We start from the raw sequence: 144,179 nt of genomic DNA on the forward strand, positions 1-144,179 counted from the left end.
GGTCCACTCCTTAGTGACAGCTCCTTCTGGGTCACACGTCATCCCACCACGCTGATCCCACACAGCAGTAACAGTCCCACTACAGACAACAACAGTTCACAACAGTTCTCAATTAGATCCATCTATGTCTGCTTTACTCACAGCAGACATACTCCCAATAAGCACACCGTGTTCACTGCCAGCTAACATAATCCCTGTGGATCCATTGATTAAAGACCAGTGGAGGCTGCTGAGGGGAGAACGGCTCATAATAATGTCTGGAACGGAGCGAATGGCATGGAAACCACAGAAACCATGGAAACCACATGTTTGATGTATTTGATACCATTCCACCGATTCCCCTCCAGTCATTACCACGAGCCCGTCCTCCTCAATTAAGGTGCCACCAACCTCCTGTGTTAAAGATCCCTTTCATGTGATCTACGCCTCACCCTAACCAGTAGTAATCCACTGATCCCAATTTAATGCTTCCTCATGCAGAGGTTCGGTTTGCTCCTAGCAGAACTTGGCTAGGCCGTCTGTGCTCGCATACTCCCGAAACACCTTCGCTTTAAAAACAAGAACAAATATTACTATTACTACTAGTAATATTAATATTACTATTGTTAGACACTCTTGAGCCACCGTAGCAACAACATAGCCAGAAACCACTTCCTCAAAATAGTCCAAGATAATCTAAGATAAATCAAGACATCTGTCATTCATTTTGACATTTTTAGTCGAGCAAATTTTAAATCTAGCTAAGATGTTTGGTGCAGTATTTCTCAAGTGCAAAAAAAAAAAAAAAAAAGCATTACAATTAATCGTCTCTCGTCGAATGACAACAAACACTTCATGTTCCCACTCCTACTAGGAATAGTAGTGTTGACCAATCATCGTCGATGGGACGTAGACATCGGCTACTGAACTTCGACTTGTCTCAAAAAAACAGTGTTGTGTGCAAGAACAGCCGGGGGGGTGGACGAACAACAACGTCACAAACTGTTAATATATGCGTGAACTGTTTCGACTGGGAAGCATGCGTCAGCTTTATCTGAACTAGGAACCTAGCTCAGCTCAATTCATTCATTAGTACAACTAAATTGGGCCTTCGAGTCAGATACTGTACATACTGTTCTTAGTGCCCCTATTTCTGTTAACTTTATTGTTTGAAAATTCGCTTCAATCTTTAACCATTTACCATGTGTTTACCTGAGTGGGTGTGTGACGGTGCCCCGTCCTACTGCGGTGATGCTGGCCAGTGTAACAGCGCTGAGTTGGTCACTGAACACATTAGTATAGAACCCTCCACAGGACAGACCAGAGTGGCTCTGACACACAGCTACAAAACCAGACGGGTAGCTGGGAAGGGTCAAGGTCAAGGCGACGGCTAGGTTAACCCATTTAGATTTAGATATTAGAGATTTAAACATCATTGTTGAGTTTAATTTTAGGAAGATGTTCCCTGCCCATTACCCTGATTCCTTGCCTTCACAGATCTCAGACAACTGGTTTTTAGTTTCTCTCATATAGCTTTCCCATACCTAGTGCTGTCAGATCTGTGAAGATTAGTGAATGAGGTCAGTAGCGAAGTAACATCCTGGAATTAAACGGCTTTAGTTGGAAACGTGAGAAAGGATACTATAGGAAGGAGGAACCATCATTGATCCTGTAGTGTAGTTTCTGCCGCGGTGAATCCTGGTCCTCCTGGTTTACCTCTGGTATCTGAGGGTAAGGCCAGGTCTTGCCTCCTCCTCCGCTTCCTCCTCCTGTCTTCTTCTGGTGTTTAAATTGTGGCTTGGCATCCCCATAGTGACGGAGGATGGGTGGTTTGTTCAGCCCACTCTCTGCCTGCTCCGTTGTCTGTTTTCTAAATGAAGTCATAGTGTAATCATACACATGGACAAATTGGCACACTCAAAGTCATTGAAAAAGCTATTAGGGTGACATGGGGATATGTTGTGTTGCAGGAAAAGCTGTGGAAATATAATACAATATTGTAGGTACCAGCAGGGAAGTGAACCCAGGTCGCTGGCATGAATGTCAAACATGCATCGCACCAATGCGATTAACCTGTTTTGGTGGGGATTATAACATGGCTAATAACATAGTGAGGATTTCTACAACATAATAGAGTAGAATAGAAGTTCTTACATAGGTATCCTAGCCAGTTGCAGCCTCTCTACCACCCAATGACACAGCTTAGTCCACTGAGGTTCCTCATGGGTTGGTTCCTTAGGCTGGACGATCCAACCTGCATGTACCATACAATACAACTTTATTGTCCATATGCTACAGCGAATAATGGATATTTTTGTTCTGAACACCCCCCCACCACACAGTGAATAGAAGCACAGTGTCAAGCCGTGGTGCAGTCAGCGGCCCCTGAATGGAGAGCATGTTGTGAGGTTAAGTGCATTGCTCAAGGGCACAATGTGGGTACACTAGATGTCCATCTACCACACACTAAGTCAAATGATATGATAACGTGTGCCACTTAGCAAATTGTTTTTCATCCAAAGTTACTTGCAGTACAGTGAGCACATACATTTATTTTATGAGTGTGTGTTCCCTGCGGGAATTGAACCCACGACCTTGGCTTTGGGTTCCAGCTGTGGCTCAGTTGCTAGAGCTGATAAAGCGAAGGCAGCACTACTACTGCTCTATACCATACAGTTTTTATCATTTATTTTTATTTTTTTAAACTAGGCAAGTCAGTTAATTAAGAACAAATTCTTATTTACAATGACGACCTACACCCCGGCCAAACCTGGACGACGCTGGGCCAATTGTGAGCCGCCAAATGGAACTCCCAATCACAATACCAGATTCGAACCAGGGTGTCTGTAGTGATGCCTCTAGCACTGAGATGCAGTGCCTTAGACCTTTCGTCACTTGGGAGCCCCTAATCAGGTATATCGTCTGCATAGAAATGTCTAGGAGTAACATAGTGTGTGTGGTAATGTCCTACCTTGCTCTTCATAGGTTTTTGAAGAGATGGAGAAACTTATAGTTGTGGTCACATGAGCTGGAAGGAAATTGTTGAAAAACAGCTTGATGGGAATGTCATCTTGGATACAAAAGACAATAGTTTACATGTATTTCCTGAACACTAGTTTACATGTATTTCCTCAACCCTAGCCTACATGTATTTCCTGAACACTAGTTTACATGTATTTCCTGAACACTAGACTTCATGCATTTCCTGAACACTAGACTTCATGTATTTCCTGAACACTAGTTTACATGTATTTCCTGAACACTAGACTTAATGCATTTCCTGAACACTAGTTTACATGTATTTCCTGAACACTAGACTTCATGTATTTCCTGAACACTAACCTACATATATTTCCTGAACACTAGTTTACATGTATTTCCTGAACACTAGACTTAATGCATTTCCTGAACACTAGTTTACATGTATTTCCTGAACACTAGACTTCATGTATTTCCTGAACACTAGACTTAATGCATTTCCTGAACACTAGTTTACATGTATTTCCTGAACACTAGACTTCATGTATTTCCTGAACACTAGACTTCATGTATTGTTAAATGGTCACTTATAGGACTAAGGAGGAGCTTCAAGAGAAGCATCCACCCATTGTCTCAGTAATACCCATAATACCCCAGATGAGTGTGAGTGAATTATTGAGCAGGGAAAGTCAAAAGGCAGGAACTGGTTTTAACTGATTCACTGACTAAGGCCTTTTATAAACACCTGTGGCCTGTAGACCAACAATCTCTCTTGTAAACCAACCTAGCCTCTCCCACAAGCAGGAATGTCTTAAAAGTTTGACAGCAATGACTTAATATAGGTGGTTTAATGTTTAAGACCAATTTCTTTACTTATCCCAGGTCTAAAGTGGCCGTGGTGAGTTTGGTTAATTAAAGTAGATGGCCTGGGGAATTGTACTGTGTAAATGTGAGACTTTTTTCAAAGTCATAATTTGACTTCCTATTAGAAAAGATGTCAACTAATGCAGTGGGTGAGTGCTGACCAGTTCATGTTGAGGGTTCACCTTTTTGTGCATGGGAAACTGACGATCTTTTGCGCAAATTGGAGTCTTGAGGCTGTCTCTCTGACCCATTTTCCACCTTGGACGGTTTCTGTTTTGTCTTTCTCTTTCCCGCCATCTGCCGAAGAGTCTCATCGAAATTCACGAAGCCCTTCGACTTGCGAGGTTTCCCTCCATCACCACCCCCGCTGCCGACACCCAACTTCCAAGATGGTTTGACATAAACTGCCCCTGCGGTCAAATCCTTCCATGAGTAATTCAGAACGTTCACGAGGCCGTGTGGAATACATCCCTCCTCACTCCCTTCATACTGCAAAAGCACACTCCCCAACTCGCTCAACAACTGAGGGGCCATATGCTTGTATGCATCCATCGGGTCCATGTCATCCAACCAGTCTGCTGGCACGGCCGCGGCCTCCGGATTCCTCTCATCACCACCCATGTCCATTGATCCGTTGATAGAGGGCCAGGTATCTGGTTTACCAGTGGTAGAGGCTTTATTTGGCACTTTGTGTGCGTTGTCTTCATTCTTTGCATCATATTTGTCATCGTTAACGCACTCACTGTGAGCGCATAGGCTATAAATTAGAATAGAAAGTATTGAAATAAAGATTTGTTTATTTATAAATAATAAGTCAAGCACACACAAAACAGACATATAATTCTGGCCTGGGCAACTCCAGTCCTCGGGGGTCTGATTGATGTCACACTTTTTCCCCAGCCCCAGCTAACACACCAGAATCCAATAATCAACTAATCATGATATTCAGTTCAAAATGCAAGTAGTTAAATCAGCTGTGTTTGCTAGGGATAGAGGGAAAAGTGGTACACCAATCAGGCCCCCGATGACTGGAATTTCCCAGTCCAGCACGGTCTAATGTATAACTTTAGACCGTCCCTTCACCCATACCGGGGCGCGAACCAGGGACCCTCTGCACTCATCAACAACAGTCACCCACGAAGCATCGTTACCCATCGCTCCACAAAAGCCGCGGCCCCTGCAGAGCAAAGGAGAACTACTACTTCAAGGTCTCAGAGCAAGTGACGTCACCGCGCAAACACCGTTAACTAAGCTAGCCGTTTCACATCCGTTACACTAACATGTATAAAGTCTATATGAGTTTAGCCTACCTTTTGACTGTTGCCAAGCGCACGCCCACATTTGCCAGATCAAAGCAATGCTCCAAGGGCATTCTGGGGCGCTTCCTATGTCCCCGTCCTGTTGGCTGAAGAAGTTGTGAAAATTATTATCCATTATCCCAGTTTCCTCTGTTGCATGATATAGTAATAATAAATAGTATATTTATTGGGTTACCTGATCAAAAAAATACAGAGGTCCGGGTCTAAAATCTGTCATCGTCATTTGCAAATCATTCCAGTCAGTTATACACTCCATAAAAGTGTTGATTAACTTCCCACATTATCTACATCTGGTGTTTAAAAACAAACATTTGAATCCCAGTAGAATCTCTAAGCTTGCACTGGGTGCCTGAATAATGTTCGACAATCCACCTCCGCGTTCATCTACTGTAAATGTAACCTTTATCCCTTTGAGTTTGCTGAAGCTTGTTGCTTGGATACACACACTGCGCCCGGCCCGTCTCCAAATGAGTTTACGCACCAGAAATGATCGACTCATGGCAACAATCTGAAAGCATAACACCGACAATACAAACCACGGCTTCTAAAAATAGATTGCGGCTTGAGCGCTTGATATTTTGCAAAAACGAGTAATGCGGCACAAGGTGGTCGCGGTCACCCAGTGCGCAGAGCAGGCGCAGTAACTTGAGATGAAAGGCTTGGGGACATAATTGGATGAGAATTGTTTACAGAGAAAGTGGTTATTCGATTCTGGCCTGCTTCCGTTATGGACCATTTGCTGAGTGAGGAGATCAGTAGTGTTCCCATGCCAGGCTATTGACTCATGATTTATATTTTATGTAGCCTTTTTAATGGCTGCTTTTCTTATTGTTTAAACATGTCTAATAATGTTATATTGAGCAACTAGTGTCACTGTGTCGATTTGTAAATGACAACGTGATTATCTATTTGACTTAGATTAGACATAATATTTCCTCTCCTACTATAACCTTGAAATAGGCCTATTATGATGGACGACAAACAGCCTCAATAAAAGTTAGTAGCATATACTCTCAAGAGTTTAAGCACTACGCTCCTATCTTGTCACTTGAGAAATGAAGATAGGACGGGCTTAGTTTTCTCTATTGAGGTCAAGCAGCTGCACAAAGTGCCTAATAGCTCATTATTGGCTCAGCTGCCTGTCTGCCTCGAGCACAGTTTCAGAATGTGGCCACTGGAGGCTCCCAGCAGTTTATGCGTCACTTCATTCCGAACGCCGATGATGGCGGAGCTCGAGATAGTGCAGCCTGAACCGGAGGCGCCCGAAGTTCTCAATGGGGACGCCGACGAAAACGAAGCGAAAGAGGACGCGGAGCCCTCGGAAACAGGGAAGAAAAAGAGAAGAAAAAAGAAGAAGAAGAAGACCGCTGTCCCAGGTAAGAAAGAATGCATGATAGTGAGAATACATTCCCGTTTTGGACATAGCGCATTATTGAGGGGTCCCCTGTTGTGCCACAGCGTAAAAAGACCGGTAAAAATGAGACGCGTGGGACTTTACTACCTGTCAGAAAGTGATAACGTTCTGCCGCAGCTGTCACGGCTGTCCCGCGCCTGGAAGTGAACGGGTACCGGTGCCGTTATGAGGGCTAAAGGGGAGAAGCACATCTGGAAACGGGACAATGCCTCTCTCGAGGCTTGAAATAGCTTCTTCTATTGGTTTAATGGAATGCTGTCAAATTCGAAAATTGAAGAATGTTGCAGCGATAAGATGACAGTCATATCACAGGACTTTTCAGCGCTTGTCTTCTTGCATGTTAAAAGAGGTCCACTAGGGAGAAAAGAAAACAAAGCTTTAGCACTAAATTCATTGCTGATAAAACTATGTGACATGCATAGGCTATACCTTATCTTGTAAAAACACATGTGAGTTTGAGATTATTTTCTGGTGTGTGTTAAACTATGTATCTATATAGTCCTGTTTCTGAAGGGCTATAGATGGCATGGCATAATGCTGCAGGGTACCTACATATGCCCTTGGGATATTGATTCCAGGTATAGATACAAATTATGCATTGCTCCTGCCAAGTTCTGTTCACATTAGATGCACTTTCTCAAAATGTATCAATTTACCCACTTTAAGTGTGTGTGTGTGTGTTGTGCACACACATGCGTTTGGGTATGTGTGTGTGTTGCATGTGTGTGTATTGCATGTGTGTGTGTGTTGCACGTGTGTGTGTGTGTTGCGTGTGTGTGTGTTGCATGTGTGTGTGTGTTGCACGTGTGTGTGTGTGTGTTTGATTGTGTGTGTGTATGACTTTGCAGCAGGGACAAATGAGTCTGAGGGGGATGGAGATACGGGAGGAGGTGTTGGTGATGTGACGAAACAGTTGGAGCAGCAAGCCCTGCCCGAGGACATAGATAAGGAGGATGATGGAGAGGAGGGTATGAGTCTATGACTTCATCATCATCGTTCACCATTGTCCTTCTCATACTCAAACTCAACATGTGACCTGTGACATGAGTTTGGTGTCATTTAGTGTGGTGCGTTCACCAACGAGCTACATCACCTGCTAGCATTCTAGTGGCCAACGTGACTGACTGAACCACTTCTCAGTTCCTCCTTCACTTTATCACCCTAATCGTTCTCGTACGGATCTCCAAGTCCCTATTTGGCCCTTAATAAACCTAAACAAATGTATAATTTGACCTGCGACGTGAGTTGGCGTCTGCTGCTGCCCATTACAGTAACTTCTTAAGTGTGAACAGTTAACTACAAGCGTACGTGAATTGTGACTGAACACGTTATGTCACGTTCGGTAAAAGAGAATCCAAAAATGTATGTTTTTTCGACAGATGGAGAAGAGGGTGAAAACTCCGCAGGGAAGAAGAAGAAGAAGAAGAAGAATAATAAGAAGGGAGGTGAGTTTGTTGTCGTAATCGTACTTGGCGTGGTTTCTCCCTCTGCATGGTTTGACTTCCTTTTGTTACCACTTCAGAACCTTCAATGGTTTTTACAGATGAAAAACGTGTGTGTATGTCTCGACTTGATTCGTTACTTTGCTTGAGAAGAGGTTTCCCCTACTAGACTTTTACTGCACCTGTATTAGTGATACGAGTGCATTCGGAAAAGTATTCAGACCTGTGAACTTTTTCCACATTTTGTTACATTACAGCCTTATTCTGAAATGCATGAAATATATATATTTTTAACCCCTCTCATCAATCTGCACACAATACCCCATAATGACAAATCAAAAACAGGGTTTTAGAAAACGTTGCAAATCTATTCAAAATATAAAACTGAAATATCACATTTACATAAGTATTTAGATCCGTGTTAAATATTAGGGTTAGTTATATACCTGGTGTTATACAGGTTAGGGTTAGTTATATACCTGGTGTTATACAGGTTAGGGTTAGTTATATACATGGTGTTATACTGGTTAGGGTTAGTTATATACCTGGTGTTATACAGGTTAGGGTTAGTTATATACATGGTGTTATACAGGTTAGGGTTAGTTATATACCTGGTGTTATACAGGTTAGGGTTAGTTATATACCTGGTGTTATACTGGTTAGGGTTAGTTATATACCTGGTGTTATACAGGTTAGGGTTAGTTATATACCTGGTGTTATACAGGTTAGGGTTAGTTATATACCTGGTGTTATACAGGTTAGGGTTAGTTATATACCTGGTGTTATACAGGTTAGGGTTAGTTATATACCTGGTGTTATACTGGTTAGGGTTAGTTATATACATGGTGTTATACTGGTTAGGGTTAGTTATATACCTGGTGTTATACAGGTTAGGGTTAGTTATATACATGGTGTTATACAGGTTAGGGTTAGTTATATACCTGGTGTTATACTGGTTAGGGTTAGTTATATACCTGGTGTTATACAGGTTAGGGTTAGTTATATACATGGTGTTATACAGGTTAGGGTTAGTTATATACCTGGTGTTATACAGGTTAGGGTTAGTTATATACCTGGTGTTATACAGGTTAGGGTTAGTTATATACCTGGTGTTATACAGGTTAGGGTTAGTTATATACCTGGTGTTATACAGGTTAGGGTTAGTTATATACCTGGTGTTATACAGGTTAGGGTTAGTTATATACCTGGTGTTATACAGGTTAGGGTTAGTTATATACCTGGTGTTATACTGGTTAGGGTTAGTTATATACCTGGTGTTATACAGGTTAGGGTTAGTTATATACCTGGTGTTATACAGGTTAGGGTTAGTTATATACATGGTGTTATACAGGTTAGGGTTAGTTATATACCTGGTGTTATACAGGTTAGGGTTAGTTATATACCTGGTGTTATACAGGTTAGGGTTAGTTATATACCTGGTGTTATACAGGTTAGGGTTAGTTATATACCTGGTGTTATACAGGTTAGGGTTAGTTATATACATGGTGTTATACAGGTTAGGGTTAGTTATATACCTGGTGTTATACAGGTTAGGGTTAGTTATATACCTGGTGTTATACAGGTTAGGGTTAGTTATATACCTGGTGTTATACAGGTTAGGGTTAGTTATATACCTGGTGTTATACAGGTTAGGGTTAGTTATATACCTGGTGTTATACAGGTTAGGGTTAGTTATATACCTGGTGTTATACAGGTTAGGGTTAGTTATATACCTGGTGTTATACAGGTTAGGGTTAGTTATATACATGGTGTTATACAGGTTAGGGTTAGTTATATACCTGGTGTTATACAGGTTAGGGTTAGTTATATACCTGGTGTTATACAGGTTAGGGTTAGTTATATACCTGGTGTTATACAGGTTAGGGTTAGTTATATACCTGGTGTTATACTGGTTAGGGTTAGTTATATACATGGTGTTATACTGGTTAGGGTTAGTTATATACCTGGTGTTATACAGGTTAGGGTTAGTTATATACATGGTGTTATACAGGTTAGGGTTAGTTATATACCTGGTGTTATACTGGTTAGGGTTAGTTATATACCTGGTGTTATACAGGTTAGGGTTAGTTATATACATGGTATTATACAGGTTAGGGTTAGTTATATACCTGGTGTTATACAGGTTAGGGTTAGTTATATACCTGGTGTTATACAGGTTAGGGTTAGTTATATACCTGGTGTTATACAGGTTAGGGTTAGTTATATACCTGGTGTTATACAGGTTAGGGTTAGTTATATACCTGGTGTTATACAGGTTAGGGTTAGTTATATACCTGGTGTTATACAGGTTAGGGTTAGTTATATACCTGGTGTTATACTGGTTAGGGTTAGTTATATACCTGGTGTTATACAGGTTAGGGTTAGTTATATACCTGGTGTTATACAGGTTAGGGTTAGTTATATACATGGTGTTATACAGGTTAGGGTTAGTTATATACCTGGTGTTATACAGGTTAGGGTTAGTTATATACCTGGTGTTATACAGGTTAGGGTTAGTTATATACCTGGTGTTATACAGGTTAGGGTTAGTTATATACCTGGTGTTATACAGGTTAGGGTTAGTTATATACATGGTGTTATACAGGTTAGGGTTAGTTATATACCTGGTGTTATACAGGTTAGGGTTAGTTATATACCTGGTGTTATACAGGTTAGGGTTAGTTATATACCTGGTGTTATACAGGTTAGGGTTAGTTATATACCTGGTGTTATACAGGTTAGGGTTAGTTATATACCTGGTGTTATACAGGTTAGGGTTAGTTATATACCTGGTGTTATACAGGTTAGGGTTAGTTATATACCTGGTGTTATACAGGTTAGGGTTAGTTATATACCTGGTGTTATACAGGTTAGGGTTAGTTATATACCTGGTGTTATACAGGTTAGGGTTAGTTATATACATGGTGTTATACAGGTTAGGGTTAGTTATATACATGGTGTTATACTGGTTAGGGTTAGTTATATACCTGGTGTTATACAGGTTAGGGTTAGTTATATACCTGGTGTTATACAGGTTAGGGTTAGTTATATACCTGGTGTTATACAGGTTAGGGTTAGTTATATACCTGGTGTTATACAGGTTAGGGTTAGTTATATACCTGGTGTTATACTGGTTAGGGTTAGTTATATACATGGTGTTATACAGGTTAGGGTTAGTTATATACATGGTGTTATACAGGTTAGGGTTAGTTATATACCTGGTGTTATACAGGTTAGGGTTAGTTATATACCTGGTGTTATACTGGTTAGGGTTAGTTATATACCTGGTGTTATACAGGTTAGGGTTAGTTATATACCTGGTGTTATACAGGTTAGGGTTAGTTATATACCTGGTGTTATACAGGTTAGGGTTAGTTATATACATGGTGTTATACAGGTTAGGGTTAGTTATATACCTGGTGTTATACAGGTTAGGGTTAGTTATATACCTGGTGTTATACAGGTTAGGGTTAGTTATATACATGGTGTTATACAGGTTAGGGTTAGTTATATACATGGTGTTATACAGGTTAGGGTTAGTTATATACATGGTGTTATACAGGTTAGGGTTAGTTATATACCTGGTGTTATACAGGTTAGGGTTAGTTATATACATGGTGTTATACAGGTTAGGGTTAGTTATATACATGGTGTTATACAGGTTAGGGTTAGTTATATACATGGTGTTATACAGGTTAGGGTTAGTTATATACATGGTGTTATACAGGTTAGGGTTAGTTATATACCTGGTGTTATACAGGTTAGGGTTAGTTATATACCTGGTGTTATACAGGTTAGGGTTAGTTATATACATGGTGTTATACAGGTTAGGGTTAGTTATATACATGGTGTTATACAGGTTAGGGTTAGTTATATACATGGTGTTATACAGGTTAGGGTTAGTTATATACATGGTGTTATACAGGTTAGGGTTAGTTATATACATGGTGTTATACAGGTTAGGGTTAGTTATATACATGGTGTTATACAGGTTAGGGTTAGTTATATACATGGTGTTATACAGGTTAGGGTTAGTTATATACCTGGTGTTATACAGGTTAGGGTTAGTTATATACATGGTGCTATACAGGTTAGGGTTAGTTATATACATGGTGTTATACAGGTTAGGGTAGTTATATACCTGGTGTTATACAGGTTAGGGTTAGTTATATACCTGGTGTTATACAGGTTAGGGTTAGTTATATACATGGTGTTATACAGGTTAGGGTTAGTTATATACCTGGTGTTATACAGGTTAGGGTTAGTTATATACATGGTGTTATACAGGTTAGGGTTAGTTATATACCTGGTGTTATACAGGTTAGGGTTAGTTATATACCTGGTGTTATACAGGTTAGGGTTAGTTATATACATGGTGTTATACAGGTTAGGGTTAGTTATATACATGGTGTTATACAGGTTAGGGTTAGTTATATACATGGTGTTATACAGGTTAGGGTTAGTTATATACCTGGTGTTATACAGGTTAGGGTTAGTTATATACATGGTGTTATACAGGTTAGGGGTAGTTATATACATGGTATTATACAGGTTAGGGTTAGTTATATACATGGTGTTATACAGGTTAGGGTTAGTTATATACATGGTGTTATACAGGTTAGGGTTAGTTATATACATGGTGTTATACAGGTTAGGGTTAGGGTTAGTTATATACATGGTGTTATACTGGTTAGGGTTAGGGTTAGTTATATACCTGGTGTTATACAGGTTAGGGTTAGTTATATACCTGGTGCTATACAGGTTAGGGTTAGTTATATACCTGGTGTTATACAGGTTAGGGTTAGTTATATACATGGTGCTATACAGGTTAGGGTTAGTTATATACATGGTGTTATACAGGTTAGGGTTAGTTATATACATGGTGTTATACTGGTTAGGGTTAGTTATATACATGGTGTTATACAGGTTAGGGTTAGTTATATACATGGTGTTATACAGGTTAGGGTTAGTTATATACATGGTGTTATACAGGTTAGGGTTAGTTATATACATGGTGTTATACAGGTTAGGGTTAGTTATATACCTGGTGTTATACAGGTTAGGGTTAGTTATATACATGGTGTTATACAGGTTAGGGTTAGTTATATACATGGTGTTATACTGGTTAGGGTTAGTTATATACATGGTGTTATACAGGTTAGGGTTAGTTATATACATGGTGTTATACAGGTTAGGGTTAGTTATATACCTGGTGTTATACAGGTTAGGGTTAGTTATATACATGGTGCTATACAGGTTAGGGTTAGTTATATACATGGTGTTATACAGGTTAGGGGTAGTTATATACATGGTGTTATACAGGTTAGGGTTAGTTATATACCTGGTGTTATACAGGTTAGGGTTAGTTATATACATGGTGTTATACAGGTTAGGGTTAGTTATATACATGGTGTTATACAGGTTAGGGTTAGTTATATACATGGTGTTATACTGGTTAGGGTTAGTTATATACATGGTGTTATACTGGTTAGGGTTAGGGTTAGTTATATACATGGTATTATACAGGTTAGGGTTAGTTATATACATGGTGTTATACAGGTTAGGGTTAGTTATATACATGGTGTTATACAGGTTAGGGTTAGTTATATACATGGTGTTATACTGGTTAGGGTTAGTTATATACATGGTGTTATACAGGTGTAGCAGGTGTCTAAGCCTATATTGCCGTACTATGTGTTGCAACCATATGGGACTATGTGTTGCTAATAGCAACAAAGCGTTGCACATCTGCAGACACTAACCTCTCTCCCATACACGCTGTACCATGTGTTGCGACCATATTGGACCATGTGTTGCTAATAGCAACAATGTGTTGCACATCTACAGACGCTAACCTCTCTCTTCCTCTCTCTTCTCATCCTCATCTCCCTCTCCCTCCCTCTCTCTATCTGACCCCTCTTTGCCCTCTTCCCCTTGTCCTCCTCTCTTCCGATCCTCCCCTCCCTCTCCCTCCCTCTCTCTATCTGGGGAACAGTGAAGGGGCAGACTGACCCTCCCACTGTCCCTATTTGTGAGCTGTATCCCAGTGCTGTCTTCCCAAAGGGAGAGGAATGTGAATATCCTCCATCTAAAGACGGGTATGTCACCTCTACCAAGTCCATTGGCCTTATGTAGTGTGGTGGCCATAGATCTAATGTAGTGTGGTGTCTATAGATCTAATGTAGTGTGGTGGCCATAGATCTAATGTAGTGTGGTGTCTATAGATCTAATGTAGTGGGGTGTCTATAGATCTAATGTAGTGTGGTGTCTATAGATCTAATGTAGTGGGGTGTCTATAGATCTAATGTAGTGTGGTGTTCATAGATCTAATGTAGTGTGGTGTGTATAGATCTAATGTAGTGTGGTGGCCATAGATCTAATGTAGTGTGGTGTTCATAGATCTAATGTAGTGTGGTGTTCATAGATCTAATGTAGTGTGGTGTCCATAGATCTAATGTAGTGTGGTGTTCATAGATCTAATGTAGTGTGGTGTGTATAGATCTAATGTAGTGTGGTGGCCATAGATCTAATGTAGTGTGGTGTCTATAGATCTAATGTAGTGTGGTGGCCATAGATCTAATGTAGTGTGGTGTCTATAGATCTAATGTAGTGTGGTGGCCATAGATCTAATGTAGTGGCGTCCATAGATCTAATGTAGTGTGGTGTGTATAGATCTAATGCAGTGTGGTGTATAGATCTAATGCAGTGTGGTGTATAGATCTAATGCAGTGTGATGTTCATAGATCTAATGCAGTGTGGTGTCCATAGATCTAATGCAGTGTGGTGTATAGATCTAATGCAGTGTGGTGTATAGATCTAATGCAGTGTGGTGTCCATAGATCTAATGCAGTGTGGTGTATAGATCTAATGCAGTGTGGTGTATAGATATAATGCAGTGTGGTGTATAGATCTAATGCAGTGTGATGTTCATAGATCTAATGCAGTGTGGTGTCCATAGATCTAATGCAGTGTGGTGTATAGATCTAATGCAGTGTGGTGTCCATAGATCTAATGCAGTGTGGTGTTCATAGATCTAATGCAGTGTGGTGTCCATAGATCTAATGCAGTGTGGTGTCTATAGATCTAATGCAGTGTGGCGTCCATAGATCTAATGCAGTGTGATGTTCATAGATCTAATGCAGTGTGGTGTCCATAGATCTAATGCAGTGTGATGTTCATAGATCTAATGCAGTGTGGTGTCCATAGATCTTATCAAGGTCACTGTGGTTTTACAGTCCATCATACTTCATACTCTAAAACATAATACAAATATTGGATGTGCCTCAGTCACCCAAGATAACACTATAAACTGTTATTCACCAGATAACACTATAAAATGTTATTCCCAACCAGGCTCTTTCTTGTTCACAATACCAGGTCTCTCTTGCCAAAGAGATTTAATCGCAATGAAACCAGGTTAAATCAAGGTTAAATTAAAAGATTTACAATAAGAGACACACACACATATACACATACATACACACACATACATACACACATGCACACATGTACACACACATACACACACACATTTCACACAGGCACACACATACACACACACACACACACACATACACACAAATGTACACACACATACACACACATGTACACACATACACATATACACACACACACACACGTACGCACACACACATATGCACACATGCACACATATACACTTATACACACACACGCATACACACATATACACATTTACACACACACACACACACACACACACACACACACACACACACACACACACACACACACACACACACACACACACACACACTATGTTAATCTATACCTGCATTATAAACTGCAGTGTTTGCTGCATCCTTTTCTGAAGGTGTTGTTTGACCACCCAATCCCATTAGAAGATAAAGAATGTGCTGTCTGTGGTGTGGATGTGTGTGTGTGTTGTGTGTGTGGTGTGTGTGTGCATGCTTGCTTGCCTGTGTGTGTTTGTGTGAGTGCATATTTGTATGTACATGCCTGCGTGTGTGTGTGTCTGCATGTGTGCCTGCATGTGCGTGTGTGTGCACGCGTGTGTGTGTGTGTGTGTGTCCCAGGCGCAGTGCAGCGTGGCGGACCACCCATGAGGAGAAGAGGGTCCTTGACAAGGCCAACGAGGAGATGTGGAGCGACTTCCGTCAGGCTGCCGAGGCCCACAGACAGGTCCGAAACTACATCAACACCTGGATCAAACCTGGGATGACCATGATCGACATCTGGTGAGGGTCATGTGGTTTACTATATCATACAGGCCCTTGGTACGAACTGGCCTGACAGTAGTGTACTGCGTTGGTGTTCACTTTAGTCTAAATAGTGTATTGATGTATTTGAGTAATTTGAGCGATTCTCAATTCTGCTCTTGTAGAGTAGCAGTATTGCAGGTTTTTGTTCCAGCTCAGCAGTAAAACACCTGATTCGGTTCATCAACTGATCTACTCCTTCATTAGCTGAGTCAGGTGGTTCACTGATGAGCTGGTGCTGTACCTTCCTCAGTAGCAGCCTCGAGGATCATCGAGTGAGTCTGCATTAACCTACATGGTTAACCTGTGTTGCTGAAGTGATCATGTCCCGAATGTGACAACTGTCCCTGTCATCTGTGGTCCCTGTCTGTCTGATCTGTCTCTGTCTGTCTGGTCTTTCCCTGTCTGTCTGGTCTTTCCCTGTCTGTCTGATCTGTCCCTGTCTGTCTGATCTGTCCCTGTCTCTGTCTGGTCTTTCCCTGTCTGTCTGATCTGTCCCTGTCTGTCTGATCTGTTCCTGTCTGTCTGATCTGTCCCTGTCTGTCTGATCTGTCCCTGTCTGTCTGATCTGTCCCTGTCTGTCTGATCTGTCCCTGTCTGTCTGATCTGTCCCTGTCTCTGTCTGGTCTTTCCCTGTCTGTCTGATCTGTCCCTGTCTGTCTGATCTGTTCCTGTCTGTCTGATCTGTCCCTGTCTGTCTGATCTGTCCCTGTCTGTCTGATCTGTCCCCTGTCTGTCTGATCTGTCCCTGTCCCTGTCTGTCTGGTCTTTCCCTGTCTGTCTGGTCTTTCCCTGTCTGTCTGATCTGTCCCTGTCTGTCTGATCTGTCCCTGTCTCTGTCTGGTCTTTCCCTGTCTGTCTGATCTGTCCCTGTCTCTGTCTGGTCTTTCCCTGTCTGTCTGATCTGTCCCCTGTCTGTCTGATCTGTCCCTGTCTGTCTGATCTGTCCCTGTCTCTGTCTGGTCTTTCCCTGTCTGTCTGATCTGTCCCTGTCTGTCTGATCTGTTCCTGTCTGTCTGATCTGTCCCTGTCTGTCTGATCTGTCCCTGTCTGTCTGATCTGTCCCTGTCTCTGTCTGGTCTTTCCCTGTCCGTCTGATCTGTCCCCTGTCTGTCTGATCTGTCCCTGTCTGTCTGATCTGTCCCTGTCTCTGTCTGGTCTTTCCCTGTCTGTCTGATCTGTCCCTGTCTGTCTGATCTGTTCCTGTCTGTCTGATCTGTCCCTGTCTGTCTGATCTGTCCCTGTCTGTCTGATCTGTCCCCTGTCTGTCTGATCTGTCCCTGTCTGTCCGATCTGTCCCTGTCTCTGTCTGGTCTGTCCCTGTCTCTGTCTGATCTGTCCCTGTCTCTGTCTGATCTGTCTGTCTGATATGTCCCTGTCTGTCTGATCGGTCCCTGTCTCTGTCTGGTCTGTCTCTGTCTGGTCTGTCCCTGTCTGTCTGATATGTCCCTGTCCCTGTCTGTCTGTCCCTGTCTGTCCCTTTCCGTCTGATCTGTCCCTGTCTGTCTGATCTGTCCCTGTCTGATCTGTCCCTGTCCCTGTCTGATCTGTTCCTGTCTGTCTGATCTGTCCCTGTCTGTCTGATCTGTCCCTGTCTGTCTGATCTGTCCCCTGTCTGTCTGATCTGTCCCTGTCCCTGTCTGTCTGGTCTTTCCCTGTCTGTCTGGTCTTTCCCTGTCTGTCTGATCTGTCCCTGTCTGTCTGATCTGTCCCTGTCTCTGTCTGGTCTTTCCCTGTCTGTCTGATCTGTTCCTGTCTGTCTGATCTGTCCCTGTCTGTCTGATCTGTCCCTGTCTGTCTGATCTGTCCCTCTCCCTGTCTGGTCTTTCCCTGTCTGTCTGATCTGTCCCATGTCTGTCTGATCTGTCCCTGTCTGTCTGATCTGTCCCTGTCTCTGTCTGGTCTTTCCCTGTCTGTCTGATCTGTCCCTGTCTGTCTGATCTGTTCCTGTCTGTCTGATCTGTCCCTGTCTGTCTGATCTGTCCCCTGTCTGTCTGATCTGTCCCCTGTCTGTCTGATCTGTCCCTGTCTGTCCGATCTGTCCCTGTCTCTGTCTGGTCTTTCCCTGTCTGTCTGATCTGTCCCTGTCTGTCTGATCTGTCCCTGTCTCTGTCTGGTCTGTCCCTGTCTCTGTCTGATCTGTCCCTGTCTCTGTCTGATCTGTCTGTCTGATATGTCCCTGTCTGTCTGATCGGTCCCTGTCTCTGTCTGGTCTGTCTCTGTCTGGTCTGTCCCTGTCTGCCTGGTCTGTCCCTGTCTGTCCCTGTCCGTCTGATCTGTCCCTGTCTGTCTGATCTGTCCCTGTCTGTCTGATCTGTCCCTGTCCCTGTCTGATCTGTCCCTGTCTGTCTGATATGTCCCTGTCTGCCTGGTCTGTCCCTGTTTGTCTGATCTGTCCCTGTCTGTCTGATCTGTCCCTGTCTGATCTGTCCCTGTCTGTCTGATATGTCCCTGTCTGCCTGGTCTGTCCCTGTTTGTCTGATCTGTCCCTGTCTGTCTGGTCTGTCCCTGTCTGTCTGATCTGTCCCTGTCTGTCTGATCTGTCCCTCGCTGTCTGATCTGTCCATGTCTGTCCCTGTCTGTCTGATCTGTCCCTGTCTGTCTGGTCTGTCCCTGTCTGTCTGATCTGTCCCTCTCTGTCTGATCTGTCCCTGTCTGTCTGGTCTGTCCCTGTCTGTCTGATCTGCCACTGTCTGCCTGATCTGTCCCTGTCTGTCTGATCTGTCCCTGTCTGTCTGGTCTGTCCCTCTGTCTGATCTGTCCCTGTCTGTCTGATCTGTCCCTGTCTCTGTCTGGTCTGTCCCTGTCTGTCTGATCTGTCCCTGTCTGTCTGATATGTCCCTGTCCCTGTCTGCCTGGTCTGTCCCTGTCTGTCCTTGTTCCTGTCTGTCCCTGTCTGTCCCTGTCTGCCTGGTCTGTCCCGGTCTGCGTCGTCTCTCCCTATCTGTCCCTGTTCCTGTCTACCTGGTCTGTCCCTGTTCCTGTCTGTCCCTGTCCCTGTCTACCTGGTCTGTCCCTGTCTGCCTGGTCTGTCCCTGTCCCTGTCTGTCCCTTTCTGTACCTGTCTGCCTGGTCTGTCCCTGTCTGTACCTGTCTGTCCCTGTCTGTACATGTCTGTCCCTGTCTGTACATGTCTGTACCTGTCTGTCCCTGTCTGTACATGTCTGTCCCTGTCCCTGTCTGCCTGGTCTGTCCCTGTCCCTGTATGTCAGTGAACGACTGGAGGACTGCAGTAGGAGGCTGATCAAAGAGAACGGTCTGAAGGCTGGCCTGGCATTCCCCACAGGCTGCTCAATCAACCATGTTGCTGCCCACTACACTCCTAATGCTGGTGACCCCACAGTCCTGCAGTACAACGACGTCTGCAAGATAGACTTCGGCACGCACATCAACGGTCAGTGAGTTCAGTTTCAGTTCAGTCTGTAGTTTTGTTTTGTGTTACTTCAATCAATCAATCAAATCACATTTATTTATATAAATAGACTGGCAGGCACATCAATGGTCAACACTGGCACTGAGTTCTGTCAATCAATCAAATATATTTAGAAATATATATATATATATTTTTTACATCAGCAGGGTTGTCACAAAGAGCTTTACAGTTACCTGGGCTAATGTCTGTATCTGGTGTCACAAAGGGCTTTACAGTTACCTGGGCTAATGTCTGTATCTGGTGTCACAGAGCTTTACAGTTACCTGGGCTAATGTCTGTATCTGGTGTCACAGAGCTTTACAGTTACCTGGGCTAATGTCTGTATCTGGTGTCACAGAGCTTTACAGTTACCTGGGCTAATGTCTGTATCTGGTGTCACAAAGGGCTTTACAGTTACCTGGGCTAATGTCTGTATCTGGTGTCACAAAGAGCTTTACAGTTACCTGGGCTAATGTCTGTATCTGGTGTCACAAAGAGCTTTACAGTTACCTGGGCTAATGTCTGTATCTGGTGTCACAATGAGCTTTACAGTTACCTGGGCTAATGTCTGTATCTGGTGTCACAAAGAGCTTTACAGTTACCTGGGCTAATGTCTGTATCTGGTGTCACAAAGAGCTTTACAGTTACCTGGGCTAATGTCTGTATCTGGTGTCACAAATAGCTTTACAGTTACCTGGGCTAATGTCTGTATCTGGTGTCACAATGAGCTTTACAGTTACCTGGGCTAATGTCTGTATCTGGTGTCACAAAGGGCTTTACAGTTACCTGGGCTAATGTCTGTATCTGGTGTCACAATGAGCTTTACAGTTACCTGGGCTAATGTCTGTATCTGGTGTCACAAAGGGCTTTACAGTTACCTGGGCTAATGTCTGTATCTGGTGTCACAGAGCTTTACAGTTACCTGGGCTAATGTCTGTATCTGGTGTCACAAAGGGCTTTACAGTTACCTGGGCTAATGTCTGTATCTGGTGTCACAGAGCTTTACAGTTACCTGGGCTAATGTCTGTATCTGGTGTCACAGAGCTTTACAGTTACCTGGGCTAATGTCTGTATCTGGTGTCACAGAGCTTTACAGTTACCTGGGCTAATGTCTGTATCTGGTGTCACAAAGGGCTTTACAGTTACCTGGGCTAATGTCTGTATCTGGTGTCACAGAGCTTTACAGTTACCTGGGCTAATGTCTGTATCTGGTGTCACAAAGGGCTTTACAGTTACCTGGGCTAATGTCTGTATCTGGTGTCACAATGAGCTTTACAGTTACCTGGGCTAATGTCTGTATCTGGTGTCACAAAGGGCTTTACAGTTACCTGGGCTAATGTCTGTATCTGGTGTCACAGAGCTTTACAGTTACCTGGGCTAATGTCTGTATCTGGTGTCACAAAGGGCTTTACAGTTACCTGGGCTAATGTCTGTATCTGGTGTCACAATGAGCTTTACAGTTACCTGGGTTAATGTCTGTATCTGGTGTCACAAAGGGCTTTACAGTTACCTGGGCTAATGTCTGTATCTGGTGTCACAGAGCTTTACAGTTACCTGGGCTAATGTCTGTATCTGGTGTCACAGAGCTTTACAGTTACCTGGGCTAATGTCTGTATCTGGTGTCACAGAGCTTTACAGTTACCTGGGCTAATGTCTGTATCTGGTGTCACAGAGCTTTACAGTTACCTGGGCTAATGTCTGTATCTGGTGTCACAAAGGGCTTTACAGTTACCTGGGCTAATGTCTGTATCTGGTGTCACAATGGGCTTTACAGTTACCTGGGCTAATGTCTGTATCTGGTGTCACAAAGGGCTTTACAGTTACCTGGGCTAATGTCTGTATCTGGTGTCACAGAGCTTTACAGTTACCTGGGCTAATGTCTGTATCTGGTGTCACAAAGGGCTTTACAGTTACCTGGGCTAATGTCTGTATCTGGTGTCACAGAGCTTTACAGTTACCTGGGCTAATGTCTGTATCTGGTGTCACAGAGCTTTACAGTTACCTGGGCTAATGTCTGTATCTGGTGGCACTTGCATTCTACAGCAGTAATAGTCAATCCGCAACACTGAAGGTTTTTGATCCAGCATTTTAATGCTGTTACACCTGACTCAACTAATCAACTGACCTTCAACCCCTTGATGAGCTGAATCAGGTGTTTAACTGCTGAACTGGGACAAAACCCTGCAGTAGTGCAGATCTACAAGGATCACTATTTTAAAAGTCTTCCTTTATCTTGAGGGACTTTATTTAGACATTACATATTAAAATAGAGCTGTAATGATCTGATATATTGTAATCACACTTCTGACCCATACTTTTGTAAATACCACCTAAAACAGGAAGGTGAGATCAAACTTTACGTCATGTCGTTGTACTTGGCTGATATTCATGTTGTCTGTGTTTCAGGTCGAATCATTGACTGTGCCTTTACCGTGACCTTCAACCCAAAGTACGACAGATTACTGGAGGCTGTGAGAGATGCTACCAACACAGGCATCAGGGTAAAACAACCCATTTATCCATCCATGCACTATGACTTTGGTTCCCATTGTTCAGTGGGTGAGACTAGAGCATGTAAAAAAAAAAAAGACCCTTCCTTTCAGCCAATCATCAGGTTTAAATGGACATTTTGACTATGGCCCCTCCCACTCCAGGTTAGAGTGGTTATAGTTGTTGACAGATGAAGAAGCAAGTTTGGCTTGTGACCAAGTTATCAGTGTGTTTTACTTCTATGATGTGTGTGTGTGTGTGTGTGTGTGTGTGTGTGTGTGTGTGTGTGTGTGTGTGTGTGTGTGTGTGTGTGTGTGTGTGTGTGGTGGTGACCAAGAGATAACACACCTCTGGATATGGATGCATCTGCCTGGTTCTTGCCGGGCCTTCTGTAGTGAGGTCAGACCAAAGTAGACCTGTAGTGGGGTCAGACCAAAGTAGACCTGTAGTGGGGTCAGACTAAAGTAGACCGTCTGTAGTGGGGTCTGACCAAAGTAGACCTGTAGTGGGGTCAGACCAAAGTAGACCGTCTGTAGTGGGGTCAGACCAAAGTAGACCTGTAGTGGGGTCAGACAAAAGTAGACCGTCTGTAGTGGGGTCAGACCAAAGTAGACCATCTGTAGTGGGGTCAGACCAAAGTAGACCGTCTGTAGTGGGGTCAGACCAAAGTAGACCGTCTGTAGTGGAGTCAGACCAAAGTTGACCTGTAGTGGGGTCAGACAAAAGTAGACCGTCTGTAGTGGGGTCAGACCAAAGTAGACCATCTGTAGTGGGGTCAGACCAAAGTAGACCGTCTGTAGTGGGGTCAGACCAAAGTAGACCTTTAGTGGGGTCAGACCAAAGTAGACCATCTGTAGTGGGGTCAGACCAAAGTAGACCTTCTGTAGTGGGGTCAGACAAAAGGAGACCATCTGTAGTGGGGTCAGACCAAAGTATACCTGTAGTGGGGTCAGACCAAAGTAGACCGTCTGTAGTGGGGTCAGACCAAAGTATACCTGTAGTGGGGTCAGACCAAAGTAGACCTACTGTAGTGGGGTCAGACCAAAGTAGACCGTCTGTAGTGGGGTCAGACCGAAGTAGACCATCTGTAGTGGGGTCAGACCAAAGTAGACCTGTAGTGGGATCAGACCAAAGTAGACCATCTGTAGTGGAATCAGACCAAAGTAGACCTGTAGTGGGGTCAGACCAAAGTAGACCATCTGTAGTGGGGTCAGACCAAAGTAGACCTTCTGCAGTGGGGTCAGACCAAAGTAGACCATCTGTAGTGGGGTCAGACCAAAGTAGACCTGTAGTGGGGTCAGACCAAAGTAGACCATCTGTAGTGGGGTCAGACTAAAGTAGACCTTCTGTAGTGGGGTCAGACCAAAGTAGACCATCTGTAGTGGGGTCAGACCAAAGTATACCTGTAGTGAGGTCAGACCAAAGTAGACCTCCTGTAGTGGGGTCAGACTAAAGTAGACCATCTGTAGTGGGGTCAGACCAGAGTAGACCATCTGTAGTGGGGTCAGACTAAAGTATACCTGTAGTGAGGTCAGACCAAAGTAGACCTCCTGTAGTGGGGTCAGACTAAAGTAGACCATCTGTAGTGGGGTCAGACCAAAGTAGACCATCTGTAGTGGGGTCAGACTAAAGTAGACCTGTAGTGGGGTCAGACCAAAGTAGACCTGTAGTGAGGTCAGACCAAAGTAGACCTCCTGAAGTGGGGTCAGACAAAAGTAGACCTGTAGTGGGGTCAGACCAAAGTAGACCATCTGTAGTGGGGTCAGACCAAAGTAGACCGTCTGTAGTGGGGTCAGACCAAAGTAGACCTTCTGTAGTGGGGTCAGACCAAAGTAGACCATCTGTAGTGGGGTCAGACCAAAGTAGACCGTCTGTAGTGGGGTCAGACCAAAGTAGACCGTCTGTAGTGGGGTCAGACCAAAGTTGACCTGTAGTGGGGTCAGACCAAAGTAGACCATCTGTAGTGGGGTCAGACCAAAGTAGACCATCTGTAGTGGGGTCAGACCAAAGTAGACCGTCTGTAGTGGGGTCAGACCAAAGTAGACCTTTAGTGGGGTCAGACCAAAGTAGACCATCTGTAGTGGGGTCAGACCAAAGTAGACCTTCTGTAGTGGGGTCAGCCAAAAGTAGACCATCTGTAGTGGGGTCAGACCAAAGTATACCTGTAGTGGGGTCAGACCAAAGTAGACCATCTGTAGTGGGGTCAGACTAAAGTAGATCTGTAGTGGGGTCAGACCAAAGTAGACCATCTGTAGTGGGGTCAGACTAAAGTAGACCTGTAGTGGGGTCAGACCAAAGTAGACCTGTAGTGGGGTCAGACCAAAGTAGACCATCTGTAGTGGGGTCAGACCAAAGTAGACCTGTAGTGGGGTCAGACCAAAGTAGACCATCTGTAGTGGGGTCAGACCAAAGTAGACCTGTAGTGGGGTCAGACCAAAGTAGACCTGTAGTGGGGTCAGACCAAAGTAGACCATCTGTAGTGGGGTCAGACCAAAGTAGACCTGTAGTGGGGTCAGACCAAAGTAGACCATCTGTAGTGGGGTCAGACCAAAGTAGACCTGTAGTGGGTTCAGACCAAAGTAGAGCCAGCAATAAGTCACATCTACAGCCAGCTGCTGAGACGACTCTAGCTAGCTGTTTTTACAGTGCACGCAACATCAGGGTTGTGTCTTTGAGTCCCGCATGGGCCACATAATACTGAATATATCTGTTAATGTTGACAGTTCTGTAATCCTCTTTGGATAAAAGCTTCTGCTAAATGACCATATTTTGGATGCTAGCTAACATCCTAAGAGGATATGTGATGTAACTCTCACTCACCACTCGTCTGATAATGAGCTCTGCAGAGATGGTTGGTTGATGTTTGCTTGTGTAACTGTCAACTCATGTCTATTTTGTGACCCCTGTGGAGAGAGCTTGTGTAACTGTCAACTGTTTTCTGTGCCAGTGTGCGGGGATAGATGTGCGTCTGTGTGACGTGGGTGAAACCATCCAGGAGGTCATGGAGTCTTATGAGGTGGAGATAGATGGGAAAACATACCAAGGTATCAGTCTCTCTCTCTATCTCTCTATGTATAATATATATATATATATATATTACTGTATGCATATACACATGCCTTGCAAAAGTATTCAACCCCCTTGGCATTTTTCCTATTTTGTTGCATTACAACCTGTAATTTAAATGTATTTTTATTTGGATTTCATGTGATGGACATACACAAAATATTCCAAATTGGTGAAGTGAAATTTAAAAAAATAACTTGTTAAAAAAGAAGAAAAAAGAAAAGAAAAGGCGTAAACTAGCAGAACCCATCGAACAGGAAGGAGCTGGAGCAATGTATGTAGACTTCTGACTTCAACTGTATATACACATAGATATATAACTGTGTATGTGTATATAGATATATAACTGTGTATGTGTATATAGATATATTACAGTATGTGTATATAGATATATTACAGTATGTGTATATAGATATATTACAGTATGTGTATATAGATATATTACAGTATGTGTATATAGATTTTGTGACCCCTGTGCTTTTACACCTGCAATGTTTGCTGTTTGGGGTTTTAGGCTGGGTTTCTGTACAGCACTTTGAGATATCAGCTGATGTACGAAGGGCTATATAAATAAATTTGATTTGATTTGATTTGATTTAGATATATTACAGTATGTGTATATAGATATATAACTGTGTATGTGTATATAGATATATTACAGTATGTGTATATAGATATATAACTGTGTATGTGTATATAGATATATTACTGTGTATGTGTATATAGATATATTACAGTATGTGTACATAGATATATAACTGTGTATGTGTATATAGATATATTACTGTGTATGTGTATATACATCTTAATCTCATATATATACTGTATATTAATATATACTGTATATAAATATATATATATACAGTGCCTTGCGAAAGTATTCGGCCCCCTTGAACTTTGCGACCTTTTGCCACATTTCAGGCTTCAAACAGAAAGATATAAAACTGTATTTTTTTGTGAAGAATCAACAACAAGTGGGACACAATCATGAAGTGGAACGACATTTATTGGATATTTCAAACTTTTTTAACAAATCAAAAACTGAAAAATTGGGCGTGCAAAATTATTCAGCCCCTTTACTATCAGTGCAGCAAACTCTCTCCAGAAGTTCAGTGAGGATCTCTGAATGATCCAATGTTGACCTAAATGACTAATGATGATAAATAAAATCCACCTGTGTGTAATCAAGTCTCCGTATAAATGCACCTGCACTGTGATAGTCTCAGAGGTCCGTTAAAAGCGCAGAGAGCATCATGAAGAACAAGGAACACACCAGGCAGGTCCGAGATACTGTTGTGAAGAAGTTTAAAGCCGGATTTGGATACAAAAAGATTTCCCAAGCTTTAAACATCCAACATTATGTTTGGCGTAAAAGCAACACAGCTCATCACCCTGAACACACAATCCCCACTGTCAAACATGGTGGTGGCAGCATCATGGTTTGGGCCTGCTTTTCTTCAGCAGGGACAGGGAAGATGGTTAAAATTGATGGGAAGATGGATGGAGCCAAATACAGGACCATTCTGGAAGAAAACCTGATGGAGTCTGCAAAAGACCTGAGACTGGGACGGAGATTTGTCTTCCAACAAGTCAATGATCCAAAACATAAAGCAAAATCTACAATGGAATGGTTCAAAAATAAACATATCCAGGTGTTGGAATGACCAAGTGTTTTGCAAGGAGGAATGGGAAAAAATTCAGTCTCTCGATGTGCAAAACTGATAGAGACATACCCCAAGCAACTTACAGCTGTAATCGCAGCAAAAGGTGGCGCTACAAAGTATTAACTTAAAGGGGCTGAATAATTTTGCACGCCCAATTTTTCAGTTTTTGATTTGTTAAAAAAGTTTGAAATATCCAATAAATGTCATTCCACTTCATGATTATGTCCCACTTGTTGTTGATTCTTCACAAAAAAATACAGTTTTATATCTTTATGTTTGAAGCCTGAAATGTGGCAAAAGGTCGCAAAGTTCAAGGGGGCCGAATACTTTCGCAAGGCACTGTATATATATATATATGAGATTACGATATATTATTGTGTGTGTATGTACAGTTGAAGTCAGAAGTTTACATACACTTAGTTTGGAGTCATTGAAGTGGTTTTTCAACCACTCCACAAATTTCTTGATAAAGAACTATAGTTTTGGAAAGTCGGTTAGGACATCTACTTTGTGCATGACACAAGTAATTTTTCCAACAACTGTTTACAGACAGATTATTTCACGTATAATTCACTGTATCACAATTCCAGTGGGTCAGAAGTTTACATACACTAAGTTGACTGTGCCTTTAAACAGCTTGGAAAATTCCAGAAAATTATGTAATGGCTTCTGATAGGCTAATTGACATCATTTGAGTCAATTGAAGGTGTACCTGTGGATGTATTTCAAGGCCTACCTTCAAACTCAGTGCCTCTTAGCTTGACATCATGGGAAAATTTAAAAAAATCTGCCAAGACCTCAGAAAAACAATTGTAGACCTCCACAAGTCTGGTTCATCCTTGGGAGCAATTTCCAAACGGCTGAAGGTACCACGTTCATCTGTACAAACAATAGTACACAAGTGTAAACACCATGGGACCATGCAGCCATCACACCGCTCAGGAAGGAGACGTGTTCTGTCTCCTAGAGATGAACGTACTTTGGTGCGAAAGTGCAAATCAATCCCAGAACAACAGCGAAGGACCTTGTGAAGATGCTGGAGGAAACAGTTACAAAAGTATCTATATTCACAGTAAAACGAGTCCTATATCGACATAACCTGAAAGGCCTCTCAGCAAGGAAGAAGCCACTGCTCCAAAACCGCCATAAAAAAGCCAGACTATGGTTTGCAACTGCACGTGGGGACAAAGATCATACTTTTTGGAGAAATGTCCTCTGGTCTGAAAGAAGAATAGAACCGTTTGGCCATAATGACCATCGTTATGTTTGGAGGGAAAAGGGGGAGGCTTGCAAGCCTAAGAACACCATCCCAACCGTGAAGCAAGGGGGTGGCAGCATCATGTTGTGAGGGTGCTTTGCTGTAGGAGGGACTGGTGCACTTCACAAAATAGATGGCATCATGAGGAGGGAAATTATGTGGATATATTGAAGCAATATCTCAAGATATCAGTCAGGAACCCAATCATACTTCCAAAGTTGTGGCAAATGGCTTAAGGACAACAAAGTCAATCCTATAGAACATTTGTGGGCAGAACTGAAAAGGCGTGTGCATGTAAGGAGACCTACAAACCTGACTCAGTTACACCAGCTCTGTCAGGAGGAATGGGCCAAAATTCACCCAACTTATTGTGGGAAGCTTGTGGAAGGATACCCGAAACGTTTGACCCAAGTTAAACAATTTAAAGGCAATGCTACCAAATACTAATTGAGTGTATGTAAACTTCTGACCCATTAGGAATGCGATGAAAGAAATAAAAGCTGAAATAAATCATTATCTCTACTATTATTCTGACATTTCACATTCTTAAAATAAACTAGTGACCCTAACTGACCTAAGACAGGGGATTTTTACTAGGATAAAATGTCAGGAATTGTGACAAACTGAGTTTAAATGTTTTTTGCCAAAGTTTGTATGTAAACTTCCGACTTCAACTGTGTATATATATATTTTTTCCTATGTAGTAAAGCCAATCAGGAACCTCAATGGCCACTCCATCGGCCAGTACAGGATACATGCAGGCAAGACTGTCCCCATCGTCAAGGGAGGAGAAGCTACCAGAATGGAGGTGGGTACTGACTGGTGACTGACTGGGTACTGTCTGGTGACTGGGTAATGTCTGGGTACTGACTGGTGACTGGGTACTAACTGGGTCCTGTCTGGTGACTGAGTACTGACTGGGTACTGTCTGGTGACTGGGTAGTGTCTGGTGACTGAGTACTGACTGGGTACTGTCTGGGTACTGACTGGTGACTGGGTACTGGGTACTGACTGGGACTGGGTACTGGGTACTGACTGGTGACTGGGTACTGACTGGTGACTGGGTACTGTCTGGTGACTGAGTACTGTCTGGTGACTGAGTACTGTCTGGTGACTGGGTAGTGTCTGGTGACTGAGTACTGACTGGTGACTGGGTACTGACTGGTGACTGGGTACTGTCTGGTGACTGAGTACTGTCTGGTGACTGGGTAGTGTCTGGTGACTGAGTACTGACTGGTGACTGGGTACTGACTGGTGACTGGGTACTGTCTGGTGACTGAGTACTGACTGGTGACTGGGTACTGACTGGTGACTGGGTACTGTCTGGTGACTGAGTACTGTCTGGTGACTGAGTACTGTCTGGTGACTGAGTACTGACTGGTGACTGGGTACTGTCTGGTGACTGGGTAGTGTCTGGTGACTGGGTACTGTCTGGTGACTGAGTACTGTCTGGTGACTGAGTACTGACTGGGTACTGTCTGGTGACTGAGTACTGACTGGGTACTGTCTGGTGACTGAGTACTGACTGGGTACTGTCTGGTGACTGACTGAGTATTGACTGGTGACTAACCGGGTACTGACCGGGTACTGTCTGGTGACTGAGTACTGACTGGGTATTGTCTGGGTACTGTCTGGCGACTGACATGGTACTGTCTGGTGACTGACAGGGTACTGTCTGGCGACTGACAGGGTACTGTCTGGTGACTGACAGGGTACTGTCTGGCGACTGACAGGGTACTGTCTGGGTACTGTCTGGCGACTGACAGGGTACTGTCTGGTGACTGACAGGGTACTGTCTGGCGACTGACAGGGTACTGTCTGGTGACTGACAGGGTACTGTCTGGGTACTGTCTGGCGACTGACAGGGTACTGTCTGGGTACTGTCTGGCGACTGACAGGGTACTGTCTGGGTACTGTCTGGCGACTGACAGGGTACTGTCTGGGTACTGACAGGGTACTGTCTGGTGACTGACAGGGTACTGTCTGGCGACTGACAGGGTACTGTCTGGGTACTGTCTGGCGACTGACAGGGTACTGTCTGGGTACTGTCTGGCGACTGACAGGGTACTGTCTGGGTACTGTCTGGTGACTGACAGGGTACTGTCTGGCGACTGACAGGGTACTGTCTGGCGACTGACAGGGTACTGTCTGGGTACTGTCTGGCGACTGACAGGGTACTGTCTGGGTACTGTCTGGCGACTGACAGGGTACTGTCTGGGTACTGTCTGGTGACTGACAGGGTACTGTCTGGTGACTGACAGGGTACTGTCTGGCGACTGACAGGGTACTGACAGGGTACTGTCTGGTGACTGAGTACTGACTGGGTACTGACTGGGTACTGTCTGGGTACTGACTGGGTACTGTCTGGCGACTGACCGGGTACTGTCTGGCGACTGACAGGGTACTGTCTGGTGACTGACAGGGTACTGTCTGGCGACTGACAGGGTACTGTCTGGCGACTGACAGGGTACTGTCTGGGTACTGTCTGGTGACTGACAGGGTACTGTCTGGCGACTGACAGGGTACTGTCTGGTGACTGGGTACTGACTGGGCACTGTCTGGGTACTGTCTGGTGACTGAGTACTGACTGGGTACTGACTGGGTACTGACTGGGTACTGTCTGGCGACTGACCGGGTACTGTCTGGTGACTGACAGGGTACTGTCTGGGTACTGTCTGGTGACTGACAGGGTACTGTCTGGCGACTGACAGGGTACTGTCTGGCGACTGACAGGGTACTGTCTGGGTACTGTCTGGCGACTGACAGGGTACTGTCTGGCGACTGACAAGGTACTGTCTGGGTACTGTCTGGCGACTGACAGGGTACTGTCTGGGTACTGTCTGGTGACTGACAGGGTACTGACAGGGTACTGACAGGGTACTGTCTGGTGACTGAGTACTGACTGGGTACTGACAGGGTACTGTCTGGCGACTGACAGGGTACTGACAGGGTACTGTCTGGTGACTGGGTACTGACTGGGTACTGACTGGGTACTGTCTGGCGACTGACCGGGTACTGTCTAGTGACGGACCGGGTACTGTCTAGCGACTGACTAGAGACTGACTGATGATTAGGGCTCCCGAGTGACACAGTGGTCTAAGACACTGCATCTCAATGTAAAGAGGCGTCACTGCAGTACTTGGTTCGAATCCAGGCTGTATCACATCCGGTCATGATTGGGAGTCCCATAGGGTGGCGCACAATATGCCCAGTGTCGTCCTGGTTTGGCCGGGGTCGTCCGTCATTGTAAATAAGAATTTGTTCTTAACTGACTAAATAAAGGTTAAAAAAAAGACTGAGTACTGACTGGTGGCGTCTTTTGCTCATTTGAACAGAGGCCTTTTCAGTACAATGTTGTTAAACTTCTTCTTCTTCTCTTCTTTTTTTCCATCATGTCCGCAACAACACACTCAAGGTACACATCTCCTCTCTTGCAGGTTCATTCTGTTCAAGTGAAATTATATATACAAATAATACAATCCTAGAGTAGCCTATAAATACAACCATTTAAAGGAAGTGTAATAGCGAGAACATCTCTATAGAGTTACAAGGTGTCGAGATCAGCTCAGATTAACATCTCACACGTATAAACATACACACACACGCGCACACACACACACACACACACACACACACACACACACACACACACACACACACACACACACACACACACACACACACACACACACACTCCAACACCTCCTTAGTCACCTCCTTCAGTTCTTTAATTACACCTTTAGTCACATTATTGCACCTTTAAAATCACATTATTACACTTGTAAGCACATTACCAGCCGGAAGCATCAAGTAGCAATTATATCTCTAAACACGTCGAGTTCTCACCACTCAAAGTCAATTAATGACCAGTTCACTCACTAAAGGAGATATCGCCTAGACACCTGCCACATATCTTTAGAGATACCTAGATACCTGCTACATATCTTTAGAGATACCTAGATACCTGCTACATATCTTTAGAGATACCTAGATACCTGCTACATATCTTTAGAGATACCTAGATACCTGCTACATATCTTTAGAGATACCTAGATACCTGCTACTTATCTTTAGAGATACCTAGATACCTGCTACATATCTTTAGAGATACCTAGATACCTGCTACATATCTTTAGAGATACCTAGATACCTGCTACATATCTTTAGAGATACCTAGATACCTGCTACATATCTTTAGAGATACCTAGATACCTGCTACATATCTTTAGAGATACCTAGATACCTGCTACATATCTTTAGAGATACCTAGATACCTGCTACATACCTAGATACCCGAGGATCTAAATATATTGCCCAGGTAAGGACCATATTGGTGAGGTCACAGAGGTCAATTAGCCTGGTACCAGATTTATCTGTGCTGTTTTGCCAACTCCTAAGGTGTGAGAATGACCACATTTGTTGGTAAGACAGCACAAACAGATCCGGGGTTTCAGGCTAAAGGTCCGTAGTTTATTAACCACCCACCCTGACACACACAGCTGCGATGCTTAACTCCGTTTGGACAGAATTGAACATTTTAATTGGCGGGCTGCTGAGTGGTACGTTTTGCTGATGTTTTGCTGATGTTTGAAGGGATGGATGAAGTTGCTGATGTTTTCAGCTAAGCCAAGAAGGGATGGATGGAGTTGCTGATGTTTGTCAGCTAAGCCAAGAAGGGATGGATGGAGTTGCTGATGTTTTCAGCTAAACCAGGAAGGGATGGATGGAGTTGCTGATGTTTTCAGCTAAGCCAGGAAGGGATGGATGGAGTTGCTGATGTTTGTCAGCTAAGCCAGGAAGGGATGGATGGAGTTGCTGATGTTTTCAGCTAAGCCAGGAAGGGATGGATGGAGTTGCTGATGTTTTCAGCTAAGCCAGGAAGGGATGGATGGAGTTGCTGATGTTTTCAGCTAAGCCAGGGAGGGATGGATGGAGTTGCTGATGTTTTCAGCTAAGCCAAGAAGGGATGGATGAAGTTGCTGATGTTTTCAGCTAAGCCAGGAAGGGATGGATGAAGTTGCTGATGTGCCAGGTTAGAAGGTTTTATATTTAGCTGGAGTGAGTGGTGTTGGGTTAGGGCCATTACCCTCTTTGTATGTGTGTGTGTGTGTGTGTGTGTGCAGGCTTGCTTGCCAGCATGTGTGTGTGTGATCTCTGTTCTGCCGGAGTGTCAGCAGGGCGTGCCGCGAGGCTGCTCTCACTGGGGTGGAGTGTCAGCAGGGCGTGCCGAGAGGCTGCTCTCACTGGGGTGGAGTGTCAGCAGGGCGTGCCGAGAGGCTGCTCTCACTGGGGTGGAGTGTCAGCAGGGCGTGCCGAGAGGCTGCTCTCACTGGGGTGGAGTGTCAGCAGGGCGTGCCGAGAGGCTGCTCTCACTGGGGTGGAGTGTCAGCAGGGCGTGCCGAGAGGCTGCTCTCACTGGGGTGGAGTGTCAGCAGGGCGTGCCGAGAGGCTGCTCTCACTGGGGTGGAGTGTCAGCAGGGCGTGCCGAGAGGCTGCTCTCACTGGGGTGGAGTGTCAGCAGGGCGTGCCGAGAGGCTGCTCTCACTGGGGTGGAGTGTCAGCAGGGCGTGCCGAGAGGCTGCTCTCACTGGGGTGGAGTGTCAGCAGGGCGTGCCGAGAGGCTGCTCTCACTGGGGTGGAGTGTCAGCAGGGCGTGCCGAGAGGCTGCTCTCACTGGGGTGGAGTGTCAGCAGGGCGTGCCGAGAGGCTGCTCTCACTGGGGTGGAGTGTCAGCAGGGCGTGCCGAGAGGCTGCTCTCACTGGGGTGGAGTGTCAGCAGGGGCGTGCCGAGAGGCTGCTCTCACTGGGGTGGAGTGTCAGCAGGGCGTGCCGAGAGGCTGCTCTCACTGGGGTGGAGTGTCAGCAGGGCGTGCCGAGAGGCTGCTCTCACTGGTGTGGAGTGTCAGCAGGGCGTGCCGAGAGGCTGCTTTCACTGGGGTGGAGTGTCAGCAGGGCGTGCCGAGAGGCTGCTCTCACTGGGGTGGAGTGTCAGCAGGGCGTGCCGAGAGGCTGCTCTCACTGGGGTGGAGTGTCAGCAGGGCGTGCCGAGAGGCTGCTCTCACTGGGGTGGAGTGTCAGCAGGGCGTGCCGAGAGGCTGCTCTCACTGGGGTGGAGTGTCTGCAGGGCGTGCCGAGAGGCTGCTTTCACTGAGGGATTATCTGAGCAGAGAGGAAGGGTGTCAGTGTTATCAGCTAATACCACAGGGTCTTGAATCACCACCACCTGATATGGTGCTTTTCCATTGAGACTTACCCCCACACCAGTGGGTCGGGTCGGACTTACCATTGCTTAATGGTACACTATAAGAACACTATAAGAGATGAAATAGTTCCTGTAATGAACACTATAAGAGATGAGTTACTGTATTGAACACTATAAGGGAGGAGTTACTGTATTGAACACTATAAGAGGTGAGAGTTACTGTAATGAACACTATAAGAGATGAGTTACTGTAATGAACACTATAAGAGACGAGTTACTGTATTGAACACTATAAGAGATGAAATAGTCACTGTAATGACATCAGCATTTATAGAATCCTCTGGAAAACCAATTGCTCATCTATGATGTTGATTCTTGTAAAAAGGAAAAAATATCATCTGGAAACATCTACATTCGTTACCAAAAGGATTTCAATGACAGAAAAAAATGCTGTGAGTTTCTCTCCCTTTTCCTTCTGCCAATAAAGGCTTTCAGTTTCAAGGACTTTGGTCTTATGTAAGTTGCAGATGGATTACGGTCAATCAGTTGTTTCTAGGATCTGCTGAGTTTTCGGTGTCCTCCTCTACCCTTCTGCTCTACAGGAAGGTGAGGTGTACGCAATCGAGACGTTTGGCAGCACTGGGAGGGGAGCTGTTCACGGTGACATGGACTGCTCGCATTACATGAAAAACTTCAACGTTGGACACGTGCCAATAAGGTCGGTCGCTCGGTTCGGTCGGCGCTCACTGAGTGCGAGCCTCACCTGATTTTAATGCTGAATGATAATACTGAACATCGATGCTAAGTAGAAATCTATACTGTAGATGTCATTCTGTTCACCATCGAGGACAATCGAGGGCGAATGACCCTGTTCAGTCTGATCCTTTCCAACGCGCTGATTCTTACTGTATACACCTGAACTGAATACTACTGTACTAATACAACAATGAACCTATAAACCACAGACACAAATTAGCCAGCTGGCTAAATCTGGCATTTTTACAGATATGTTGATCGATGTGGATTATCCTACTGCACTGCTCTCATAATCCTTATCACTCTCCCCTCCTCCCCTCTGTGTCCCCGCCTCCTCCCCTCTGTGTCCCCGCCTCCTCCCCTCTGTGTCCCCGCCTCCTCCCCTCTGTGTCCCCTCCTCCCTCTGTCTCCCCTCCTCCCCTCTGTCTCCCCTCCTCCCCTCTGTGTCCCCGCCTCCTCCCCTCTGTCTCCCCGCCTCCTCCCCTCTGTGTCCCCGCCTCCTCCCCTCTGTGTCCCCTCCTCCCCTCTGTCTCCCCCTCCTCCCCTCTGTGTCCCCCGCCTCCTCCCCTGTCTCCCCTCCTCCCCTCTGTGTCCCCGCCTCCTCCCCTCTGTGTCCCCTTCCTCCCCTCTGTGTCCCCCTCCTCCCCTCTGTCTCCCCCTCCCCCTGTCTCCCCCCTCCCCTCTGTCCCCGCCTCCTCCCCCTGTGTCCCCGCCTCCTCCCCTCTGTGTCCCCGCCTCCTCCCCTCTGTGTCCCCGCCTCCTCCCCTCTGTGTCCCCGCCTCCTCCCCTCTGTCTCCCCTCCTCCCTCTGTCTCTCCTCCTCCCCTCTGTGTCCCCGCCTCCTCCCCTCTGTGTCCCCCCGCCTCCCCCTGTCTCCCGCCTCCTCCCCTCTGTCTCTCCCCCCTCCTCCCCTCTGTGTCCCCGCCTCCTCCCCTCTGTTTCCCCGCCTCCTCCCCTCTGTCTCCCCGCCTCCTCCCCTCTGTTTCCCCGCCTCCTCCCATTGTGCTGTGTGTGTCCCTGTCGCAGGCTCCCCAGAGCTAAGCATCTGCTCAACGTGATCAACGACAACTTCGGGACGTTGGCGTTTTGCCGCCGCTGGTTGGACCGGCAGGGAGAGAGCAAGTACCTGATGGCCCTGAAGAACCTGTGTGACCTGGGCATCATAGACCCGTACCCTCCTCTCTGTGACACCAAGGGCTCCTACACTGCCCAATACGAACACACCATCCTTCTCAGGCCCACCTGTAAGGAAGTGGTGAGCAGGGGTGATGACTACTGAGTACGTTCCCGTGGGCCAGCTGTCCTCGAACCAGGAAGAACAGGAAGACAAAGAATGAGAGAAGATACAGTATATCACAAAAGTGAGTATACCCCTCACATTTTTGTAAATATTTGAGTATATCTTTTCATGTGACAACACTGAAGAAATGTCACTTTGCTACAATGTAAAGTAGTGAGTGTACAGCTTGTATAAAAGTGTAAATTTGCTGTCCCCTCCAAATAACTCAACACACAGCCATTAATGTCTAAACCGCTGGCAACAAAAGTGAGTACACCCCTAAGTGAAAATGTCCAAATTGGGCCCAATTAGCCATTTTCCCTCCCCGGTGTCATGTGACTCGTTAGTGTTACAAGGTCTCAGGTGTGAATGGGGAGCAGGTGTGTTAAATTTGGTGTCATCGCTCTCACACTCCCTCATACTGACTGGTCACTGGAAGTTCAACATGGCACCTCATGGCAAAGAACTCTCTGATGATCTGAAAAAAAGAATTGTTGATCTACATAAAGATAACCTGGGCTATAAGAAGATTGCCAAGACCCTGAAACTGAGCAGCAGCACGGTGGCCAAGACCATACAGCAGTTTAACTGGACAGGTTCCACTCAGAACAGGCCTCGCCATGGTCGACCAAAGAAGTTGAGTGCACATGCTCAGGGTCATATCCAGAGGTTGTCTTTGGGAAATAGACGTATGAGTGCTGCCAGCATTGCTGCAGAGGTTTAAGGGGTGGGGGGTCAGCCTGTCAGTGCTCAGACCATACGCCGTACACTGCATCAAATTGGTCTGCATGGCTGTCGTCCCAGAAGGAAGCCTCTTCTAAAGATGATGCACAAGAAAGCCCGCAAACAGTTTGCTGAAGACAAGCAGACTAAGGATATGGATTACCGGAACCATGTCCTGTGGTCTGATGAGACCAAGATAAACTTATTTGGTTCAGATGGTGTCAAGCGTGTGTGGCGGCAACCAGGTGAGGAGTACAAAGACAAGTGTGTCTTGTCTGGGGAGCTACAGTTCATTGAGGGAACCATGAATGCCAACATGTACTGTGACATACTGAAGCAGAGCATGATCCCCTCCCTTCGGAGACTGGGCCGCAGGGCAGTATTCCAACATGATAACGACCCCAAACACACCTCCAAGACGACCACTGCCTTGCTAAAGAAGCTGAGGGTAAAGGTGATGGACTGGCCAAGCATGTCTCCAGACCTAAACCCTATTGAGCATCTGTGGGGCATCCTCAAACGGAAGGTGGAGGAGTGCAAGGTCTCTAACATCCACCAGCTCCTTGATGTCATCATGGAGGAGTGGAAGAGGACTCCAGTGGCAACCTGTGAAGCTCTGGTGAACTCCGTGCCCAAGAGGGTTAAGGCAGTGCTGGAAATGATGGTGGCCACACAAAATATTGACACTTTGGGCCCAATTTTCACTTAGGGGTGTACTCACTTTTGTTGCCAGTGGTTTAGACATTAATGGCTGTGTGTTGAGTTATTTTGAGGGGACAGCAAATTTACACTGTTATACAAGCTGTACACTCACTACTTTACATTGTAGCAAAGTGTCATTTCTTCAATGTTGTCACATGAAAAGATAACCTCAAATATTGACAAAAATGTGAGGGGTGTACTCACTTTTGTGATATACTGTAAATCAGGGTCATGTTCATTGGATGCCATAACACGGATCTATTCACCACATGCAAATTCCACTCCGTTTATGTCCCTTTAATAACGTTTCTTATTGGACAAGTCTAGGTAGTCCTTCTGTGTTTCCGTGCGTTTTCTTTCGGTTTGGTGCCTAATGAACACGATCCCTGAAATATGTCCTCGACTGACGATAACATTTATGCAACGTTATTATTGTGATGTCATTTTAAGTTGCTTGAATCCTACCTTTCAAGTGTTTTAGCAAGAGACCGTTAATTATTACTTAACATGTGCATTAATATAAGTATTATTTCAAAGGATCAAGCCAATAAATAAGGGCATATAAAAAAGCAAGAAATATAATCGTCTTTTTCTTTATTGTACTTACCTGATTCCTGTATTGTTTATTTAGAATATTATGGAATATGACTGCCTGTGTTTTGGGTGGACACCTCCAATGTATTATTTCATTATTCAAAGCATATTCAATGCCTTGAAAATAACCTGTGATATGACTATAATAATGCTATGAAATTATTTATATTTCTATATGTTCTGTCCCTATTTATTTTGAGGTGATTTAAAAAAATGATATGTATATGTATTTTTTTAATAACAACTAATACTTACAGTTACGGTATGTAGCTACACAGGTGATATGATTGTAAACAAACCGGTAGCCTGACGAATATGTACAAGGTAAAAACGTTCCCTTTTCATTCGGTATGTAGCTACACAGGTGATATGAGGGTAGCCTTTTCAGTGGTTAGTGGTTGGAGGGGCGGCAGGGTAGCCTAGTGGTTAGAGTGGAGGGGCGGCAGGGTAGCCTAGTGGTTAGAGCGTTGGACTAGTTGCAAGTTCAAACTCCCGAGCTGACAAGGTACAAATCTGTCGTTCTGCCCCTGAACAGGCAGTTAACCCACTGTTCCTAGGCCGTCATTGAAAATAAGAATTTGTTCTTAACTGACTTGCCTACTTAAATAAAGGTTAAAAAAATATATTTAAAAATGTGTGACCTCATAGCTCTGCTCCATTCACCACTTGTAAACTCCTTTATTAAAGTCTTTCGGACAAGGGTGAAGCATTCGGATGACGTCACAGTGCAGGAATGCATCATGTCTCTTCAGCCCAGGCCAGCAGCTACTGACCTAGCTACTCCTTAGGCAGTGTTACACAGACAGCCCCAATATGCTAACTTTTTTTCAGAGCAAATCTGAAAAAAAACAAAAAACAATATTAGAATTGGTCTGCCTGTGTAAACGCAGCCTTAGAGACAGCAACACAGACATATTCTTAACCAGGGCTCTCTGGTCAAAAGTAGTGCACTATGTAGGGAATAGGGTGCCATTTGGGAAGCATGCTAGGTCTGGGTCAAATATGTACCGAGCCTCTCCAGATACAGATCTTACACAGTGACGTCAATTCATCCCTTCCTTTCTTAGCTAAGTAGCTCCATGTTTATTTTGGGATTCATGGATTGTTGGGTCGTTTACTAATGAGAGAAACACACATGGGGTTATTTTCCGTCTTCCCTAACAACAACAACCTGGTATAGAGTGGAATCGGCGCTGCAGTGAAGGATAAACTCATGTTTACATGGTGAAGGATAAACTCATGTTTACATGGTGAAGGATAAAGGTGAAGGATAAACTCATGTTTACATAGTGAAGGATAAACTCATGTTTACATGGTGAAGGATAAACTCATGTTTACATAGTGAAGGATAAACTCATGTTTACATAGTGAAGGATAAACTCATGTTTACATAGTGAAGGATAAACTCATGTTTACATGGTGAAGGATAAACCCATGTTTACATGGTGAAGGATAAACTCATGTTTACATGGTGAAGGATAAACTCATGTTTACATGGTGAAGGATAAACTCATGTTTACATGGTGAAGGATAAACTCATGTTTACATGGTGAAGGATAAACTCATGTTTACCAGGTGAAGGCATGTTTACATGGTGAAGGATAAACTCTGTTTCATGGTGAAAGATAAACCATGTTTCATGGTGAAGGATAAACCATGTTTACGTGAAGGATAAACTCATGTTTACATGGTGAAGGATAAACCACTGGTGTCATGTTTACCCCATAGGGCTCTGTTCTGAAGGATAAACTCCATAGTGAAGGATAAACTCCTATTCTCATGTTTACATGGTGAAGGATAAACTCATGTTTACATGGTGAAGTCACATGGTGGCTCATGTTTCATAACCTCACATGGTCTCACCACTGGTGTCAGGGCTCTGTTCTATCATTTGCTATACACCAAGTCACTTGGCTCTGTCATAACCTCACATGGTCTCTCCTATCATCTTCTCCTTTCTCCTTTCCCCTTCTGATGACCAGGTGGCGAATCGCATCTCTGCATGTCTGGCAGACATATCAGTGTGGATGACGGATCACCACCTCAAGCTGAACCTCGGCAAGACGGAGCTGCTCTTCCTCCCGGGGAAGGACTGCCCGTTCCATGATCTCGCCATCACGGTTGACAACTCCATTGTGTCCTCCTCCCAGAGCGCTAAGAACCTTGGCGTGATCCTGGACAACACCCTGTCGTTCTCAAATAACATCAAGGCGGTGGTCCGTTCCTGTAGGTTCATGCTCTACAACATCCGTAGAGTACGACCCTTCCTCACACAGGAAGCGGCGCAGGTCCTAATCCAGGCACTTGTCATCTCCCGTCTGGATTACTGCAACTCGCTGTTGGCTGGGCTCCCTGCCTGTGCCATTAAACCCCTACAACTCATCCAGAACGCCGCAGCCCGTCTGGTGTTCAACCTTCCCAAGTTCTCTCACGTCACCCCGCTCCTCCGCTCTCTCCACTGGCTTCCAGTTGAAGCTCGCATCCGCTACAAGACCATGGTGCTTGCCTACGGAGCTGTGAGGGGAACGGCACCTCAGTACCTCCAGGCTCTGATCAGGCCCTACACCCAAACAAGGGCACTGCGTTCATCCACCTCTGGCCTGCTCGCCTCCCTACCACTGAGGAAGTACAGTTCCCGCTCAGCCCAGTCAAAACTGTTCGCTGCTCTGGCCCCCCAATGGTGGAACAAACTCCCTCACGACGCCAGGACAGCGGAGTCAATCACCACCTTCCGGAGACACCTGAAACCCCACCTCTTTAAGGAATACCTAGGATAGGATAAAGTAATCCTTCTCACCCCCCTTAAAAGATTTAGATGCACTATTGTAAAGAGGCTGTTCCACTGGATGTCATAAGGTGAATGCACCAATTTGTAAGTCGCTCTGGATAAGAGCGTCTGCTAAATGACTTAAATGTTAAATGTACATGGTGAAGGATAAACTCATGTTTACATAGTGAAGGATAAACTCATGTTTACATGGTGAAGGATAAACCCATGTTTACATGGTGAAGGATAAACTCATGTTTACATAGTGAAGGATAAACTCATGTTTACATGGTGAAGGATAAACCCATGTTTACATGGTGAAGGATAAACCCATGTTTACATGGTGAAGGATAAACTCATGTTTACATAGTGAAGGATAAACTCATGTTTACATGGTGAAGGATAAACCCATGTTTACATGGTGAAGGATAAACCCATGTTTACATGGTGAAGGATAAACTCATTGTCCTGAGTGTCACAGCGGTCTAAAGCACTGCATCTCAGTGCAAGAGGTGTCACTATAGTCCCTGGTTCAAATCCAGGCTGAATCACATCTGGCTGTCATTAGGAGTACCATAGGGTGGTGCACTGTGTTGTCTGGGGTGGGCTGTCATTGGGAGTACCATAGGGTGGTGCACTGTGTTGTCTGGGGTGGGCTGTCATTGGGAGTACCATAGGGTGGTGGGCTGTCATTGGGAGTACCATAGGGTGTTGTCTGGGGTGGGCTGTCATTGGGAGTACCATAGGGTGGTGGGCTGTCATTGGGAGTACCATAGGGTGGTGGGCTGTCATTGGGAGTACCATAGGGTGGTGGGCTGTCATTGGGAGTACCATAGGGTGGTGGGCTGTCATTGGGAGTACCATAGGGTGTTGTCTGGGGTGGGCTGTCATTGGGAGTACCATAGGGTGTTGTCTGGGGTGGGCTGTCATTGGGAGTACCATAGGGTGTTGTCTGGGGTGGGCTGTCATTGGGAGTACCATAGGGTGGTGCACAGTGTTGTCTGGGGTGGGCTGTCATTAGGAGTAGCATAGGGTGGTGCACTGTGTTGTCTGGGGTGGGCTGTCATTAGGAGTACCATAGGGTGGTGCACTGTGTTATCTGGGGTGGGCTGTCATTAGGAGTACCATAGGGTGGTGCACTGTGTTGTCTGGGGTGGGCTGTCATTAGGAGTATCATAGGGTGGTGCACAGTGTTGTCTGGGGTGGGCTGTCATTGGGAGTACCATAGGGTGGTGCACAGGGTGGGCTGTCATTGGGAGTACCATAGGGTGGTGCACAGTGTTGTCTGGGGTGGGCTGTCATTGGGAGTACCATAGGGTGGTGCACAGTGTTGTCTGGGGTGGGCTGTCATTGGGAGTACCATAGGGTGGTGCACAGTCTTGTCTGGGGTGGGCTGTCATTGGGAGTACCATAGGGTGGTGGGATGTCATTGGGAGTACCATAGGGTGGTGGGATGTCATTGGGAGTACCATAGGGTGGTGGGCTGTCATTAGGAGTACCATAGGGTGGTGCACTGTGTTATCTGGGGTGGGCTGTCATTGGGAGTACCATAGGGTGGTGCACAGTGTTGTCTGGGATGGGCTGTCATTGGGAGTACCATAGGGTGTTGTCTGGGGTGGGCTGTCATTGTAAATAAGAATTGTTTTTTAACTGACTTGCCCATTTAAATAAATAAAAGTAAACTCAGTTCACCATTCTAAATCTGAGTACACGGACATCTCCTGACTTTGTCACATGATCTGTAGGATTAATTCCTGGAGAACCATGTGATTAGATCACACTTATGCCCAATAAAATGAAATAGAGTCCTATTTCCCCCTTATATGGGGTTACCCATCTGTTTAAGGTGTTCAGAGGTTTTACCACCACATCCCTGAGTGCAATAGAAGTGAGGACACCAAACCATGTGAGTAAGTAGACAACATCATCGTGTCATGTTTTGACATAAACCTGACAAAGAGTCATTGAAATCAGACTGAGAGTGAGGGAAGACGTGAAGTCAGTTCAATTCTAACTGAGAGCGTCTTCAGTGCTTTAGTCCCAGAGGGGTCCAGACAGACTTTCTGTTCTCTCTCTACTCTTCTTCCACTCCAGGAGATACTACTTGTTAAGGCCTGCTCCGTCCCTTCGAGCCAAGGACAGCGAGTTTGTGGACACACACACACACACACACACACACACACACACGATGATGCTTCTGCAGGTTTACTGCCAATAACTCCAGGAACTGAGGATACAAACATCAGGACTCCAAACATAAAACCTTGGATAGATCAGAAGGCTAATCATAGAAGATAGAGATCTCTGTCATTTGATAGACAGTATGATAAAACATTCATTAATAATATCCTTTTGGTTCTATATTTGTCTTGGTTTCAACTATAGTCTGAGACAAATCTAAAGTGGATTTAAACACCAGCCCATTGGCTCTTATGTCTTTGGGACTGGAACATCCAAGATCAGAATGAGAAGTCAGATCAATCAATCAATCAATCTTCCTCAGACAGTAAACCTTCACTCAGGATATCTGGTCTTCCCTTTGGAAACGTATCTTCCTCTTCCTGTAGAAAAGGAGACGAGAGTCTGTACTCTGTCTCTGTGCAGCTGCCTGTCATCATATTATATAATCCAATATATACCACTAAGCAGACTCACGCGTTTAACCAAAGTGACGTGCAATACAGTGAGTGCATACATTTTTTTGCATATGTTTTTGTTTATGATCCCTGCAGGAATTGAATCCACAACCTCAGTGTTGCCAGCGCCATGCTCTTTCCAACTGAGCCACACAGTGCCATTCAGCACAGAACACTATCCATCATGGTCCTGCCGTGGAGGTCATCGTTTCAGAAATGTGTTCCGTGGGTCTGTGGATGAAACAGGCAAATGAGGCCCTGAATGGCAAAAGAGTTCTGCTTTCCCCATATTGCCCAAGCTGTGGCTGTATCCCCATGTCCAGCCCACATTCGTCCAAAAATACACTCTCACACGTCTTTATATTCGGCTCATCGTCCTTCTCATGCAATCCACCAAAACATGGATAACTTTTAACTCTCCATCCCTCTCTTCATCTTGTTCCATGGCTCTAGTTTTTCTTCTGCAGACTAAAGACGTTTGCATTCTGCAGTCTCTCTGCTGCAGTCTTCCTTGAAGAGGAAGAGGAGGAGGAGGAGCTACAGTGTTTGTTGAGGAGGTGCAGGAGCTTGCGTCCCAGGCTGGGCCTCCAGGGTTTGACCAGGCTCTTGGTGTTCACCAGCAGACGACCCGTCCTCCGGTCCTCGTGGCCCCCCACCAGATACTCTGATCCTGGGGGAGTAGAATAGAGAGAGCAGGGTCAATTCCAGTTTATATTCAGTCCATTTACTTTTAATGGACACTGATAGAGTGGGGTATTAGCCAGGCTTTAAATACTGTTAAAAAAAATATAGAACGCTATAGTGAAACAGATATAGGTTGCAGTGAGGTATCTAATGTACAAGTGTCTAGTGTGAGGCCTATTTACCCATATATGGAGGTACCCATCTGCTTAAGGTAGTGTGAGGCCTATTTACCCATATATGGAGTCACCCATCTGCTTAAGGTAGCGTGAGGCCTATTTACCCATATATGGGCGACCCATCTGCTTAAGGTAGCGTGAGGCCTATTTACCCATATATGGAGTCACCCATCTGCTTAAGGTAGCGTGAGGCCTATTTACCCATATATGGAGGTACCCATCTGCTTAAGGTAGCGTGAGGCCTATTTACCCATATATGGAGGTACCCATCTGCTTAAGGTAGCGTGAGGCCTATTTACCCATATATGGAGTCACCCATCTGCTTAAGGTAGTGTGAGGCCTATTTACCCATATATGGAGTCACCCATCTGCTTAAGGTAGTGTGAGGCCTATTTACCCATATATGGAGTCACCCATCTGCTTAAGGTAGTGTGAGGCCTATTTACCCATATATGGGGTTACCCATCCATCTGCTTAAGGTAGTGTGAAGCCTATTTACCCATATATGGAGTTACCCATCTGCTTAAGGTGTTCAGAGTTTTCATACCTACCTACAAGGCAGGTATGCATCCAGAGACGTCAGAGAAAATAACTATTGGGGCAAGAAGCAGTCGAGGTCCAGTTGCCTGGCCAAACCGTAAGAGCTCACCTGGGTTAAGGAGGGGGCAGGTGCACCCTCGGGTGGTCCAGGATTCTGGGTAGAGGGTGATGTGACCTTTCTTGATGTTCACCTGGCTGCCGTGGTACAGGACCTTCTTTACCTTAACCTCCACCTCAGCATGGGAGCCCTGATCACGGGCCGCAATGATCCTCACCATCAGCACTGTGAACACACACACACACACACACACACACACACACACATCTGATCAATCAATCTCAATACTGTTGGCGTCAACCCCTTTTCAATTCTGCTGGCACCATCTACTACTGAAACATGCAGTGAGTTAGCATTTCCTGTTAGCATTTCCTGTTAGCATTTCCTCTTCAATTCTGTCTTATTATCAATTTTTTTTGTAAGATTTAATTTGATATTTTACGAACAATACAAAACATACACATACGAACGACAAAGTCATAGAAACATCAACTACATCAACCCTGCCCAGACCCACTAGCACACACTGTCATCTCCAGCGTCCACATCATTTTCCGCCACAAACTACAACACTTTGTATTTAAATAATACATCGTTAAGATTTTTCCATTGTGTTAACGATGGAGGATTGATTGATTTCCAAGTTTTTAGTATTTACGTTTTTTTCCCCCCCCAGATGATTGACAAGAGAATCGTCCAACCAATTGGGTCTCTCACTACACCCGGTTATAAGTACATTTATATTGTAATACTTCTGACAACTGACTCTCTAGCTCCACCCATAACTTTTGGACATTCTAGCATTCCCGGAAGGTATGAATTATTGAGTCATTGTTAGTTTTACACATGACTCTGCTGTTGTGCTGTAGAATTTGTGAATTTTGTCTCTTGGTATAGTCAATTCTATACATTAGTTTATACTGGATTAAGCCTACATTTTTGTTAACTGTCATTTTGTTAGATATGCTCCAACTTTCCTTCCGTCTTGAGTCAACATCAGTTCTTTTTAAGTCTTGGTTCTAATTGTTTATTTTAATTTTTCTAAGAGATTGTCAGTTGGATAGACTCTCTGCAAGGTGTTGTATAGCTTAGCTATCACAAGGTGTTGTATATCTTAGCTATCACAAGGTGTTGTGTTGTATATCTTACCTATCACAAGGTGTTGTATATCTTACCTATCACAAGGTGTTGTATATCTTACCTATCACAAGGTGTTGTATATCTTACCTGTCACAAGGTGTTGTATATCTTACCTATCACAAGGTGTTGTATATCTTACCTATCACAAGGTGTTGTATATCTTACCTATCACAAGGTGTTGTATATCTTACCTATCACAAGGTGTTGTATATCTTACCTATCACAAGGTGTTGTATATCTTACCTATCACAAGGTGTTGTATATCTTACCTATCACAAGGTGTTGTGTTGTATATCTTACCTATCACAAGGTGTTGTGTTGTATATCTTACCTATCACAAGGTGTTGTATATCTTACCTATCACAAGGTGTTGTATATCTTACCTATCACAAGGTGTTGTATATCTTACCTATCACAAGGTGTTGTATATCTTACCTATCACAAGGTGTTGTATATCTTACCTATCACAAGGTGTTGTATATCTTACCTATCACAAGGTGTTGTATATCTTACCTATCACAAGGTGTTGTATATCTTACCTGTCACAAGGTGTTGTATATCTTACCTATCACATGGTGTTGTATATCTTACCTATCACAAGGTGTTGTGTTGTATATCTTACCTATCACAAGGTGTTGTATATCTTACCTGTCACAAGGTGTTGTATATCTTACCTGTCACAAGGTGTTGTATATCTTACCTATCACAAGGTGTTGTATATCTTACCTATCACAAGGTGTTGTATATCTTACCTATCACAAGGTGTTGTATATCTTACCTATCACAAGGTGTTGTATATCTTACCTGTCACAAGGTGTTGTATATCTTACCTATCACAAGGTGTTGTATATCTTACCTATCACAAGGTGTTGTATATCTTACCTATCACAAGGTGTTGTATATCTTACCTATCACAAGGTGTTGTATATCTTACCTGTCACAAGGTGTTGTATATCTTACCTATCACAAGGTGTTGTATATCTTACCTATCACAAGGTGTTGTATATCTTACCTGTCACAAGGTGTTGTATATCTTACCTATCACAAGGTGTTGTATATCTTACCTATCACAAGGTGTTGTATATCTTACCTGTCACAAGGTGTTGTATATCTTACCTATCACAAGGTGTTGTATATCTTACCTATCACAAGGTGTTGTATATCTTACCTATCACAAGGTGTTGTATATCTTACCTATCACATGGATATCATTTTCTGACTCAAATAAGATTCTCTTAAGGTTTCTCTGATGTCCAAAAGACTTCAAATATAAATGTTGTGATATGTAACTTTTTCTACATTGGTCAGTCCAAAATGATTTTTAAATAATTCTGTCATGGAAATAAATGTATTTCCTGTTACCAAGTCAATTACGGTTTCTATGCCTTTAGTTTTCCATGAGGACTATTTTATCAGTGAATTCTGAAAAGCTATCTAAGGATTGTTTCATAAGGTTGTGCTTTATGAAGTGATATTGGTTGTTTTAGAATATGTTGAATTTTCTTAACGATGAAGTTGTTAATGTTTTTAGCTTTCTTTGTTCTTTGAAAACAGACACAAAATGATTCTGGGGATGAGCATGCACATCTTCAATATGTACCCATTGTTCCTCTTTAGTGCATTTAACTATCTGTCTGTAGTAAAAGCCTTGGGTGGCGAGTTGATCCAATTCCACGTCTGGATGATTTAAACCAACCATAGACTTAGGAAGATGTAAAACGTTCCTTTTTATTATATATTATATTTTATTTGGCCAAATAAAGTCTGTTGTGACCAAGTATACTTTTTTAAAGAATGTCTCTGGTGGGGTAATTGGTATTACCTAGAAAAAATATTCAAAAACTTTAGCAAACTTTAGCCATTCCAAACATTTATTCTCCCTGTAAGACTATTCAATTGAATTAGATCTGCTTTCATATTGTTGAGTAATGAAATAAAGTTATATCTATTATATATATATATATATATATTATCTTTATATATTTGTTGTTTGTTGTCACTTATTAAGCATCCTAAATATTTCATATTTTTTATGGTCCACTTAAAGGATTGTTGTAAATGGTGATTTTTTTTTTTTGCCCTCAATTGTGCATCTATAAACGCTGTTGTGGGGTGAACAGGCCGTGGCTGTTGCGCCTTTTTCACCACACTGTCTCTGTAGGGGGACAATATCGGATTGTCTGTGATGTGTACGCCGAGGGAACTTGAAGCGGTCCCGTTGATGTGTTTCCTGAAGTCCATGATCAGCTCCTTCATTTTGTTGACGTTGAGGGAGAAATTATTTCTCCCTCATCTCCTCCCTGTAGGCTGTCTCATCATTGTTGGTAATCAGGCTTACTACTGTTGTGTCGTCTGCAAACTAGATAATAGAGTTGGAGGAGTGCGTGGCCACGCAGTCATGGGTGAACAGGGAGTACAGGAGGGGGCTGAGCACGCACCCTTGTGGGGCCCCTGTGTTGAGGATCAGCAAATTGGAGGTGTTGTTTCCTACCTTCACCACCTGGGGGTGGCCCGTCAGGAAGTCCAGGACCCAGTTGCACAGGACGGGGGTCAGACCCAGTGCCCCGAGCTTAATGATTGAATATGTCGGTAAACACTCCAGCCAGCTGGTCTCCGCATGCTCTGAGGATGCAGCTAGGGAGGCCATCTGGGCCAGCAGCCTTGCGAGGGTTAACACACTTAAATGTCTTACGTCGGCCACAGAGAACAATAGCCCACAGTCCTTGGGAGTTGGCCGCGTCGGAGGCAGTGTGTTATTCTTAAAACGGCTGGTTTTCCTTTTCCGTGATCGTCTGTAGACCCTGCCACATATGTCTTGTGTCTGAGACGTTGAATTGCAACTCCACTTTTTCTCTGTACTGACATTTTGCCTGTTTCATTGCCTTACGGATGGAATATCTACACTGTTTGTATTCAACCATGTTCCCAGTCACCTTGCAACGGTTAAATGAGGTGGTTCTCGCTTTTAGTTTTGCATGAATGCTACCATCCACCCACGGTTTCTGGTTTGGGTAGATTTTAATAGTCACAGTGGGAACATCCCGTATACATTTCCTGATGACATCGTGTCCGTGTAAACATCAATGTTATTCTCAGAGGCTACCCGGGTACATATCCCAGTCCGCGTGATCTAAACAATCTTGAAGCATGCATTCCGATTGGTCAGACCAGCGTTGAATAGACCTTAGCACGGGTACTTCCTGTATGAGTTTCTGCCTATAGGAAGGGAGGAGAAAAATGGAGTCGTGATCTGATTTGCCGAAGGGCGGGGGAGGGCCTTGTAGGCATCCCGGAAGGGGGAGTAGCAATGGTCGAGCATTTTAGCAGCGTTGGTACTAGAGTCAATGTGTTGATAGTACTTCGGTAGCATTTTCCTCATATTTGCTTTGTTAACTTCATGACGCACCCTTCCCGTTAGCGGGATCATTTTCGTCAACATCCACTGAATTGCAGCGCACCAAATTCAACTTAAATTACAAAAAATATTTAATTTTCATGAAATCACAAGTGCAATATAGCAAAACATAGCTTAGCTTGTTGTTAATCCACCTGGCGTGTCAGATTTCACAAAAGCTTTTCGGCGAAAGCATACCAAGCGTTTATGTAAGGACATCTGATTAAGTCTATACAGTTCTTGTTCTGAGAAGTGAAGACAACTGTGAGAAATTGCCAAGAAACTACTCCCTTACACGGAACCCAAACCGGCTGCGCCCATCGTGCGCTATCGTGCATACATTTATTTTGTCCCCCTACACCAAACACGATCACGACACACAGGTTAAAATATCAAAACAAACTCTGAACCAATTATATTAATTTGTGGACAGGTCAAAAATCATTAAACATGTATGGCAATGTAGCTAGTTAGCTTGCACTTGCTAGATAATTTTTCCTATTTAGATAGCTTGCTGTTGCTAGCTAATTTGTCCTGGGATATAAACATTGAGTTGTTATTTTACCTGAAATGCACAAGGTCCTTTACTCAGACAATTAATCCACACATAAAACAGTCAACCGAATCGTTTCTAGTCATCTCTCCTCCTTTCAGGCTTTTTCATCTTTGAACTTATATGGTGATTGGCATCTACACTTTCATAGTATTACCACACAACCTGCAAAACAGCTTCTTTCCATGCTCGTTGACGCTCGTTGACGCTCGTTGGCGTCTGTGAGCAGTGTGGGTGCAATAATTGAATAACATGGATTTCTAAATGTATTTTGCAATGCTCGCGCACGCAACGTGTCTGGTCTGGTCAGCATGTTAGGAAACCACGCAAAGAATAGAAAGAGGAGTGGGAGATCCCGGTGCACAACTGAGCAAGAGGACAAGTACATTAGAGTGTCTAGTTTGAGAAACAGACGCCTCACAAGTCCTCAACTAGCAGCTTCATTAAATAGTACCCACAAAACACCAGTCTCAATGTCAACAGTGAAGAGGCAACTCCGGGATGCTGGCCTTCTAGGCAGAGTTGCAAAGAAAACACCATATCTCAGACTGGCCAATAAAAAGAAAAGAACACAGACACTGGACAGAGGAAGATTGGAAGAAAGTGTTATGGACAGACAAATCTAAATTTGAGGTGTTCGGATCACATAGAAGAACATTCGTGAGACACAGAAAAAATGAAAAGATGCTGAGGGAGTGCTTGATGCCATCTGTCAAGCATGGTGGAGGCAACGTGATGGTCTGGGGGTGCTTTGGTGGTGGTAAAGTTGGGTGATTTGTACAGGGTAAAAGGGATCTTGAAGAAGGAAGGCTATCACTCCATTTTGCAGCTCCATGCCATACCCTGTGGACGGTGCTTAATTGGAGCTAATTTCCTCCTAGAACAGGACAATGACCCAAAGCAAAGCTCCAAACGATGCAATAACTATTTAGGGAAGAAGCAGTCAGCTGATATTCTGTCTATAATGGAGTGGCCAGCACAGTCACCGGATCTCAACCCTATTGAGCTGTTGTGGGAGCAGTTTGACCGTATGGTAGAAGTGCCCATCAAGCCAATCCAACTTGTGGGAGGTGCTTCGGGAAGCATGGGGTGAAATCTCTTCAGATTACTAGAATACTTGAATGCCAAAGGTCTACAAGGCTGTAATTGCTGCAAATGGAGGATTCTTTGACGAAAGCAAAGTTTTATTAAAAATCATTATTATAACCTTGTCAACATCTTGACTATATTTCCTATCCATTTTGCAACTAATTTCATGTATGTTGTCATGGAAAACAAGGACATTTCTAAGAGATCCCAAACTTTTGAACAGTAGTGTACACGGCTGTGACTATAACTGAAGAGAATTCTCTTGGAAGGTAATACGGTCAGCATTTGATTGTGAGGTATTCTACGTTGGGTGAACAAAAGGACTTGAGTTTCTGTATGTTATCACAATCACACCCTGAGTGGTGAATCATGAAACATACCACCGCCCTTCCTCTTCCTGGAGAGTTCTTTATTCCTGTCTGTGCGATGTACAGAGAACCCAGCTGGCTGTATGGATGGGGACAGTAGATCAGGAGAGAGCCATTATTCCACGAAACAGAGTATGTTACAGTCCCTGATGTCTCTCTGGAAGGAGATCCTCGCCCTGAGCTTGTCCACTTTATTGTCCAGAGACTGAACATTAGCAATTAATATACTAGGAAGCCGTGGATGGCGTGCACGCCTCCTGAGCCGGACTACAAGTACACTCCAAATACCTGTCTCCGCCGGTGGCGTCTTGGAGCAGCTTCTGGGATAAGTTCAATTGCCCTGGGGGGTATGAACACAGGATCCAATTCGGGAAAGTCGTGTTCCTGGTTCGTAATGCCGCCGCTCTGATATCAAAATGTTCTTTCCGGCTGTATGTAATAACACAAAAAACATTCTGGGCTAATAATGTAAGAAATAACACCCCAAAAAACAAAATACTGCAAAGTTGCTTAAGAGTTAGAAGCAAAGCTGCCATGTCTGTCACCGCCATCTTGCCAGTAGATCATTGGAAAATAACTATAATTGATATTCATGTTTACCAACACTGATACCTTTTACGTTTGGGTCCTGTCTAATTCTTTCTGCAAGCGGTTCAATTGCCACTACAAACAGGAGGGGGGGGATTTCCTTTTCAATTCTGCTGGCATCGTTCACTACAGTCTGGTCCCAGATTTGTTTGTGCTTTATAGCCAACTTCTATGGTCGTTGTTATGCATATCAGGCCCGTGGGAGTTGGCTAACATTGGAGTGGTTAACCTCAAACATCTCCTTTTGATCTACAACCAACTCTGCTTTATGTTCTCCTATTGATTAAGTCTTTTCATATCTTGTAAAGTTCTCAGACAAAAAAAAAAGAGCACAACACCAGGTGGATCCACAGGAGACAAGTTAAGACATTTGGCTTTTTAGCGTGCATGGACAATGCTAAGATGAATATTATTGTTTTTCCCAGGAACTTTTCCCACGCGTATCTTTCTTAATATTACTGTATGTCCCACCTACCGTAGTCATACTCGTTGGCACAGAAGAGTTTGGGGCTGCCTATAGGCACCACCTTACACTGACATTTCTCTGGAAAGACAGGGAAAACAATAACATGTACTGTAGATTACGCTTATACATTATATATCCGTGTGTGTGTATAGATGTGTGTGTGTGTGTGTATAGATAGTGTGTCTGCTTTCTTGCATGTGTGCGTGCCTACATGCGTGCCCATGCTTTTGTGTATAACCCATGACTCACCAGAGTGGTGCAGTGCAGAGAACAGCTCCTCCACCCTAAACAGTGTTGCTAGCTCACTACTGCTAGGTCCTCTGTGTATGTGGCTGTCACCTCCTGTATAGTACACGTCCAGATCTGAGCTGGAACACAACACAACACATCACATCACAAAACACCACAGAGGAAACTCTGGTCAAACATAGCACTGCCTGCTAGCCATACAATCCATGAATACACCTCTACATACTTACTTTGCATTAAGATAAAGACTACTCCATTAATAAGTCATCCCCAGGTTCAATTGCTACCGCAGAGAGAGCCGTCTGGATAGAGGAGACTACACCACAGAGGGAGGAGACTACACCACAGAGAGAGACGTCTGGGTAGAGGAGACTACACCACAGAGAGAGACGTCTGTCCCAGATTTGTTTGTGCTTTATAGACTACACTTCTAGAGGAGAGTGGTTAACCTCAAACACCACAGAGAGAGGAGACTAATAAGTTCTCAGACCACAGAGAGAAACGCCTGGGTAGAGTAGACTACACCACAGAGAGAGGAGACTACACCACAGAGAGAGCCATCTGGGTAGAGGAGACTACACCACAGAGAGAGCCGTCTGGGTAGAGGAGACTACACCACAGAGAGAGACGTCGGGGTAGAGGAGACTACACCACAGAGAGAGGAGACGACACCACTGAGAGAGCCGTCGGGGTAGAGGAGACGACACCAAAGAGAGGAGACTACACCACAGAGAGAGCTGTCTGGGTAGAGACTACACCACAGAGAGAGGAGACTACACCACAGAGAGTCGCCTGGGTAGAGACTACAACACAGAGAGAGCCAGCCGCCTGTGTAGAAACTCCACCACAGAGAGAATCGCCTGGGTAGAGGAGACTACACCACAGAGAGAGACGTCTGGGTAGAGGAGACTACACCACAGAGAGAGACGTCTGGGTAGAGACTACACCACAGAGAGAGCCGTCTGGGTAGAGACTACACCACAGAGAGAGCCGTCTGGGTAGAGGAGACTACACCACAGAGAGAGTCGTCTGGATAGAGGAGACTACACCACAGAGAGAGCCGTCTGGATAGAGGAGACTACACCACAGAGAGAGCCGTCTGGGTAGAGGAGACTACACCACAGAGAGAGACATCTGGGTAGAGGAGACTACACCACAGAGAGAGACGTCTGGGTAGAGGAGACTACACCACAGAGAGAGGAGACTACACCACAGAGGGAGGAGACTACACCACAGAGAGAGCCGTCTGGGTAGAGGAGACTACACCACAGAGAGAGCCGTCTGGGTAGAGGAGACTACACCACAGAGAGAGCCGTCTGGGTAGAGGAGACTACACCACAGAGAGAGACGTCGGGGTAGAGGAGACTACACCACAGAGAGAGGAGACGACACCACAGAGAGAGACGTCGGGGTAGAGGAGACTACACCACAGAGAGAGGAGACGACACCACTGAGAGAGCCGTCGGGGTAGAGGAGACGACACCACTGAGAGAGGAGACTACACCACAGAGAGAGCTGTCTGGGTAGAGACTACACCACAGAGAGAGGAGACTACACCACAGAGAGTCACCTGGGTAGAGACTACAACACAGAGAGAGCCGCCTGTGTAGAAACTCCACCAGAGAGAGAATCGCCTGGGTAGAGGAGACTACACCACATAGAGAGACGTCTGGGTAGAGGAGATTACACCACAGAGAGAGACGTCTGGGTAGAGGAGACTATACCACAGAGGGAGGAGACTACACCACAGAAAGAGCCGTCTGGGTAGAGACTACACCACAGAGAGAGACGTCTGCGTAGAGGAGACTACACCACAGAGAGAGGCGTCGTGGTAGAGGAGACTACACCACAGAGAGAGCCGTCTGGGTAGAGGAGACTACACCACAGAGAGAGCCGTCTGGGTAGAGGAGACTACACCACAGAGAGAGGAGAATACACCACAGAGAGACGTCTGGGTAGAGACTACACCACAGAGAGACGTCTGGGTAGAGGAGACTACACCACAGAGAGAGACGTCTGGGTAGAGGAGACTACACCACAGAGAGAGACGTCTGGGTAGAGGAGACTACACCACAGAGAGAGACGTCTGGGTAGAGGAGACTACACCACAGAGAGAGACGTCTGGGTAGAGGAGACTACACCACAGAGAGAGACGTCTGGGTAGAGGAGACTACACCACAGAGAGAGACGTCTGGGTAGAGGAGACTACACCACAGAGAGAGACGTCTGGGTAGAGGAGACTACACCACAGAGAGAGACGTCTGGGTAGAGGAGACTACACCACAGAAAGAGACGTCTGGGTAGAGGAGACTACACCACAGAAAGAGACGTCTGGGTAGAGGAGACTACACCACAGAGAGAGACGTCTGGGTAGAGGAGACTACACCACAGAGAGAGACGTCTGGGTAGAGGAGACTACACCACAGAAAGAGACGTCTGGGTAGAGGAGACTACACCACAGAGAGAGGAGAATACACCACAGAGAGACGTCTGGGTAGAGGAGACTACACCACAGAGGGAGGAGACTACACCACAGAAAGAGACGTCTGGGTAGAGGAGACTACACCACAGAGGGAGGAGACTACACCACAGAAAGAGACGTCTGGGTAGAGACTACACCACAGAGAGAGACGTCTGGGTAGAGGAGACTACACCACATAGAGAGACGTCTGGGTAGAGGAGACTACACCACAGAGAGACGTCTGGGTAGAGGAGACTACACCACAGAGAGACGTCTGGGTAGAGACTACACCACAGAGAGAGCCGTCTGGGTAGAGGAGACTACACCACAGAAAGAGACGTCTGGGTAGAGGAGACTACACCACAGAGAGAGGAGACTACACCACAGAGAGAGACGTCTGGGTAGAGACTACACCACAGAGAGAGCCGTCTGGGTAGAGGAGACTACACCACAGAAAGAGACGTCTGGGTAGAGGAGACTACACCACAGAGAGAGGAGACTACACCACAGAGAGAGGAGACTACACCACAGAGAGAGACGTCTGGGTAGAGGAGACTACACCACAGAGAGAGACGTCTGGGTAGAGGAGACTACACCACAGAGAGAGGAGACTACACCACAGAGAGAGACGTCTGGGTAGAGGAGACTACACCACAGAGAGAGGAGACTACACCACAGAGGGAGGAGACTACACCACAGAGAGAGACGTCTGGGTAGAGGAGACTACACCACAGAGAGAGACGTCGGGGTAGAGGAGACTACACCACAGAGAGAGACGTCTGGGTAGAGACTACACCACAGAGAGACGTCTGGGTAGAGGAGACTACATCACAGAGAGAGACGTCGGGGTAGAGGAGACTACACCACAGAGAGAGACGTCTGGGTAGAGACTACACCACAGAGAGATGTCTGGGTAGAGGAGACTACACCACAGAGGGAGGAGACTACACCACAGAGAGAGACGTCTGGGTAGAGGAGACTACACCACAGAGAGAGACGTCTGGGTAGAGACTACACCACAGAGAGACGTCTGGGTAGAGGAGACTACACCACAGAGGGAGGAGACTACACCACAGAGAGAGACGTCGGGGTAGAGGAGACTACACCACAGAGAGAGACGTCTGGGTAGAGACTACACCACAGAGAGACGTCTGGGTAGAGGAGACTACACCACAGAGAGAGACGTCTGGGTAGAGGAGACTACACCACAGAGAGAGCCGTCTGGGTAGAGGAGACTACACCACAGAGGGAGGAGACTACACCACAGAGAGAGACGTCTGGGTAGAGGAGACTACACCACAGAGGGAGGAGACTACACCACAGAGAGAGACGTCTGGGTAGAGGAGACTACACCACAGAGAGAGACGTCTGGGTAGAGGAGACTACACCACAGAGAGAGACGTCTGGGTAGAGGAGACTACACCACAGAGAGACGTCTGGGTAGAGGAGACTACACCACAGAGAGAGACGTCTGGGTAGAGGAGACTACACCACAGAGAGACGTCTGGGTAGAGGAGACTACACCACAGAAAGAGACGTCTGGGTAGAGGAGACTACACCACAGAGAGAGACGTCTGGGTAGAGGAGACTACACCACAGAAAGAGACGTCTGGGTAGAGGAGACTACACCACAGAGAGAGACGTCTGGGTAGAGGAGACTACACCACAGAGAGAGACGTCTGGGTAGAGGAGACTACACCACAGAGAGAGACGTCTGGGTAGAGGAGACTACACCACAGAGAGAGATGTCTGGGTAGAGGAGACTACACCACAGAGAGACGTCTGGGTAGAGGAGACTACACCACAGAGAGACGTCTGGGTAGAGGAGACTACACCACAGAGAGACGTCTGGGTAGAGGAGACTACACCACAGAGAGAGACGTCTGGGTAGAGGAGACTACACCACAGAGAGAGACGTCTGGGTAGAGGAGACTACACCACAGAGAGAGACGTCTGGGTAGAGGAGACTACACCACAGAGAGAGACGTCTGGGTAGAGGAGACTACTTCATTAAGGGTCTGATTCAGGTTCGGCATAAGCGTCTGATTAATTATTCATTGATGTCAATGAGAGACTTTCAGGTGAGTTACAGTATACTAAAAGTACTAGTGAATATGCATAGTCTGTGTCTCAAATGGCTCCCTGTTCACTATACATGTGAACAGGGCCAATAGAGAATATAGGGTGCTATTTAGAACGCAGCCTACTATATGAATCCATAGACACTTACCCAGACATAGACACTTACCCAGACAAGCAGTCCCCGGTGTAGGGGTCACAGTCCCCACCTGTACAGTCACACGGTCTGCACCCGTAACCATGGAAGCCCCAGAACCCTACAATGCATCTGTCACAGAGAGGTCCACCCACGCCCGATCTGCAGGTGCATGCCCCGTTGCTAGGGTTACAGAGGTCCTGGCCACCTGAGATCGCGGGTCTAGACCCTACAGGGTGGCAGGCACATGCTGTTGGTATGGGGTAAGAGGAGGGACAAACAGAACAGATCAGAGAGGGAGAGTTTAGCACATTCCTACCATTATATCCAACATACGGAGCTCATTTATTCATGTCTTTAATAGTGTGGCCCTCGGGATAGGTTTCTTGACTTTATTCAGAAAAAATGATACTTCAGTCCATACCATACGTCCCAGACAAAACAACAGCACACGCACGCACGGGAGTATGTATTTAACCCTGAGGATACATCACACCACTGTAAAAACACACTACTACTGTAAAAACACACTACTGTAAAAAGCAAAAAGTAAATAATTATCCCTCCACACTGCCATTTTACTGGTTGTGTGAATGTGTGTGTGCATGTGTGTGTATGTATGTATGTATGTGTGTGTATGTATGTATGTATGTATGTATGTACAGTGCCTTGCGAAAGTATTCGGCCCCCTTGAACTTTGCGACCTTTTGCCACATTTCAGGCTTCAAACATAAAGATATAAAACTGTATTTTTTTGTGAAGAATCAACAACAAGTGGGACACAATCATGAAGTGGAACGACATTTATTGGATATTTCAAACTTTTTTAACAAATCAAAAACTGAAAAATTGGGCGTGCAAAATTATTCAGCTCCCTTAAGTTAATACTTTGTAGCGCCACCTTTTGCTGCGATTACAGCTGTACGTCGCTTGGGGTATGTCTCTATCAGTTTTGCACATCGAGAGACTGAATTTTTTTCACATTCCTCCTTGCAAAACAGCTCGAGCTCAGTGAGGTTGGATGGAGAGCATTTGTGAACAGCAGTTTTCAGTTATTTCCACAGATTCTCGATTGGATTCAGGTCTGGACTTTGACTTGGCCATTCTAACACCTGGATATGTTTATTTTTGAACCATTCCATTGTAGATTTTGCTTTATGTTTTGGATCATTGTCTTGTTGGAAGACAAATCTCCGTCCCAGTCTCAGGTCTTTTGCAGACTCCATCAGATTTTCTTCCAGAATGGTCCTGTATTTGGCTCCATCCATCTTCCCATCAATTTTAACCATCTTCCCTGTCCCTGCTGAAGAAAAGCAGGCCCAAACCATGATGCTGCCACCACCATGTTTGACAGTGGGGATGGTGTGTTCAGGGTGATGAGCTGTGTTGCTTTTACGCCAATCTTTATGTTTGAAGCCTGAAATGTGGCAAAAGGTCGCAAAGTTCAAGGGGGCCAAATACTTTCGCAAGGCACTGTATGTATGTATGTATGTATGTGTGTGTGTGTATGTATGTATGTATGTATGTATGTATGTATGTATGTATGTATGTATGTGTGTGTGTGTGTGTGTGTGTGTATGTGTGTGTGTATGCATAATGTATGTGTGCCTGTGTGTGCACACTTGTGTTTCTCTTTCTCTCAAACACAGTTTGTTTGTTCTTTAAAAGACCGAAGCGAAAGAGCATGCCTGGGGAAAAGGACAGGAATGGGAAAAATGTGCCAGGCATGGAGTATGGCAAACTCATCTATTGTTTTCAATTACTGTCACATTCCTCAAAGATGTGGTTGATCTTCTAGTCCTGCACTGAAAAGTACTCAAGTATTGTCAGTATTGTATAAGTTGGCAATAACATTGTGGTCGCAGTGGTTCTATATTATTTACCTTTTATTTAACTAAGCAAGTCAGTTAAGAACAAATTCATATTTTCAATGACAGCCTATGAACAGTGGGTTAACTGCCTTGTTCAGGGGCAGAACGACAGATTTTTACCTTGTCAGCTCAGGGATTCAATCTTGCAATCTTTCGGTTACAAGTCCTTTCAGTGGCTGGCCCCCAACGCTCTAACCGCTAGACTACCTACCACTAACCTTCCACTACTGCATGTTTTTGTTTCAGCTTAGTGCCGTCATCACACCTGATTCAACTAATCAACTGCTCTTCAACACCTTGCTGACACCTGAATAAGGTGTTTCACTGCTGAGCAGGAGTGAAGACCTGCGGTGCTGCACCTCCTCAAGAGCATTAATGACTATCACAGTTGTAGACAACCCATGTCTGACTTGTTGTTACTACGTTGTTACTACGTTGTTACTATGTTACTACGTTGTTACTATGTTACTACGTTGTTACTATGTTATTACGTTGTTACTACGTTGTTACTACGTTGTTACTATGTTATTACGTTGTTACTACGTTGTTACTACGTTATTACGTTGTTACTACGTTGTTACTATGTTATTACGTTGTTACTATGTTATTACGTTGTTACTACGTTGTTACTATGTTATTACGTTGTTACTATGTTATTACGTTGTTACTACGTTGTTACTATGTTATTACTATGTTATTACGTTGTTACTACTACGTTACTACATTGTTACTACGTTGTTACTACGTTGTTACTACGTTATTACGTTGTTACTACGTTGTTACTATGTTATTACGTTGTTACTACGTTGTTACTATGTTATTACGTTGTTACTACGTTGTTACTATGTTATTACGTTGTTACTACGTTGTTACTATGTTATTACGTTGTTACTACGTTGTTACTATGTTACTACGTTGTTACTATGTTACTACGTTGTTACTATGTTACTATGTGGTTACGTTGTTACTACGTTGTTACTACATTGTTACTATGTTATTACGTTTATAGTTTGTTGTTACTACATTATTAGTTTGTTGTTACTTCGTTTATAGTTTGTTGTTACTACATTGCTCCCTACCACTGAGGAAGTACAGTTCCCGCTCAGCCCAGTCAAAACTGTTCGCTGCTCTGGCCCCCCAATGGTGGAACAAACTCCCTCACGACGCCAGGACAGCGGAGTCAATCACCACCTTCCGGAGACACCTGAAACCCCACCTCTTTAAGGAATACCTAGGATAGGATAAAGTAATCCCTCTCACCCCCCCTTAAAAGATTTAGATGCACTACTGTTCCACTGGATGTCATAAGGTGAATGCACCAATTTGTAAGTCGCTCTGGATAAGAGCATCTGCTAAATGACTTAAATGTAAATGTAAATTGCTAATTAGTTGTTACTATGTTGTTACTACATTACTTTGTTGTTACTATGTTTTTTACTTTGTTGATACTATGTTTTTAGTTTGTTGTTACTATGTTGCTACTACGTTGTTACTATGTTACTTTGTTTTTATTTTGGTATTACTATGTTTTTACATTGTTGTTACTATGTTGTTAGTGTGTTGTTACCATGGTCTGAGGGGTATACTACAAAGCAGGATCAGGAAGTTGGCCAAAATAAGATGGGCATGGTCTAATTGATTCAACAACCATAAACACATATCTGAATGACTTGACCTCTGTTCCCTGCTATCTGACTGACTTGACCTCTGTTCCCTGCTATCTGAATGACTTGACCTCTGTTCCCTGCCATCTGAATGACTTGACCTCTGTTCCCTGCCATCTGAATGACTTGACCTCTGTTCCCTGCCATCTGAATGACTTGACCTCTGTTCCCTGCCATCTGAATGACTTGACCTCTGTTGCCATCCTTGACCTCTGTTCCCTGCCATCTGAATGACTTGACCTCTGTTCCCTGCCATCTGAATGACTTGACCTCTGTTCCCTGCCATCTGAATGACTTGACCTCTGTTCCCTGCCATCTGAATGACTTGACCTCCGTTCCCTGCTATCTGAATGACTTGACCTCTGTTCCCTGCTATCTGGACAGGCAGAGGGTATGTTTTGTCCTCTTACGTGTGCAGGAGTCAGCGGCAGAGCTAGGTCTGCTGGGGTGTCTGTAGAATCCTCTACGGCAGCTCTGGCAGTGTCTGCCCTCTGTGTTGTGGTGGCAGACGTCACACACAGTCCCACTACGCCGTCCCGATGCCAACCACACACCACGGTCAAAGTGACAGCTATCTGCATGGCCGTTACACTTGCACTCTGTAAAAGAAAAAGAGGAAGCGCCTAAGATAATCGTGCAAAACTCTTGACTTTTATGTAAATCATTATTGACGTCAATGGGAGACATGTACAACACAATTTGAGTTAAGTGCAAAGATCTCTAGTCAGAATACCACCTTAAAAGCATTTCTGTTTTCCCATTGTTTCCTTTCTGTCAAAGGAAAAGTAAAGATACTTGGTTTCATTAACATTTGCATCAATGGGGTCATTTCTGAATGTGAATGTTTCAACAACAACAAGACAGATCCCTTTGAGAGCATTGAATAGGTAAAAGAAGATATACCTACTGAATTCTACACGAGTACTACAACTACTACTAATTGAAAAAAAGACATCTGGCTGTGTGTATCGGGTAATGTACTTGCTGTGTACGTGGTTCTGCTGGTTGACCTTCCTGGCCTTGTAACACTCACTCTTGCATTCACGAGGTGCTCCTATGATGCCGTTGGCAGCTTGCCAGGGTTGGTCATTGTAGAGGGGAACACAGTGCTCACAGTGGTCGCCGGCAGTGTTGTGTTTACACACACATTTCCCATGGACCTGCCGCAGGGGAGAGAGCAGTGTATTATGTATGTATTACTGTATTACGGTTCCAGACGGTTACACACAGTCACACACACATTTCCCATGGACCTGCTGCAGGGGAGAGAGAAAGCGATATTTACTGTAATAGGGAACACAGATATAGACACACAAATATTTTGCACACATTTTTTTTTATATGTGACACATATCAATGCCAAAATAACATGCAAAACAGGTAAGCCCCCCCCCTAAATAAATATATATAATTTAAAAAATGTGGGTGGGCTTGCCTGTATTGCATGTTATTTTGCCATTAATACGTGTCACATATCAGTTTGCAAACAATGTAAATATATATATATCATTGAGCTAATAAAGCTGCATATAAACAGGCAGCTCCAAAATGCAGGTGTTTCAGCCGAGCTCAGTGTTTTCTGTGATGATGGGGCAGGCCAGCAAAAAATAGGAACATTGCACTGTGATCGGTTCAGTGTTCTGTCACTTATGGGGACACTGTCAACAGCCTTGGGTATTGGTAGACATCAAGAAGCCGTTTGGCTATTGCCATAGAGTTACATTAGAAGTTCCTTTCCAAGAAGGCTCAAGGTCCGATAAAATAACGTCAAATGACATTATATCTACAGTAGCTTTGATTGGACTGTCAACGTCTTACTTTCTAAAATCTTAGCTAGCAGTCATCGTCATAAATAAAGTCGACAATCTACTGGCAAATCCTTTTTAATCCTTGTCATATGAAGATAAATAATGAAGAGAAATGATAGATAAAATGTATCAGTGCTCATCGGCAACTGGATATAAACATTACACAACAAGTTCGAAAATCGCAAATTCAACAATGAGTTGTTTGGAAGGAATCGGTGACAGTGGCTAACAGCAAGCATCGCAACTGGGAAGTCAGACTGGGAAAGCAAGCATCGCAACTGGGAAGTCAGACTGGGAAAGCAAGCATCGCAACTGGGAAGTCAGACTGGGAAAGCAAGCATCGCAACTGGGAAGTCAGACTGGGAAAGCAAGCATCGCAACTGGGAAGTCAGACTGGGAAAGCAAGCATCGCAACTGGGAAGTCAGACTGGGAAAGCATTGCAACTGGGAAGTCAGACTGGGAAAACATTGCAACTGGGAAGTCAGACTGGGAAAACATTGCAACTGGGAAGTCAGACTGGGAAAACACTTTTTGAACGGTCATCCAACTCGGAGTTGTACATCTTTTTCTTTGATGATCGCCGCGCAAAACAAGGCGAGTCCAAACAGCGTCTTATCTGCTGCTGCATAAGTGATAGGAAGATGGGAGATATGGTCAGCCACATCAGCTATGTTTTTTAAAGAGGCAGTAAACGAGGCTGCCAGACAAGGCTCCGCTGATAGCCAGGTGTAGAGGTGGTCAGGATTCACTCCATGGTGCTGAAAAGAAAGGTCTGCTTTTGGGACAGCTTTGTGTCGACCCTAAACATTTGTGGGCACTGCTTGTCGCCGTTATAGTGCAATGAATGTATTGTTTAGTGTTGTGTAGTGGCTTTGCTGGCATGCATCTAAAAAAAACTTTTAAAATGTTGGTTGAGTTTGACCCACCAAGATTTACATGCTAAAATCGCAAGTGCAGCAGTGTATTTTCTACTTTGCAGTAAATGTGGATTGCACAGTGAAGTGTGGAACACTCTTAGTTATCTTCCCACCACTGTTTGACTAAAGCCTCCAATGTTTACTATATGAGAAATGCTGATGTAATTCCACTGGCAGTTTCTACTCTCAGTGGGAAAAATATGTTGAAGCTACTATATTTTACACTATAATTAAGGTTTCCTCATAGTCATAATCCCGTAATGGAAGGTAAATCTGTGGGTAAATATAGTCTTCAGTAAAGCCTAGAGGCTCCGCATTAAAGCACCACTACACAGATGTAGAACCCAAGGGGTGGTGGGAATGGAGAGTGCCAGAAACAATAACACATTCTCACACACACACACACACACACACACACACACACACACACACACACCCCTGACTGTTTTTGTTAACAGAGTGACGTGATGATTGCAGGCTTTTGGAGAAGCGCTAATAGACACAGAGATAAGTGGTCAGTTGTGATTGGTTGTTTGTGCTGCTCTTCACCCTTACTCACCACGTGATTGATCCTCTGCCTGGCGGGGCGGTACCCATTGGCTGGCACACAGTGCTCGGCGTGCCCGTTGCAGAGGCAGCTGCCCTTGACGATGAAGTCATAGATGGCATAATGGTTCGTGGGCAGTGCCTGGATATCTGGGTCTTTAGCCTGGCAGGGGCAAGGCTGGCGCTGCAGCAGACGCACCCGCAGGTTGGTGACCATCAACTGAGTCTGGGCTGCTGGGCCGTAGGGGTCCAGTGAGTACCAGGGGGACAGGGCGCGATAGATCACCTAGAGAGGGGAGAAGAGTGGGTCAGAGTTCCCGGCAGATCAAATCAAACTTTATTTGTCACACGTGTGTAGACCTTACCGTGAAATGCCTACTTTACATGCCCTTAGCCAACAGTGCAGTTCAAGAAGAGTTAAGAAAATATTTACCAAACAAACTAAAGTAAAAAATAATAAAAAGTAACACAATAAGAATAACAGCAGTGTACAAAATAATGGAGGGGGGGTCAATGTAGATAGTCCGGTGGCCATTTTATTAATTGTTCAGCAGTCTTATGGCTTGGGGGTAGAAACTGTTAAGGAGCCTTTTGGTCCTAGACTTGGCGAAAACTCTATGTACAGTGTGTGCAAATGTAGAAGAGTAGGGAGGTAAGGCAATACATAGGCAAATGGAGGTGAAATAATTACAATTTAGCATTAACACTGTAGTGATAGATGTGCAGATGATGATGTGCAAGCAGAGATACTGGTGTGCAAAAGACCAAGAGGATAAGTAACACTATGGGGATGAGGTAGTTGGGTGTGCTATTTACAGATTGGCTGTGCACAGGCACAGTGATCGGAAAGCTGCTCTGACAGCTGATGCTTAAAGTTAGAGAGGGAGATATAAGACTCCAGCTTCAGTGATGTTTGCAATTCGTTCCAGTCATTGGCAGCAGAGAACTGGAAGGAAAGGCAGTCAAAGGAAGTGTTGGCTTTGGGGATGACCAGTGAAATATACCTGTTGGAGTGCGTGTTACGGGTAGGTGATGCTATGGTGACCAGTGAGCTGAGATAAGGCAGGGCTTTACCTAGCTTTTAGATGACCTGGAGCCAGTGGGTTTGGCGACGAGTATGAAGCGAGGGCCAGCCAACGAGAGCATACAGGTCGCAGTGGTGGGTAGTGTATGGGGCTTTGGTGACAAAACGGGTGGCACTGTGATAGACTATATCCAATTTGCTGAGTAGAGTGTTGGAGGTTATTTTGTAAATGACATCGCCGAAGTCAAGAATCGATAGGAGAGTCAGTTTTACGAAGGTATGTTTGGCAGCATGAGTGAAGGAGGCTTTGTTGCGAAATAGGAAGCCGATTTTTAAAATTTTGGATTGGAGATACTTAATGTGAGTCTGGAAAGAGAGTTTACAGTCTAACCAGACACCTAGGTATTTGTAGTTGTCCACATATTCTAAGTCAGTACCGTCCAGAGTATTGATGCTAGTGAGGGCAGCAATTGGTTGAAGAGCATGCACTTAGTTTTACTTGCATTTAAAAGCAGTTGGAGGCTGCTGTTTGTTAGCACAATGTACAAATAAGGGCCAGATGTATACAGAATGGTGTCGTCTGCGTAGAATCACCAGCCGCAAGAGCGACATCATTTATATATACAGAGAAAAGAGTCGGCCTGAGAATTGAACCCTGTGGCACCACCATAGAGACTGCCAGAGGTCCAGACAACAGGCCCTCTGATTTGACACACTGAACTCTATCAGAGAGGTAGTTGGTGAACCAGGCGAGGCATTTCAGAAGCCAAGGCTATTGAGTCTGCCGATAAGAATGCGGTGATTGACAGAGTCGAAAGCCTTGGCCAGGTCGATGAAGACGGCTGCACAGTACTGTCTTTTATCGATGGCGGTTATGATATCGTTTAGGACCTTGAGCGTGGCAGAGGTGCACCCATGACCACCTCGGAAACCAGATTGCATAGTGGAGAAGAAACGATGGGTTTCGAGATGGTCAGTGATCTGTTTGTTAACTTGGCTTTCAAAGATTTTAGAACGGCAGGGCAGGATGGATATAGGTCTATTACAGTTTGGGTCTAGAGTGTCTCCCCCTTTGAAGAGGGGGATGACCACGGCAGTTTTCCAATCTTTGGGGATCTCAGACTATACAAAAGAGTGGTTGAATAAGCTAGTAATAGGGGTTGCAACAATTTCGGCAGATAATTTTAGAAAGAAAGGGTCCAGATTGTCTAGCCCAGCTGATTTGTAGGGATCCAGATTTTGCAGTTCTTTCAGAACATCGGCTGTCTGGATTTGGGTGAAGGAGAAGCAGGGGGGCTTGGGCAAGTTGCTGCAGGGGGTGCTGAGATGTTGGCCGGGGTAGTTGTAGCCAGGTGGAAAGCATGGACAGCTGTAGAAAAATGTTTATTGAAATGATCGGTTATTGTAGATTTATCGGTGGTGACAATGTTTCCTATCCTCAGTGCAGTGGGCAGCTGGGAGGAGGTGCTTTTATTCTCCATAAAACTTTTGGGAATTAGTACTACAGGATGCACATTTCTGTTTGAAAAAGCTAGCCTTAGCTCTCCTAACTGACTGAGTATATTGGTTCCTGACTTCCCTGAAAAGTTACATATTGCGGGGGCTATTCAATGCTAATGCAGAACGCCACAGGATGTTTTTGTGCTGGTCAAGGGCAGTCTGGGGTGAAGGGCTATATCTGTTCTTAGTTCTACATTTTTTGAATGGGGCATGCTTATTTAAGATGGAGAGGAAATCACTTTTAAAGAGAAACCAGGCATCCTCTATTGACGGGATGTGGTCAATATCCTTCCAGGATACTCGGGCTAGGTCGATTAGAAAGGGCTGCTTGCTGAAGTGTTTTAGGGAGCGTTTGACAGTGATGAGGGGTGGTCGTTTGACCGCAGACCCATTACACACGCAGGCAATGATCTCTGAGATCCTGGTTGGAGACAGCAGAGGGGTATTTAGAGGGCAAGTTGGTCAGGATGATATCTAAGAGGGTGCCCATGGTTACGGATTTAGGGTTGTACACGGTATGTTCCTTGATAATTTGTGTGAGATTGAAGGCATCTATCTTAGATTGTAGAACAGCTGGGGTGTTAAGCATGTCCCAGTTTAGGTCACCTAACAGTACGAACTCTGATGCTAGATGGGGGGCAATCAATTAACAGCCGGGGGCTGAAGGGGGTCTATTACAAGCGGCAATGGTGAGAGACTTGTTTCTGAAAAGGTGGATTTTTAAACTTAGGGAGGAGGCTTCTAATGTTAACATGCATGAAACCAAGACTTTTACGGTTATAGAAATCAACAAATGAGAGCGCCTGGGGAATGGGAGTGGAGCTAGGCACTGCAGGGCCTGGATTAACCTCTACATCACCAGAGGAACAGAGGAGGAATAGGATAAGGGTACGGCTAAAGGCTATAAGAACTGGTCATCTAGTGCGTTCGGAACAGAGAGTAAAAGGAGCAGATTTCTGGGCCCGGAAGAATGGATTCAAGGCATAATGTACAGACAAGGGTATGGTAGGATGTGAATACAGTGTAGGTAAACCTAGGCATTGAGTGACGATGAGAGAGGTTGTCTCTAGAGGCACCATTTAGGCCAGGTGAGGTCACCGCATGAGTGGGGGGTGGAACAAAAGGGCTAGCTAAGGCATATTGAGCAGGGCTGGAGGCTCTACAGTGAAATAAGACAATAATCACTAACCAAAACAGCAATATTGACGTTAGGGAGAGGCATGCGTAGCCAAGTGAGCTGGAGACATGGCGATTCAGACAGCTAGCGGGCAAGGGCAAGCAGAAGGGCCTTCGGGGGATGTCACGATGGAAGGGCCTGTTGAGACCCCCTCGGACGGTTATGTTGGCAGACCAGTCGTGATGGATCGGCGGGGCTCTATGTTGGCAGTAAAAGGGTCCAGGCCAATAGGCAAAATAAGTATTGTAGCCCAAGGAATTGGCTGATGGACCTCTTCAGCTAGCCGGGAGATGGGCCTAGCTCGAGGCTAGCTCCAGGCTAACTGGTGCTTGCTTCGGGACAGAGACGTTAGCCAGGTGTAGCCATTCAGATAGCAGCTAGCTAGCTGCGATTATCCAGTGTAAAGGTTCAGAGCTTGTGGTAGGAATCCTGAGATTCCTGAGAAAAAGCAGTCCGATATGCTCTGGGTTGATATCGCGCTGTGCAGACTGGCAGGAATTGACCGGGCTGAGGCTGGCTGATGTCCAAGTTAACGTTGATGACCGCTAGCAGTGGCTAACTGACTATTAGCAGGTAGCTAGTTAGCTGGCTAGCTTCTGATGGGGGTTCCGGTTCTAAAGTGTAAAAAAGAAAATAGCAGATCCGTACCAAATTGGATGAGGCGGATTGCAGGAGAGTATGTTCAGTCCGTAGATGGGAATTGAGATGAAAAATAATTATAAAAAAGATATACGAAGAAAAAGCTATATATATGGGATCGGACGGGACAAGACAACAGATGTCTGACTGGATTGCAGGAAGCTTGGCCCCAGTGATGTACTGGGCCGTACGCACTACCCTCTGTAATGCCTTATGGTCAGATGCCTAGCCAGGCGGGGAAGCAACCGGGCAGGATGCTCTCGATGGTGCAGCTGTAGAACTTTGAGGATCGGGGGACCCATGTCAAATCTTTTCAGTCTCCCGAGGGGAAATAGCTTTTGTCGTGCCCTCGTCAAGACTGTCTTGGTGTGTTCGGACCGTGATAGATTGTTGGTGATGTGGACACCAAGGAACTTGAAACTCTCGACTTGCTCCACTACGGCCCTATTGATGTTAATGGGGGCCTGTTCGGCACGCCTTTTCCTGTAGTCCACAATCAGCTCCTTTGTCTTGCTCACATTACGGGAGAGGTTGTTGTCCTGGCACCACATTGCCAGTTCTCTGATCTCCTCCCTATAGGCTGTCTCATCGTTGTCGGTAATCAGGCCTACCACTGTTGCGTCATCAGCAAACTTAATGATGGTGTTGGAGTCGTGTTAGGCCATGCAGTAGTGGGTGAACAGGGAGTACAAGAGAGGGAGTAAGTACACACCCCTGAGGGGCCCCAGTGTTGAGGATCAGCGTGGCAGATATTTTGTTGCCTACTCTTACCACCTGGGGGCGGCCCATCAGGAAGTCCAGGATCCAGTTGCAGAGGGAGGTGTTGAGTCCCAGGGTCCTTGGCTTAGTGATGAGCACTATGGTTTTGAATGCTGAGCTGTAGTCAGTGAACAGCATTCTCACATAGGTGTTGCTTTTGTCCAGGTGGGAAAGGGCAGTGTGGAGTGCGATTGAGATTGTGTCATCTGTGGATCTGTTGGGGCAGTAGGCAAATTGGAGTGGGTCTAGGGTATCTGGGAGGATGCTGTTGATGTGAGCCATGACCAGCCTTGCAAAGTACTTCATGGCTACCGATGTAAGTGCTACAGGGAGATAATCATTTAGGCAGGTTACCTTCGCTTCCTTGGGCACAGGGACTATGGTGGTCTGCTTGACACATGTAGGTATTACAGACTCAGTCAGGGAGTCAGTGAAGACACTTGCCAGCTGATTTGCACATGCTTGAGTACATGTCCTGGTAATCCATCTGGTCCCGCAGCTTTGTGAATGTTGACCTGTTTAAAGGTCTTGCTCACATCGGCTACCGGGAGCGTTATCACACAGTCATCCAGAACAGCTGGTGCTCTCATGCATGCTTCAGTGTTGCTTGCCTCGAAGCAAGCATAAAAGGCATTTAGCTCGTCTGGTAGGCTCGTGTCACTGGGCAACTTGCATCTGGGTTTCCCTTTGTAGTCCGTAATAGTTTTCAAGCAATGCCACATCCAACAAGCGTCAGACCCGGTGCAGTCTTAATCCTGTATTGACGCTTTGCTTGTTTGATTGTTCGTCTGAGGGCATAGCGGGATTTCTTATATTAGTCCTGATTAGTGTCCCGCTCCTTGAAAGCAACAAATCTAGTCTTTAGCTTGATGTGGATGTTGCCTGTAATCCATGGCTCCTGTTTGGGGTATGTACGTACAGTCACTGTGGCGACGTCATCGATGCATTTATTGATGAAGCCGATGACTGAGGTGGTATATTCCTCAACGCCATTGGATGAATCTCAGAACATTTTCCAGTCTGTGCTGCAAAACAGTCCTGTAGCATCCGTGTCATCTGACCACTTCCGTATTGAGCGAGTCACTGGTACTTCCTGCTTTAATTGCTTGTAAGCAGGAATCAGGAGGATAGAATTATGGTCAGATTTGCCAAATGGAGGGCAGGGGAGAGCTTTGTACGCGTCTCTGTGTGTGGAGTGAATGTGGTCTATAGTTTTCTTCCCTCTGGTTGCACATGTGACATGCTGGTAAAAATGTGGTAAAACTGATTTAAGTTTGCCTGCATTAAAGTCCTCGGCCACTAGGAGCGCTGCTTCTGGGTTAGCATTTTCTTGTTTGCTTATGGCCTTATATATTTGGTTGAGTGCGGTCCTAGTGCCAGCATCATTCTGTGGTGGTACAGTGCCTGGCAAAAGTATTCATCCAGCTCAACGTTTTTCCTATTGTGTTGCATTACAACCTGTAATTTAAATTTATATTTGTTTGGATTTCATGTAATGGACATACACAAAATAGTCCATCTTGGTGAAGTGAAATGGAAAATGTAAAAACAAAGTGGTCCGTACATATGTATTCATCCATTTTGCAATGAAGCCCTTAAGTAAGATCTGGTGAAACCAATTACCTTCAGAAGTCACATAATTAGTTAAATAAAGTCCACGTGTGAAATCTAGGACAGGGACGGTCTCGCTCTCTCTAATCCCTGTTAGAGAGCATTTCTCCTTAGCAAAACAATCTAGCCACCTGACAGGTGTGGCATATCAAGAAGCTGATTAAACAGCATGATCATTAAAGAGGTGCACCTTGTGCTGGGGACAATAAAAGGACACCCTAAAATGTGCAGTTTTGTCACACAACAATGCCACAGATGTCTCAAGTTTTGAGGGAGAGTACAATTGGCATGCTGACTGCAGGAATGTCCACCAGAGCTGTTGCCAGAGAATTTCATGTTAATTTCTCTACCATAAGCCTGTAACCATGCCAACCCTGGACCTCCACATCCGGATTCTTCACCTGCGGGATCGTCTGAGACCAGCCACCCGGACAGCTGGACCTGGCCCCACTGTGGGCCTTTGCCGCTGACCAGCCATGTGAAATCCATAGATTAGGTACTAATTCATTTATTGTACTTTACCTATTTTCCTTATATGAACTGCAACTCAGTAAAATCGTTGAAATTGTAGCATTTTTCATTTATATATTTTTGTTCAGTATATATCTCATTATAAAATAATTAGAGGGGGGCAAAACCTGACACAGCGCAACACACAGCATGACCTGACACAGCCCAACACACAGCATGTCCTGACACAGCCCAACACACAGCATGACCTGACACAGCCCAACACACAGCATGACCTGACACAGCCCAACACACAGCATGACCTGACACAGAATAACCTGACACAGCATGACCTGACACAGCCCAACACACAGCATGACCTGACACAGCCCAACACACAGCATGACCTGACACAGCATGACCTGACACAGAATAACCTGACACAGCCCAACACACAGCATGACCTGACACAGCATGACCTGACACAGCCCAACACAAAGCATAACCTGACACAGCCCAACAGCATGTCCTGACACAGCCCAACACACAGCATGTCCTGACACAGCCCAACACACAGCATGACCTGACACAGCATGACCTGACACAGCCCACAACACAGCATGACCTGACACAGCCCAACACACAGCATGACCTGACACAGAATAACCTGACACAGCCCAACACAGCATGACCTGACACAGCCCAACACACAGCATGACTTGACACAGCCCAACACAGCATGACCTGACACAGCCCAACACACAGCATGACCTGACACAGCCCAACACAGCATGACCTGACACAGCCAAACACACAGCATGTCCTGACACAGCCCAACAGCATGTCCTGACACAGCCCAACACAGCATGACCTGACACAGCCCAACACACAGCATGACCTGACACAGCCCAACACAGCATGACCTGACACAGAATAACCTGACACAGCCCAACACACAGCATGACCTGACACAGCCCAACACACAGCATGACCTGACACAGCCCAACACACAGCATGACTTGACACAGCATGACCTGACACAGCCCAACACACAGCATGACCTGACACAGCATGACTTGACACAGCCCAACACACAGCATGACCTGACACAGAATAACCTGACACAGCCCAACACACAGCATGACTTGACACAGAATAACCTGACACAGCCCAACACACAGCATGACTTGACACAGAATAACCTGACACAGCCCAACACACAGCATGACCTGACACAGAATAACCTGACACAGCCCAACACACAGCATGACCTGACACAGAATAACCTGACACAGCCCACAACACAGCATTACCTGACACAGCCCAACACACAGCATGACCTGACACAGAATAACCTGACACAGCCCAACACACAGCATGACCTGACACAGCATGACCTGACACAGCCCACAACACAGCATGACCTGACACAGCCCAACACACAGCATAACCTGACACAGCATGACCTGACACAGCCCAACAGCATGTCCTGACACAGCCCAACACACAGCATGACCTGACACAGCCCAACACACAGCATGACCTGACACAGCCCAACACACAGCATGACCTGACACAGCATGACACAGAATAACCTGACACAGCCCAACACACAGCATGATGACACAGCATGACCTGACACAGCCCAACACACAGCATAACCTGACACAGCCCAACACAGCATGTCCTGACACAGCCCAACACACAGCATGTCCTGACACAGCCAGCAACACACAGCATGACCTGACACAGCCCAACAACACAGCATGACCTGACACAGCCCAACACACAGCATGACCTGACACAGCACCAACACACAGCATGACCTGACACAGAATAACCTGACACAGCCCAACACACAGCATGACCTGACACAGACACAGCATGACCTGACACAGCCCAGCATGACCTGACACAGCATGACCTGACACAGCCCAACACACAGCATGACCTGACACAGCCCAACACACAGCATGACTTGACACAGCATGACCTGACACAGAATAACCTGACACAGCCCAACACACAGCATGACTTGACACAGCCCAACACACAGCATGACTTGACACAGCATGACCTGACACAGCCCAACACACAGCATGACCTGACACAGAATAACCTGACACAGCCCAACACACAGCATGACCTGACACAGCATGACCTGACACAGCCCACAACACAGCATGACCTGACACAGCCCAACACACAGCATGACCTGACACAGCCCAACAGCATGTACTGACACAGCCCAACACACAGCATGACCTGACACAGCCCAACACACAGCATGACCTGACACAGCATAACCTGACACAGCATAACCTGACACAGCCCAACACACAGCATGACCTGACACAGCCCAACACACAGCATGACCTGACACAGCCCAACACACAGCATGACCTGACACAGCATGACCTGACACAGCCCAACACACAGCATGTCCTGACACAGCCCAACACACAGCATGACCTGACACAGCATGACCTGACACAGCCCACAACACAGCATGACCTGACACAGCCCACAACACAGCATGACCTGACACAGCCCAACACACAGCATGACCTGACACAGCCCAACACACAGCATGTCCTGACACAGCCCAACACACAGCATGACCTGACACAGCCCAACACACAGCATGACCTGACACAGCCCAACACACAGCATGACCTGACACAGCATGACCTGACACAGCCCACAACACAGCATGACCTGACACAGCCCAACACACAGCATAACCTGACACAGCCCAACACAAAGCATAACCTGACACAGCCCAACACACAGCATGACCTGACACAGCATGACCTGACACAGCCCAACACACAGCATGACTTGACACAGCCCAACACACAGCATGACCTGACACAGCCCAACACACAGCATGACCTGACACAGCCCAACACACAGCATGACCTGACAGCATGACCCAAGCCCAACACAGCATGACCTGACACAGCCCAACACACAGCATGACCTGACACAGCCCAACACACAGCATGACCTGACACAGCCCAACACAGCATGACCTGACACAGCCCAAAACACAGATCATAGCAAATCCCAGGTCATAGTGTCTATAATACTGTAAGGGGTTCTTCTACATAGACCATAGTAAATCCCAGGTCATAGTGTCTATAATACTGTAAGGGGTTATTCTACATAGACCATAGTAAATCCCAGGTCATAGTGTCTATAATACTGTAAGGGGTTCTTCTACATAGACCATAGTAAATCCCAGGTCATAGTGTCTATAATACTGTAAGGGGTTCTTCTACATAGACCATAGTAAATCCCAGGTCATAGTGTCTATAATACTGTAAGGGGTTATTCTACATAGACCATAGTAAATCCCAGGTCATAGTGTCTATAATACTGTAAGGGGTTCTTCTACATAGACCATAGTAAATCCCAGGTCATAGTGTCTATAATACTGTAAGGGGTTCTTCTACATAGACCATAGTAAATCCCAGGTCATAGTGTCTATAATACTGTAAGGGGTTCTTCTACATAGACCATAGTAAATCCCAGGTCATAGTGTCTATAATACTGACCATAGTAAATCCCAGGTCATAGTGTCTATAATACTGTAAGGGGTTCTTCTACATAGACCGTAGAAAATCCCAGGTCATAGTGTCTATAATACTGTAAGGGGTTCTTCTACATAGACCATAGTAAATCCCAGGTCATAGTGTCTATAATACTGTAAGGGGTTCTTCTACATAGACCATAGTAAATCCCAGGTCATAGTGTCTATAATACTGTAAGGGGTTCTTCTACATAGACCATAGTAAATCCCAGGTCATAGTGTCTATAATACTGTAAGGGGTTATTCTACATAGACCGTAGTAAATCCCAGGTCATAGTGTCTATAATACTGTAAGGGGACATAGACCATAGTAAATCCCAGGTCATAGTGTCTATAATACTGTAAGGGGTTCTTCTACATAGACCATAGTAAATCCCAGGTCATAGTGTCTATAATACTGTAAGGGGTTCTTCTACATAGACCGTAGTAAATCCCAGGTCATAGTGTCTATAATACTGTAATAAGGTCACATAGTTGCTGTCAAACTCCACACAGTTGTCACTGACTAGTTGTGTATTAATTTTCCCACTGAGCAAACCATTTCTGTACTTACAGCTTTCTCATAAACATTTATTATTATGTTTTTCTTGGCAGACCTTATTCAATTATTGACATTTGTCAGTAAAACTCATCAATACAACTGTTTATGTCAAATAGTGTTGTGTTCTACTTGTATCCCTGGCTGCCCTGAAAATAAAATGGTAAAACACTTCATTGTGAGGTAAAATATAACAGCTGGACATGCAGATACATTGAAGTAGTGAAAATTAAAAAGCAGATTATTTTCCTGCAAGTCCCTAGGACTGATGAGGAATGAAAATCACGATGCTCATGAATAAACCAACAAGGTCTGTTGCTCTCTGGCTCAAACTTTCCTCTGGCCGATGATACGGCACGTCTAAAAAAAAAAAGACCTCAGGGCGCCTCATCAGAGGAATAAGGTGAACATTGATATTCTACTGATGCATGGATGTCGTCATGGGCTTTGTGCAGCTGAGAAATGTGATCTGAAAAGCCTCCTTCTAGATCTGTTTACTTTAAACACACAGCTTAGTCTGTTTGTTCAACGCTTGTCCCACACACACACACACACACACACAATGATGTAATTGAGCACCACAGCAAACAATTAGATGGCACAGATGTTATGAATTGCCGCTGTGAAGCATTGAGATTGTTTAACAGGTTGTTTCGAACGGGACGCTTTGAAATCTGTCACAGCTCTGTTCTATTCAACCCCCTGTGTCCTGTCCTCCATCTTCCCTGCAGCCACAACGTCCAGCTGGATGTTGCCTTCCCCTGTGTCCTGTCCTCCATCTTCCCTGCAGCCACAACGTCCAGCTGGATGTTGCCTTCCCCTGTGTCCTGTCCTCCATCTTCCCTGCAGCCACAACGTCCAGCTAGATGTTGCCTTCCCCTGTGTCCTGTCCTCCATCTTCCTGCAGCCACAACGTCCAGCTGGATGTTGCCTTCCCTGTGTCCTGTCCTCCATCTTCCTGCAACCACAACATCCAGCTGGATGTTGCATCTTGCAACCACAAGGTCCAGCTGGATGTTGTGTCCTGTCCTCCATCTTCCCTGCAACCACAAGGTCCAGCTGGATGTTGCCTTCCCCTGTGTCCTGTCCTCCATCTTCCCTGCAACCACAACGTCCAGCTGGATGTTGCCTTCCCATGTGTCCTGTCCTCCATCTTCCCTGCAACCACAACATCCAGCTGGATGTTGCCTTCACCTGTGTCCAAAGGCTGTGTGTCTGGGCTCTCAACAATCTTAGTAGCCACAAGGAACTTAAGCTAAGCTTGAAAACAGGCGTTAGACAGTCAGAAGTGGTATAAGTCTCTGACTTTATGTGTCAGCAGGCATGAAGAGGATAGGTAAGTGCAATCAGAGACCCTACAATACACAACTCTAACCTCTCCTCTGGTACATGGGAACGCTCCTGAGTATTTGGAGGTGCAGGCCGCCCCGCTCTCTCCTTTCTCCTTCACACAAGCCTCCTCTGCCAGGCCGAAGGTGTCCTCACAGTCCCTCGCAAAGTACCTGGGTAGAAAACAATTACATCCATCAATAAGATGTGTATTTGACCGTAGAGGGTAATACATCAATTAAAACAGTCATTTCCAAAGTGGTCCTCGATGGTACCTGAGGGTCTTCCAGGTCCTCCCGTGGTCCTGAGAACGCTCCAGCAACATGGCGGCGGGCCGAGGGGAGCGGAACACCAGGATCAGATGCGTGAAGTAGAACTCTGTCTCCAGGTTTAGTTGGAGGGTTTCTGTCTCCGCCCCCTCGGCAGACTGCCACCAGGTATCTGGGTATCGGAATGAGGAATCGGTCATGGCAGAGGCCAGGTGAGCCTGGTGGGGGAGAGCTGCGTTGCACTTGCTGCATTTGGGTGCTGCTGGACAGGAAGTGTCTCTGTGGAAGGAAGAGGTAGAGCTAAACATCTGCTGGTAGGAGCAGTAGGGCTCAGTGGAGTTGACTCCACACACTGACTGGGTGAGTAGTCCTCGGCCCAAGGCGAGGTTCCCCATGGGAGGGTTACAGGCCCGGCCAGCACAGCGGCTCTGGGTCTCTGAGACTGGACCTGAAGAGCTGGAAGGACCTGGGGGGGATAGAGAGAGAGAGAATATATTTTTGGGGGATAAATGTATTTGTATCTAACACAAAATTCACTGTTCCAATTTAAATTAATCTTCACAGATTACGATACCAGCCTGATTAGCCAAAACCATATCCAATATTACATTGACATTTTAAAATGATCTATTGGACAGACATTAAAGCGTTTTTTTAGATGGGAGAGATGCACGATAGCCAACAAACATGTCGAAGCAACATACTCTACGCGATAATCAAATCATCCTCAATGCCTGCATCCGTACTTGGACAGACTCGCGCTAAAGTTTGCGAGTACCAACTCAATCCAAGCCCGCACAAGGATGAGAAAAAATAAACGTTACTATTCCTTTACTTACCAGCCAAAAGAAACGGAGACACACAAAGAGCAATCACGACAAGTAAAGTCCAGCGTCTCATCTTGAACATCCCTGAAGACTGTTCTAGAACATACTGAGACAGTCAGGTAGCCTAGCTGCTGCTTGTGTGAACAGTTGAGAGAGAACAGCGATGAAGGTCTGTTTTTATAGTGACAACAAGTGAAGGCACGTTTCCTCAAGACGATTGACTTTAGCCAAGTGAGCTGTCTCCGAAGCGGCACGACGCCTCCAGCATTAACAAACCGAAGCGGTAATTAGGCCTATTGAAGAATAAAACACTCACCGTCGATTGGATGTCGATCATAAACGATGTCTGCTACCTATCGAATATCATTCAGTTATAACGAAGTCATCACTGTGCATTAATCTAGGTTACAGGTACGCGTCACCGTCTTCAGGCTTGTTAAAGTGTCCAATATCGTTTGTAAAAGGTTGAGCATTCCTGTGTACTCAAATACATCATCAATGTTTGAAAAATAAAATATACATATGGAAAGGTCGAACGCCTAGGCATTTAATAGTCTTTCCCAACAACTGTATGGTTATTTCCCAAATGCTAACCTTATCCCCTCCCTCAGCCCTCTAAATATAGTTCAATCTCAAATGGCACCCTATTCTCTCTTGTCAAAAGTATAGCGTACTATAGGGAATAGGGTGCCATTTGGTTGTTCGACATTTTGTTACGTTACAACCTTATTCTAAAATTGATAAAATTATCATTTTCCTTCATCAATCTAAACACAATACCCCATAATGACAAATTTTTTTGTGCTAATTTATTAAAAATAAAATGTGACATATGCATTAGTATTCAGACCCTTTAATCAGTACTTTGTTGAAGCATCTTTGGTAGCAATTACAGTCTTGAGTCTTTTTGGGTATGACGCTACAAGCTTGGCACACCTGTATTTGGGGAGTTTCTCCCAATATTCTCAGCAGATCCTCTCAAGCTCTGTCAGGTTGGATGGGGAGCGTCGCTGCACAGTTATTTTCAGGTCTCTCCAGAGATGTTCAAGTCCGGGCTCTGGCTGAGCCACTCAAGGACATTCAGAGACTTGTCCCGAAGCCACTCCTGCGTTGTCTTGGCTGTGAGCTTAGGGTCGTTGTCCTGTTGGAAGGTGAACCTTCGCCCCAGTCTGAGGTCCTGAGCACTCTGCAGTATGTTTTCATCAAGGATCTCTCTGTACTTTGCTCCGTTCATCTTTGCCTCAATCCTGACTAGTCTCCCAGTCGCGGAAAAACATCCCCAAAGCATGATGCTGCCACCACCATGCTTCACCATAGGGATGGTGCCAGGTTTCCTCCAGACGTGACGCTTGGCATTCAGGCCAAAGAGTTCAATCTTGGTTTCATCAGACCAGAGAATCTTGTTCATCATGCTCTGAGAGTCTTTAGGTGCCTTTTGGCAATCTCCAAGCGGGCTGTCATGTGCCTTTTACTGAGTAGTGGCTTCCGTCTGTCCACTCTACCATAAAGGCCTGATTGGTGGAGTGCTGCAGAGATGGTTGTACTTCTGATCGTTTATCCCATCTCCACAGAGGAACTCTAGAGCTCTGTCAGAGTGACCAGCGGTCACCTCCTTGACCAAGGCCCATTTCCCCCGATTGCTCAGTTTGGCCTGGCGGCCAGCTCTAGGAAGAGTCTTGGTGGTTCCAAACTTCTTCAATTTAAGAATGACGGACGCCACTGTGTTCTTGGGGACCTTCAATGCTGCAGACATTTTTTGGTACCCTTCCCCAGATCTGTGCCTCGACACAATCCTGTCTCGGATCTCTATGGACAATTCCTTTGACCTCATGGCTTGGTTTTTCCTCTGACATGCACTGTCAACTGTGTGACCTTATATAGACAGGTGTGTGCTTTTACAAAGCATGTCCAATCAATTGAATTTACCACAGGTGGACTCCAATCAAGTTGAAACATCTCAAGGACGATCAATGGAAACAGGATGCAGCTGAGCTCAATTTCGAGTCTCATAGCAAAGAGTCTGAATACTTCTGTAAATAAGGTATTTCAGTTTTTAATTTTGTATAAATTTGCTGAAATTTGGAAAATCCTGTTTTCGCTTTGTCATTATGTGTAGATTGCTGAGGAAAAAGTTTTATTTAATTCATTTTAGAATATGTCTGTAATGATTTTTACCAAATACATGCTCTTAGTTTGGGCTCCCGAGTGGCGCAGTAGTCTAAGCCACTGCATCACAGTGCTAGAGGTGTCACTACAGACACGGGTTCGATCTCAGGCTGTATCACAACCGGCCGATCCCTTCCCGCCAGGATCTCCTCCCATGTGTAGACTCCCTTGCCGTCCAGAATGTCCTCCCATGTCCAGGAGTCCACCTTACCATGCTGCTTGGTCCGTTGGTGTTGGGATGTTCTGTCACGGCCGTTGTTGGTGGAAGAAGGTGAGGACCAAGGTGCAGCATGGTAAACGTACATGTTAACTTTATTTAAAAATGACGCCGACAAAACGAAGAACAAAAATAACAACCGTGAAGCTTTGGGCTATGTCCCCTGAACAACTACAAAGTTAACTTCCCACAAAGACAGGTGGGGGAAAAGGGTACCTAAGTATGGTTCTCAATCAGAGACAACGATAGACAGCTGCCTCTGATTGAGAACCATACCAGGCCAAGACATAGACATACAAAACATAGAAAAGGGGACATAAAATGCCCACCCTAGTCACACCCTGGCCGAACCAAAATAGAGAATAAAAAGCCTCTCTATGGCCAGGGCGTGACATCAAATCAAATCAAATTTATTTATAAAGCCCTTCGTACATCAGCTGATATCTCAAAGTGCTGTACAGAAACCCAGCCTAAAACCCCAAACAGCCAGCAATGCAGGTTTAGAAGCACAGTGGCTAGGAAAAACTCCCTAGAAAGGCCAAAACCTAGGAAGAAACCTAAAGAGGAACCAGGCTATGTGGGGTGGCCAGTCCTCTTCTCGCTGTGCCAGGTGGAGATTATAACAGAACATGGCCAATATGTTCAAATGTTCATAAATGACCAGAATGGTCAAATAATAATAAGGCAGAACAGTTGAAACTGGAGCAGCAGCACGGCCAGGTGGACTGGGGACAGCAAGGAGTCATCATGTCAGGTAGTCCTGAGGCATGGTCCTCCGAGAGAGAGAAAGAAAGAGAGAAAGAGAGAATTAGAGAGAGCACACTTAAATTCACACAGGACACCGAATAGGACAGGATAAGTACTCCAGATATAACAAACTGACCCTAGCCCCGCGACACATAAACTACTGCAGCATAAATACTGGAGGCTGAGACAGGAGGGGTTAGTGAAGACTCATGTTAAAAGAAACCACCAGCTTTCATATGTTCTCATGTTCTGAGCAAGGAACTTAAACGTTAGCTTTCTTACATGGCACATATTGCACTTTTACTTTCTTCTCCAACACTTTGTTTTTGTATTATTTAAACCAAATTGAACATGTTTCATTATTTATTTGAGGCTAAATTGATTTTATTTATGTATTATATTAAGTTAAAATAAGTGTTCATTCAGTATTGTTGTAATTGTCATTATTACAAATACATTTTTTTTTAAACGGACGATTAATCGGTATCACCTTTTTTTGGTCCTCCAATAATCAGTATCGGTGTTGAAGAATCATAATCGGTCGACCTCTAGAACATACCCCAACCAGAAGCCATGAATTACAGGCAACATCTGCATCGAGCTAAAGGATAGAGCTGCCGCTTTCAAGGAGCGCGACTCCAACCCGGAAGCTTATAGGAAATCCCGCTATGCCCTGCGACAAACCATCAAACAGGCAAAGAGTGAATACAGGCTTAAGATCGAATCGTACTTCACCGGCTCTGACGCTAGTCAGATGTGGCAGGGCTTGCAAACCATTACAGACTACAAAGGGAAGCACAGCTGAGAGCTGCCCAGTGACACGAGCCTACCAGATGAGCTAAACTACTTCTATGCTCGCTTCGAGGCAAATAACACTGAAACATGCATGAAAGTGCCAGCTGTTCTGGAAAACTGTGTGATATGCTCGCCGCAGCTGATGTGAGTAAGACCTTTAAACAGGTCAACATTCACAAGGCCACAGGGCCAGATGGATTACCAGGACATGTACTGCAACCAACTGGCAAGTGTCTTCACTGACATTTTCAACCTCTCCATGTCCAATACTGTAATACTAACATGTTTTAAGCAGACCACCATAGTGCCTGTGCCCAAGAACACTAAGGTAACCTGCCTAAATGACTACCTGGCTACTTCTGTAGCCATGAAGTGCTTTGAACGGCTGATCATGGCTCACATCATCACCATTATCCCAGAATCCCTAGATCCACACCAATTTGTATACTGCCCCAACAGATCCACAGATGATGCAATCTCTATTGCACCCCACACTGCTGTTTCCCACCTGGAGAAAAGGAACACCTATGATAGAATGCTATTCATTGACTAATGCTCAGTGTTCAACACCATAGTGCCTTCAAAGCTCATCAATAAGCTAAGGACCCTGGGACTAAACATCTCCCTGTGCAACTGGATCCTGGACTTCCTGACGGGCCGCCCCCAGGTGGTAAGGGTAGGTAACAACACATCCGCCAAGCTGATCCTCAACACAGGGGCCCCTCAGGGGTGCGTGCTCAGTCTCCTCCTGTACTCCCTGTTCACTCATGAGTGCACGACCAGGCATGACTTCAACACCATCATTAAGATTGCCGATGACACAACAGTGGTAGGCCTGATCACCGATAATGACGAGACAGCCTATATGGAGGAGGTCAGAGACCTGGTCATGTGGTGTAAGGATAACAGCCGCTCCTTCAACATGATCAAGACAAAGGAGATGATTGTAGACTACTGGGAAAATAGGATGGAACACGCTCCCATTCTCATCAACGGGGCTGCAGAGGAGCAGGTTGAGAGCTTCAAGTTCCTTGGTGTCCACACCACCAACAAACGAACATGGTCCAAGCACACGAAGACAGTCGTGAAGAGGGCACGACAAAACCTATTCCCCCTCAGGAGACTAAAAAGATTTGGCATGGGTCCTCAGATCCTCAAAGGGTTCTACAGCTGCATCTTCAAGAGCATCCTGACTGGTTGCATCACTGCCTGGTATGGCAACTGCTCGGCCTCCGACCGCCAGGCACTACAGAGGGTAGTGCAAACGGCCCAGTACTGGGGCCAGGCGGTGTTGGAGGAAGGCCCTAAAAATTGTCAAAGACTCCAGTCACCCTAGTCATAGACTGTTCTCTCTGCTACCACACGGCAAGCGGTACCGGAGTGCCAAGTCTAGGTCCAAGAGGCTTCTAAACAGCTTCTATCCCATAAGACTCCTGAACACCTAATCAAATAGCTACCCAAACTATTTTCGTTGCCCCTCCCCTCTTTTACACTGCTGCTACTCTCTGTTGTTGCTCTGGATAAGAGCGTCTGCTAAATTACTTAAATGTAAATGTAAATGTTGTTATTATCTACGTATAGTCACTTTAATAACTCTACCTTCATGTACATATTACCTCAACTAGAATTTGATTTGAAGTCTTTGTTTTAAAAAACAAGTTTTCAGTGGCTGTGGTCCAAACAGTTAAAAGACACACCCTCGTCCACTTACCCTCGCCTTATGTCCTTGGTGGAATCCCCGTCGCCATCTTGGAGGGTGGTCCAAATGATCAGCCAAGCAAGGGAGGTTTGCAACGTAAGCCCCTCAGCCCTGGTTTTTAGTCAGCTTTGCGAGCGTACAATTATGTTCACTCCGACCTGAAACTCCCCATAATTCAATTTGCGACGATTATACATCCGCTAAGAGAAGTCAGCGAAAACTTTTAAACAACATCAATGGAGAAGTCAACATACAAGTGTAAGCAAAAACGAATGCAAATAAGTTCGAAATTTTGCTACTACGTAAAAAGTCAATATCTTTGGAAATTGCAGAAATAAAAATGTATTCAGAAGTTCCAGCTAGGCAAGCTAACGTTAGTTAGCTAATTAATTTGCTAGCTATCATACAGCAGGCGTATATTAATAATGATATATTTAATATAAGTAGACATGCAATCATCATGCAATCACTGCGTTCATCCACCTCTGGCCTGCTCGCCTCCCTACCACTGAGGAAGTACAGTTCCTGCTCAGCCCAGTCAAAACTGTTCGCTGCTGTGGCCCCCAATGGTGGAACAAACTCCCTCACGACGCCAGGACAGCGGAGTCAATCACCACCTTCCGGAGACACCTGAAACCCCACCTCTTTAAGGAATACCTAGGATAGGATAAAGTAATCCCTCTCACCCCCCCCCTTAAAAGATTTAGATGCACTACTGTTCCACTGGATGTCATAAGGTGAATGCACCAATTTGTAAGTCTGGATAAGAGCGTCTGCTAAATGACTTAAATGTAAATGTAATAATTGAACGGAGCGCATATAAAGCACCCACATGCCACCGGTGGCTGAAAATACAATCATCGTGGGATGAACGAGTGACGAATTTCCGGCCAACGGTGGTACATTTAAAAATTGTTCCTTCCTCCATCACCCCTTGCCCTGCAAGTGTATACTCGTCAGACATCATGATGCGTCATCAGAAGTGTTCACTTCTGGCAGCCAGGATCCGCCAGTCTGCCAGGATCCGCCAATCAGCCAGGATCCGCCAGTCAGCCAGGATTCTGCCAGAACTGCCAGTCAGCCAGGATCCGCCAGTTGCCGGGATCCGCCAGTCAGCCAGGATCCGCCATTCAGCCAGGATCCGCCACTCATTTAAAGCACACACAGCCAATCCGCCAGTCTGCCAGGATCCGCCATTCAGCCAGGATCTGCCAGTCAGCCAGGATCCTGGAACCACCAGCCAGCCAGGATCTGACCCTAGATCCATCAAATAGCTTCCTCTCAGTCCATTTCTCAGTCCCGAGCTTCTTCAGTCCCGAGCTTCCCCTCAGTCCCGAGCTTCCCCTCACCAGAGCTTCCCCTCAGAAAGAGCTTCCCCTCAGTCCCGAGCTTCCCTCAGTCCCGAGCTACCCCTCAGTCCTGAGCTACCTCAGTCCGGAGCTGCCCTCAGTCCAGTGGGGCCTGTTGTTAGGTTTCCTAAAGGTTAATCGCCACTCAAGGGACGCTAAGGAGGTGGACTAAGACAATTATGGAGTGGAGTCCACGTCCAGCATAGAGCCGCCACTGTTGACAGATGCCCACCCAGACCCTCCCCTATAGGTTTAGGTTGTCAGTCCGCACCTTTGGGGGTATTGACCATTCTGACCATGTTGTTGTGTTTTCCTTTGTTTTAGTGTTGGTCAACGTGAGCTCTGGGCATTCTATGTTGTGTGTCTGGTTTGTCTATTTCTATGTTTCTCTGAATGGTTCTCAATCATGAGGCAGGTGTTAGTCATTGTCTCTGATTGGGAACCATATTTAGGTAGCCTGTTTTATGTTGGGTTTTGTGGGTGATTGTTCCTGTCTCTGTGTTTGCACCAGATAGGACTGTTTTGGGTTTTCACATTTCTTGTTTTTGTAGTCAGTTGTTCATGTGAACCTTAACGTTATTAAAAGAACTGGTCCAGAACATCTCTAAAACAACAACAAACCCTTAATTTAACTGGATAAATTAAGAACAAATTCTTATTTACACGGCCTACACCGGCCGGACACTTACCACGCCGCATATTAGTCCTCTGATCCTTTTCGCCTCTCCTCTTCGGAAGAACGGTGTGGCTGTTGAACAAGTTGAGGAGACTAAATTACTTGGTGTTATCTTAGATTGTAAACTGTCATGGTCAAAACATATAGATTAAATGGTTGTACATTTGGGGGGAGATCTGTCCCTATTAAAGAGATGCTCTGCTTTTTTGACACCACACTCCACAAAGCAAGTCCTGCAGGCTCTAGTTTTATCTCATATACAGTAAGTGAACAGCAAACCTGTTTTTTTTTAAACTAATAAAGCAAAGCCTCACGGCACAACACCTCTCCCCCATGTGACCTACTGGTTGTGTGTATGTACTGACATGTGACCTATTGATTGTGTGTATGTACTGACATGTGACCTACTGGTTGTGTGTCTGTACTGACATGTGACCTACTGGTTGTGTGTATGTACTGACATGTGACCTACTGGTTGTGTGTATGTACTGACATGTGACCTACTGGTTGTGTGTCTGTACTGACATGTGACCTACTGGTTGTGTGTCTGTACTGACATGTGACCTACTGGTTGTGTGTCTGTACTGACATGTGACCTACTGGTTGTGTGTATGTACTGACATGTGACCTACTGGTTGTGTGTATGTACTGACAGGTGACCTACTGGTTGTGTGTATGTACTGACAGGTGACCTACTGGTTGTGTGTATGTACTGACAGGTGACCTACTGGTTGTGTGTATGTACTGACATGTGACCTACTGGTTGTGTGTATGTACTGACAGGTGAATGACTGGTTGTGTGTATGTACTGACATGTGACCTACTGGTTGTGTGTCTGTACTGACATGTGACCTATCTTGGGGGGCGGCTGGTGTGTGTGTCTGTACTGACATGTGACCTACTGGTTGTGTGTATGTACTGACATGTGACCTACCTGGCTGGTGTGTGTATGTACTGACATGTGACCTACTGGTTGTGTGTATGTACTGACATGTGACCTACTGGTTGTGTGTATGTACTGACATGTGAGCTGGTTGTGTGTATGTACTGACATGTGACCTACTGGTTGTGTGTCTGTACTGACATGTGACCTACTGGTTGTGTGTATGTACTGACAGGTGACCTACTGGTTGTGTGTATGTACTGACATGTGACCTACTGGTTGTGTGTCTGTACTGACATGTGACCTACTGGTTGCTGTCTGTACTGACATGTGACCTACTGGTTGTGTGTATGTCTGACATGTGACCTACTGACTGTGCCAGCCTGACATGTGACCTACAGGTTGTGTGTATCTCCCTGCAGGTGACCTACTGGTTGTGTGCCATGTCTCAGGTGACCTACAGTGTGTATGTACTGACAGGTGACCTACTTGTTGTGTGTATGTACTGGTCAGGTGACCTACTGGTTGTGTGTATGTACTGACAGGTGACCCACTGGTTGTGTGTCTGTACTGACAGGTGACCTACTGGTTGCGTGCCCTGTACTGACATGTGACCTACTGGTTGTGTGCCCTCGGCACGGTGGCATGTACTGACAGGTGACCTACTGGTTGTGTGTCTGTACTGACAGGTGACCTACTGGTTGCGTGCATGTACTGACAGGACCTACTGGTTGTGTGTATGTACTGACAGGTGACCTACTGGTTGTGTGTATGTACTGACATGTGACCTACTGGTTGTGTGTATGTACTGACAGGTGACCTACTGCCTGTGTGTATGCTGACAGGTGACCTACTGGTTGTGTGTATGTACTGACATGTGACCTACTGCCTGTCCGTGTATGTACTGACATGTGACCTACTGGGTGTGTATGTACTGACAGGTGACCTACTGGTTGTGTGTATGTACTGACATGTGACCTACTGGTTGCGTGTCTGTACTGACATGTGACCTACTGGTTGTGTGTATGTACTGACAGGTGACCCACTGGTTGTGTGTATGTACTGACAGGTGACCTACTGGCGTGTGTATGTACTGACATGTGACCTACTGGTTGTGTGTATGTACTGACAGGTGACCGGTTGTGTGTATGTACTGACAGGTGACCTAGCTGGTTGTGTGTATGTACTGACAGGTGACCTACTGGTTGTGTGTATGTCTGCCAGGTGACCAATCTGGTTGTGTGTATGTCCGACATGTGACCTACTGGATGTGTGTATGTACTGCCAGGTGACCACTGGATGTGCCATGTCTGACAGGTGACCTACTGGTTGTGTGTATGTCTGACAGGTGACCATGGTTGTGTGGATCTGACAGGTGACCTACTGGTTGTGTGTATGTACTGACAGGTGACCTACTGGTTGTGTGTATGTACTGACAGGTGACCTACTGGTTGTGTTTATGTACTGACATGTGACCTACTGGCCAGTGTATGTACTGACATGTGACCTACTGGTTGTGTGTATGTACTGACAGGTGACCTACTGGATCTGTGTATGTACTGACAGGTGACCTACTGGTTGTGTGTATGTCTGACAGGTGACCTACTTGTTGTGTGTATGTACTGACAGGTGACCTACTGGTTGTGTGTATGTACTGACAGGTGACCTACTGGTTGCGTGTCTGTACTGACAGGTGACCTACTGGTTGCGTGTATGTACTGACATGTGACCTACTGGTTGTGTGTATGTACTGACAGGTGACCTACTGGTTGTGTGTCTGTACTGACAGGTGACCTACTGGTTGCGTGTATGTACTGACATGTGACCTACTGGTTGTGTGTATGTACTGACAGGTGACCTACTGGTTGTGTGTATGTACTGACATGTGACCTACTGGTTGACAGTATGTACTGACAGGTGACCTACTGGTTGTGTGTATGTACTGACAGGTGACCGCACTGGTTGTGTGTATGTACTGACATGTGACCTACTGGTTGTGTGTATGTACTGACATTGACCTACTGGTTGTGTGTATGTACTGACAGGTGACCTACTGGTTGTGTGTATGTACTGACATGTGACCTACTGGTTGCGTGTCTGTACTGACATGTGACCTACTGGTTGTGTGTATGTACTGACAGGTGACCACTGGTTGTGTGTATGTTGACAGGTGACCTACTGGTTGTGTGTATGTACTGACATGTGACCTACTGGTTGTGTGTATGTACTGACAGGTGATACTGGTTGTGTGTATGTTTGACAGGTGACAGATGGTTGTGTGTATGTACTGACAGGTGACCTACTGGTTGTTGTATTTGACAGGTGACCTACTTTGTGTGTATGTTGACAGGTGACCTACTTTGCGTGTATGTACTGACATGTGACCTACTGGTTGTGTGTATGTACTGACAGGTGACCTACTGGTTGTGTGTATGTACTGACAGGTGACCTACTGGTTGTGTGTATGTTGACAGGTGACCTACTGGTTGTGTGTATGTACTGACAGGTGACCTACTGGTTGTGTGTATGTACTGACAGGTGACCTACTGGTCATGTGTATGTACTGACAGGTGACCTACTGGTTGTGTTTATGTACTGACAGGTGATCTGGTTGTGTTTATGTACTGACAGGTGACCTACTGGTTTTGTTGTACTGACAGGTGACCACAAAGCAAGTCCTGACAGGTGACCTACTGGTTTTTATGTCTGACAGGTGACCTACTGGTTGTGTGTATGTACAGCAAACCTGGTTTTTATGTACTGACAGGTGACCTACTGGCACAACACCTCTCCCCATGTGACCTACTGGTTGTGTGTATGTACTGACATGTGACCAACTGGTTGTGTGTCTGTACTGACATGTGACCTACTGGTTGTGTGTATGTACTGACATGTGACCTACTGGTTGTGTGTATGTACTGACAGGTGACCTACTGGTTGTGTGTATGTACTGACAGGTGACCTACTGGTTGTGTGTATGTACTGACAGGTGACCTACTGGTTGTGTGTATGTACTGACATGTGACCTACTGGTTGTGTGTATGTACTGACAGGTGACCTACTGGTTGTGTGTATGTACTGACAGGTGACCTACTGGTTGTGTGTATGTACTGACAGGTGACCTACTGGTTGTGTGTATGTACTGACAGGTGACCTACTGGTTGTGTTTATGTACTGACATGTGACCTACTGGTTGTGTGTATGTACTGACATGTGACCTACTGGTTGTGTGTATGTACTGACAGGTGACCTACTGGTTGTGTTTATGTACTGACAGGTGACCTACTGGTTGTGTGTATGTACTGACAGGTGACCTACTGGTTGTGTGTATGTACTGACAGGTGACCTACTGGTTGTGTGTATGTACTGACAGGTGACCTACTGGTTGTGTGTATGTACTGACAGGTGACCTACTGGTTGTGTGTATGTACTGACAGGTGACCTACTGGTTGTGTGTATGTACTGACAGGTGACCTACTGGTTGTGTGTATGTACTGACAGGTGACCTACTGGTTGTGTGTATGTACTGACAGGTGACCTACTGGTTGTGTGTATGTACTGACAGGTGACCTACTGGTTGTGTGTATGTACTGACAGGTGACCTACTGGTTGTGTGTATGTACTGACAGGTGACCTACTGGTTGTGTGTATGTACTGACAGGTGACCTACTGGTTGTGTGTATGTACTGACATGTGACCTACTGGTTGTGTGTATGTACTGACAGGTGACCTACTGGTTGTGTGTATGTACTGACAGGTGACCTACTGGTTGTGTGTATGTACTGACAGGTGACCTACTGGTTGTGTGTATGTACTGACAGGTGACCTACTGGTTGTGTGTATGTACTGACAGGTATGTGTAACTGATAGATGTACACAAACACACTACATTTTAATGTTTTTAAATGTATGTAAATTGTACATTATTTTGTCTGGAATATTTTTTTGTAATGTGTCGGACCCCAGTAAGACTAGCTGTCGCCATTGATGTTGGCTAATGAGGATTCTAATAAATCAAAACAAATGAAATCAAAATTATGATGAGAGTGCCTGATAGGTGTCTGATGGGCTAAAATTAATAGGTGAGGGTTAGAGAGAGAAGGAGAAAGAGAGAGAAAGAAAGAGAGAAAGACAGAGCGAGAGAGATAGAAAAGAAAGAAAGAAAGAAAGAAAGAAAGAAAGAAAGAAAGAAAGAAAGAAAGAAAGAAAGAAAGAAAGAAAGGAGGAGTGGTTACTGGGTGACAAGATGAACAGGTGAGGTTGTCTGAAAGGAAAAGGTCATGCTGTAAATGCAGCACATTAGGAGTAGTCACTTCTCACTGTGAACACAACCTGTCACTGTCTTACTGAATCATTCTCTCTCTCTGTTTCTCTGTTCTCTCACTCTTGCCTGACTGTTTGGCATGTGTAGTTAGCACATACACCACCGTTCAAAAGTTCGAGGTCACTTAGAAATGTCCTTGTTTTTGAAAGAAAAGCTTCTTTTTTTTGTCCATTAAAATAACATCAAATTGATCAGAAATACAGTGTAGACATTGTTAATGTTGTAAATGACTCAACATCAACAGTGAAGAGGCGACTCCGGTATGCTGGCCTTCAAGGCAGAATTCCTCTGTCCAGTGTCTGTGTTCTTTTGCCCATCTTAATCTTTTATTTTTATTGGCCAGTCTGAGATATGGCTTTTTCTTTGCAACTCTGCCTAGAAGGCCAGCATCCCGGAGTCGCCTCTTCACTGTTGACGTTGAGACTGGTACTATTTATTGAAGCTGCCAGTTGAGGACTTGTGAGGCGTCTGTTTCTCAAACTATGAGATCTTCAGTTTCTTGGAAATTTCTCGCATGGAATAGCCTTCATTTCTCAGAACAAGAAAAGACTGACGATTTTCAGAAGAAAGTTTTTTGTTTCTGGCCATTTTGAGCCTGTAATCGAACCCACAAATGCTGATGCTCCAGATACTCAACTGGTCTAAAGAAGGGCAGTTTTATTGCTTCTTTAATCAGAACAACAGTTTTCAGCTGTGCTAACCTAATTAAAAAAGGGTTTTCTAATGATCAATTAGCCTTTTAAAATTATAAACGTGGATTAGCTAAAACAAACTGCCATTGGAACACAGGAGTGATGGTTGCTGATAATGGGCCTCTGTACGCCAATGTAGATATTCCATTAAAAATCAGCTGTTTCCAGCTACAATAGTCATTTACAACATTAACAATGTCTACACTGTATTTCTGATTTAATTTGATGTTATTTTAATGGACAAAAAAAGTGTTTTTCTTTCAAAAACAAGGACATTTCTAAGTGACCCCAAACTTTTGAACAGTAGTGTTGTCTGTTGTAGTGTGTGTGTGTGTGTCAGTGAATGATTCACTCTGTGAGCACGACCTGTCACTGTCACACTGAATCATTCTCTGCTTCTCTGTTTCCTCCCCTTGTGTGTAGGCTATGTAACACTGTGCCAGTCTCGTCTCCATCCACAATTTGTTTTGTTATGAAAGTCAGCGATATTGTCTATCCGATGTTGGTGTGTATGTGTATGTGTTGGCAGGAGCATTCGCTGTCTCTCCCCTAGGCATCCCATCCCAAGCAGATCAGGACATTCTTAGAATGTTGTGACTCTTGTGACTGACAGGCTTCTGTTTGACGTCTCGGGGGAACAGGGTTTATGTCTGTGTTAGTCCTCTAATGATTAGACAGGTCAGGTCAGGGGTGATGTACCTTTAATGATTAGACAGGTCAGGTCAGGGGTGATGTACCTTTAATGATTAGAGAGGTCAGGTCAGGGGTGATGTACCTTTAATGATTAGACAGGTCAGGGGTGATGTACCTTTAATGATTAGACAGGTCAGGTCAGGGGTGATGTACCTTTAATGATTAGAGAGGTTAGGTCAGGGGTGATGTACCTTTAATGATTAGAGAGGTCAGGACAGGGGTGATGTACCTTTAATGATTAGACAGGTCAGGGGTGATGTACCTTTAATGATTAGACAGGTCAGGTCAGGGGTGATGTACCTTTAATGATTAGACAGGTCAGGTCAGGGGTGATGTACCTTTAATGATTAGAGAGGTCAGGTCAGGGGTGATGCACCTTTAATGATTAGAGAGGTCAGGACAGGGGTGATGCACCTTTAATGATTAGACAGGTAATTGCAGGGGTGATGTACCTTTAATGATTAGACAGGTCAGGACAGGGGTGATGCACCTTTAATGATTAGACAGGTCAGGACAGGGGTGATGCACCTTTAATGATGAGAGAGGTCAGGACAGGGGTGATGCACCTTTAATGATTAGAGAGGTCAGGACAGGGGTGATGCACCTTTAATGATTAGACAGGTCAGGACAAGGGTGATGCACCTTTAATGATTAGACAGGTAATTGCAGGGGTGATGTACCTTTAATGATTAGACAGGTCAGGGGTGATGTACCTTTAATGAATAGACAGGTCAGGGGTGATGTACCTTTAATGATTAGACAGGTCAGGTCAGGGGTGATGTACCTTTAATGATTAGACAGGTCAGGTCAGGGGTGATGTACCTTTAATGACTAGACAGGTCAGGTCAGGGGTGATGTACCTTTAATGATTAGAGAGGTCAGGGGTGATGTACCTTTAATGACTAGACAGGTCAGGTCAGGGGTGATGTACCTTTAATGATTAGACAGGTCAGGGGTGATGTACCTTTAATGATTAGACAGGTCAGGGGTGATGCACCTTTAATGATTAGACAGGTCAGGTCAGGGGTGATGTACCTTTAATGATTAGAGAGGTCAGGTCAGGGGTGATGTACCTTTAATGATTAGAGGTCAGGGGTGATGTACCTTTAATGATTAGACAGGTCAGGGGTGATGCACCTTTAATGATTAGACAGGTCAGGTCAGGGGTGATGTACCTTTAATGATTAGAGAGGTCAGGTCAGGGGTGATGTACCTTTAATGATTAGAGAGGTCAGGGGTGATGTACCTTTAATGACTAGACAGGTCAGGTCAGGGGTGATGTACCTTTAATGATTAGACAGGTCAGGGGTGATGTACCTTTAATGAATAGACAGGTCAGGTCAGGGGTGATGTACCTTTAATGATTAGACAGGTCAGGTCAGGGGTGATGTACCTTTAATGATTAGACAGGTCAGGTCAGGGGTGATGCACCTTTAATGATTAGAGAGGTCAGGACAGGGGTGATGCACCTTTAATGATTAGAGAGGTCAGGACAGGGGTGATGCACCTTTAATGATTAGACAGGTAAATGCAGGGGTGATGTACCTTTAATGATTAGAGAGGTCAGGTCAGGGGTGATGTACCTTTAATGATTAGACAGGACAGGTCAGGGGTGATGCACCTTTAATGATTAGAGAGGTCAGGACAGGGGTGATGCACCTTTAATGATTAGAGAGGTCAGGACAGGGGTGATGCACCTTTAATGATTAGACAGGTAAATGCAGGGATGATGTACCTTTAATGATTAGACAGGTCAGGACAGGGGTGATGCACCTTTAATGATTAGACAGGTCAGGACAGGGGTGATGCACCTTTAATTATTAGAGAGGTCAGGACAGGGGTGATGCACCTTTAATGATTAGACAGGTCAGGACAGGGGTGATGCACCTTTAATGATTAGACAGGTAATTGCAGGGGTGATGTACCTTTAATGATTAGACAGGTCAGGGGTGATGTACCTTTAATGATTAGACAGGTCAGGTCAGGGGTGATGTACCTTTAATGATTAGACAGGTTAGGTCAGGGGTGATGTACCTTTAATGATTAGACAGGTCAGGGGTGATGTACCTTTAATGATTAGACAGGTCAGGTCAGGGGGGGATGCACCTTTAATGATTAGACAGGTTAGGTCAGGGGTGATCTCCTTTAATGATTAGACAGGTCAGGGGTGATGTACCTTTAATGATTAGACAGGGCATGTCAGGGGTGATGCACCTTTAATGATTAGACAGGTCAGGGGTGATGTACCTTTAATGATTAGACAGGTCAGGGGTGATGTACCTTTAATGATTAGACAGGTCAGGTCAGGGGTGATGTACCTTTAATGATTAGACAGGTCAGGTCAGGGGTGATGTACCTTTAATGATTAGACAGGTCAGGGGTGATGCACCTTTAATGATTAGAGAGGTCAGGTCAGGGGTGATGTACCTTTAATGATTAGAGAGGTCAGGGGTGATATACCTTTAATGATTAGAGAGGTCAGGTCAGGGGTGATGCACCTTTAATGATTAGACAGGTCAGGGGTGATGTACCTTTAATGAATAGACAGGTCAGGGGTGATGTACCTTTAATGATTAGACAGGTCAGGGGTGATGTACCTTTAATGATTATACAGGTCAGGTCAGGGGTGATGTACCTTTAATGATTAGACAGGTCAGGGGTGATGTACCTTTAATGAATAGACAGGTCAGGTCAGGGGGGGATGTACCTTTAATGATTAGACAGGTCAGGTCAGGGGTGATGTACCTTTAATGATTAGACAGGTCAGGTCAGGGGGGGATGTACCTTTAATGATTAGACAGGTCAGGGGTGATGCACCTTTAATGAGTAGACAGATCAGGTCAGGGGTGATGTACCTTTAATGACTAGACAGGTCAGGTCAGGGGTGATGTACCTTTAATGACTAGACAGGTCAGGTCAGGGGTGATGTACCTTTAATGATTAGACAGGTCAGGTCAGGGGTGATGTACCTTTAATGATTAGACAGGTCAGGTCAGGGGCGATGTACCACAAATCCCAAGAGCAAATTCCCAAAGCATGTAAAACTGGCAGACAGACAGACAGACAGACAGACAGACATGACAGACAGACAGTCAGTTCCTCCACCATCACTGGTTTGCTTTATTTCCAGACTGTAAAAGGATATCGCTCCCTCTTTCCCTCCCTCCCTCCCCTCCCTCCCCCGGCAGTACATGTCACCTAGTACCTCATGCTTACTGAACGGGAGAGACCCTTGGAGGGAATCTGTCTACCCCTTGACTCTCTATGTCCCCTATCCTCCAGGCCGGCTCGGTCCTCCCCTCCCGCTCCGTGGCTCGACGACTCATTGCGAGCTCACAGAACAGGGCTCCGGGCAGCCGAGCGGAAATGGAGGAAAACTCGCCTCCCTGCGGACCTGACATCCTTTCACCCCTCCTCTCTACATTTTCCTCTTCTCTCTCTGCTGCTAAAGCCACTTTCTACCACTCTAAATTCCAAGCATCTGCCTCTAACCCTAGGAAGCTCTTTGCAACCTTCTCCTCCCTCCTGAATCCTCCTCCCCCTCCCCCCTCCTCCCTCTCTGCAGATGACTTCGTCAACCATTTTGAAAAGAAGGTCGACGACATCCGATCCTCGTTTGCTAAGTCAAACGACACCGCTGGTTCTGCTCACACTGCCCTACCCTGTGCTCTGACCTCTTTCTCCCCTCTCTCTCTAGATGAAATCTCGCGTCTTGTGACGGCCGGCCGCCCAACAACCTGCCCGCTTGACCCTATCCCCTCCTCTCTTCTCCAGACCATTTCCGGAGACCTTCTCCCTTACCTCACCTCGCTCATCAACTCATCCCTGACCGCTGGCTACGTCCCTTCCGTCTTCAAGAGAGCGAGAGTTGCACCCCTTCTGAAAAAACCTACACTCGATCCCTCCGATGTCAACAACTACAGACCAGTATCCCTTCTTTCTTTTCTCTCCAAAACTCTTGAACGTGCCGTCCTTGGCCAGCTCTCCCGCTATCTCTCTCAGAATGACCTTCTTGATCCAAATCAGTCAGGTTTCAAGACTAGTCATTCAACTGAGACTGCTCTTCTCTGTATCACGGAGGCGCTCCGCACTGCTAAAGCTAACTCTCTCTCCTCTGCTCTCATCCTTCTAGACCTATCGGCTGCCTTCGATACTGTGAACCATCAGATCCTCCTCTCCACCCTCTCCGAGTTGGGCATCTCCGGCGCGGCCCACGCTTGGATTGCGTCCTACCTGACAGGTCGCTCCTACCAGGTGGCGTGGCGAGAATCCGTCTCCACACCACGTGCTCTCACCACTGGTGTCCCCCAGGGCTCTGTTCTAGGCCCTCTCCTATTCTCGCTATACACCAAGTCACTTGGCTCTGTCATAACCTCACATGGTCTCTCCTATCATTGCTATGCAGACGACACACAATTAATCTTCTCCTTTCCCCCTTCTGATGACCAGGTGGCGAATCGCATCTCTGCATGTCTGGCAGACATATCAGTGTGGATGACGGATCACCACCTCAAGCTGAACCTCGGCAAGACGGAGCTGCTCTTCCTCCCGGGGAAGGACTGCCCATTCCATGATCTCTCCATCACGGTTGACAACTCCATTGTGTCCTCCTCCCAGAGCGCTAAGAACCTTGGCGTGATCCTGGACAACACCCTGTCGTTCTCAACTAACATCAAGGCGGTGGCCCGTTCCTGTAGGTTCATGCTCTACAACATCCGCAGAGTACGACCCTGCCTCACACAGGAAGCGGCGCAGGTCCTAATCCAGGCACTTGTCATCTCCCGTCTGGATTACTGCAACTCGCTGTTGGCTGGGCTCCCTGCCTGTGCCATTAAACCCCTACAACTCATCCAGAACGCCGCAGCCCGTCTGGTGTTCAACCTTCCCAAGTTCTCTCACGTCACCCCGCTCCTCCGCTCCCTCCACTGGCTTCCAGTTGAAGCTCGCATCCGCTACAAGACCATGGTGCTTGCCTACGGAGCTGTGAGGGGAACGGCACCTCAGTACCTCCAGGCTCTGATCAGGCCCTACACCCAAACAAGGGCACTGCGTTCATCCACCTCTGGCCTGCTCGCCTCCCTACCACTGAGGAAGTACAGTTCCCGCTCAGCCCAGTCAAAACTGTTCGCTGCTCTGGCCCCCCAATGGTGGAACAAACTCCCTCACGACGCCAGGACAGCGGAGTCAATCACCACCTTCCGGAGACACCTGAAACCCCACCTCTTTAAGGAATACCTAGGATAGGATAAAGTAATCCCTTTCACCCCCCCTCCCCCTTAAAAGATTTAGATGCACTACTGTTCCACTGGATGTCATAAGGTGAATGCACCAATTTGTAAGTCGCTCTGGATAAGAGCGTCTGCTAAATGACTTAAATGTAAATGTAAATGTAGAAACCAGACCTACAGCCAGACATGCTAGGAGGCTAGGCTGGGATGTATATCCCTCTATAATGCTATAGATATAAGACGACTGCTATAGGGAACTTGAAATGACCCCCATATGCAGTGGTGGAAAAAGTAACCAATTGTCATACTTGAGTAAAAGTAAATATAGCTTATTAAACCCAAATACTTTTAGACTTTTACTCAAGTAGTATTTTACTGGGTGACTTTCACTTTTACCTTTGAAGTACAGATACCCCAAAAAACGACTTAAGTAGTACTTTAAAATATTTTTTACTTAAGTACTTTACACCACTGCCCATATGCCCCTGTTGTATCCTTCTCTCCGTCATCCCTCACCTCTCTTTTTCCATTTTCCTGTCTTTCCTCTTACCCCGCTGGCCTGTATCGCTCCTAGTCACCTTCTCTTCTGCATAATATTTCAAACAGGCATTGCGTGGAACAGTACAGACAGTTCTGGATGTTTACACTAATTTCTTTTTTCTCTTCACCTTGTGACTTCCTCTCTTGGTGCCCAGGAAAGGCCGTTCACATGACTGAGAGCCTAAATTAGCAACAAGAGGTCACTCTATTGGACAGAGAGAGAGGAAGATGGAAAGAGTTGGCGAGAGGAAAACAGAGCAAGGTAGAGACAGGGGAATAATAGTAAAGAGTTTCACCTTCATAGTATATTAGTAGTATATTATATAGTATAGTATATTATACAGGATTATTACAGATAGTATAGTATATTATACAGGATTATTACAGATAGGATAGTATATTATACAGGATTATTAAAGATAGGATATTATACAGGATTATTAAAGATAGGATAGTATACTATACAGGATTATTAAAGATAGGATAGTATATTATACAGGATTATTAAAGATAGGATAGTATATTATACAGGATTATTAAAGATAGGATAGTATACTATATAGGATTATTAAAGATAGGATAGTATATTATACAGGATTATTAAAGATAGGATAGTATATTATACAGGATTATTAAAGATAGGATATTATACAGGATTATTAAAGATAGAGAGAATGGTATATTATACAGGATTATTAAAGATAGGATAGTATATTATACAGGATATTATTACAGGATTATTAAAGATAGGATAGTATATTATACAGGATTATTAAAGATAGGATAGTATATTATACAGGATTATTAAAGTATACTATACAGGATTATTAAAGATAGGATAGTATATTATACAGGATTATTAGGAAGATACAGGATTATTAAAGATAGGATAGTATATTATACAGGATTATTAAAGATAGGATAGTATATTATACAGGATTATTAAAGATAGGATAGTATACTATACAGGATTATTACAGATAGGATATGGGGGACGGAGAGAATGGTATATTATACAGGATTATTAAAGATAGGATAGTATACTATACAGGATTATTAAAGATAGGATAGTATATTATACAGGATTATTAAAGATAGGATAGTATACTATACAGGATTATTAAAGATAGGATAGTATATTATACAGGATTATTAAAGATAGGATAGTATACTATACAGGATTATTAAAGATAGGATAGTATATTATACAGGATTATTAAAGATAGGATAGTATATTATACAGGATTATTACAGATAGGATAGTATATTATACAGGATTATTAAAGATAGGATAGTATATTATACAGGATTATTAAAGAGAGGATATGGGGGACAGAGAGAATGGTCTGCTTATTTTCATAGACACTTTATTGTATAAATCATCTTCATAGTTTCCTCCCTTTTGTATCAGATAGACTTAATATGAGACACTTCATCAAAAGCTACAGAACACAGCTTTTGGTCCCTAAAGAAGTATACTCTATTTTTGGAGTTGGAATGAGAAGGTTGAATCAGGTTGGTTTCCAGTGTATGTGAGTGTTTTATTTTGCCTCTGCCCAGAGGCCGTGGCTTTTTATGGGCACAGTTTCACCTCTAGACTGTAAAGAGACAGCAGACAGGCAGAACATCTCTGTCTTTCTCTTTACTGAACTCTTTTTATTCCCCAGACATTTTCTTCGATCCACAGTGTCCGTTACATTTCTTAATGGGGACAGAAATCATTAGTAACGTGGTAGAAGGAAGCACTGTGGCAGTCTGTGGGTTAAAGAGGAGTATTGATTGTCAATGAGGAAACTTGAAAACAGAGTGAATAAATGAAAGTACAGTATCACTAAATTAGGAACCAATTACAAGGTGAAAGGGTCACGAGAGAGAGAGAGAGAGAGAGAGACGGAGACAGAGACAGAGAGAGACAGAATGAGAGAGAGAGACCGAATGAGAGAGAGAGAGAGAGAGAGACAGAATGAGAGAGAGAGAGAGACAGAGAGACAGAGAGACAGAATGAGAGAGAGACAGAGAGAGAGAGAGACAGAGAGAGACAGAGAGAGAGAGACAGAGAGAGAGACAGAGACAGAGAGAGAGAGAGAGAGAGAGAGACAGAGACAGAGACAGAGAGACAGAATGAGAGAGAGAGAGAGAGAGAGAGACAGAGAGAGAGAGACAGAGAGAGAGAGACAGAGAGAGAGAGAGAGAGAGAGACAGAGAGAGAGAGACAGAGAGAAGTCTGCAGGCAGGTAGAAAAAAGCAAAGTGGCCTTTTCAGTTCAGCGGATATTTACCCAGAACTGTACTTCAGGGTGTGTTTGTCTTTCGACGGGCCAAGGCCACACACTGCATGCGGATGTGACAGAGCTAGTAACCTTGTAGAGCAAAAAAATAAGGTATGTAAACTGAAAAAAACATAATGCTAATATTTAGGTATAGAGATGATAAGTGATAAAAAAAATATATATATACATGTATACACTACTGTTCAAAGGTTTGGGGTCACTTAGAAATGTCCTTGTTTTTTGGCCATTAAAATAACAAAAAATTGATCAGAAATACAGTGTGGACATTAATGTTGTAAATGACTATTGTAGCTGGAAACGGATTTTTAATGGAATATCTACATAGGTGTACCAGAGGCCCATTATCAGCAACCATCACTCCTGTGTTCCAATGGCACGTTGTGTTAGCTAATCCAAGTTTATCATTAGAAAAGCGTTTTGCAATTATGTTAGCACAGATGAAAACTGTTGTTCTGATTAAAGAAGCAATGAAACTGTCCTTCTTTAGACGAGTTGAGTAGCTGGAGCATCAGCATTTGTGGGTTCGATTACAGGCTCAAAATGGCCAGAAACAAATAACTTTCTTCTGAAACTCATTAGTCTATTCCTGTTCTGAGAAATGAAGGTTATTCCATGTGAGAAATTGCCAAGAAACTGAAGATCTCGTACAACGCTGTGTACTACTCCCTTCACAGAACAGGACAAACTGTCTCTAACCAGAATAGAAATAGGAGTGGGAGACCCCGGTGCACAGCTAAGCAAGAGAACAAGTACATTAGAGTGTCTAGTTTGAGAAACAGACGCCTCACAAGTTCTCAACTGTCAGCTTTATTAAATAGTACCCGCAAAACACCAGTCTCAACGTCAACAGTGAAGAGGCGACTACTCCAGGATGCTGGAGTATCAAAATAAAATAAACAAAAAAAGAAAGAAAGAAAGAAAAAAAGATTGTAAGTGATTGGCTGCTGGCAGTTACTGAGGGAAACACGAAGACAAAAAAAAACTGCTGATATGTAATGATGATGTGAGAGTAACTAACTGTTACTGTAGCACATTGAGGGCATCTGTTTGTTTGATGAATGATGTTTCAGACCCCATACCATCACTTCCCATCTCGTCCCCCCCTACACTCAGGCAGACAGGACAGGGGGTAATCAGAGCTTCTCTTGGACCCTGCACAGAGGACACGAAGGACCAAACAGAAGGATCATCTCGGTTAAGCTGGGATCGGAGCGTGTGTTATGATCGGAATGTCTACTGCCCCGACGCAGTGATCCTGTTTTAGACTCCACGTCTGTCTGTCTGTCTGTCTGTCTCTGTGTCTGTCTGTCTGTCTGTCTCTGTGTCTGTCTGTCTGTCTGTCTCTGTCTGTCTGTCCGTCTCTGTGTCTGCGTGCGTCTGTATGTCTGTCTGTCTCCCTGTCTGTCTGTCTGCATGTGTCTGTCTGTCTGTCTGTCTGTGTCTGTCTCCCTGTCTGTCTGTCTGTCTGTGTGAGGTAGTGTGTAGAGTAAAGTAACACCTGGGTGCTGTATGTGTGCGGGGGGGGAGGGGACGATATGTCTCAGACACATGTTTTATTACATATTTTGATTGCTAATTACATGCTGGCCTTCTGTGAAGAAAGTGGACACTAGGTCACACTACCTTATATCTTATTCATTGGTACAACCACTATACTTGGAAAGTCAACACCTGCAGCACCCACTGAGTAGTCCAGAATCAAGGCTGTATGAAAACCTTTAGGGAGTTCTTTTTAAAGTGTTTACATCTCGCTCAGGTAAGTTAAGTGTTAATTATTGCTGAAAGTAAAAAATCTTGCTCACTGGTCTGTGTGCAACAGGCTGCCTCTGGCAGAGTTCTACTGGGATGCTGCCAGACTGTTCCAGCTGAGCAGAGTGTTGTTTTAGCAGATCGGTCTCTCCATCAACAACAGGTGCAGTTCAGGGATGGGTTTCAGTGTGTTACTGTATCTTTACTACATAGCTCTTTAATGATACAGCTCATTTCTCAGATTGTACTTTCCCCTGGTAGATGATGAATGTACAATAGGATTACTGACTGTAGTAGAAACATGTCCTAACAATGGGGATCAATGCTGCTGAGACATATCCTGTGTTTGGGAGGGAATCAGACCTGGGTTCAAATGCTATTTTAAATCAATTCAAATACGTTATCTGTGACGTATTCATGTTGCCTGCTTTAATTGAACCACTAGAAAAGTCCCAGAAGTTACAAACCCTTTCACTCTGTCACTCCAGGCAGGCTAGAGAAAACTCTAAAAGAATTGTAAAGATTTGAAAAGTATTTGAGCCTGGTGGTCTGGTGGGAATTGTCAAATATTGCAGGACTGCAGCCAAGCTTGTCATAGCTGAGATTGCATGTACTGTAACTGAATCTGTTGCCTAGGGAAATTTGAACACAATAAATATTTTTTTTTGAGTCTTTATAAGTAAACTAGGATCTATCACGTTACTTGTATTCAAGGAGTTTATGACGGTTTACACGGTGCACACGGTTCAGTTTAGTTTATTAATTCGACCATTTAAAAAAAACAAGCCACACAAAACCTGCAAAACCCATACATGCACATCAGTAGAATCATAGAGGATAACACACAACACAGTCTGGGACTTATTTCCATTGTTGAATCATGGAGGATAAACACACAACACAGTCTGGGACTGATTTCCACTGTTGAATCATAGAGGATAACACACAACACAGTCTGGGACTTATTTCCATTGTTGAATCATGGAGGATAACACACAACACAGTCTGGGACTTATTTCCATTGTTGAATCATAGAGGATAACACACAACACAGTCTGGGACTTATTTCCATTGTTGAATCATAGAGGATAACACACAACACAGTCTGGGACTTATTTCCATTGTTGAATCATAGAGGATAACACACACTAAAGTCTGGGACTGATTTCCATTGTTGAATCATGGAGGATAACACACACTAAAGTCTGGGACTTATTTCCATTGTTGAATCATAGAGGATAACACACAACACAGTCTGGGACTTATTTCCATTGTTGAATCATAGAGGATAACACACAACACAGTCTGGGACTTATTTCCATTGTTGAATCATAGAGGATAACACACAACACAGTCTGGGACGTATTTCCATTGTTGAATCATAGAGGATAACACACAACACAGTCTGGGACGTATTTCCATTGTTGAATCATAGAGGATAACACACAACACAGTCTGGGACGTATTTCCATTGTTGAATCATAGAGGATAACACACACTAAAGTCTGGGACTGATTTCCATTGTTGAATCATGGAGGATAACACACAACACAGTCTGGGACTGATTTCCATTGTTGAATCATGGAGGATAACACACAACACAGTCTGGGACTTATTTCCACTGTTGAATCATGGAGGATAAACACACAACACAGTCTGGGACTTATTTCCATTGTGGTCCTCTTGAAACAAGATGGCCAGGCAAGATCCAGCACGGTTGAACACAGTATAGACAGCGATATAATAAAACATTTAAAAAAGAAGAACATCTATCTCATCATTGCAGTTACATCGTAGGGGTCATTCATATGGGCAGACATCAAACAGGTTTTTGACTTTCATTTTGAAGCTGCCCAGAGAGGATGACGTTTTTATGGTCAGAAGAAACTCATTCCACTCTGAGGCGCCTGTATAGTAGACAGTACCTTTCCCAGCATTACTCCTGAACCTGTATAAGCACACATTAACAACACGGTTCATAAGGTTCATATGGTTCACACGTTTCATATGGTTCACACGTTTTATATGGTTCATATGGTTCACACGGTTCATATGGTTCACATGGTTCATATGGTTCACACGTTTCATATGGTTCACACGTTTTATATGGTTCATATGGTTCACACGGTTCATATGGGTCGCACGGTTCATATGGTTCACACGTTTTATATAGTTCATATGGTTCACACGGTTCATATAGTTCATATGTTTCACATGTTTTATATAGTTCATATGGTTCACACGGTTCATATAGTTCATATGGTTCACACGGTTCATATGTTTCGCACGGTTCATATGGTTCACACGGTTCATATGGTTCATATGGTTCATATGGTTCATATAGTTCATATGGTTCACACGGTTCATATGTTTCGCACGGTTCATATGGTTCATATGGTTCATACGTTTCATATAGTTCATATGTTTCGCACGGTTCATATGGTTCACACGGTTCATATGGTTCATATAGTTCATATGGTTCACATGGTTCATATGGTTCACACGTTTCATATGGTTCACACGTTTTATATGGTTCATATGGTTCACACGGTTCATATGGGTCGCACGGTTCATATGGTTCACACGTTTTATAAGGTTCATATGGTTCACACGGTTCATATAGTTCATATGTTTCACATGTTTTATATAGTTCATATGGTTCACACGGTTCATATAGTTCATATGGTTCACACGGTTCATATGTTTCGCACGGTTCATATGGTTCACACGGTTCATATGGTTCATATGGTTCATATGGTTCATATAGTTCATATGGTTCACACGGTTCATATGTTTCGCACGGTTCATATGGTTCATACGTTTCATATAGTTCATATGTTTCGCACGGTTCATATGGTTCACACGGTTCATATGGTTCATATAGTTCATATGGTTCATATGGTTCACACGGTTCATATGGTTCACACGGTTCATATGGTTCATATAGTTCATATGGTTCACACGGTTCATATGGTTCATATGGTTCATATGGTTCATATGGTTCACACGGTTCATATGGTTCATATGGTTCATATGGTTTACATGGTTCATATGGTTCATATGGTTTACATGGTTCATATGGTTCGCTGATGAACAATAGACATACACAGACAATAATACCATCAACAGCAGCTGGAGGAAAACATCATTGCAATGAAATACCACTACCAAAGCCTTTGGCTATGTCTCTTATAAGGGACCTTCCTTCATTGTAACTGAAAACGGACTGGTTTCTGTCCAAAGCATAGACACCAGAGATGGCCTATAATTGTTGTAACTGTCTTTTTAGACTCCTTATACAGGAATTCTACCCTATTCCATGTCCGTGCCCTGGCTGTTTATCAACTTGTAAATCCCATCACTCATCACCCTGTCCGTGTAGTGTGTTTGTGGTTTGTTTGGCTCGAAGTTGCGGTTCATTTGTTAGATTCCTGGTCCTCAGGCACATCATTTGATAGGTAAAAAAATGTAATCAACAACCCACCCAGTGGAGCATTGAGACTATCCAATAATTGTCTGTACCCATATCTTGGATCCTAACACAGGTATGATTTTGTGTCACAGCCAAAGATATATAGCCTAGGTTACATCCAGGGGAGAATGACTGCCCCCTCTCACTGAAGCCATTGTTAGCGGAAAACAGCTCATGGAAAAATGTCAATCTTCGTGTAAATAAAAACATGTTTCAAAGACAATCATGGTACCAATAATTGCTTCTTATACACCAGATGCATGTCCTTAACCGATTATTTAAAAATCGCACACAGGAGAAGTACCTCGGGCGGCCTTCAAATTGAGTTACTCAATGAAAGGGGTAGGCACTGATCTAGCTTGCAACGTCACTCCTGGAGTAGCTCAAACTGCGGGTGTAACTCTGTGTTGTCTGTTCCCACTGCTATGCTTTATCTTGGCCAGGTCGCAGTTGCAAATGAGAACTTGTTCTCAACTAGCCTACCTGTTTAAATAAAGGTGAAATAATGAATAAAAATGTTACCTTTCGATAAGATGCCATCTTAACCGACTTGATTTGACTTCAATGCGCTATTGAGTCTTCACATAGGAATGAATGGTGTCACGTGATCGATGGCTATTGCACATTTATGATGTATTATTATTTTTTGTGGGGGGGGTGGTCACTGCCTTTCAATGCCTGTTGCATTATGGGATAAAACAATTGTGTGACTTGCGCCTACATGTCGACTGCATGGACTTTACAAAAATCATGTGATCAAAGGTGACGAAGTTTTGACTGCAGTTGCTCTTTACCAGCTTCATCCTGGGGAGGATCATAGAGATAGATAGAGGACTGCAGACATGACCTGCCTTGTTGGAGGATCATAGAGATAGATAGAGGACTGCAGCCATGGCCTGCCTTGTTGGAGAATCATAGAGATAGATAGAGGACTGCAGCCATGGCCTGCCTTGTTGGAGAATCATAGAGATAGATAGAGGACTGCAGCCATGGCCTGCCTTGTTAGAGAATCATAGAGATCAACTCATCCCTCATCAACTCATCAACTCATCCCTGACCGCTGGCTACGTCCCTTCCGTCTTCAAGAGAGCGAGAGTTGCACCCCTTCTGAAAAAACCTACACTCGATCCCTCCGATGTCAACAACTACAGACCAGTATCCCTTCTTTCTTTTCTCTCCAAAACTCTTGAACGTGCCGTCCTTGGCCAGCTCTCCCGCTATCTCTCTCAGAATGACCTTCTTGATCCAAATCAGTCAGGTTTCAAGACTAGTCATTCAACTGAGACTGCTCTTCTCTGTATCACGGAGGCGCTCCGCACTGCTAAAGCTAACTCTCTCTCCTCTGCTCTCATCCTTCTAGACCTATCGGCTGCCTTCGATACTGTGAACCATCAGATCCTCCTCTCCACCCTCTCCGAGTTGGGCATCTCCGGCGCGGCCCACGCTTGGATTGCGTCCTACCTGACAGGTCGCTCCTACCAGGTGGCGTGGCGAGAATCTGTCTCCTCACCACGTGCTCTCACCACTGGTGTCCCCCAGGGCTCTGTTCTAGGCCCTCTCCTATTCTCGCTATACACCAAGTCACTTGGCTCTGTCATAACCTCACATGGTCTCTCCTATCATTGCTATGCAGACGACACACAATTAATCTTCTCCTTTCCCCTTCTGATGACCAGGTGGCGAATCGCATCTCTGCATGTCTGGCAGACATATCAGTGTGGATGACGGATCACCACCTCAAGCTGAACCTCGGCAAGACGGAGCTGCTCTTCCTCCCGGGAAGGACTGCCCGTTCCATGATCTCGCCATCACGGTTGACAACTCCATTGTGTCCTCCTCCCAGAGCGCTAAGAACCTTGGCGTGATCCTGGACAACACCCTGTCGTTCTCAAATAACATCAAGGCGGTGGCCCGTTCCTGTAGGTTCATGCTCTACAACATCCGCAGAGTACGACCCTGCCTCACACAGGAAGCGGCGCAGGTCCTAATCCAGGCACTTGTCATCTCCCGTCTGGATTACTGCAACTCGCTGTTGGCTGGGCTCCCTGCCTGTGCCATTAAATCCCTACAACTCATCCAGAACGCCGCAGCCCGTCTGGTGTTCAACCTTCCAAAGTTCTCTCACGTCACCCCGCTCCTCCGCTCTCTCCACTGGCTTCCAGTTGAAGCTCGCATCCGCTACAAGACCATGGTGCTTGCCTACGGAGCTGTGAGGGGAACGGCACCTCAGTACCTCCAGGCTCTGATCAGGCCCTACACCCAAACAAGGGCACTGCGTTCATCCACCTCTGGCCTGGTCGCCTCCCTACCACTGAGGAAGTACAGTTCCCGCTCAGCCCAGTCAAAACTGTTCGCTGCTCTGGCCCCCCAATGGTGGAACAAACTCCCTCACGACGCCAGGACAGCGGAGTCAATCACCACCTTCCGGAGACACCTGAAACCCCACCTCTTTAAGGAATACCTAGGATAGGATAAGGTAATCCTTCTCACCCCCCTTAAAAGATTTAGATGCACTATTGTAAAGTGGCTGTTCCACTGGATGTCATAAGATGAATGCACCCATTTGTAAGTCGCTCTGGATAAGAGCGTCTGCTAAATGACTTAAATGTAAATGTAATGTAAATGAGATAGATAGAGGACTGCAGCCATGGCCTGCCTTGTTGGAGAATCATAGAGATAGATAGAGGACTGCAGCCATGGCCTGCCTTGTTGGAGAAACATAGAGATAGATAGAGGACTGCAGCCATGGCCTGCCTTGTTGGAGAATCATAGAGATAGATAGAGGACTGCAGCCATGGCCTGCCTTGTTGGAGAATCATAGAGATAGATAGAGGACTGCAGCCATGGCCTGCCTTGTTGGAGAATCATAGAGATAGATAGAGGACTGCAGCCATGGCCTGCCTTGTTGGAGAATCATAGAGATAGATAGAGGACTGCAGCCATGGCCTGCCTTGTTGGAGAATCATAGAGATAGACACAGGACTCATCTTTATATCTGTGCCATTATAGCGTCTGTGACAGCATGGACAGTGATATTAAGGCTACAACCCATACAAATCTACACCCACTTGACTACTTTAAAATGGCGGAAGCATGGTGGAAGCCCTCAATGGCGCTGCCTATGCTAAAATGGCCTTTTGGCCACTAGAGGCCTCTATCATTCTCCATGGTGGGGATCTATTACCAGCCAATCATTACATTTACATTTAACATTTAAGTCATTTAGCAGACGCTCTTATCCAGAGCGACTTACAAATTGGTGCATTCACCTTATGACATCCAGTGGAGCAGCCACTTTACAATAGTGCATCTAAATCTTTTAAGGGGGGTGAGAAGGATTACTTTATCCTATCCTAGGTATTCCTTAAAGAGGTGGGGTTTCAGGTGTCTCCGGAAGGTGGTGATTGACTCCGCTGACCTGGCGTCGTGAGGGAGTTTGTTCCACCATTGGGGGGCCAGAGCAGCGAACAGTTTTGACTGGGCTGAGCGGGAACTGTACTTCCTCAGTGGTAGGGAGGCGAGCAGGCCAGAGGTGGATGAACGCAGTGCCCTTGTTTGGGTGTAGGGCCTGATCAGAGCCTGGAGGTACTGAGGTGCCGTTCCCCTCACAGCTCCGTAGGCAAGCACCATGGTCTTGTAGCGGATGCGAGCTTCAACTGGAAGCCAGTGGAGAGAGCGGAGGAGCGGGGTGACGTGAGAGAACTTGGGAAGGTTGAACATCAGACGGGCTGCGGCGTTCTGGATGAGTTGTAGGGGTTTAATGGCACAGGCAGGGAGCCCAGCCAACAGCGAGTTGCAGTAATCCAGACGGGAGATGACAAGTGGATTAGGGAACCAACTTTGCGACGATTCATGTATACAGTGGATATATACAAATGAATGTGATATTTGATGCTCTCTCTCATTGATTGATTGTACAATGTACACACATATGATTTCAGTCTGTGAGTGTTTGATATGGGGGAAGCCATGTTTATTTCGGGCATTATAAAGAAAAACTTTTATAAACAATGGCTTCACTGCCTTGTTGACGTGAGCATTTGTAACGGTATTCGTCGTCTGAAGAAGAGGAATCATCGGACCAAAGCGCAGCGTGGTAAGGTTCATGCTTTTTATTAGAACTGAACACTATAACAAAAATAACAAAAAATAACAAAGAGAATAACCGTAAGGTGCAAAACACTAAACAGAAATTAACTACCCACAAAAACTATGTGGGAAAAAGCTACCTAAGTATGGTTCCCAATCAGAGACAACGATAGACAGCTGTCCCTGATTGAGAACCATATCCGGCCAAAACAAAGAAATACAAAAAACATAGAAAAAAAAGAACATAGAATGCCCACCCCAAATTACACCCTGACCAAACCAAAATAGACATAAAAAGCTCTAAGGTCAGGGCGTGACAGTACTCCCCCCCCAAAGGTGAGGACTCCGGCCGCAAAACCTGAACCTATAGGGGAGGGTCTGGGTGGGCATTTCTCCGCGGTGGCGGCTCTGGTGAGGGACGTAGACGCCGCTCCACCTCTGGCTTGGCCCACTTAGGTGGCGCCTCTAGAGCGGGGACCCTCGTAGCGGGCCCCGGACTGGGGACCCTCGTAGCGGGCCCCGGACTGGGGACCATCGTAGCGGGCCCCGGACTGGGCACCCTCGTAGCGGGCCCCGGACTGGGGACCCTCGTAGCGTGCCCCGGACTGGGCACCCTCATAGCGGGCCCCGGACTGGGCACCCTCGTAGCGTGCCCCGGGCTGGGCACCCTCGTAGTGTGCCCCGGACTGGGCATCCTCGTTGCGGGCCCCGGACAGGGTATCCTCGTTGTGGGCCCCGGACTGGAGGGCGACACTGGAGGGCGTCGCTGGAAGCTCCAGACTGGAGGGCATCGTTGGAGGGTCCGGACTGGAGGACAACTCTCGAGGGAGGAGACGTAGAGACAGCTTAGTGCGTGGGGCTGCCACAGGGCCCACCAGGCTGGGAAGACCTATGGGAGGCCTGGTGCGTGGGGCTGCCACAGGGCCCACCAGGCTGGGGAGACCTATAGGAGGCCTGGAGCATGGAGGAGGCACCGGATGAACCGGGCTGTGGGGGAGCACTGGAGCCCTGGTGCGCAGCCTTGGCACCACTCCTCCAGGCTGGATGACCACTTTAGCCGGGCCCCTCCAGAGTGCAGGCACAGGTCGAACCGGGCTGTGGGGGAGCACTGGAGATCTGGTGCTTACCACTCGCACCTCTCCATTTGGCTCAATGCCCACTTTAGTCCAGCACAGGCGGAGCGCAGGCATAGGACGAACTGAACCGTCCCAGTGCCCCGGAGACACAGCACGCAGAGCCTGCGCAGGATACCCTGGGCCGAAACGGCGCACCGGAGACCAAGCGCGCTGAGCTGGCACAATCAGCCCTGGCTGGATGCCCACTCTCGCATGGCACTTGCGGGGGGGCTGGCATATAGCGCTCCAGGCTATGAGCGGGCACTGGAGACACCGTGCGCTTTACCGCATAACACGCGCGAACCCAGGGACTCTGATGGCACAGCTGGCGCTGCAGTACAGCGCCCTTAACCACTGCGCCACCCGGGAGGCCAAGCCCCTATACTCAACTGGCGGTCCACAGTCCAGAACAGGGTCGATACGGACAGCGGGTGCCAACTCCAAAAAATACAAATGCTCTTCGACTACTGGTATGATATAAACACACATAAGACATGGAAAAATGTGTACAATTGCAGAAAATGTACTTTAAAAGAGCAACAAAAATTCTCTGCCCCATGCAAAATGTGTAGAATTATGGAAAGTTAGCTTAAAAACTGCAACATTTTCACCTCACGTTCAAGAGGGGTGTGAACAGTTTGGTGTCACAGGGGTTCTGAGGTGGGTAGCCTAGTGGTTAGAGTGTTGGACTAGTAACCGGAAATTTGCAAGTTCAAACCCCCGAGCTGACAAGGTACAAATCTGTCGTTCTGCCCCTGAACAGGCAGTTAACCCACTGTTCCGAGGCCATCATTTAAAATAAGAATTTGTTCGTAACTGACTTGCCTAGTTAAATAAAGGTTAAAAAAAAGACCATATCTATCTGGACCTTTGCCACCTAGGAAATTTGTGTGATTGGACCGTAACGTCCGCTTCCAACTCACACTCTGAAACACGTAGATCCCCTAAACGCAGCTCACTCTCCAGTTCCCAATCTGATCACCTGTTCACACACCTGCATTATCACACACTATTTAGTTCAATTATTTGCACCCCATCATTGTGAGGTATTGTTTGTTTTGTGACACACTTCTATTTTGGAGCTCTGTTTTTCCCCGTATGATAGTGAGGCAGGCAAAAATTAACAACGCCTTTTTCCTACTCCCTGCCTGTACTTTAAGCCTATCGGGTTTCCTCTTATCAACCTATTGCCTGGTCTCCCGGACAACGTTACTAGCCTTTTCCCTGCCTGTACTGTTGCCTGCCCCTGGACCCAGCTACCTGCCTCCTCCTGTGTATGACCTTCTGCCTGCCCCTGGACCCAGCTACCTGCCTCCTCCTGTGTATGACCTTCTGCCTGCCCCTGGACCCAACTACCTGCCTCCTCCTGTGTATGACCTTCTGCCTGCCCCTGGACCCAGCTACCTGCCTCCTCCTCTTTTACAAATAAACACCTGCTGTGCCCATCGCTTGAAAGCAGCTCTCTGTCTCCCATTGTGATCACGGACCTTCTCAAATAGTACTGGAGTAGCAGTGTTATAAGCCAATGAGAGAGAGAGAGAGAGAGAGAGAGAGAGAGAGAGAGAGAGAGAGAGAGAAATAAATACAAATTCCATCTAGACACTGTTGCCATAGAGCACACAAAAAACTATACATACCTTGGCCTAAACATCAGCGCCACAGGTAACTTCCACAAAGCTGTGAACGATCTGAGAGACAAGGCAACAAGGGCATTCTATGCCATCAAAAGGAAGATAAATTTCAATATACCAATTAGGATCTGGCTAAAAATACTTGAATCAGTCATAGAGCCCATGGCCCTTTATGGTTGTGAGGTCTGGGGTCCGCTCACCAACCAAGACTTCACAAAATGGGACAAACACCAAATTGAGACTCTGCATGCAGGATTCTGCAAAAATATCCTCCGCGTACAACGTAGAACACCAAATAATGCAGAGCAGAATTAGGCCGATACCCACTAATTATCAAAATCCAGAAAAGAGCCATTAAATTTTACAACCACCTAAAAGGAAGCGATTCCCAAACCTTCCATAACAAAGCCATCACCTACAGAGAGATGAACCTGGAGAAGTAAGCTGGTCCTGGGGCTCTGTTCACAGGACAGAAGCACAATTAGACCCAACCAAATCATAAGAAAACAAAAACAGAATTACTTGACACCTTGGAAAGAATTAACAAAAAAACAGAGCAAACTAGAATGCTATTTGCCCCTAAACAGAGAGTACACAGCGTCAGAGTACACAGCGTCAGAATACCTGACCACTGTGACTGACCCAAACTTAAGGAAAGCTTTGACTATGTACAGACTCAGTGAGCATAGCCTTGCTATTGAGAAAGGCTGTCGTAGGAAGACATGGCTCTCAAGAGAAGACAGGCTATGTGCTCACTGCCCACAAAATAAGGTGGAAACTGAGCTGCACTTCCTAACCTCCTGCCCAATGTATGACCATATTAGAGAGACATATTTCCCTCAGATTACACAGATCCACAAAGAATTCTAAAACAAATCCAATTTTGATAAACTCCCATATCTACTGGGTGAAATTCCAGAGTGTGCCAGAGAGAGAGAGAGACAGAGAGAGAGAGAGAGAGAGAGAGAGAGAGTGAGAGACAGAGAGAGAGAGAAAGAGAGACAGAGAGAGTGACAGAGAGAGAGAGACAGAGACAGAGCGAGACAGAGACAGAGAGAGAGAGAGACAGAGAGAGAGACAGAGACCGAGACAGAGAGAGAGAGACAGACTTACTGCTGTTCTGCCATAGAGCAAGGCAGTTAACCCCCAACAACTGCTCCATGGGCACCTCTCTGATTCAGAGGGGGCTGGTGTGGATAAAATGCCAGGGCTGAATTGTTGTCCCAGTTCGCCCCTGGTGAGAGAGAGCCTCAAATATCACATTTATTTGTACATATCCACTGTATACATGAATTGTGGCAAAGTTGGTTCCTGTTTCAGTCACGTCTTTGGTCACGTTTGCATGGGACAAACAAAACACCCTAATCATCAAGGGTGCTCTCAAGCAGCTAGATGTTCTTTACCATTCGTCCATCAGATTGGCAACCAATGCTCCTTATAGGACACATCACTGCGCTCTATACTCCTCTGTAAACTGGTCATCCCTGTATACCCGTCGCAAGACCCACTGGTTGATGCTTATCTGAGATACCTACTGCAACCCTCATCCTCCACATACAACACCCGTTCTGCTAGTCACATTCTGTTAAAGGTCCACAAAGCACACACATCACTAGGTCGCTCCTCTTTTCAGTTCGCTGCAGCGACTGGAACAAGCTGCAAAAAACACTCAAACTGGACACTTTTATCTCAGTCTCTTCATTCAAAGACTCAATCATGGACACTCTTACTGACAGTTGTGGCTGCTTTGCGTGATGTATTGTTGTCTCTACCTTCTTGCCCTTGGTGCTGTTGTCTCTGTCCAATAATGTTTGTACCATGTTTTGTGCTGCTGCCATGTTGTGTTGTTACCATGTTGTTGTCATGTGGTGTTGCTACCATGCTGTGCTGTCATGTGGTGATGCTACCATGTTGTTGTCATGTGGTGTTGCTACCATGCTATGCTGTCATGTGGTGTTGCTACCATGTTGTTGTCATGTGGTGTTGCTACCATTCTGTGTTGTCATGTGATGTTGCTACCATGTTGTTGTCATGTGGTGTTGCTACCATTCTGTGTTGTCATGTGGTGTTGCTACCATGTTGTTGTCATGTGGTGTTGCTACCATTCTGTGTTGTCATGTGGTGTTGCTACCATTCTGTGTTGTCATGTGGTGTTGCTACCATGTTGTTGTCATGTGGTGTTGCTACCATTCTGTGTTGTCATGTGGTGTTGCTACCATTCTGTGTTGTCATGTGGTGTTGCTACCATGTTGTTGTCATGTGGTGTTGCTACCATGTTGTTGTCATGTGGTGTTGCTACCATTCTGTGTTGTCATGTGGTGTTGCTACCATGTTGTTGTCATGTGGTGTTGCTACCATTCTGTGTTGTCATGTGGTGTTGCTACCATGTTGTTGTCATGTGGTGTTGCTCCATTCTGTGTTGTCATGTGTTGCTGCCATGTGGTGTTGCTACCATTCTGTGTTGTCATGTGGTGTTGCTACCATTCTGTGTTGTCATGTGGTGTTGCTACCATTCTGTGTTGTCATGTGGTGTTGCTACCATGTTGTTGTCATGTGGTGTTGCTACCATTCTGTGTTGTCATGTGGTGTTGCTACCATGTTGTTGTCATGTGGTGTTGCTCCATTCTGTGTTGTCATGTGTTGCTGCCATGTTGTTGTCATGTGTTGCTACCATTCTGTGTTGTCATGTGGTGTTGCTACCATGTTGTTGTCATGTGGTGTTGCTACCATTCTGTGTTGTCATGTGGTGTTGCTACCATGTTGTTGTCATGTGGTGTTGCTACCATTCTGTGTTGTCATGTGGTGTTGCTACCATTCTGTGTTGTCATGTGTTGTTGCTACCATTCTGTGTTGTCATGTGGTGTTGCTACCATTCTGTGTTGTCATGTGGTGTCGCTACCATTCTGTGTTGTCATGTGGTGTTGCTACCATTCTGTGTTGTCATGTGGTGTCGCTACCATTCTGTGTTGTCATGTGGTGTTGCTACCATTCTGTGTTGTCATGTGGTGTTGCTACCATGTTGTTGTCATGTGGTGTTGCTCCATTCTGTGTTGTCATGTGTTGCTGCCATGTTGTTGTCATGTGTTGCTACCATTCTGTGTTGTCATGTGGTGTTGCTACCATGTTGTTGTCATGTGGTGTTGCTACCATTCTGTTGTCATGTGGTGTTGCTACCATGTTGTTGTCATGTGGTGTTGCTCCATTCTGTGTTGTCATGTGTTGCTGCCATGTTGTTGTCATGTGTTGCTACCATTCTGTGTTGTCATGTGGTGTTGCTACCATTCTGTGTTGTCATGTGGTGTTGCTACCATGTTGTTGTCATGTGGTGTTGCTCCATTCTGTGTTGTCATGTGTTGCTGCCATGTTGTTGTCATGTGGTGTTGCTACCATTCTGTGTTGTCATGTGGTGTTGCTACCATTCTGTGTTGTCATGTGTTGTTGCTACCATTCTGTGTTGTCATGTGGTGTTGCTACCATTCTGTGTTGTCATGTGGTGTTCCTACCATGTTGTTGTCATGTGGTGCTACCATTCTGTGTTGTCATGTGTTGCTGCCATGTTATGCTGTTGTCCTTCTCATGATGTGTGTTTTGTCCTATATTTTTAATCCCAGTCCCGTCAGGAGGCCTTTTGACTTTTGGTAGGCTGTCATTGTAAAGAAGACTTTGTTCTTAACTGATTTGCCTAGTTAAATAAAAGGTTAAATAAATACAATAGAGCCTTCCACAATGCAGGCCATGGCTCCGGAGGACGTTGGTGAAGAGCAACTGCCGAAGCTTGCCTTCGACTGCAGTCAAAACTTCATTACCTTTGATCTCTTGATTTTTATCAAGTTCATGCAAGGTAGACATGTAGGCGTACGTCGGACAACTTCTATCCCCCATAATGCAACACACTTTGAAAGATGGAGATTGACAAAAGTGATCCGCTCGAACATGGCCAGAGACATAGAGAGAATTTGATATATCTTGTGTCAAAAAAATGGCATGACATTCACAATGAACTACAGTACAGCAATAGCACAAGCAACAATCTGCTGTGAATTTCAATTTACATTTAAATAAACATTCCAAAATAACCAACATTCTTTAAGTTACTATGTGGCTCTCAATATCGATTATCATAATATAATTTACATCTTTAAAAGGAGATACAAGTTTCCATAAAAGTTTATCTTAAATTATGCAAATCACTCACAATGTTTGGAGAGTGTTGGCTACTTCAATCCATTTGAGAACATTACCTCCTAGTGGTCACAACTGAATCTGCAACTATTGTTGTCTAGTCCGGCGAGCAAGAGACTATATAGTATCAAGTATCTGATTGTAACACTGTGACTGAAACTGTTTCAATAAAATTGCAACAATGTAACAAGTTCGACGATAAATATTTTGGCTACATCGAATCTTTCCCGCAAATTTGGGCTCCACACCGAGAAGAGACTTGACTGGAGTAGAAAATGCCCGTCTGTTCTTCTCTCCGGTTTTGTGGCCAATCAGGATGAACAATGACAAAAACTGAACCAATCACAGTGCTGTTTTGTACGGATCAGAGTTCAGAGTTCACCACTACTTCCTGTATCCAATAACGGCGTGCAAATCGTCGTTGAAGCTCATACAGAATCAAAATGGTAAATATTCTATATTATGAGGTGTTTGATGAGGATTGGTAATATATGTAGTGAACGTCCAGGCTATCATAGCTAACTACTCAAATTCTCAAATATCATAAAATTCTCAAATATCATAAAATCGCCTTTGTTGTGATTATCCAACTAGCTAGCTACGGTAACTAGTTAGGGTGGTAAGATGTACTTTGTTGTGCTTTGCACTGTATGTGAAATGCTAGTTTGATTATCTAGATAGCTAGTTGTGAGATGCAGTTGTAATGTGTTTCGGTCCTGGATGCTGGTTGTCTGAAAGCCATGGGATATTTAAGCAATAAGGCCCGAGGGGCTGTGGCATATGGCCGATATGCCACGGCCTTATTTCTATTATAAACTGGCTACCAACGTAATTAGAACTGTAAAAATAAATGTTTTGTCATACCTGTTATAAACATTATAAATTGGGTGGTTTGAGCCCTGAATGCTGATTGGTATATTTAAGGTGTGGTATATGATCATATACCACGGTTAAGGGCTGTTCTCTGCACGACGCAACGAGGAGTGCCTGGACACAGCCCCTAGTCGTGGTATATTGGCCATATATCACAAACCCCAGAGGTGCCTTATTGCTATTATAAACTGGTTATCAGCGTAATTAGAGAAGTAAAAATAAACGTTTTGTCAAACACGTGGTATACAGTCTGATATACAATGGCTGTCAGCCAATCAGCATTCAGGGCTTGAACCACCCAGTTTATAACAGACCATATACCATGGGTATGACAAAAATGTGTATTTAATGCTCTTAATTACATTGGTAACCAGTTGCGTGGTACATAAGAACAGTCCTTAGCCATGGTATATTGGCCATATACCACATCCACTCGTGCCTTATTGCTTAAATTTAACCAGTTAATTATCGTTAATATTATGACTATAATTAAGCAATCAGGTCCGAGGGGGTGTGATATATGGCTAAAATACCAAATCAATGAAAACTTTGTCACATGCGCCGACTACAACAGGTGAAGTAATGGTTACTTACAAGCCCTTAATAATTAACCAAAAAAAGAGTTACCACGAAAGAGTTAAGAAAATATATATATTTTTTTTAAATTGTGAAAAAGGCTATATACCAGTACAGAGTCAACGTGCGATGTACAGGTTAGTCGAGGTAATTTGCAGCCATAACTGTCATGCATGATCCATACATAATAACAGCAAGTAGCAGCAGTGTAAAAACAAATGGGGGGGGTGGTAAATGTAAATAGTTCGGGTGGCCATTTGATTAATTGTTCAGCAGTCTTATGGCTTGGAGGTGGAAACTGTTAAGGAGCCTTTTGGTCCTAGGCTTGGCGCTCCGGTACCGCTTGCCATACCAGGTGGTGATGCAACCGATCAGGATGCTCTCGATCGTGCAGCTGTAGAACTTTTTGAGGACCTGGGGACCCGTGCCAAATATTTTCAGTCTCCTGTTGTCGTACACTATTCACGACTGTCTTGGTGTGTTTGCACCAATGAACTATCATGGTCATGTGGACACCAAGGAACTCGAAACTCTCGAGGGAGAGGTTGTTGTCCTGGTACCACACTGCCAGGTATCTGACCACCTCCCTATATGCTGTCTCATCGTTGTCGGTGATCAGGCCTACCACTGTTGTGTCGTCAGCAAACTTAATGATGGTGTTGGAGTTATGTTTGGCCACGCAGTCGTGGGTGAACAAGGAATACAGGAGGGGACTAGGCACACACCCCTGACGGGCACCAGTGTTGAGGATCAGCGTGGCAGACGTGTTTTTGCCTACCCTTGCCACCTGGGGCGGCCGATCAGGAAGTCCAGGATCCAGTTGCAGAGGGAGGTGTTCAGTCCCAGGGTCCTTTGCCTAGTGGGCACTATGGTGTTGAACGCTGAGCTGTAGTCGATGAACAGCATTCTCATATAGGTGTTCCTTTTGTCCAATAATAGCTGCTAAATATATGTATGTGACCAATAACATTTTATTTGATAATGGCATTTCAGAGTTTACCACTGAATCCCAAACCGTTCCTGAACGGTCTGACTGGCAAGCCCGTGATGGTGAAGCTGAAGTGGGGCATGGAATACAAAGGATACCTGGTGTCTGTGGACAGCTACATGAATATGCAGGTGTGTGTGGACCAGAAAGATGCATACAGTCATATGTGAAAACATCACTGAAATGCATAATTCCCTACAGCTGGAGTCCCTCGTGTGCACACATTTGCATCTAGAGAGAGCTTGCCCATCCGAATCTCTAGCTAAGATATATGGCTCTGGTTGCATCTCTGTGGGCCATTCATTTAGTTTGATTAAAAACAGGTGTACATTTTGTACAGCATTCATATCAATTTATAACATCTAACAATATATTGTCTCTGATTTTATAGTTGGCCAACACTGAAGAGTATGTGGATGGAGCATTGGCTGGTCACCTAGGAGAAGTGCTCGTCAGGTAAGTTCAGTGGAATACTCTTTTGTTTACTTGTACTTCGCAGAGTTCATGATTAAACACATTAGCCTGGTCTCAGATCTGTTTGTGCTGTCTTGCCAACTCCTATGGTCATGGATTGGAGTAACGATTATCATATGAGTTGCAAGACCGCACAAACAGATCTGGGACCAGTTTACACACAAAGGGCTTTGAGAAAGTATTCACACCCCTTGACTTTTTTTCCACATTTTGTTGTTACAGCCTGAATTAAAACATGTATTACATTGATATGATGTCACTGGTTTGCACACAATACCACATAATGTCAAAGTGAAATTATGTTTTAATGAAAAAAACAAAAAAAATGACAAGCTGAAATGTCCTTCCTAACTCAGTTGCTGGTGAGGAAGGAAACTGCTCAGGGATTTCACCATGAGGCCAATGGTGACTAAAACTGTTACCAAGTAATAGGAGAAAACTATTGAAGTTGCTCCACAATAATAACCTAAATGACAGTGAAAAGAAGGAAGCCTGTACATAATACAACTATTCCAAAACATGTATCCTGTTTGCAATAAGGAACTAAAGTAAAACAGCTAAAAATGTGGCAAAGAAATGTACTTCATGTCCTGGATACAAAGCCTTATGTTAGGGGCTAACACAACACATTACTGAGTACCACTCTTCATATTGTCAAGCATGGTGGTAGCTGCATCTTGTTATATGTATGCTCGTCATTGACAAGGACTAGGGAGTTTTTTTTTTAGGATAAAATCTACGGAATAGAGCTAAGCACAGGAAAAATCCTAGAGGAAAACCTGGTTCAGTCCACTTTCCAACAGACACTGGGAGACCAATTCACCTTTCAGCAGGACAATAACCTAAAACACAAGGTCAAAATATACACTGGAGTTGCTTTCCAATACATTGAATGCTCCTGGGTGGCCTAGTTACAGTTTTGACTTAAATCGTCTTGTAAAAATGACTTAAATGGCTGTCAAGCAATGATCAACAACCAACTTGACAGAGCTTGAAGAATTAAAATAAATTATATGCAAATATTGTACAATCCAGGTGTGCAAAGCTCTTAGACTTACCCAGAAAGACTCACAGCTGTAATTGCTGCCAAAGGTGATTCCAACATGCATTGACTCCTCGGTGTGAATACTTATGTAAATTAGAGATTTAATTTTCAATAAATTAGCACCAAAAAAAAGCTCTAAACATCTTTTCACTTTGTCATCATGGGGTAGTGTGTGTAGATGGGTGAGGATAAAAATATATATTTTGAATCCCGGCTGTAACACAAGATGTGGAATAAGTCAAAGGGTATGAATACTTTCTGATAGCACTGTATCTCCATTTTAATTGCAGAATTAGCACAATGTTTAATAATTTCCTGTCTGCCATACCAGCCCACGGTGAGCTAACAGTACACTATTTTTTTCCCTCCACACAGATGCAACAATGTCTTGTTCATTAGAGGGGTAGAAGAGGAGGAGGAGGATGGTGAAATGAAAGACGTTTGATAGATGCATGCTACTGCAAGCTTCTTTTTGATGTCTGGTTGCTAATCTTGTTTGTTGATTTGTTGCCATTTTTTATGAAAATGTCTCATTTTGAAAACATCTGAGAAGCAAGTTCTTTTTTTTATATGATGATGATGAAGCAAGCTGTTGTGCCCCTTTTGAGCACAAGGATAATAAAATTGTGCATATTGCACTTTTCAGTAATATCTTGTATGGCATTATTTTGTGCAATTTACCTACTTTATCTGTAAATGATCATATTTAGGAAACAATAACAGAATATACTAAGGTAAAAATTGAATTTTTTATTTATAATCCAAGTATACAGTACATTAAATCTAACTGTTGTATAGCATTAGTTAATATTGTATAGTCCAAATCAGTGAGTGAATCTAAATGCTCCTTGGTGACCTGGGCTAACAAATAGACATAATGTACAGTACCAGTCAAAAGTTTGGACACCTACTCCTTCCAGGGTTTTTATTTTTAATATTTTCTACATAGTTGATGTCTTCACTATTAATCTACAATGAAATAACACATATGGAATCATGTAGTAACCAAAAAAAGTGTTAAACATATTTTAAATTCTTCAAAGTAGCAAAGTAGCCTTGACTGCTTTGTGCACTCTTGGCATTCTCTCAACCAGTTTCATGAGGTAGTCATCTGGAAGGAATTTCAATTAACAGGTGTGCCTTTGCGAAATGTCTTTCCTTAATGCATTTGAGCCAATCAGTTGTGCTGTGGCAAGTTAGTGTTGGTAAACAGAAGATAGCCCTATTTGGTAAAAGACCAAGTCCTTATTATGGCAAGAACAGCTCAGAGAAACGACAGTCCATTACTTTAAGACATGAAGGTCAGTCAATACGGAACATTTCAAGAACTTTGAAAGTTTCTTCAAGTGTAGTTGCAAAAACCATTAAGCGCTATGAAAAAACTGACTGCCACAGAAAAGGAAGGCCCAGAGTTACCAATGCTGCAGAGGATAAGCTCATTAGTTACCAGCCTCAGAAATTGCAGCCCAAATAAATGCTTCAGAGTTCAAGAACTGACACATCTCAACATCCAACTGTTCAGAGGAGACTGTGAATCAGGCCTTCATGGTCAAATTTGTGCAAAGAAACCACTACTAAAAGGACACCAATAAGAGGAGACTTGCTTGGGCCAAGAAACGCATGCAATGGACATTAGACCGGCATGAGGAGGTAGGCAATAAATAGGAAATAGTAGCAAAGAATTACAATTTAGCAGAATAACACTGGAGTGATAAATGAGCAGATGTTGATGTGCAAAAAAACAAAAGTTAATAAAAACAGTATGGGGATGAGGTAGGTAGATTGGGTGGGCTATTTACAGCTGCATCGATCGGTTAGCTGCTCAGATAGCTGATGTTTCAAGTTAGTGAGTGAAATATGTCTCCAGCTTCAGTGATTTTTGCAATTCGTTCCAGTCACTGGCAGCAGAGAACTGGAAGGAAAGATGGCCAAATGAGGTGTTGGTGTTGATCAGTGAGATATACCTGCTGGAACGTGTGCTACGGGTGGGTGTTGTTATTGTGACCAGTGAGCTGAGAAAAGGGGGAGCCTTTGTGAGAAGCAGAGTAGGTGAACGGATGATCTCCACATGTCTGGTTCCCACCGTGAAACATGGAGGTGTGATGTTGCTTTGCTGCTGACACTATCAGTGATTTATTTAGAATTCAAGGCACACTTAACCAGCATGGCTACCACAGCATTCTGCAGCGATACACCATCCCATCTGGTTTGCGCTATCATTTGTTTTTCAACAGGACAATGACCCAACACACCTCCAGGCTGTGTAAGGGCTATTTGACCAAGAAGGAGAGTGATGGGAGTGTTGCATCCGATGACTTGGCCTCCACAATCACCTGACCTCAACCCAATTGAGATGGTTTCAGATGAGTTGGACCACAGAGGGAAGGAAAAGCAGCCAATAAAAGCTCAGCATTCCAGGTGAAGCTGATTGAGAGAATGCCATGAGTGTGCAAAGCTGTCATCAAGGCAAAGGGTGGCTACTTTGAAGAATCTAAAATATAGATTTGTTTAACACATTTTGGTTACTACATGATTCCATATGTGTTATTTCATTGTTTTGATGTCTTCAGAAAATTGTTTTTTTTTTTTTTTTTTTTTAATTAGAAAAATCCTTGAATGAGTAGGCATGTCCAAACTGTTGATTGGTACTGTATACAAAAGCTCATTTAAAATCAGTCACTGTCTTATATTGTCTGTGAATACTGATGGTTTAAAATAATCAGGCAAAGAAGTACAAGGCGTCTTCTTGCTCTCTAGTGGTCAACGCATGTGTCTTGTCCTTCTTCTTGATCTCCGATGGCTCCGATCGCGGCATCAGCTTTCTGCCCGTCTACAAACCAGAGAAAACAGGATAAATGGAGACTGTCTGTTACAGTTCTGTAATATTAGGTGTCATTGCAAAGGCATTTGTTTTATCAATACACAGTGTATCAAACTGTCTGTTACAGTTCTGTAATATTACGTGTCATTGTCACTGTGTTGTCTGTTCACACTGCTATGCTTTATCTTGGCCAGGTCGCAGTTGCAAATGAGAACATGTTCTCAACTAGCCTACCTGGTTAAATAAAGGTGAAATAAAAAAAAAATAATAATAATTGCAAAGGCATTTGGTCCCGGGGAAGCATGTTTCATCAATACACAGTGTAGCAAAGGTAGATATTGTATTCTAGGTTGATTCTCTATGCCCACCAGTCTATAAACAGTCTATATTTACTCAAACTGTATTATAGCAATCGATATGTGTCCTGTTTGTGCACAGTTTGGTACACTGACCCTCTTCTTGCTGTCAGAGGTGGCTCTCTCCAGAGCCATTCGGAGTCTCTCCTCTTGGTGGTGTTTCTTCTTCAACAGCTTCTCCTCACGCATCCTGAAAGGAGATTAGAGGGAGGGAGCATTATTGTCAAGACGGCACAACAGCCTTTAATAGCCTTCTTCCTGAGATCGCTGAGGAAGTTTGGGATAATAAATACCCTGGTCAACTTCTACCGCTGGCCGCACAATTGAGAGCATTCATCCCGAATGTGCATTAGTGTGGTATGTTGTTGGCAACAATTAAATCAATCACATTTATTTTATAAAGACCTTTTTACACCAGAATTTTTCACAAAAGGTTGCGTTTACTCAGGCAGACCAATTCTGATGTTTTACCCAATTATTGGCAAAATAACTGATATGATTGGTCAAAAGAACAATTAGCGTGGAGAAAAATACCATAATTGGGCTGCCTGTGTAAACGCAGCTAAAGAGCTTTTACGGTTACTGGTCGGTGTATGACCGCAAAGAGCTGTGAGGAAAGGACACATACTTGAGCCTCTTCTCCTTCTCCCGCTGGGTGCGGACGGTGTCAATGTTGTCCGGGGGCAGCGTCTCCAGTCGGTCCATAACGTCCTGCATTCTGCTCTCAATGTTGGCCAGCATGTGAAGAGTGCTGATATTGGAGTCCACCTCTCCCACACACACCCTGTACACTTCCTTCACCTTCTTGTGCAGCACATTGAGCATCACGTCCTGTGATAAGGAAGGAGGTGAAATTGACTACGAAATGGTTTCATCTCAATTTTGGGTGCGTTCGTAAATGCACTCTACACCGATTTCAGAGCACTCGTCTGAGTGTGCCAGAGCACAGAATAACAGATTAATTTACGAACGCTCAACACCCGTTGAATATGGCAGTTGTCAGTAAAAAAGAACAATGAAATTGTTGCCAGCAGCACAGTTACGGTCACCAACGCTCTGAATAACATGAAAACAGCCTAACCAGCTCTGCTAGGGAGAGTAAAATGGTCAGAGTGAGGTGTTCTCTCATTATGTGTCTGGAAGTAGCTAGAAAGTTAGCCAACATTAGCCAGTTAGCTTGACTGCCGTTGTGAGGTCAGAACGCTCGGATCAACCCTACTCCTCAACCAGAGCGTCCAGTGGGCACTCAACACTACGAGAGCAAAACGCTCTGAATGTACGAACGGACAATCTGACAACACTCGTGAGTTTAAGAACGCCCAGAGCGCATTCTGAGCACACACTGGCACTCCAGATTGAATTTACAAACACACAATCTATTTCCTTTGAATTTTTGCATCCTCTTTCCTAGTCTCCCTCTCAAAATGCAGTGGGAGGAAAACATCTGGGGAGATTGAGGTACCTTTGGATCTTCTTCTCTGATGTATTTTAGGAAGTAGACCAATGAATCAGTCATTCAATCAATCAGCCAATCGAAGGCGCTCATGGAACCTGCAGTTGCAATTTCGTCATCGAGAGCGATGTCGATCATCAAACACGCTCATCCATTGGGCCCGCAGCAACGACGTGGACAATAGTACTAACCTGTTTGTCAGCTCTGTACTCTCCGTAGGAGAAGATCCTGGACTTGAACTCCAGCTCAGAGGTCTTCTCCTCCTCCCTCTGGATGGTGTTCTTCAGGATGTCTACCTGCTGCAGCAGGATCTGGGCCTCACTGTTCCTGTACATTACACACGTAAATAAACCCACACCACATGCTGTTAGCACACACATCTGCTAGGGATGACACCTGGCTCGTGTTTATTAGGCATGAAATTAATTGAATAAAGAGGTGAAGTTTCCCAAGGAGAACCTGGACTCGTCGATAAGAAACACTCATTTTCGTTTCTTGTTGCAGACTCTGAGGAACACAGCACTGTTGTATTCCGGAGAGGATTTGATTCAAATAGGGAGTATAACAGCATAGATGATGTGCCCTTCCTTACATTCTTTCCTGCGTCAACTGGATGGTTTTGCGGATCTCATCCATGACCTCCTCTGTCTCCTGGAAGTTCTGGATGTAGGACAGGTTCTGCTCCTCCAGATCAGTCAGTAAATTCAGCATGTCCCTGGGGTTGGAGTAACACAACTCTGGTTCCTTGGAGGAGAGGAGGAGCCACAGCAGAGAACAAAATGGAAGAGCTAATGATAACACATACGTCTGGTCCCAGTCGGATCGGTTTGTGCTGTCTTGGGGGTCAACCCAAATAAACCCAGTTTCCTTGTCTTAAATTGTGAATAGGGTTTACCCACTTATTATGGTAGTTAGATACATAAATAACGTATGTATTTTTTTGCATTGGGGGGTTTGCTAAATTTACCTCCGGTTTACCCCCAGTTTTTAACCACTTTCCTGGTTGGTTACATACATTATGTCAACAAAGCACATCAATACTCAAGAAGGTTCATTAATAAAACACAGGAAGGTTTAATCCATACCTCGTCACTGTCTGAGGTCTCTGCGGTCTCTGGCACCTCAGGGATGGTGAACCCCTGTCTCTCCTGGTGGTGAAGTATGCTGCTGACTTTGCCACTGACAGGGTACAATCAAATGCACACAGTAGCACTGAACTAGTTTCAATGTTACTTGTCAATTACGTTATATCATAAAATAAAATCAATCCACACACAAAAATATATATATGTTCCCCATCCTCTTTACCTTTTGCTTTGATGTCTTATCTGAGAATTTTTTGTGACTCTTGAATTGCGTCTGGCATACGCTGGACCTTTTTTATTTTCGTCTTGGAATCAGTAAAATAATACAAAATGTCAGACTTCTGTCAATAGATTTAGGGTGCGTTGCACCAATGTGGATAAACTAATCCTAGATTAATTTAAACCATTTTGCTGCAACCAACCTTTAGCCTACTATTGCATATTTCCTATTGCACACATTTTTATCAATCTCAAATAAATCCAAGGAAAGTATTTAAACTCCCATACCTTTGACCGATGAAGGAAGACAGAAAATGTTTGAATTCTCTTTCTGCTTGGTTGCTCTCCTGTCCTCCCTCTTGCGTTTCTGTTCCTCACGCCACTCCATGGGTCCGACGGCCATGAGAAACGTTTTGTAGGTCTGGTACTCCTTCAGTATTTCTTGATACTTTGAGATGTCGCTAAAGGGGATATGCTTGCATTATGTGGGAGGACATTTACTACCACTGAAGAAAAAAAAACACATGTCGACTCCACCCCCACTCGCCAAATGGAAAGGAATGAGTTCAGCGCGACGGCGGCGTGTTCTCTAAACGTAGCCTAGCTAACGCAGATGCTAGCTCATCCATTCTGAAAAAAATGTAACGTGGTTAGGTAGTTTTCACTACTACATTAGCTACAGTGGTCAAATATGTTAAGACCGTGCAGCGCTACTGGGGGGAAAAAATATTTCACAACTGTCGAGTTCCTCTGATAGCATGTTTATATCCCCTATTTTTTCTATGTTATTCAGCGTCCCTTCGATAGCTCAGTTGGTAGAGCGGAGGACTGTAGTTGGAATCAAACGGAAATCCTTAGGTCGCTGGTTCAAATCCGGCTCGAAGGAGACACATTTTGATATTTTCCTTTCTAGGTATAAGCGTACATGATACAGTACCTTTTCATCGCCATCATTTGTACTGTTACTTTTTTAATTTCTGCTGTTTTCTCCATTTTCAGCATAGTCTCTTTCTCTGCCCTGGAAAGAAATATAACAGAATATACATGTGATGTTTTTATTTAAATTAAATAAAAATAAATGTATTGTTCACATACACGTGTTTAGCAGACGTTAATTTCGGATGTAGCGTAATGCTTGTGTTTCTAGCCCTTGACAGTGCAGTAATATCTAACAATTTCACACCATATACCCAATACACACAAACTAAGTAAAGGAATGTAATAAAGAATATATAAATATATGGATGAGTAATGTCAGAGCGGCATAGACTAAGATACAGTAGAATAGTATATAATACAGTATATTCATATGAGATGGGTAATGATTAACTTATTGTAACATTGTGCATTTACCATGATCTACCTGTGGTGGACCTATCGTGAATAAATTAACTAACTACTGTAACTATTACTGTAACCTACTGGTTATTTTGTCAATCAGGTAGCTAGAGATATTTGAAAAGGTAATACAAAATCATGTGTAGGCTACTATTTATTGGTAACAATAATGATAGGCTCTACTAACAACTTGACAGCTTCCACTGAGCTCTGGTCGTTTTCCTTGATGAACTTTTCAAAGGCGACCGAGTCCTGTTGCAGATGTTTCTCAGCGTGTCTGATCAACTGAAGCTCTATCACCGTGTCCTTCTCCAGCTTCTTGATGGTGTCTTGCTTCACTGACAGAGAGTACTATAGAGACATGGATAGAGAGAGAGAGAGAGAGAGAGAGAGAGAGAGAGAGAGAGAGAGAGAGAGACTGGAATTCCTTAAAACCTACTGTAGAGATTATGTCTCTTCTACATCAGAAATGATGGCTGTTTAAAAAAAAATCATACGGCACTGCGGGTTTGATTGAATTCATTACACCTAGCCACATCTTCTGTTACATTTTAGACCATAATTGTTTTACCTGCTGCATAAACTTTTCTCGCTGTTTAGACAAGTAGTCCCTAATGTTCTCCCTCTCTTGACTGCAACCTGCAAAACGACAAGAGATAACCTGGTCGACACTCTGTTAAAACATCGATGTATGTGCCTTTATTGTGACTGCTGTCTAAGTCGGCAGGGTAGCCGTCATTGAAAATAAGAATTTGTTCTTAACTGACTTGCCTGGTAAATTTACAAAAATAAAGTCCAATAATTTAAATAATGATAGATACTTCTATAATAAAATATACAGTAGAATATACTTTTATTATAGGTCTACCTATTATACAATCATCTTAATTATAGGACCCAGACAGCAATACAAATACATTCATATTTAGATAATTAAAATGTACATTTTGATTCTAGACGGTTGTCTGTCATATACAGTACTTTTAGTGACCACGGTGGCCCATGTTGTTTCTTCCCGTCTGCATTTCTCTGGTTTTGGGATTGTGTCCTGCACAGCACTCCTCATGGGGGCAGAGCGGCACCTGAGTCGGGACAGGTAGGTACTCTTCATCTGGGTCGGCAGGCTGCTGAAGAACTTCTTCTCCTGAGAGAGAGCAAGAATTACAAAATGGTATTCCTGTAATCACTTGATAGGCTCACAGGCCTCAATCTGAAGATTCTATTCTATTTTGATTATTTTCTATTATGGTCTAGAGATGGATGCATAAAAGTCCCCGAGGGTATTACAGTAGCCTGCGTACTTGTTGTTTGATTACAGATTCAATCTCTCTCTTTTTGAAGATGTTACGATCCATTGGAAGCACAAATGGGTTGTTAGATTTTCTGTCGTCATCTGCATATCAGAGATAAGAAAAACATGACTCCATGGCTGGTGTGTATTCATTAAACCAGTGGTTCTCCAACCTCTCCTCGGGGATACCCAACCATTCCATGTATTGGATCTATTCCAGAGCTAGCACACCTGATTCAATTAGTCAACTAATCATCATGCCCTTTGACTAGAGCAATCAGGTGAGCTAGTTCAGGGCCACAACAAAATGGTGAAATATCTGGGGGTCCCCAAGGAGAGTTTTGAGAAACCCTGCATTCAACAGTTCAACAAATATCCTATCAAAGTGCTTTTAACAAGATACAAATAAATAAATAAATAATAACATTATCATGAAAGTAAGAACAATGACATTTGCCATGGTTCAATTATTTGCATATGTTAAGCGTTACCTGTACTATTTCTTGATTTCAGCCAGACTGTATCCAATGTTGGCTTTGCAGTCTCCTCAAGACTTTCTGTAAGAAATTAGATGGTTTATTTGTTTGTTATTCATAATAAACGTTTTAGTCACCCATAAATTGTATATTTGTCCTCAAATTAAATACCTGCCATCCCACCCCTTCTCCTTAAGAGGTATTCAGCATCAGGAGTGTGTTTGGGAGAACTTATCTTCACTGAAAGAACATAAATGGTATCATAACATGTCAAAAAAATAAAGCTTATATATATAAAAACTAGCATCTGTGTAAATGTAGGCTTACCTTTCTTAATATCAGGCATGCTTAAAGGGGAGCGAAGAGGGGATGGAATGTCCATTTTCAGTTTGTGTTCGGGATAGGTACTATAACTTACAATAATTAATACCTGAGGGAATGCAATAACAAATCATTTGAGTTTTCAGTCAAAAATAGTGACTACTTCTATAGTCTAAATAATATATAACCTACATCTTATAGTTTTTCATTTGTTGCTATTCAGATCACAGTGTTTAAGAAACAAAATGTTCAGTTCAGGTTATTATTGTTGTTTACAGAATAGGTCTAAATGCCTGAATCCCTGGTTGTTATCTCTGTCCACTTGCCTGAAATGTTTTCTCAGTAGCTTTCTGGGGTGAAATGTCTAATGCCTGATTTGTTCCAATCTCTGGGCACATGGGGCTAAAATGAGTGGTGTGCGTTTCAAATGTAAACAACTCACGCAATATTGCGCACTGTAGCTATGTAGTTCATTACAAAAGAATGTCAGGGAAATATTGATTCCATTACTGAAGCACGAGTTCACTCATGGCTTCTTTCAACATTTTCGATGTAAAGTATTTAAATCCATTAGTTTATTTATAGATACATAGGCCTATATAATGTTTGATTATTTACAGATACACATTTATTTACATAGGCCTATATAATGTTTGATTATTTACAGATGCATTTTAAAAAAAAATGTCTACAGAATTGTTTAACTTCAACTGAATCTCCGCCGTCAATCTACGTTTAAATGTCACGTACACAGGATACAGCAGGTGTAAACAGTGCAGTGAAATGCTCACTTGCACGCTTTTCCTCAACAAGTCCTTTGTAGCTCAGTTGGGCTCATGGCAAAATGGACCACCCATAAGTAAAATGTATGTACGCAAATCGTCTAATGGCATAGCCTTGTATTCGATTATATCAGAAAGAGTGTCTTTCCATGCCCCAATGAAATGGCTTGGCACCGCATTTTCTGGTACAGTACCAGCATACAGGAATTTATCGTTGTGTTCCTTTGCATTTCTCAGAAAACTGTTTGACAGTTGGCCCCTAGTTTTTCTTTTGAAGTAGGCCTATATGTTCTTAGTCTGAACGTTTCACTCCTGGTCACTTCCTTGTCATTGCCAGAGAGACTGACCTTTTAGCAATCTCAACGTCCTCGCGCTGGATTTACTGCGGAGTTGCTCATTAGTTGTTGTGTGGAGCCTCGAAAATATAATTGCAATGTATAACAAAGTCAAAAACATTTAGCTGTTAGCTAGGCAAGTTGTTGTATTTTGAAACTAAAAACCTTTTGTGGTTGGAATTGCAGTATGTATTTAGTTTGAGAATTTAGAAGTGCGCTAGCAAATTTGGGACAGGTTTTAGCAACATGTTTCTGTGGAGAAAAAGTGAGTTTCAATATTTGCATAGTCGTTGTGATGGGACGATAGCTGTGTGAGTGATCAAATCAGTATCAAAATCCTCTAAAAACCTGTCCCTAGGCACATCACATGGGTACAGGGTGTGGATTAGGTAAAGAGACTGGTAAACCAGGCTAGCTTGTTCTACCACCAACTCCCAAATCCCCTTGAGCGAGGGCGTGATAAAAATCAGTTGTTGGAAATTCATTGTAGAATTTCAATAGAAACAGTTGAATGCCTATTTCACGATAACTATGACCATGTTATTAGGACTTTATTCAGTGCTAAAATGTAAAGGATGCAACCTATTTTTGCACAAACATGCAGAATACAGTGTGCACATGTTGTATAAATTACATTTGTTTAGAAAAATCTTCCGTTGTTGGTAAATTCCTGTAAAAACACATAATACCGCTTCCTTAGACCGACTGACTGTATTTACTGTTTAGATTATTCAGGTGGACATTGTAGCTTTAAAATCAATATTCACTCTACAGTACATAGTCATTTATGTGTACAATCAGTTCCCCAAATTACTATTAAACAAAGTATGAATATATGAAATAACTAAGGCATGAAATTATTGTAATTTATTGAAAAATAAATTCATATTGATTTTGTGAATAAAGTTTAATACATTAAATCAAGCTCTATCTGGTTTCTGTGACGAATAAGATACAAATCTACTGTCAAGCCTCAATCAATGTTATCCAACAACTCTTTGTTCAAAACTAGCATGGAATACATAATAATTATTGAAGCGGCTGGGGCTGCTTAGTCAGACAATGATGATTTCACTCGAGTCGGATGCGTTTCCGTGGTGATGCTGGGGGATCCAATGAGAAGGCAGTAGGAGAGATGGGGCGGGACTCAGGAAGAAGCTCCATGTTATACTTCTCAATGTATGGCTGTGCCACGTTCCACACCTGAATAACCACACAAAATACACAAACTTGGATAAAAGCATGTGCTAAATTAACATTTTTTGTTTATTTAATAGGCTCAGAGTTATGACCCCACACTATTATGACCCCACACTTGCCTTCTGGTCTAGAAGAAGACGATGGACCGCCTCAATGTCTGGAGACATGAACCTATCCTTGATCCAGGGCCTGGGAACAGGGGAGGCAGAAAGGGTGAGGAGAAGAGGGGAGGCAGAAAGGGTGAGGAGAAGAGGGGGAGGAGAAGAGGGGGAGGCAGAGAGGGTGAGAAGAAGAGGGTGAGGAGAAGAGGGGGAGGCAGAGAAGGGGTGTGAATCGGTGGGAGGCAGAGAGGGTGAGGAGAAGAGGGGGAGGCAGAAAGGGTGAGGAGAAGAGGGGGGCAGAGAGGGTGAGGAGAATAGGGGGAGGCAGAGAAGGGGAGTGAATCGGTGGGAGGCAGAGAGGGTGAGGAGAAGAGGGGGAGGCAGAGAGGGGGTGAGGAGAAGAGGAGGAGGAGAGGGTGAGGAGAAGAGGGGGTGAGGAGAAGAGGAGAAGAGGGGGAGGCAGAGAAGGGGAGTGAATCGGTGGGAGGCAGAGAGGGTGAGGAGAAGAGGGGAAGGCAGAAAGGGTGAGGAGAAGAGGGGGAGGCAGAGAAGGGGAGTGAATCGGTGGGAGGCAGAGAGGGTGAGGAGAAGAGGGGGAGGCAGAGAAGGGAAGCGAATCAGTGGGAGGCACATAATGAGGGGAAGAGGAGGCACAGAAAGAAGAAGGACATTGGATAAATATTAACCAACTTTCTCAATCATTTCAGGGGACTGAGACATGTGTTGTGTGCGTTACATTGTGTACACACTGCCCAGATCTGTTTGACTTACTTGACTACGCTACGTACAAGGTCATAGACCTTCTCCAATGGTGTTGTTGTACGCAGGGGGCGGAGGAACTCAATTCCCTGGCAGGCAGCTAGCAGCTCGATTGCTAGGACTGACGAGGGGGAGAGGAAACGAGACAGGTTATGGACCAATTGTGGACCCTCAGAATAATACATTATTCACATAAATAAACACATTTTTCCGATTGGAAAAGTATCATCAACAACAGTATTATACAAGTTATTATATAGGATAAAATCTAATACAATTTTTCTTGTGTTTCTTAGTAATGTTCAATGCATAGAAATATACCAAAATAGAGACCAAAAAAGCCAAAAGCTCCTTTTTGACATAGAGGTAAAAAGTATTGTAAATGTCCAGTGCATCAACAAACCGTGATTCTCCTGTGTTGTATATATATTTCCACAGTATGAGGTTGAAATTGCGAAAAGGATGATAATGTCCTTTCAGTGTAAGAGCTGTTTGTAAAAGATCGCCTGAAATTTCAGCCTGTTTTGGTGGGATGGAGTTTGGCTAATAGCTAGATTTCAGTTTTAGACCACTCCCAGAAAATCCTAGCAACATTCTTGCATGAAAAATATCTCTTTGCTAAGAGCAGCAGTAAATAACAATAGCGGGGTTATATACAGGGGGTACTGGTACAGAGTCAATGTCAATGTGGGGGGGCACCTGTGTCGAGGTAATTGAGGTAATATGTACATGTAGGTATAGTTATTAAAGTGACTATGTATAGAAAATAACAGAGAGTAGCAGCAGCGTTCCAGAGCGGGGGGGGGGGGGGGTATCCTTGTCTCATTGCGCACCAGCGACTCCTGTGGCGGGCCGGGCGCAATGCGCGCTAATCAAGGTCGCCAGGTGCACAGTGTTTCCTCCGACACATTGGTGCGGCTGGCTTCCGGGTTGGATGCGCGCTGTGTTAAGAAGCAGTGCGGCTTGGTTGGGTTGTGTTTCGGAGGACGCATGACTTTCGACCTTCTTCTCTCCCGAGCCCGTACGGGAGTTATAGCGATGAGACAAGATAGTAGCTACTAACAATTGGATACCATGAAATTGGGGAGAAAAAGGGGTAAAATTTAAAAAATAATAATAATATTGCTTCTTTTCAACAGTAACAAATAATCAAAAGATGAATATCTACTGTATCAAGTCCAAATCAACGGTTAGTTTCCCACCTTGTTCCACATGTTCCACCACCCTCAGGGCTTTCCTGGCGGCCCAGCCTCCCATGGATACGTGGTCCTCTGTGGCTGCGCTGGTGGACAGGGAGTCCACTGAAGACGGGTGACACAGCACCTTGTTCTCTGATACTACACAAGTAAAACAGGATATAAAGATATACATTTAGGAGTAACGTTTCAGCCATCAAGCTGATTTAAAAAAAAATATATAGTCAATAAAAAAAATATTACAATACATTCACAACACACTGTGTGCCCTCAGGCCCCTACTCCACCACTACCTCATATCTACAGTACACTGTGTGCCCTCAGGCCCCTACTCCACCACTACCACATATCTACAGTACACTGTGTGCCCTCAGGCCCCTACTCCACCACTACCTCATATCTACAGTACACTGTGTGCCCTCAGGCCCCTACTCCACCACTACCACATATCTACAGTACACTGTGTGCCCTCAGGCCCCTACTCCACCACTACCACATATCTACAGTACACTGTGTGCCCTCAGGCCCCTACTCCACCACCACCACATATCTACAGTACACCGTGTGCCCTCAGGCCCCTACTCCACCACTACCACATATCTACAGTACACTGTGTGCCCTCAGGCCCCTACTCCACCACTACCACATATCTACAGTACACTGTGTGCCCTCAGGCCCCTACTCCACCACTACCACATATCTACAGTACACTGTGTGCCCTCAGGCCCCTACTCCACCACTACCACATATCTACAGTACACTGTGTGCCCTCAGGCCCCTACTCCACCACCACCACATATCTACAGTACACCGTGTGCCCTCAGGCCCCTACTCCACCACTACCACATATCTACAGTACACTGTGTGCCCTCAGGCCCCTACTCCACCACTACCACATATCTACAGTACACTGTGTGCCCTCAGGCCCCTACTCCACCACTACCACATATCTACAGTACACTGTGTGCCCTCAGGCCCCTACTCCACCACTACCACATATCTACAACACACTGTGTGCCCTCAGGCCCCTACTCCACCACTACCACATATCTACAGTACACTGTGTGCCCTCAGGCCCCTACTCCACCACTACCACATATCTACAGTACACTGTGTGCCCTCAGGCCCCTACTCCACCACTACCACATATCTACAGTACACTGTGTGCCCTCAGGCCCCTACTCCACCACTACCACATATCTACAGTACACTGTGTGCCCTCAGGCCCCTACTCCACCACTACCACATATCTACAACACACTGTGTGCCCTCAGGCCCCTACTCCACCACTACCACATATCTACAGTACACTGTGTGCCCTCAGGCCCCTACTCCACCACTACCACATATCTACAGTACACTGTGTGCCCTCAGGCCCCTACTCCACCACTACCACATATCTACAGTACACTGTGTGCTCCCCCCCTTAAAAGACCTAGATGCACTATTGTAAAGTGGCTGTTCCACTGGATGTCATAAGGTGAAAGCACCAATTTGTAAGTCGCTCTGGATAAGAGCGTCTGCGAAATGACTTAAATGTAAATGTAAATGCCCTCAGGCCCCTACTCCACCACTACCACATATCTACAGTACACTGTGTGCCCTCAGGCCCCTACTCCACCACTACCACATATCTACAACACACTGTGTGCCCTCAGGCCCCTACTCCACCACTACCACATATCTACAGTACACTGTGTGCTCTCAGGCCCCTACTCCACCACTACCACATATCTACAGTACACTGTGTGCCCTCAGGCCCCTACTCCACCACTACCACATATCTACAGTACACTGGGTGCCCTCAGGCCCCTACTCCACCACTACCACATATCTACAGTACACTGTGTGCCCTCAGGCCCCTACTCCACCACTACCACATATCTACAACACACTGTGTGCCCTCAGGCCCCTACTCCACCACTACCACATATCTACAGTACACTGTGTGCCCTCAGGCCCCTACTCCACCACTACCACATATCTACAGTACACTGTGTGCCCTCAGGCCCCTACTCCACCACTACCACATATCTACAGTACACTGTGTGCCCTCAGGCCCCTACTCCACCACTACCACATATCTACAGTACACTGTGTGCCCTCAGGCCCCTACTCCACCACTACCACATATCTACAACACACTGTGTGCCCTCAGGCCCCTACTCCACCACTACCACATATCTACAGTACACTGTGTGCCCTCAGGCCCCTACTCCACCACTACCACATATCTACAGTACACTGTGTGCCCTCAGGCCCCTACTCCACCACTACCACATATCTACAGTACAAACTCCATGTGTATGTGTGTGTATAGGCCCATATGTCCACCACTACCACATATCATGTACAGTACATATTTGTGCCTTCAGGCCCCCTGTTCCACCACTGTTTTACCACATCTGATTTGACAACACACTGTGTGAATAGCCTCAGGCCCCTACTCCACCACTACCACATATCTACAGTACACTGTGTGCCCTCAGGCCTCCCAGAATAGAGCACTACCACATAGTCTACAGTACACTGTGTGCCCTCAGGCCCCTCTCCACCACTACCACATATCTACAGTGTCAAACTGTGGGCCATGTGTACAGTGTGTGTTAGTGTATGTTATAAATGTGTGTGTATATGCATGTGTCTGTGCCTATATTTGTGTTGCTTCACAGTCCCCCCTGTTCCTTAAGGTGTATTTGTATCCGTTTTTTAAATCTAATTTCACTGATTGCAGCAGTTACTTGATGCAGAATAGAGCCTCCCAGAATAGAGCCTCCCAGAATAGAGCCTCCCAGAATAGAGCCTCCCAGAATAGAGCCTCCCAGAATAGAGCCTCCCAGAATAGAGCCTCCCAGAATAGAGCCTCCCAGAATAGAGCCTCCCAGAATAGAGCCTCCCATAGTCTGTTCTGGACTTGGGGCCTGTGAAGAGACCTCTTGTGGTGTGTCTTATGGGACATGCATGAGGTGACAGTTTTGAGCTGTGCGCCATAGTTCAAACTTAAATGGACAGCACACAGACATGGTGCATTCAGGAGGTTGAACATGTCAATACCTCTCATAAATACAAGGCAGTGATGGACTGGGGTCAATCTCTGCCCTCCACTTCGCACCCAAAGCCAGGAAGGCCAAAAAAGATTGACAACAAACCTAATTTATATTAGCTCCTCTTTTTAAGCAGTTACAGGGTCACTGATTTCTCAATTTGAAATACAGCTTCTATCCAATCTGGGCCAGCCAGACTTATTTACCATTCGTTTGCCTCATCCCTCTCAACCATACCATTTTTGAATTCCTAATCAATTCACATGGATTTAACAGTTTTTACAGTCATTTTCTTCTTAATGGGTGCATGCTTAACACCATAGCACCCCTCAAAACTCGTCATTAAGCTCAAGTGCAACTGGGTCCTGGACTTTCTGACAGGCCGTTCCCAGGTGGTGAGGGTAGGAAACAACATCTCCACCCCGCTGATCTTCAACACTGAGGCCCCACAAGGGTGTGTTCTTGGAGCACCCCCCTATCCACATCGACGGGACAGTAGCGGAGGAGATGGACAGTTTTAAGTTCCTCGGCATACACATCACGGACAAACTTAAATGGGCCACCCACACAGACAGCGTGGTGAAGAAGGAGCAACTTCAAACTCAGGAGGTTGAAGAAATTTGGCTTGCCACCTAAAACACTCACAAACTTTTACAGATGCACAATCGAGAGCATCCTGTCTCCAAAGGGTAGTGAGGCACAACGCATCACTGGGGCCAAACTACCTGCCCTCCAGGACACCTATAGCACCCGCCAAAGTCACAGGAAGGCCAAAAAGATAATCAAGGACAACAACCACCTGAGCCACTGCCTGTTCACCCCGCTACCATCCAGAGGGCGAAGTCAGTACAGGTGCATCAAAGCTGGGACTGAGAGACTGAAAAACAGCTTCTATCTCAAGGCCCCCAGACTGTTAAACAGCCATCACTAACATTGAGTGGCTGCTGCCAACATACTAACTCAACTAAGTCAATTTTATTATAAAAAAATGGATGTAATAAATGTATCACTAGCCACTTTAAACAAGGCCACTTTATATAATGTTTACATACCCTACATTACTCATCTCATATGTATATACTGTACTCTATACCATCTACTGCATCTCGCCTATGCCGCACGGCCATCACTCATCCATATATTTATACGTACATATTCTTATTCATTCATCACTTTTCTGGACGGTTCTGACTTAGAATATGTGGACAACTAAAGTTGGTGAGGGAAATAAAAGTCTCCAACTTCAGCGATTTTTGCAATTCGTTCCAGTCACTGGCAACAGAGAACTGGAAGGAATGGCAGCCAAATGAGGTGTTGGCATTGGGGATGATCAGTGAGATATACCTGCTGGAACGTGTGCTACGGGTGGGTGTTGTTATCGTGACCAGTGAGCTGAGATAAGGCGGAGCTTTACCTAGCATAGATTTATAGATAACCTGGAGCCAGTGGCGACAAATATGTAGCGAGGGCCAGCCGACTAGAGCATACAGGTCGCAGTGGTGGGTGGTATAAGGTCATTTGGTAGCAAAACGGATGGCACTGGGATAGACTGCATCCAGTTTGCTGAGTAGAGTATTGGAAGCTATTTTGTAGATGACATCGCCGAAGTCGAGGATCGGTAGGATAGTCAGTTTTACTAGGGTAAGTTTGGCGATGTGAGTGAAGGAGGCTTTGTTGCGAAATAGAAAGCCGGTTCGAATTGTTTGGGTATAGACCTGGAAAGTATGACAGAATCTCTGCAGTAGATTGCAACTCCTCCCCCTTTGGCAGTTCTATCTTGACGGAAAATGTTGTAGTTGGGTATGGAAATCTCAGAATTTTTGGTGGCCTTCCTAAGGCAGGATTCAGATACGGCAAGGACATCAGGGTTGGCTGAGAGTAAAACAAACTGAGGATGGAGGTTTCTGATGTTAACATGCATGAAACCAAGGCGTTTTCGATCACAGAAGTCAACAAATGAGGGTGCCTGGGGACACGCAGGGCCTGGGTTTACCTTCACATCACCCGAGGAACAGAGGAGAAGTGGGATGAGGGTACGGCTAAAGGCTATCAAAACTGGTCGCCTAGAGCGTTGGGGACAAAGAATAAAAGGAGCAGATTTCTGGGCGTGGTAGAATAGATTCAGGGCATAATGTGCAGACAGGGGTATGGTGGGGTATGGGTACAGCAGAGGTAAGCCAAGGCACTGAGTGATGATAAGAGAGGTTGCATCTCTGGACATGTTGGTTATAATGGGTGAAGTCACTGCATGTGTGGGAGATGGGACAAAGGAGGTATCAGAGGTATGATGAGTGGAACTAGGGGCTCCATTGTAAACTAAAACAATGATAACTAACCTAGACAACAGTATACAAGGCATATTGACATTTGAGAGAGACAGCGAGGCATAAAGTAATCACAGGTGTTGGAACAGGGAAGCTGTGGAATAGTCGCTACTATGCTAGCACGCGGGCGACACAGCATTTAAAGTTAGCAGCCCGGGGCTAGTAGAAGCGTTTGCTCCGACGGATGCCGGTTGAAGGCACAGCAGATGGAGAATTCGTCGGCAGACTAGTCGTGGTGGTGCGGTGGGGCACCATGTCGACAAAGGATCCAAGCCAGATGGCGAAAGAGGTATTGTAGTTGTAGTAATTTAGTTTGCTAGCCGGGAGATGCGCCTGGCTCACGGCTAACTGGTGCTAGCTTTGGGGCAGGAGCGTTAGCCACTATAGCCACTCAGTAGCAGCGGTGATCCGGTGCCAAGGACCAGAGCTCATGGCAAGGATCCGGTGGAGTAGTGGATTCTAGCCGTGTTTGGATGGAGTCCGGGTGAACAACCGAGTAGGCCCGGGAGGTGGGCCTCAGGGATAGCTTCGGTACTGGGTCACTCGGTGGCAGCTAGCAGCTAGCTAGCTGTGAAGATCAGGAGTAATGGTCCAGGGTTTATGGCAGGAATCTGACATTGTAGTGGAGAAACAGTCCGATACTGGTAGGCTGCCGAGTATTATCCAGGCTAAAAAAAGGGCTGGTATCTGTCTGTGCAGAAGGTAAAGGACGCTAGCAGTGGCTAACAATGACTAAATAGCTTGTAGCTAATTAGCTGGTTAGCTTCTGGTGGCTAGGTGGTTCTGGCTATAGGGTCTAAAAATTAAAAAAATGAGGTCACATTGGGTAAGGCAGGTTACCGGAATATATAATTGATTTAAAATGGAAAAGAGATTGAAAATAAAATTGAAATATATACAAAAAAGGACGAAAAAATACAAAGTACACGAAAGGACGAACAAAACACATATGCACTGCTATGCCATCTTGGTTATATCATCTTCTGCATATCTATCACTACAGTGTTTAATTGCTATATTGTAATTATTTCACCACTATGGCCTATTTATTGCCTTATCCTACCTCATTTGCACACACTGTATATAGACTTTTTCTAATGTATTATTGATTGCATGTTTGTTTATTCATTCTGTAACTCTGTGTTGTTGATTGTGTTGCACTGCTTTGCTTTATCTTGGCCATGTTGCAGTTGTAAACGAGAATTGTTCTCAACTAGCCTACCTGGTTAAATAAAGGTGAAATAAAATACAATAAATTAAAAATCCTTTACACTGTGAAATTGTTAGATTACTTGTTAGATATTACTGCACGGTCGGAACTAGAAGCACAAGTATTTCGCTACACTTGCATTAACATCTGCTAACCGTGTGACCATTAACATCTGCTAACCGTGTGACCATTAACATCTGCTAACCGTGTGTATGTGACCAATAACATCTGCTAACTGTGTGTATGTGACCAATAACATCTGCTAACTGTGTGTATGTGACCATTAACATCTGCTAACCGTGTGTATGTGACCAATAACATATGCTAACCGTGTGTATGTGACCAATAACATCTGCTAACCGTGTGTGTGACCAATAACATCTGCTAACCACGTGTATGTGACCAATAACATCTGCTAACCGTGTGTATGTGACCAATAACATATGCTAACCGTGTGTATGTGACCAATAACATCTGCTAACCGTGTGTGTGACCAATAACATCTGCTAACCGTGTGTATGTGACCAATAACATATGCTAACCGTGTGTATGTGACCAATAACATATGCTAACCGTGTGTATGTGACCAATAACATCTGCTAACCGTGTGTATGTGACCAATAACATCTGCTAACCGTGTGTATGTGACCAATAAAATTTGGTTTGATTTGATTAGTAGCTGGAATAAGCAATTTCATAAATGTGTCAAGTGCAGCGTCTGATTGCTCGTCATTACACACCACGGACCAACAAATATTCAACAATATTGGAATATGACTACAAAAGTTATTGTATGACCTCTTATCCACTATATTAGACCCAGCCTTTGGAACTTTGGCTTGGATATGGATACTATGATCACTACATCTGATGAATCTGGATACTACTTTCAAGCTAACTTCTGCAGAATTAGTAAAGATGTGATCAATACACGTTGATGGGTGTGTTGAAATCTAAGTAATACTTTATTTCTCAGTGATAGCCTTCTTTATCACACAATGGGGTTTACTCCTGGGTCACCCAAAGACGTAATGACATACGTTAGTAAGAGCTGATCCTTTACTAACCCAGGGAAGCAGCTGTACAGTGTGCGATCATGAATCCGGAGTTGAGCCCTCCCTCGTTGACTAGGAAGGCTGGCAGCTCACTGAGAGACGGGTTACACAGACGCTCAATCCTCCTCTCACTGATGGCTGCCAGCTCATGGACACCTATAGCCAAGAAGTCCAGGGCCTAGAGACAGAAAGAGAGAGAGAACAATAGAGGTATAGGAGTCATATCAAATCAAAGTTTATTGGTCACGTACACAGATTTTTATATATATATATATATATATATACAGTTGAAGTCAGAAGTTTACATACACCTTAGCCAAATACATTTAAACTCATTTTTTCACAATTCCTGACATGTAATCCTACTAAAAATTCCCTGCCTTAGGTCAGTTAGGATCACCACTTTATTTTAAGAATGTGAAATGCCAGAATAATAGTAGAGAGAATGATTTATTTCAGCTTTTCTTTCTTTCATCACATTCCCAGTGGGTCAGAAGTTTACAAACACTAAATTACTACTTGCAAGTATTGCCTTTAAATTGTTAAACTTGGGTCAAACTTTTCGGGTATCCTTCCACAAGCTTCCCAAAATAAGTTGGGTGAATTTTGGTCCATTCCTCCTGACAGAGCTGGTATAACTGAGACAGGTTTGTAGGCCTCCTTGCTCGCACACGCTTTTTCAGTTCTGCACACAAATTTTCTAAAGGTCTGGGCTTTGTGATGGCCACTCCAATACCTTGACTTTGTTGCCCTTAAGCCATTTTGCCACAACTTTGGAAGTATGCTTGTGGTCATTGTCAATTTGGAAGACCCATTTGCGACCAAGCTTTAACTTCCTGACTCAAGAAGCTTTAACTTCTTGAGATGTTGCTTCAATATATCCACATGATGCTATCTATTTCTTGAAATGCACCAGTCCCTCCTGCAGCAAAGCACCCCCACAACATGATGCTGCCACCCCTGTGCTTCACGGTTGGGATGGTGTTCTTCGGCTTGCAAGGCTCCCCCTTTTTCCTCCAAACATAACAATGGTCATCATGGCCAAACAGTTCTATTACTGTTTTATCAGACCAGAAGACATTTCTCCAAAAAGTACGATCTTTGTCCCCATGTGCAGTTGCAAACCGTAGTGTGGGGGGTGGGGGGTGGGGGTATAAAAATGTGTATATTAATTCCGTTTCGGATGGAAACGTTGTCAATAAATCGGTAAATTGGGAGCTTTAACAGTGTGCGGGCCTTCGTGTTCTTAATCAATATTCTTTAATTAACCCAGCATCTACTATGTTTTTAAGGATGTGCGTATGACCACAAATTTCCCAAGTATTCCCACCCATAATAGAGAGATACATGACCGTATACAAATGTCAGCAAGGTTTGAAATTATTATGTTTTAGTCAAACATTATATACATTTGCAGTCTATAAACATTATATCAATATGCAGTCTATAAATGATTTGTAATTATGTTCCGGCCCACCAAACATTGTCCCGCGGCTGAATCTAGTTAGTTATACTATGCCATTTATCGTCTCACATAGTTCTAAAAGTCAGAAATACTCAGTCCACCAGAAGCTTTTGATACCTTTGCTGGGTATTCTCCATGGAAGTTTCCTCCTGAGATGGTCTCTCCTCTCTCTGCAAACACCATCTGTTTCAGACATTTAAGGATAAAACTGGCACAGAATGTAGAAATGGTCAAATTTGGTCAGGGGGAATAGTTGGTGAATAATTTGGTCACACATACACACACACAGTGAAGGATACAGGGTTGTCGGTGGCGCTGTTAATCTCGGTGTTGATGATTTTCTGGGTAAAATCTATTGTGTCGTTCACAATACCGTGGACCTGTGGGTAAAAAGAAAAGACAAGGCTGAGTTGAGTCCTGACCTGGAGGGGATTCTCTGTGAACTAAATATGAAACTCTGTGACCTCTGACCCCTATGTTAAGTCACCTGAGGACAGCAACGCATGGTGTAGGCATCCTGGACTCTGTCACAGAACCGATGACTCT

General features: G+C 44.6%; 5 protein-coding genes and 1 non-coding gene across 6 annotated transcripts in view; 3 read left to right on the forward strand and 3 right to left on the reverse strand.

Moving 5' to 3' along the window:
- The first annotated feature begins 6,190 nt into the window (after positions 1–6,190).
- On the forward strand, positions 6,191–36,502 carry LOC115134677 (methionine aminopeptidase 2-like). Its single transcript, XM_029668869.2, has 11 exons — positions 6,191–6,517; positions 7,404–7,523; positions 7,935–8,000; positions 13,993–14,095; positions 16,073–16,234; positions 19,468–19,649; positions 22,074–22,168; positions 25,105–25,201; positions 28,850–28,953; positions 34,950–35,065; positions 36,129–36,502. Exons 1-11 carry the CDS (start codon positions 6,307–6,309, stop codon positions 36,379–36,381), a joined length of 1,509 nt encoding a protein of 502 aa, XP_029524729.1. The 5' UTR covers positions 6,191–6,306; the 3' UTR covers positions 36,382–36,502.
- A 6,854-nt stretch (positions 36,503–43,356) lies between these two features.
- LOC115133920 (netrin-4-like) lies at positions 43,357–79,011 on the reverse strand. Its single transcript, XM_029667352.2, has 11 exons — positions 78,322–79,011; positions 77,489–77,948; positions 77,260–77,386; positions 64,605–64,877; positions 62,353–62,479; positions 61,730–61,918; positions 57,818–58,034; positions 53,109–53,227; positions 52,869–52,937; positions 45,313–45,486; positions 43,357–44,473 (listed from the first exon to the last, which is right to left on the reverse strand). The coding sequence occupies exons 1-11, from the start codon at positions 78,389–78,391 to the stop codon at positions 44,253–44,255; spliced, it is 2,046 nt and encodes a 681-aa protein (XP_029523212.2). The 5' UTR covers positions 78,392–79,011; the 3' UTR covers positions 43,357–44,252.
- Positions 79,012–117,188: 38,177 nt separating this feature from the next.
- LOC115134679 (small nuclear ribonucleoprotein F-like) lies at positions 117,189–121,451 on the forward strand. The gene is made up of 4 exons (XM_029668870.2): positions 117,189–117,292; positions 119,289–119,414; positions 119,675–119,739; positions 121,178–121,451. The coding sequence occupies exons 1-4, from the start codon at positions 117,290–117,292 to the stop codon at positions 121,245–121,247; spliced, it is 264 nt and encodes an 87-aa protein (XP_029524730.1). The 5' UTR covers positions 117,189–117,289; the 3' UTR covers positions 121,248–121,451.
- Positions 121,452–121,532: 81 nt separating this feature from the next.
- LOC115134680 (cilia- and flagella-associated protein 100-like) lies at positions 121,533–130,187 on the reverse strand. The gene is made up of 14 exons (XM_029668871.2): positions 130,169–130,187; positions 129,376–129,467; positions 129,056–129,218; positions 128,646–128,713; positions 128,262–128,425; positions 127,674–127,754; positions 127,025–127,197; positions 126,741–126,822; positions 126,518–126,611; positions 126,025–126,176; positions 125,624–125,759; positions 124,608–124,810; positions 124,076–124,169; positions 121,533–123,632 (listed from the first exon to the last, which is right to left on the reverse strand). Exons 1-14 carry the CDS (start codon positions 130,185–130,187, stop codon positions 123,522–123,524), a joined length of 1,632 nt encoding a protein of 543 aa, XP_029524731.2. The 3' UTR covers positions 121,533–123,521.
- Positions 127,534–127,622, forward strand: trnay-gua (transfer RNA tyrosine (anticodon GUA)). Its single transcript is given in 2 exon segments — positions 127,534–127,570; positions 127,587–127,622. It is a non-coding gene; the product is annotated as a tRNA-Tyr (tRNA).
- A 1,628-nt stretch (positions 130,188–131,815) lies between the features above and the next one.
- The window catches only part of hal (histidine ammonia-lyase), a 20,161-nt gene continuing 7,797 nt past the window's right edge, over positions 131,816–144,179 (reverse strand). Inside the window, exons 13-20 of the mRNA XM_029667353.2 lie at positions 144,121–144,179; positions 143,933–144,013; positions 143,751–143,816; positions 142,181–142,346; positions 134,542–134,676; positions 133,352–133,460; positions 132,599–132,668; positions 131,816–132,482 (exon numbers count right to left, since the gene is read on the reverse strand). Coding sequence (XP_029523213.1) covers positions 132,351–132,482; positions 132,599–132,668; positions 133,352–133,460; positions 134,542–134,676; positions 142,181–142,346; positions 143,751–143,816; positions 143,933–144,013; positions 144,121–144,179 — 818 coding nt within the window. The 3' untranslated portion in view covers positions 131,816–132,350. The remainder of the gene's footprint in view (positions 132,483–132,598; positions 132,669–133,351; positions 133,461–134,541; positions 134,677–142,180; positions 142,347–143,750; positions 143,817–143,932; positions 144,014–144,120) is intronic.

Source organism: Oncorhynchus nerka, linkage group LG9a, assembly GCF_034236695.1.
Source record: "Oncorhynchus nerka isolate Pitt River linkage group LG9a, Oner_Uvic_2.0, whole genome shotgun sequence".
NCBI lineage: Eukaryota > Metazoa > Chordata > Actinopteri > Salmoniformes > Salmonidae > Oncorhynchus > Oncorhynchus nerka.

Excerpts from the sequence above, each read along its gene's own strand:
- LOC115134677 (XM_029668869.2), top strand. The coding sequence starts at position 6,307 with ATGTGGCCACTGGAGGCTCCCAGCAGTTTATGCGTCACTTCATTCCGA. Across the intron at positions 6,518-7,403 it reads GAAGAAGACCGCTGTCCCAG|CAGGGACAAATGAGTCTGAG; the intron begins GTAAGAAAGAAT and ends ATGACTTTGCAG. Across the intron at positions 25,202-28,849 it reads AGATGGGAAAACATACCAAG|TAAAGCCAATCAGGAACCTC; the intron begins GTATCAGTCTCT and ends TTTCCTATGTAG.
- LOC115133920 (XM_029667352.2), bottom strand. The coding sequence starts at position 78,391 with ATGTTCAAGATGAGACGCTGGACTTTACTTGTCGTGATTGCTCTTTGT. Across the intron at positions 77,387-77,488 it reads AGGACCTGGAAGACCCTCAG|GTACTTTGCGAGGGACTGTG; the intron begins GTACCATCGAGG and ends TTTTCTACCCAG. Across the intron at positions 62,480-64,604 it reads GGCAGAGGATCAATCACGTG|GTCCATGGGAAATGTGTGTG; the intron begins GTGAGTAAGGGT and ends CCCCTGCGGCAG.
- LOC115134679 (XM_029668870.2), top strand. Across the intron at positions 119,415-119,674 it reads ACAGCTACATGAATATGCAG|TTGGCCAACACTGAAGAGTA; the intron begins GTGTGTGTGGAC and ends CTGATTTTATAG. Across the intron at positions 119,740-121,177 it reads CTAGGAGAAGTGCTCGTCAG|ATGCAACAATGTCTTGTTCA; the intron begins GTAAGTTCAGTG and ends CCCTCCACACAG.
- LOC115134680 (XM_029668871.2), bottom strand. Across the intron at positions 127,198-127,673 it reads CAAATGATGGCGATGAAAAG|CGACATCTCAAAGTATCAAG; the intron begins GTACTGTATCAT and ends TATCCCCTTTAG. Across the intron at positions 126,177-126,517 it reads AGACCTCAGACAGTGACGAG|GAACCAGAGTTGTGTTACTC; the intron begins GTATGGATTAAA and ends CTCTCCTCCAAG.